At 44.0% G+C, this 134824-nt stretch overlaps 3 protein-coding genes and 1 long non-coding RNA gene across 9 annotated transcripts in view; 3 read left to right on the forward strand and 1 right to left on the reverse strand.

Annotated features, from left to right (window-relative positions):
* Window positions 1-620: 620 nt before the first annotated feature.
* On the reverse strand, window positions 621-43065 carry STX6 (syntaxin 6). 4 transcript variants are annotated; one of them, XM_060197778.1, is made up of 8 exons: window positions 42804-43058; window positions 24354-24523; window positions 21808-21902; window positions 16968-17057; window positions 16355-16480; window positions 15080-15186; window positions 5572-5666; window positions 621-1001 (listed from the first exon to the last, which is right to left on the reverse strand). In XM_060197778.1, exons 1-8 carry the CDS (start codon window positions 42836-42838, stop codon window positions 925-927), a joined length of 795 nt encoding a protein of 264 aa, XP_060053761.1. In that variant the 5' UTR covers window positions 42839-43058; the 3' UTR covers window positions 621-924. The 4 variants fall into 4 exon arrangements, with proteins under 4 accessions (XP_060053761.1, XP_007525905.1, XP_060053760.1 ...); XM_007525843.3 differs by having other exon boundaries at window positions 16968-17030; window positions 42804-43056; XM_060197777.1 differs by lacking the exon at window positions 621-1001 and adding an exon at window positions 4638-5439 and having other exon boundaries at window positions 42804-43065.
* A 13472-nt stretch (window positions 43066-56537) lies between these two features.
* Window positions 56538-65178, forward strand: LOC103116007 (major histocompatibility complex class I-related gene protein). Its single transcript, XM_060196947.1, is given in 6 exon segments — window positions 56538-56617; window positions 60998-61257; window positions 61952-62170; window positions 62462-62524; window positions 64924-64985; window positions 64987-65178. Coding segments are annotated over 6 exon segments (858 nt in total). The 5' UTR covers window positions 56538-56555.
* Window positions 65179-89178: 24000 nt separating this feature from the next.
* IER5 (immediate early response 5) lies at window positions 89179-91114 on the forward strand. The gene has a single exon (XM_060197780.1). The coding sequence runs from the start codon at window positions 89399-89401 to the stop codon at window positions 90218-90220; it is 822 nt and encodes a 273-aa protein (XP_060053763.1). The 5' UTR covers window positions 89179-89398; the 3' UTR covers window positions 90221-91114.
* A 25254-nt stretch (window positions 91115-116368) lies between these two features.
* LOC132540194 (uncharacterized) overlaps window positions 116369-134824 on the forward strand; it is a 49680-nt gene continuing 31224 nt past the window's right edge. The window contains exons 1-3 of one of the 3 annotated variants that reach the window (XR_009551414.1): window positions 116369-116490; window positions 116629-116663; window positions 118431-118510. This is a non-coding gene — a long non-coding RNA (uncharacterized LOC132540194). Of the gene's footprint in view, window positions 116664-117328; window positions 117445-118430; window positions 118511-134824 lie in introns of those variants that run through there. The other 2 variants (XR_009551413.1, XR_009551412.1) reach the window with 2 other exon arrangements.

Genomic DNA, 134824 nt, shown 5'->3' on the forward strand with positions numbered 1-134824 from the left:
ATTTCAGAGGGTAAGAAGATCTGGCTGAGAACTAATCTCTGTTGTCAATACAGTTTTGAAATAAATGTCATCAATGCATAGCCATTCCCAATGGCATGCCCAAAATGCAGAGTGCTGCAGCAATGAAGAACTGGTGCAGCAGGCGAGCCCAGAAGCTCAAAGATCTATTCAAATTGAGCAGCCAGATCTTCAAGGTCAACGTCAGGCTGTAAAGAGCACCTCAAGGGACCTTGCAGGACAGCAAGGTGAGGGCACTAAGGTTCAGACTCTGCCCTTGGATGACATACCCATCCTTCCCTCAGCTCCTACACTTGGGGTCTTGCTGCCGTTTGGTTCAAGCTCCCAAGTTGTGAGCACCTCCCCAACCCACTGCTTTTCATTATTTTCCATTAATTATTCCTTTCATCCCAGTACTTATCCCTGAAAGTCATTTCAGCCACAAATCACTCTATACTTCTGTTCCCACTGATAACCAGCTCAGGGACTAAGGAATGTCACTGAAAGGGAGTGACAGGAACTAGGAATATGTCACCATGAGCTACTTTGATGGGACAGTACGGGGAGGGAAGTCAGGCTGGAGAAAGGAGCTGTTGGATGAGAATGAAAGGAGCAACAGCAAATGCAAGCCAAGCTGGAGTTTTTCCTGGATTTCTTGAGGGTTGGGCCCAGGAGCCATTAGTAGTAGCAGCGACTTGTCCCCATCAATGGGACAGGTATCGCTGGGAGTGTGCGAAGTCGATGTCATCTTCTCACTGGCCCTTTGAGCACCAGGACAGAGGGGCCATCTCCCTCGCTGCTCACAGACAAGTCAGTGCAGGCTGTGTTTCCAGGAGGGGGACGTGAGGAGGCAGCAGTGGGGTCGGGGGGGGGACTGCCCCCCATTTTCTCCAGGTTCAAGTCTGGGAAGAGTCATGGCAGCCCACATCACAACACTAAGAACAGGACCAGCACAACCAGAAGGACAGCAAAAAGGATGGCGATGGCACACCACTGGCGCCGATCTGCAAGGCAGGAAAGAGGTTAGCTGTTCCCCAAGATACATGTACAGGGCATTTAAGGCAACACCTTGAGGCCAGAAAGGGACAGATGGTATCAGTGCTGGGGGCCGAGGGCATCTTGAACCTGTTCCAATGCCTGGTACCTAACCTGGTCACTCCGATCCTGGCTTATAGGACACTATGCCAGCCCAACAGCCCTCAAGAGGGGCATCTTGTGATCAGTACATGCTCTGTATCTCACTCTTAACTAAAAATCCATGGATCCTAGTCTTTCTGATGGTGGAAAAGGTCTTGACAACAGCATTACAAATCAAAGTGTGTTCATTTTAATCAACCACCCAAATGGAATAGTTTCATTCAGTAATAATCGTCTGCTTTCCTCAGTGAGCACTGTGGGAGGGTGGGGAGAAACAAACTGAAAATGCAGGCCCCAGTGTACATGCATGCTCATACTTTATCAATTAAGATCACCTAACTCATTAACTGTGTTAAAATCATTTTTTTTTGCCTCCAGGGTTATTGTTGGGGCTTAATGCCTGCACTATGAGTCTACTGCTCCTGGAGGCCATCTTTCCCCCCTTTTGTTGCCCTTGTTGTTGTAGCCTTGTTGTGGTTTATTATTGTTGCTGTTGATGTCGTTTGTTGTTGGATAGGACAGAGAGAAATGGAGAGAGGAGGGGAAGACAGAGAGGGGGAGAGAAAGACAGACACCTACAGACCTGCTTCACCACCTGTGAAGTGACTTCCCTGTAGGCAGGGAGCCGGGGGCTTGAACTGATCCTTACACCGGTCCTTGTGCTTTGCGCCACCTGCACTTAACCCACTGCGCTACCACCCAACTCCCGTTAAATTAACTTTTACAGCTGTAAATGCATAGACTATCTTTTCTGAAACTTTCTGACCTATCAAGTTTCCAACAGGCACAGGAAACTAAGCAGCTGTGAACAAGGCAGGTCTGTGGAACAGAAGAGGGCCCCTCACTGGACAACAGCTGCTTCCAAGGTTGGGCCTGGGGGACAGGATGCTGGCAATGGTGGGATGCTCTCTTCACTTGGAAAGATGGAAAAGAACAAGCATTTTTTCCATAGGTGAGTCCTGGCCTTTTCCACAAGCCTATGAAAATATATTTTCAGAGCTAGGAGAGCTCCATTTAAATATATTAGTAAGGTATGCCAATGAACCAGACATTAACTTGAACATTTACAGATGTTAGTACACCATTGCTATGGAGAATCACATTCTTAAAAAGTCTGAATCTAGGAAGGTAGATTGCAAAAACTTTTCACAAAATATGCATTTCAATTGTTTAAATATCATAAAGACCAAAGTCCAAAAATTTGCCATAAGAACTGTACTAGTTGATAAGGAAACCAGTAGCTTCTGTATGGTGATGAGTCTGTTCCCCTTCAGACATGCTGGAAACTCATTTAGTGACAGTTCAGGAAAAAGACCAACTTGATCCAGCACTGCTGAAGCAGGGCTGCTCTGAAGGGCAAGAGGTAGGGTTCATCCTACTCAAGATAATATTAATACTATCACTTTAATGGTCAAGAAAATCCAAGTATCTAGCACTCTTTGGTCTAGTTTTAAGTACTTACAATAAATTTAAATCACTCATTAAAATGATTATAGCTGGTATTCTTCCAGGACAAAGCCGTGAAGGTAATGGCTTCCTGCCCACCCCCAATAATTCCTGTGCTTATTCCTGCCTCCACCCCAGGCATCCTGCCATTCTCAAACCTACTTTTCCAATACTGAACCAGTCTGGGATTTCTAGGTTTTCTATCAGCCTCTACCCAATCTCTCCTCCCTTCCCCCATCACTTTCTCTTCAGCAGCTGCATGAAATAGGGGTTTTCACCAATGAGAACATCCATCATAAGCTAGCACAACCCAGGGACATGCTTTTAAAGTCAGTTTCCTTTGAAGTGGTGGGTGAGCTGCTTCTGTGAAGCATGAACTAGGTAACCTCCAGGAGCTGTTACCCTAGCTGACTTTACTCCAGAAGGGGCAAGAACCAGCCACAAGGGCTTTTGTGAACTCAAGTGAGAAGCCATAAACAGCTTTGCAAACTCAAGACCTGCTTGAGACAGAAGGAGGAGGAAAGGCAACCCCAGTGGTAGCTGTTTATACTCTCCAGATATGCTTTTCTCCCGTATAGAGAAAAGTCAGACAACAAATTTTGGAAAGGTAGGGGAAGAAAATCTGTCTACAAATGGGTTATATATACTCTCTGGATAGGAGAGAATGTTAAGATTACTCCTTCACTTGGGTCGTTCAAAAAAGTTAGTATATCTTGCTGACTTCTACCAGAACAGCCAGTGACAAGGACGAAAGTTCCACTTTTTTCTAGAACTACAATGTGTGTGTTCTCTTACCAATGTATCTGTTACATTTTATGTGTAAGTCTGATTAAAAAGCAGTGAACTTTCTCCAACTTTAGGGAGGTGGAGAGACACAAATACAAACTGCCTACTTGTCAAACTGAGGCAGACACCACCCAACCAGAGGCCCTTAAAGCACTTTTTCTTTGGGGAGGAAGCAAAGAATGACGGGAAAACCACAGACAAGCTGTCCAAACCGAAAAGCCTTTTAGGCTAAATACTGTCTCCTGCCCTGGAGGTAAATGAAACTGAAGCTCTTACTTTGCTCCCCAAACTCTTCTTTTGGAAGTGAATAGAAAAAAACAAAACATAAGCAAGCCTTGGTGCTATTTTTACATGCTGACCGACTTGCTTATCACAATGCAAGCACTTTTCTAAATTATTCATACCCGGAATGCTGGGGAACAAAGGCACAGTGCATCTTTGTTCAGATGCTCTTCCCCAAACAAAACTGCTGCTGAAGTAGCTACTTGACTTTTCGAATAACACACACCAGTGAGAGGCTTGGTGTTTAAACTCGTTATATAACACTTCATTAAACCATTCCCCCCCTTTTCAAAGCAAAGGGATGGGGGTGGAAGAGGCGAGACCAGAGAGAATCAGAAAGCTTTGCAAACCGTTGTCAAAGTGTGTCAAGGGGAGTTAAGCTGGTGTCCGCATCTGGCCACAAAGAGCCTGCACAAATACAAAGATATTTGTTGCTGATGTGAATGAAAGACAATCTGGCTTTGAGCTTCTTTTTTGGATGTAACAGGCTCTTTGCCCCTCTGGGCCATCTTTTGCCTGTGTTACTATTTCTTTTTAATCAAACTTTTGCTAAGTACTCACACATAGAAGATACCGTTAAATACTACTACTACTATTATTATTTTATTTAATCCTCATTATGACCTTCAGAGGCAGGCATCAATCTGCTATTTCATAATCAGGAAACTGAGCCCCAAAGAACTTAAGGAAGAATATAGGTATGTGATTACACCTGCCTCATAGGCTAAATGATCAGTGCCCAACCCCTTTCCCACACCTCCTGGAAACTAAAAGAAGGTGCTATCTAGAAAAAGGAAGGGGAAGAGGCAAGGGTGCTGTGGATCAAGAACATGTAACTAGGGAGCCAGGGCAGAAGCGCAGTGGGTTAAGCGCACGTGACACAAAGCACAGGACTGGCGTAAGGATCCCGGTTCGAGCCCCCAGCTCCCCACCTGCAGGGGAGTCGCTTCACGGGCGGTAAAGCAGGTCTGCAGTTGTCTATCTTTCTTTCCCCATCTTCCCCTCCTCTCTCCATTTCTCTTTGTCCTATCCAACAACGATGACATCAATAACTATAGCAATAAAACAAGGGCAACAAAGTGAAAATAAGTATTAAAAACAAACAAACAAACATGCAACTGACTTCCAAGGGGTATTTCAATTGCTTCCTTCAATCACCACTCACAAATCAAGAAAGTCTTTGACTTAAAATAGACACTTGCTTATATAGTCAGGGAGCTGGGTTATTGTAGCTGAAAAAGTCACTATATATCTTCTTATATGGTAACTAGAAGGAAAACTATTATTCTTGGTTTGAGCCCCCAGCCCCTACCTGCAGAGTTAAAGCTTTGCAAGTGATAAAGCAGTGCTGTGTGTGTCTCTTTCTCTCCCTCTCTGTTTCCCCCTTCCCTCTCAATTTCTAACTGTCTCTATCCAATAAATAAATAAATAGATATTAAAAAAGAAAGCTATTATTCTTTATCCCCATTCTGGTGTACATTTGCTGGAATTTATCACTGAATTTAAATTCAATCTGCAAAGCCATGTTATACTGAAATAGTAGAACCTTTTCTTTCACAAAAGCAGGTCCAAGAGAAACAACTGACTTTTTGATTACTATTTAAAAATATGCGCTCTATTTTAGTGAGGAAATGGGAAATAAATACATAAGCAAAACAGGACTTTGCAAATTACAAAGGAAGTCACTTCCCTTACTAAGCAACTACCACCTCCTCTTTGTGGGAAAGTACATAAAATTCACCCCAAGTAGAGGGCACATGTAGAGGGTCCTATGCTGGTTCCTTCTCTGACCTACAAGTATGACAAAAAATATGCTACAGGAAAGAGGTCTGAATTGGCACAGCCATGAGAGACACCCCTTACCCTCCCTCCCCTCAAAAAGACTGTTTCTGGAATTAAGATTTCTTAAGCCTTCATACATACCACTGGTCATGTGAGACACTTTTGCAAGTTTCTTCATCACATTGTCCAGTCGAGACTGAGTGCTCTCTAATTCATGAGAGAAGTCATCCAACATACTAGAAAGAGAAGCAGACACACAAAGGAGAAGGTGAGTACAAAGTCTCAGCAATGCATTAAAATCAGGATCAAGACATATTTTAACCCATATAAAAAAGCAACACTGAAATTAAAGTTCCTGATTTATGTGAAATCCTTAAGATGTACTTATTTCAAAACATGATTTTTTTTTTTTTTAAACCAGAGCATTGCTTAGCTCTGGTTTATGGTGGTACAGGGGACTGAACCTGGGACTTGATGGAGCCTCAGGCATGAGAGTCTGTTTGTATTAACCATTATGCTATCTACCCCTGCCCCAAAACATGGATTTTAAAAAGCAGTGAATTGTACACTTAAGTTACTTCAGTTTGGGATATTACATATTGTGCTGCTATGAACATAGGTATACACAGATCTCTTGGGATGGGTGTATTTGTTTTCTTAGGATATATTCCCAGGAGAGGAATTGCTGGGTCATAGGGTAGGTTCACTTCTAGACTTCTAAGAGTTCTCCAGACTGCTTTCCACAGAAGTAGACCAATTTACTTTCCCACCAGCAGTGCAGAAGAGTTCCATTACCCCTGCAACCTCTCCAACATTTGTTGTTACTATCCTTTCTGATGTATGACATTCTCACAGTAGTGAAGTGGTATCTCAGTGTTGTCTTCCTTTGCATTTCTCTGATAATCAATGAACTGGGACTTCATATCTGTTGACTCTCTGGATCTTCACTAGATAAGGCAAGAAGAGGGTGAATATGGGATGGTCTCACTCATAGACAGAACTTTAAAAACAAGAACAGAAGGGGAAACACATAGTAAAACTTGAACTGGGTTTGGTGTATTGCACCAAAGCAAAGGACTCTGGGGAGGGAGGGAGTGGGGAAGGGCTTTAGGGTACTGGTACATGATGGTGAAAAAGGATCTAGGCTGAGGGTGAAAGTGTTTCGTAGACTTTGATCATGGTGAGATGAGAAATTTTAGCGCTGTGTCAAAGACGGTGCTATAAGCCATTAGCTCCCCAATTTAAAAAAAAAGTAAAAAAAATTTTAAATTTATTTATTTATTCCCCTTTTGTTGCCCTTGTTGTTTTATTGTTGTAGTTATTATCGATGCCATTGTTGTTGGATAGGACAGAGAGAGATGGAGAGAGGAGGGGAAGACAGAGAAGAGGAGAGACAGACACCTGCAGACCTGCTTCACCGCCTGTGAAGCGACTCCCCTGCAGGTGGGGAGCCGGGGGCTCAAACCTGGATCCTTATGCCGGTCCTTGAGTTTGGCGCCACCTGCACTTAACCCGCTGCGCTACCGCCCGACTCCCAAAAAAAAAGTAAATTTTATTTATGCTGTCAGCCAAGACTCTCAACAGGATCTGGGGGCAGGTCTTGTATGGTCAAACACATTCACAGTTCTGCAGAGAAAACTGAGGAATTATGTTTGCAATTTGCTCTGGTCAGGGTTTTCTGCAGCATGAACATGCCACAAACTTAAAAAAAAAAGTTAAAAGCCTTTAGAGCTCTCTAGACTGTAGACAAGGCAGTGTACTTGACTATACAACTCAGGCAGCACAACGCCAAGAAAAGCAACCTCTGTGGGGTCAGACAGACAGCTAGGTTTTGCCATCTGTTTACCTTGCTGCCTTGAACTGGGCACCTACAATTAATTGATAGGGGACTATATCATCTGTACTGTCTTTCCAGTTTCTACCACATGGCATACAACACATTTTACAGTACTGTGAGTCTAAGATACACTTTAACTGCATAATAGCCTCCTTATGGCACTCTGTATTGTATCATCAGGTCAGAAGGCCTTAGCACAGACATTCCTGGTCTATATCAGCAGAGAAGCCATTATGCGAACTGGTTCTGGAGGTTGACACTATTTATTGCCCAAAGTGTACTGGAAAAGAAAACACCAAAATGTTCTTACTACTACTGATTATTTCATTTGTTAGTGAACATTACAGACTCTTCTGCTTTTGATGGACCTATGATTACTTTAATGATAGAAGGTAACATACCAATTAGTACTAGAGGTCTTATTAAAAAGCCTGATGACTTTGACAGCATCAGCTGCAGCTAGAAATCATGGTTTTGACCAGTGCCCTAATGGGGTACCTGCAGTATTCAGAGCAACTGACTCCTCACTAAGTAATTACTAAGTAAACTCTATGCTGAAGTAAATTACTAAGTAAACTACAATACCAACTCTTTGTCTTTTACCTCAATTCTCAAATAAAACCCTTTTTCTCTTTTTCTTTCTTCCTCTCTTCTCCTCCTCCTTTTTCTTCTCCCTCTTCTCCTACTTCATCTCCCTCTCCTTCTTCTTCTCTGTTTTGTTTTGTTTTTTTTTTTACATCTTAGATCCTGGGAGCAGCCTGTAGCTGGCAGACCTACACAGCAAGGGTCAAACCCTAAAGAACAAGAGCTTTCTTTGTGTTGGGGATATGGCTTTCCTGACTAAAGACAAAGCAGGCAAGTCACTCAAATTCCAGCCTAAGTTCTAGCTCACAACCAGTGAGCTCAGTGCTGTCCAAAAGAAATACACATATACTATTTTGTTGTTACTGTGGCTTCACCACTCCAGGCCTTGTTTTTCATGCAGAAAGAGCATCAGACACAGAAGGGGGAGGAAAGACAGCACAAGCACTGAAGCTTCCTCTAGTACAGGGAGGCTGGGTTGGAATCTGGATTGCACATATTGAAGGCAGACACACTGTCCAGGTGAATAATCCAGCTGCCTCACCTCTGCAACCCTCTACCTTGGTTATTTTGTTTTCTAGAAGTCATGTTAAAAATATTTTAAAGTAAATAATTAAAATAATTAATTTTAATAATCTATTCATGTTTAAATTTTTTGAATAATTAAAATTATTTATTTTAATAATCTGTTTAGCCTAGGGAATCTAAAATATTTTCACTTCAACATGTAATTAATATAAAGAGCTGCTAATAGGCACATTCTCTTCCCAGTAAGTCTTTCCCAATCCAGGATGCATGTTGCACTCAGGCATGTTTCGGTTCAGATTTGACATGTCATGTACTTATTGGCCTCATGTGGCTTGTGGAAGTTGTAATGGATAGCACAGATCTGAGTCCAAGAAACCCATTTCCTATATCAAAATTATACACATACTCAAGTTAAGCAGCTAAACAATCCATTAAGATTTTAACAAAGATTCAATTGTTTCTCATTCCCCAATGCACCTGCTAGTAGTTCAGGCCCAGGTACTGTTCTCTTAAGCGGTCTCCATTTTTTGGATAGAACATTCTCATATCTCAGGTTCCTGATCTCTTCTTTTGATTTACTTGCTAGGGTTTGGCTTGATTCACATTTCACTCATACCTCTGTATCCATCCCACCTCTCCTTCCCTTCCTCAAGTAACTGTCATGATCTCATGTGTTCACATTCAGTGCTCCTCCCAGTTGGGGTGTGGGATAGTAGATGGCACAGATTTCTTTGGTCTGTTGAGTCAATAACCAGAATTTGTCTTTCTGCTCTCTAGGACCTAAAAAGTTAGTTATTGGTTCTTATCCCATGCTCAACATCTCTATAGGTCTCATGCCTTTGAAAACCTCCTGCTGCTACTGTTCTCATGGGGGTTAGAGTGGGAGCAGAGAAAAAAGGGTGTTTATCCTGTTCACCACCTATATTTATTTATTTATTTCCTTCTTTTGCCCTTGTTTTATTGTTTTAGTGATTATTGTTGTCGTCGTTGTTGGATAGGACAGAGAGAAATGGAGAGAGGAGGGGAAGACAAGGGGAGGGAAAGACAAGACACCTGCAGACCTGCTTGTGAAGCGATTCCCCCCCTGCAGATGGGGAGCTGGGAGCTTGAACCAGGATCCTTGCGCAGGTCCTGTTCACCATCTTTATCTGGTAAGACAAGCCCAGATTCTCTCCACTGTCCAACAACCTAACTGCCTTTCCATAGAAGTAGCTTAGTTACTGGGCTTTTTCCACCCCATACTGAAACTTTATGTTAAGAGCCTATTTTGGATAGAAATTAAACATGTTTAACTGGATTTCTGCTGCTCTAGCTTCCAATCATGCTCTGCTGTGGTTCATCTTACCATCCATAGGTAGATGAGGTGGGCCTTCCAAAAACATAACCTGACCACACCTGATGACCCCCTAACAGTCTCCGCTGGTTCCCTAGGACATTTAGAAAAAATCCCAACTCTTTATTTTTATTTGTACACAATCGGAGCTCATTTGGTTCCAATAAGCCCAAACTAGTGAGGACACTTCCAGGACTCAAGCACCGTCTTATCTGTATCTGCGTTGGGTTCTAGTTTACCCACACCCAGCACAAACTCTGCCTACAGCCAGTGGAACAATCTAGTGCCTTTAGGCACCATCAACAGCAGGGCCACAGGGTATTTCCCTTTCTAACCCCAAATCACTGTCTCCTAGCTGTGAGACGGCTGCTAATTACCAGCTCCACCTGCTGTGCTAGCACCCAGTCCTGGAGCTCTGAGTATCTACTACACCTGTGATACCTATTCTGAGTATCTGCCCTTGTTCCTCTTTTCCCTCAGGTAAGGGAATCGAAGCCTGACTTCCTCAGGTGTTCCCGAATTTCCTTTCCTCTCAGTGAGCGGGCAAAAATAAAAGTTTCTGGTCACAAAAATTCTGTGTCCCGATGGAACTAGGATTCGCGGTCCTCCCTTGCCCCAACAAATAGCCTCAAACGTCTGCCACGTAGTATCATTATTTTATTATCCTCAAGGATTGTATCGGTCAGAAATTCAATAAACAGTAGATTTGACTTGTTTTGTCATGCCTTTCCAGTGCTGCATGAAATCTGGGGTCCCAGCTGGAATACTGTGAATTGTTGAGGATGAATCAAATAACTGAAATAACTTAATTTCATCTTACTCCCCTAACCAGCTCTCAAGTTGGACTGAACTGAGACCTTTCTAGGTGACTTGGTATTTCACAGCATATCAGTTGGATTGCAGAAGTGAGCTTCTGCAGAGCTAATGCTCAAAGAGCCAGGAGGAAGCAGCATGGAATTTAAAAACTTAAATTCAGCAGTCAATAACCCTGCTTGATTGATAAGAGTAGTTACAATCTTACCATGATAGAAAGGCATGAGGCTGAAAATTTCCCTTCTGATGAGTAAAATGTCAGAAGATGTGTGGCCATTAAAAATAAATAAAGAGGGTCGAGGTAGCATAATATTTAGGCAAACAGACTCTCGTGCCTGAGGCTGCAAAGTACCAGGTTCAAGCCCCTACACCACCATAAACCAAAGCTGAGCAGTGCTCTGATTAAAATTTATATATATATATATATATATACACATATATATATATATATGTATATATATATATATACATATACAGCCAGGTTAATAGCTGAACTGGTAAGAGCACAGTTCTTGAAAAACTAGAAGCCTGGTTCAGTCACTGGCACTGCCTTTACCAGAACCATGTTCTGACTTCTTTTTTCTCTCCCTCTAGCCCAAGAGTTTTCTATTTCATATGAAATAAATCTTTTTAAAAATTATCCCATAAACTCTAGTTAAAGAGATATTGGGAGGGGATATAGGATATATAAAGATATAAAGGGGATATAAAGAGATATAGGTTGGCAGTGGAGCACCAGGTTAAGCGCACATAGTATGAAGCGCAAGGACCTGCTCAAGGATCCCAGTTCAAACCTTGAGCTCCCCACCTGCAGGGGGCTTGATCCACAAGCAGTGAAGTGCTGGCACCAAGCCCCAGCAATAACCCTAGAGGCAAGAGAGAGAGAAGGAGAGGGAGAGGGAGAGGGAGGGGGAGGGGGACGGGGAGGGGGACGGGGAGGGGGAGGGGGGAGGGGAGGGGGGAGGAGGAGGGGAGGGGAAGGGGGAGAGGGAGGGGGGGGAAGGGGGAGAGGGAGGGGGGGGAGAGAGAGAGAGAGAAGGGGAGGGGGAGAATGGTAGATCCCAGACCAATTGTGAAATGTGTAATGTGTCAGTTGTTTATTTTGGATGGTTTCCTTTATCCATTCTCTTTGGAAAACAGATCAATAGATCCTGGTAGAGGATCTAAAATCTCCAAAATTATCCAGGCATAGAAAAAAACAGTACATTGTATTTCTCTGAATACAAGATTTCTCCTTAAAAGAACATGTATAACAACTTAGTACACTAGGATTCATTTTTTAGACTTAATTCTTATTTTTTTCCCTCATTTATTTTTGTTGTCTTCTAGCCTCTGAGTATTCCCATATGTGTCTATCATGGCCATTTTGACAACTAAAGGAAAAAGCCAGCATGTGGAACAAAGTAGAGCAAAGTGGCTTCGGAAAAAAATGCAGGTGGAATTCTGTTTGAGCTATGACTGCTTCAAGATCTCTTACTGTACTTTTCAAGTTCTATACGCCATACGTTTAATTCACTGCTTAGTCACATTGAGTTGGATTGCATTTGCTTTTTCTATGTAACCTGTGTCTAGAATCATTACTGATATTCAGTCTATATGAAGGAGCTCAGTTTCATCTCAAATCTTAATATTTTATTAGTTCATTATTTTATTGGTTATTTATTTAAATTTGTGTGACAATTATTTTTGTTGGCAAAGGATGTTAACATCCCAAAACACACACTTGATCCAAATTATATTTTACAAATATACTTAGAAACATCTTTTTATCTTATCTTAATATGCTTAATGTAAAAATGTATTTAACTTGCTTTTTTTAATTTTTAATTAATTAATTTTTGCCAGAACACTGTTCAGGTCTAGCTTATGGTGGTGCAGGAGACTGAACCCGGGACTTTGAAGCCTCAGGCATGTGAGTCTCTTTGCATAACCATTATGCTATCTACCCCCTTTTTTATTTTTTAAGATTTTATTTATTTATTCATGAGAAAGACAGGAGGAGAGAAAGAACCAGACATCACTTGGGTACGTGTACTGCCAGGGATTGAACTTGGGACCTCATGCTTGAGAGTGCAATGCCTTATCTACTACGCCACCTCCAGAACCACAACTTACATTTTATTTTCTTTATTTAATGAAAGGAGGTATTGTTCTGAGAAAACCCAAAATTTATAAGTAAATTGGTAATTTTCTTTGCAGACTTAGTAATATAAAGAAAGCTTCTCATCAATTTCTGTTTAACTACAAGAAATTATTTAATGTCATGCACTGCATTATAACTGTATATAGCTAAAATTTTTTGAATTTTTTAATGAAGCAAGTCTTTTAAAATTTTTTTTATCATCTTTATTTATTGGACAGAGCTAGCCAGAGATCGAGAGGGGTGGGGAAATAGAGAAAGAGAGAGAGAGAGAGAGAGACAAAGAGACACCTGCAGCACCGTTTCACCGATCATAAAGTTGTCCCCCTGCAGGTTGGGACCAAGGGCTCGAACATGGGTCCTTGCACACTGTAATGTGTGCGCTTAATCAGGTGTCAAAAAATCCCAACTCTTTAGCTCAGCTTTAAATGACTCTATTCTGTTCTCTGCCTCCCTGTCTTGACTACTGTGACTCTCCTGATCTCCAGGTCTCTGTTCCATACAAATCTCACCTCTGAAGTATCACAGAAGTTTCCTTCCTCTTGGCAGACCATCTCCTCACCTGGCTCTCCTCTCCTTCACTTCCAATAAGGACTCTTTCCTCAGGCACTAAGACTAGGGCTTTCAAGGCACCATGAATCCCTCACTCTGTTACTATGTGGTGAGTTGCATTCATTTACCTGAAGTCCACTGTACCCAACAAAGGGTAAGCCCCTGATGGCAGAGACACTATTTATGTTGTTGATACCCAGGAATTCTCAGCAGGCCCTGTACTTAGATGCCCTGGAGTTCAGAACGAAGGAATGTATAATAAGACAGAGTTTCTGAGGTCTTTCGGTGGATTTTTTTTTTCCAGGAATGTGTAAAATGGCAAAGGTGTTAAATGTTAGCATTTAGAACTGCTATATTTTAAAACCATAATTATTTTAAGGGTTATCTTTAGATTTCTTTCTTTTTTTTGAGAATTTATTTATTTATTTATTATATTTATTTATATTTATTTTTCCCTTTTTGTTGTCCTTGTTTTCTATTGTTGTAGTTATTATTGTTGTTGATATCGTTATTTTTAGATAGGACAGAGAGAAATGGAGAGAGATGGAGAAGAAAGAGGGGGAGAGAAAGAAAGACACATGTAGACTTGCTTCACTGCCTGTGAAGCGACTTGCCTCCAGGTGGGGAGCCAGGGGCTCGAACCGGGATCCTTACGCTGGTCCTTGCACTTTGCGCCACGTGCGCTTAACCCGTTGCGCTACCGTTGACTCCCTATTTATTTATTTGTGAGAAAGATAGGAGAAAGGACCAGACATCATTCTGGTACATATGCTGCTGGAGATTAAACTCCGGACCTCATGGTTGAGAATCCAATGCTTTATCCACTGCACCACTTCTAACACCACAGAGCTGTTATTTTTTATGTCATGCTTCAGAGTGCAAGAGACTATTATTAAGGAAAAACAAGTAAGTTATATGGTTTCTTGTGTACCTTATTTTACTTTTTATTTTTGGTTTTAATTAACTGGAGTTAATTTTTTATATATATGTATTTTTGGGGGGGTTTCTTTTTTAAAAAAATTTATTTCTTTATTGGGGAATTAATGTTTTACATTCAACAGTAAATACAATAGTTTGTTCATGCATTAACATTCTCCAGTTTCCCATTTAACAATACAACCCCCACTATGTCATTTATCATCCTTCATGGACCTGTATTCTCCTACCCACCCACCCTAGAGTCTTTTACTTTGGTGCGATATGCCAATTAATTTTTTATATTTATTATTATTTAAATATGTATTTATTTATTGGATAGAAAGAAATCAAGAGAGAAACAGAATGGGAGGAAGAAAGAAATAAAGAAAGAAAAATAAAGAGAAAAACCTGCAACACTGCTTCACCACTTGTGAAACTTCTCGACAAGTGGAGACGGGACTGAACTCCAGTGCTTGCACTCAACTAGGTGTACTACCACCTGGCTCCAACTGAGTTAAGTTTATAAAGGTGTTTTTTCCTATCAATCAATAAATCAAATTTAAGATGCAGACAACAAGCAACAGTGTTGGCCATAGCAGGAGATCTCAGGGTAATGGAGCAAAGTCATCTTGTGCCCTTTCCTCTCCAGGACACAGGCCTTCGGAGGCAGCACACCCATTCCTTTCACCTTTCTATTTATAACACCAAGTCTCTGCTCAGAGTTTGCAGGTGTTTAAAAACAATGATTTCCCCCTACACCTTGTTGAGATTTTTATCTGATAGATTTATTTCCTTTGGGTAGGTCAGTTTGTAAAGAAGAATAAAGATGTAGCTATAAATAAAATAGCCTTGGGTTTCCTAGCCATGTAACTGTCGGGCTGTGGAGAGGCCTCCTAAGATGGCTTTGTCCCTTGATTTCAGAGCACACAGGGTGCTGCTCACTCACACGGCCTGCTCTTCCAGTTCCCCTCCAATGCGCTGGGACATGTTCTTCAGCACCCCAATGCTGCCAGAGACCAGCTCCAACTGCTCGTCCTGCTGCTGCACAATCAGCTGGTGCCAGAGAAATGGGAAAGAGGCAATTAAAACTCATCTCACCTGGTTCCGAGCCCAGCACTTGAGCAGCTGCTCACTGCCTTGCCAACTTGGGACAATTCACATTCAGAAGCAAAGCCCAGAAATCAAAGGACCAGACCGTCGCCTCCGAGAACACACCGCTTTTCAAAAGACTGTGTTGTCAAGCTTCTCACATCTCCTGCTGATCCAACTTGGGAACAGTCAGCGGAGCTTGAAACCACCAAGGGAGGTTTGCTCTGGTGACTGAAGTGCCATATGGGAATTGACAATGGCTAAAAGTGCCAGTGCAGTGACCCTGCATCATGGGGACACTTGTAAGAGGACTCTGACAGCCCAGGTCAAGGTCTCAATCCACAACTGACAGCCACAGCTTAAATATAAGAAAGTGGCTGGCAAACCTCCAGATGTGGGAAAACTACCCACAGAGTCCTTTCCTCCTGCCTGAAGGACATGGTCAGGAGGTTCTGGGGCAGTTAAGTCACCCTGAGGTCAAGTGCTTACTTTCAATTGTTTTCTAGCTTTTCACTTATTATTGAAAAAATTTGACTGCTAATAACAAGTAGACAGGTGGTTAGCAGATATGTCCCTAGAAAAAACACAGCAACCTACAAGTAGACATGAAATACAGTATTTAAATTCAATGTATAATAATCCCCAAATACATCATCATGAGCGCAAGTGCACATCTACAGCAGCAACATAGACATGATCAGCCACACTTCCCTTCTACTATTCCTAACTTCCACCAAAGCTACCATTTCTGTATTACATAAAGGCGTATTTTCAGAAGAAAACAGACTTGATTTTTTTTAAAAGTGCTTTTGTTGAAAGGAACAAACAGAGTATACAAGAGGAGGCTGGGGAGAGGCTGTCATGTGCATTCTTCTTTAAATCAATGGCCTTTGTTAGTGTGAGATGTCTGGTCTGCTTTCCTCAAAAAAAAAAAAAAAACCTAATTGAGCTTGGTTCCCTGGATGCAAAGAAGGTTTCAACCCTTTGTAAGCACAATCCTGATGCACACAGACACAGGTGCTGTGGTCCAGCTGTCTGCTATCAGTCACAAAGCACCCCGCTACATGGAAGTGAGTGAAAAATGAAGGGAGGGGCCCTGCCTCCAGTCCTGTTGCACCAAAGGGGCCTGTACCTGTTGCTGGGCCTGCTGCTCCTCAATGAAATGGGAGTTGGCAAGCTGGAGCTCTCGGCCCAGGCGGCTGTATTTATCTGAAGTTCCAGTGCTCCAGCTCTGACCTCCACTGTCCCCCAACAGGGCCTACAGGGAGGGGAAGGCAGCAGGTTAGAAAAGAAACATAGGTAGATTAATACTGACCAAGTGTACCACCACCACCAAGTTATCATACTGCTCACTATCTCTCTCCTTGACCAGGTTATTAGCTGGGGTGTAGGTGGATGCCCAAGTGGCACAGTGTTAGGGGTCCAGCAGAAAAAAGGACAGCTAAGCAATGAACGCCCCTACTGCAGTCTGTACACAGGGTGCAAAGGAAATGGCTGTGTGCTAGGTGTTGTAGTGGGGAGCAGAGATACTGGAGGAGGCCAGAGGTAAGAAAGCAGTGAAGGACAATGACTAATAGTACTGCTGGACTGTCACTGATCCTCCTAGCATCACTGGAGACTCAGAGCTCAGCATGCAAAGGTCTTGTGCTTGAACACATAATACAGGATGGTATGCAGTCTTGAATTCCAACTATCTCCCCATGTGCTATCTTTGATTAATACTGTCTCTTCTGAGGCTTACTCACCTGCCTGTTTTTCCTTTCAGCCAATGCCTGCACAGATGAAGTGGACATCTGATCTTTCATGTCCTGATAAATAGAAATCAGAAAACAAAACTATCCTTAGGTTAAATAAACCAGTCAATACTGTGCATACTATTTATGTTAACTACGTCTTTATATGATAACTTTAAAAAAATTTTATTTATTTTCCCTTTTGTTGCCCTTGTTGTCTTTTTATTATTGTAGTTATTATTGTTGTTGTTATTGATGCCGTCATTGTTGGATAGGACAGAGAGAAATGGAGAGAGGAGGGGAAGGCAGAGAGGGAGAGAAAGATAGACACCTGCAGACCTGTTTCACCACCTGTGAAGCGACGTCCCTGCAGGTGGGGAGCGGCTTGAACCGGGATCCTTCTGCCAGTCCTTATGCTTTGCGCCACGTGCACTTAACCTGCTGCTCTACTGCCCGACTCCCAACATAGTAACTTTTTAGATATACTAGGTTGAATATATTAAGTTCGCCTGCTTCTTTTTCACTTTTTAAAAATGTTTATTGTTGGGGGTCGGGCAGTAGCGCAGCAGGTTAAGCACATGTGGCACGAAGCGCAAGGACCCCAGTTCAAGCCTCTGGCTCCCCACCTGCAGGGGGGTTACTCCACAAGCGGTGAAGCAGGTCTGCAGGTGTCTATCTTTCTCTCCCCCTCTGTATTCCCTGCCTCTCTCCATTTCTCTCTGTCCTATCCAACAATGACGGCATCAATAACAACTACAACAATAAAAAAAAAAACAACAACAAGAGCAACAAAAGGGAAAACAAAACAAACAAAAAATGTTTATTGTTATGGGAGAGATATGAAAGCACTGCTTTACTATATGTAGTGGAAGATCTCAAACTTGGTGATGGTGTGTGGGTCCCCACACATATAAAGCATGCACTCTACCTGCTAAGTCACCTACCTGACTTTTTTTTTTAACTCTTACTATGAATCCACTGCTCCTGTGGATATATATACATATCCATATACGTATACACACACACACTCATATATATATATATATATATATATATATATATATATATATATATATATATATATGATAGGACAGAGAGAAGTTGAGAGGGGAGGAAGAAACAGAGAGGGGGAGAGAAAGACACCTGTGGACCTGCCTCACCACCTGTGAAGCGACCCTCCTGCAGGTGGGGGGCCGGGGGCTTGAACCAGTATCCTTGAGCCGGTCCTTGTGCTTCATACTTTATACTATGTGCACTTAATCTGTTGCACTACTGCTCAGTCCCTAGAATTTTTAAAATGATACGCAGTTTACATATTTCACCTGTATAGAGCTGCTCTAGATCTGCCTTGCTATAATATTATGTCCATAATAAATTTTTCTTTTTATTTGGAGGATTAATGGTTTACAGTTGATAGTAAAATACAGTAGTTTGTACATGTGTAATATTTTTCAGTTTTCCACAAAAATTCAGCCCCCTCTAGGTCCTCCTTGGCCATCGTGTTCCAGGACCTGAACCCTCCACCCCCTACCCCCAAAGTCTTATTTTGGTGCAATATACCAAACACAGTCCAAGTTCTACTTTGTGTTCCCTTCTGTTCTTATTTTTCAACTTCTCTCCATGAGTGAGATCATCCCATATTCATCCTTCTCTGTCTGACTTATCTCATTTAACGTGATTCCCTCAAGTTCCATCCAAGATGAGTTGAGAAAATGACTTCACCATTTTAAATAGCTGAGTAGTATTCCATTGTGTGTGTGCGTGTGTGTGTGTGTGTGTGTGTGTGTGTGTACACCACAATTCACTCAGCTACTCATCTGTTATTAGACACCTGATTGCTTCCAGGTTTTGGTTATTACAAATTGTGCTGCTACGAACATAGGTATACACAAATCTTTCTGGATGGGTATGTTTGGTTCCTTAGGATATATACTTAGGGGAGGAATTTCAGGGTCATAGGGTAGGTCCATTTCTAGCCTTCTGAGAGTTCTCCAGACCACTCTCCACAGGGATTGGACCAATTGACATTCCCACCAGCAGTGCAGGAGGGTTTTTTTTGTTCCCACAACCTCTCCAGCATTTGTTGCCGCTACCTTTTCTGATGTATGACATTTGCTGCTACCTTTTCTGATGTATGACATTCTCATAGGTGTGAAGTGATATCTCATCGTTGTCTTTCATAATGTATTTTTCATTAAAAAATGTATAGAATAGTTATCTGTAATCTTTAAATACTATTTCTTTTAAGAGTATATTTCACAGTTCGAGCCCCTGACTCCCTGCCTGCAGGGGGGTTGCTTTACAGGCAGTGAAACAGGTCTGCAGGTGTCTATCTTTCTCTCCCCCTCCTCTCCATTTCTCTCTGTCCTATCCAACAACGACGACAACAATAACAACTACAACAATAAGACAACAAGGGCAACAAAAGGGAATAAATATTTTTTTAAAAAAGAATATATTTCAATGTCCATAAAATAGCTAGAAAAACCTATGACACTGTGGGCAGTGATTTTTTTTTTCTTTACTGGTGATTAGTAGTTTACAGTCAACAATAAAATACAGTAGTTTGTACATGTATAACACTTCTCAGTTTTCCACACAATTCAACCCCCTTAGGTCCTCTGCTGCCATCATGTTCCAGGACCTAAACACTCTCCCAACCCAAGAGTCCTTTACTTTGGTGTAATACACTGACTCCAGTTCAAGTTCTGCTTTGTGTTTTCTTATTTTTCAACTTCTTTTGTTTATTATTAGTGATTTAATAATTATTTTTAAAAAATATTTATTCCCTTTTGTTGTCCTTGTTTTATTGTTGTAGTTATTATTGTTGTTGTTGTTGATGTCGTCGTTGTTAGGACAGAGAGAAATGGAGACAGGAGGGGAAGACAGAGAGAGATAGACACCTGCAGACCTGCTTCACTGCCTGTGAAGCGACTCCCCTTGCAGGTGGGGTACCGGGGGCTCGAACCTGGATCCTTATGCCAGTCCTTGCGCTCTGTGCCACGTGCGCTTAACACGCTGTGCTACCACCTGACTCTCTTCTTGATTGTTTTGAGCTTAGGTTTCATTTACTACTTTTCCCCTTGTAAAATGCTTTCAATTTTCTTAGAGTAAGCATTGCTGATGTCAGTGTGTAGTATATCCTATGTAACCATGGCAACAGGTAAAATGTTACAGTTTCTACCTCATGGCATTTTTCTCTGCAGCTTAAAGGTGAAGCATGATGGTGGAGGGGTATCTAGGTGGGGGGTGAGAGTGTTTTGCAGACACCTATCACAGGGAGATGAGAAATTGTAGCTAGTGTCAACAACTACTCTGTCCTGCAAACTATTAACCTTCTAATAAAATGATTAAAAAAAAAAAGTTGCCAGACAGCAGTAGCATAACAGATCACCTTCTCATTGGGATCAGGAACTTAAAATCTGCCAACTTAAAATCTGAAGTACTTGTAGCAACTTATAGTGCCAAAAATGTAACTGCTCATTTTTCTAATATATTACATTTAAAACTAGCAGTCAAGAAGCAGCTTTAGCATCAGTCAGTATAGTCTATGTGCTAAAGCCCAGTCAGTGTTCAGTTATTGATGCTTCCAGGACCATACAACACATCTTCTCAACAAGTGTATAACAGTCTATGAACCTGAGTACTGGCACTCAAGTGCAGACCTCCCAGGCCAATGCTGCATACATCCACACTGTTCACAGCATTTAAGCCAATTCTCTCTTGACTTATAATGGACTATAACAATTCTTGGGTTGGAGCAAGTTGTATGGCTTGTAGGAAGGAGCTGTAGTTCTGATTAGAAGCATCTAGTCCAAATGCTCACTGTAAAGATGGGTACCTGCAGCTCAAATAGGTTACTGCCCCCATTAAAATGCAGGTTTACTTATAAACAACTTAGATATATGTATTTTTAAAAGCAACTAATGAATAAAACAAGAATAAGAATATTTAAAGCTTGGTGATAATCTGCCACTTGAAATAATTTCAAAAGGAAATCATACCACATAAAGTCTTTGGCAAACATACCCTAGGGTTCCTGCCTAAGATGACTCTTAAAGAGCCATATGTTAGCACTGGTCTGATCCCAAGCCTTTTTATTCAAGGAAGCTGCTTTCTAGTACATATGTTAAAGACAGCTGGCTCTCTTACATCCAGTTATGCTAATCAAATGGCTTAGCTATATAGTTTCAAAATATAAAGTGTGTACTAATGATACAAGATTTTATTTAGATATTGTCTCTTAATTGTATTTTTAATAATTCTCTAACTTGAGATAAAGATCTATTCATTTGGACTGGTATTTTATACTCCCATAGATGCCTGCTTGCTCTGGATAACTTCTGGAAGACTGTCAAGCAGTTGTATCTGGAAATGTCGGTAACAAGGGCTGCAAGAGTTCCAGAAGCAATTCAGATGGTAGAAAAGGCCGTCATCCAAATTCAGTAAGTCAGTTTTCAACAATGCAAAATGATTACCAATCAATCAAGAAACCAAATGGCTCCTATATTAGTAATTCTTCTTTTGTCCATACTAAGAAGTAAAGACAAAGAACTAGGATGGCAAAACAAGATATTGGCAAAGAGAATGATACCATGAAAGTAACCTTCCCCAAACCAGCCATTTATTATTGCAGTTTTGGTCTCTAAGAAATGAGTTGAATAACACTAAAGCAGACTCCTCCCCGCCCCCCCCCCCCCATAATTAGGAAAAAGCTTGTGGGAAACTGTTGAATTCACATTCAAAGGTGATTAAAGAGAAACCCTATCACTTTACAATTAATGGTAAGACTTCTTTCTAAGAAGTCTGGCTATTCCTTATACAAGTAACACACTAAGATCATGCTCCTTACCCTGACAACTTGCCGTGTACTTGTGATGAAGGCTTTCCTTATACTCAATTCAGTTGCATCAAGGTTGAATTTTCTAGGATTTGCTTCAACTATGCGTGGGTCAAAAAGTCAAGGGAAAGCAAGCTCAACATCAAGGGTCTCGACAGCCACCTCATGCTGACCTAAACCTCATGCATACAAGCAACAGCATCTGGCCTAAACTTTCTGAAAAGGTGGCCCAGTACTGATCATTCTTGATTGTTCTTGCCCACAGTTGTATGAGTATACTTGTGCCCCATTCAGATGGCTCACCAATTATGAACATAGTCCTTACTGACTGGGTCACCACAGACCCGTGACTGGCCCACCACAGCTTCTGGGGCCTCTTTTGAATGCTAGTCAACACCTAAGCTCTGTTCCTTTATGCCACATGTTTTCCAAGCCTTTTTCACAAGCTGCTTCCATTTATGCCAAGCAGCTAACCCTGTCTCTTAATCTGCAGATGGAGGCTTCTTCAGGGGATTGTCCCTCATTCTGTCCCAGCCTGGGCCCTGTCACCCATGTCAGACATGTGGCTAGAGTGTCTGTGTTTCTCCAAATCTATAAGTAAATGCCTGTGCTATTATTTGATTAATGTCTATCTCTACTCTTTGTCATAATACAGTTTTAATTACCAATCTACTTAATCTTTAGTAAAGAATAAAATGTCAATGCTGGGCACATTTGGTTAAGCTCATATATCACCATGCACAAGGACCCTCCCAGGTTCGAGTCCCCACTCCCCATCTACATGGAGAATGCTTCATGAACAATAAAGCAAGTCTGCAGGTGTGTCTACCTTTCTCTCTCCTCTCTCCCTCCCCTTCCTCTCAATATCTCTCTGTCCTGTCAAATAAAATTAAGTGGGGGGGGGGGGGGGCGGTGGCTCCTAAGAGCCAGAACTGAGCCCCAGCAATAACCTTGATGGGACCCCCAAGAAAAGTCTCTTGCTCATTTCATTCTATAGAGATTTGCTGAATGAATGATAAATATCAAAAACTTTTGTATTACTGATCCCTTAATTTCTCTCTTCTCCAATCTTTACCTTACCCTCCCATTACAAGGCAATATCTACATAACTATAGCTGAGCTTTTAAAAAGACCCCCATATATTTTGCTACACTAATTTTAGAGAACATACTTGTCTTTTCATAATTTAAAAAATATGATGAACAGATTTATTCACTCTTCACATCAATGTAAATGAAGTGATACTGACGAAAGCTAGTTTCCTTAATGTCTTGTCATGTGTAACAGAATAATCAGAGGGTCGGGCGGTAGCGCAGCAGGTTAAGCACACATGGCGTGAAATGCAAGGACCAGCGTTAAGGACCCCAGTTCCCCACCTGCAGGGGAGTCGCTTCACAAGTGGTGAAGCAGGTCTGCAGGTGTCTTTCTCTCCCCCTCTGTCTTCCCCTCCTCTTTCCATTTCTCTGTCCTATCTAACAATGATGACATCAATAACAACAACAATAACTACAACAATAAAAAATAAGGGCAATAAAAGGGGAAATAAATAAATATAAAAAATTTAAAAAGAGAGAGAGAATATAATCAACTGAACTTAGACTATGCAACTGCTCTCTCTTCCATCTAAAACTTTTGGTTAAATGGGATTTCCAGTTGGAAAAAAAAAAGGCCATATTATTCAAGTTTTACAGCTCTCTGATTTGCAGTCATATCAGTGGACCTTAAGAAAATAGCAATAACTTAGTATAACAGGCCTGCTTTTATTAAATGCAGTATAATGGTATAAGAGGACTCTCCAGTGGACACTGGCAGTGTAAGATCTTGAATAGGAAGGAATCATTGAAGGAATTTTCTTTTGATCTTTAACCACCAAGAGTCTATGAAGGGACTTTCTTTTGATCTTTAATTAGCAGTAAATACCAAGAGGTCTTAAGGATATACACATGTACCTTGTATATGCATATAGCACAAATGCATTGTGGATTACAAAAAATTGTGCAAAACTATCTAACACTTTTATAGAAGCACACTGTGTGTCAGGCACTATTCTGTTCAAATTTCAAATTCCTGCTACCCTAACTTTCTTTAATGAGATAAGATACAGAGAGAAAGGCCAGAGCACTGTTCAGCTTTGGCTTATGTTACTGCTAGGCACTGAACCTGAGACTTCTGAACCTCAGGTAAATCTGAATGCATAACCATTATGCTGCCTCCCCCATCCCAACTTTCTACTGAGGGGGAAACTGAGTCACAGGGCAATGCTCCTAATCACACAGTAAGTGTTGACATCTAGACCTGAGCCCCAGTAGTCTGATTCCTGTGTCTGGGCTCATAACTAATGCATGCTTCCTCTAAAATGCAAGAGCAGTCAAGCACTGTAGAAGACTTTGGCTGATCTACTTTGATGGGGCAAATATTTCAAGTGTGTGATAATACAAGTAAAAATAACATCATCTGATTATAAAAGGACATGTCTAATCTATATACTTGAGCTATCTGGATAAAAACTTCTCTTCTCTGTGTGTCCCAAATGGCATGCACCCTGAAGAAAAGGATATTGATGGTTTCATCAAGGTCCTCGAGATCCCACTCTATACTCCGAAGGTTGTTTCTTAACTCGTTGGTAGTCCAGTCGATTTCTTCCCGTGTTGCTGCAGATGGGTCTTGGAGGAGCTCTGTCCATCTCTGGAACAATCCCTGGGCAGTGTTGACTGCCTTCTGTACCTCTCTGTTATCAAGGTAAAAGAAAAGGAGAGAAATCAACATGTTCTATAACAAGTTACTGCAGGACAAGTCAACATTTATGATCCAACACCATCTTCAGCAAAATCACCATTTCCAAAAGTGTTTTTAAATCCTCAATGAAGGTAGGGTTTTTTTCCCCCTGACAAACGTAAGCCTACATATTATGTTCTCAACTTATTTTGGTGGGGGAGGGAGTGCTGCTATCTAGGCAATTATAATGTTTATTAGAGAAGAACAAAATTTAATTTTTCTCTGAATAATTGTATTTGAAAGTAGGATAAGAAGTATTTCTGCAGACGAAGGGCTGTTACATTACAATTTGTCTCCTCTTAATATGATAGGAATTTCTACTGTGATGAAAAAGTCCTAATACAGCTTTTCATGAGATTGGATGGGCAACTGCTAGTCTTTTTTTTTTAATATTTATTTATTTATTCCCTTTTGTTGTCCTTGTTGTTTTACTGTTGTAGTTATTGTTGTTGTTCATTTGCCTCCAGGGTTATTGCTGGGGCTCGGTGCTTGCACTACGAATCCACTGCTCCTGAAGGCTATTTTTTCCCTTTTATTGCCCTTGCTATCTTTTGTTATTATTATTGTTGCTATTGGTGTCATTGTTGTTGGATAGGACAGAGAGAAATGGAGAGAGATGGGGAAAGATAAGACACCTGCAGACCTGGTTCACCGCTTGTGAAGTAACCCCCCTGCAGATGGGGAGCCGGGGGCTCGAACCTGGGTCTTTACGAGGTCCTTGTGCTTTGTGCCATGTGCACTTAACCTGCTGTGCTACCGCCCGACCCAAAATGCTAGTCTTTTAAAGATTGAGTGTTTTAAAAAAATCTTATCAGATTATGAAAATTACTAGCTTTAAATATATCTACTTCCCTGAACTAAGTAGTACTGACTAGCAAGTTAGTGTTTTCAGTTGAGAGTAAAAATAGTTAATGAAGTACTAGTAACCAATGTGCATTAAATGCTGCCTCCTCCTATCACCACCATTTTAAAAAGAGATTTATTCATTAGTTTTGAGAGGCCAGAGCACCACTCAAACATATGTGGTACTTGGGATCAAACCTAGGGTCTCATGCATGCAGGCATGTATCCTATCCACTGAATCACTTCCCCAGCTGTGTGTAGTAGGGCCTTGCATACTCCTAATCTCACCACTCCAGACTACTTTTTCATTCAAACAGACAGAGAGAGGGAGAGATTTCACAGCATCAGAGCTTTCTCTAGTACCCTAACACCTCATTTAGTGCTGGGGCTCAAATCATGGTGATGACATATGTCCTACCTGGTAATCTATCTCTCTAGCCCCCTTATATTTTTGTGTGTTTCCTTTGATTACACAGAATCACATGGTTTCAATCACCCCCCATACACATTGAACTAATATCCACCATTTAAATGTTAAAATATAACACTATTGCACTTAAAAATTGAATTGTTTATCATATGACCTCTTGTGTACAAGGTTAACCTTCATATGCCTAAACTAAAAGATGGGTCTGCTTTGGTCCTTCTATGATTCCTTAGCCAGTTCTTTTGGGCACTGAATCAGGGGTATTTATCATATAAATGGTTTTAAGGAAGACCACATACATTCATTCTATTCCCTCTGACCTTTTTTTTTTTTTTTTTCCTCCAGGTTTACCGCTGGGGCTGGGTGCCCACACTACACTACAAATCCACCGTTCCTGGAGGCCATTTTTTCCATTTTGTTGCCCTTGTTGTTATTGTTGTTGTAGTTCTTGTTATTACTATTACTGTTGTTGTTGGACAGGACAGAGAGAAATCAAGAGAGGAGGGGAAGACAGAGAGGGGGAGAGAAGGATAGACATCTGCAGACTTGTTTCATCACCTATGGAGCAGCGACCCCACTGTAGGTGGGGAGCAGGGGCTCAAACCGGAATTCTTGCCCATGTGCGCTTAACCCGTTGCGCTACTGCACAGCTCTGCCACCACTACCCCCCACCCCCACATTTTAACAGCAGTATCAGAGGAGGATAGCACCACACAAAAATGAAGGGAGGAATCTTAAATATTTTATTCTGCAAATATGGATGAAAGTTAAAATGTTAGAGGTGTGGGCCAGAAAATTCCAGCTACTGGAGTTTTTTGGCCAATGAAGCTCAATCAAGCTCACACCCTATTTCTGCACTGGACAAGTTCTCATTGTTCCTTTCTTGTCACCATTAGACTTTCAGTGCAGTTGATAAGCTCTACTTGCAATCAAAAGAAGTAAGCAAAATGTAAATCCACTATCTTTAGTCTTTTGAAGCTGATTTGATACTGGGCATCTATGTTTATAGAAGATAATTAAAACTATAAAGATGTCTAATTTTAGATAATATAAAATGCATTAATTCTGAATTGTGAATATAAATCCCTTTTTGAGAGCTAGAAGACTCTCTCATGAAGCCTTAGACTAGGTAGAGAATACCGTGCTCCACCCCCAGCACACAAGTGTGATGCCAGAACTAAATTCTCTCAAGTAGCAATCCATAAACATTTTTTTGGTCTAAAGTTTTGTTTGCTTTTACACTGGTAAAAATTAGTGATGATTCCAAAGTATCTAGAATGACATGGGCTATAGATATTGCCATTTCCCACATGAGAGTCAAACAAACATTTAAAAAGCCAAACATTTATCAATTAATCAAAAGTCTTTCTAAAGACAAACAAAAAAAATTACCATGCATTTGTAAAAACAAAGTAATAATAATTTCTAAAAAAATTAGTGAGAAGGGTGACAGTGATCAACATTTTTGCAAATCTCTTAAGTGTTTGGTTTGAGAAAAGACAGCTGGATTTTCTTATCTGCTTCTATACTGAATTTGTGAACATTTTGGTAGAAGTATTATGACAGATAGTTGGGAAAATCCTTTTTTTTTTTAATAACCAAAAATTCTCAAGTGGCAGTTTCATTAAATCCAGTTGCAATGTGAAACCTGAAACTTTATCACTTTTTGAACCTTCACACTGTAAGCCCACTGCTCTGTCTTATATTTCAAATGGATCCTCTACACACTTTGTGATTTTATAATATCATTTCCCAGTCATTTGGCAAGTATTAGTTTACAAACACTGCAAATCTAAACACTGACTTGCTTTATTATATATCCAAAATCATATAATATCACCACCAGTGTTATCAGAAAAATAAAAGTATTATGAATCTGTAAGTTGATATACGTCTTCCAAAGTGCTATTTTTAAAAAAGGGTCAGGTTTTATCATTGGCAAAACAACTGTTGGTTGCTTTCCAGGAAGTAACAGGTTCACCTCATTCACATTGAGAAAATTTCTCAAGCATTTTTTTTAATGTTTTATTTATTAATAAGAAAGATAGGAGGAGAAAGAACCAGATATCACTCTGGTACACGTGTTGCCAGGGAGCAAACTCAGGACCTCATGCTTGAGAGTCCAAGGCTTTATCCACTGTACTACCTCCCAGACCACTCTCAAGCATTTTTTCAGATAGTTTTGAGATTTGGGAACATATGCAAACCTAAACAACCAGTTTATGAGTCACTAAGTAAAAAGTAAGATTGTTTTGAGAGAAAGACAAGTAATTTTAGCTTGCAACTCAATCAGAAAAGTGCTTTTCCTGGACACAGTCTTATTTCATAATGTAGTACATAATATTAAGATGTGTTTTAAGCAGGGAGAAAACATTTGCAAATTATACATTTGATTAATAACTTAAATTAAAACTTAACTTAAACTTAACTTAAAATTTAACTTAAACTTAACTTAAAACTTAACTTATACATTTGATCAATGACTTAACTTAAAACAAGGAAATAGACCCAATTTTTTTTTTCTTGCCTCCAGGGTTATTGCTGGGGCTAGGTGCCTGCACTACGAATCCACTGCTCCTGGAGGCTATTTTTCCCATTTTGTTGCCCTTGTTGTTGTGCTTGTTGTAGTTGTTATTGTTGTCATAGCTGTTGTTGTTGTTGGATAAGACAGAGAGAAATGGAGAGAGGAGGGGAAGACAGAGAGGAGAGAAAGACAACTGCAGACCTGCTTCACCGCTTGCGAAGTGACCTCCTGCAGGTGGGGAGCCGGACGCTCCAGCCAGGATCCTCACGCCAGCCCTTGCACTTTGCGCCATGTGCGCCCAACCCACTGCGCCACTGCCAGACTCCCAATAAACCCAATTTTAAAATGCACAGAAGGTTTAAACAGTCACTTTACTAAGGACATACAGATGACAGCTAAGCACATGAAAAATGTTCAGCCATTAGTTACTGGGAAAATGTAAATTATTCACAACAATATACCACTGTATGCTTAGAATTGTTTATAAAAAAGGGAAGGAATGGGGGGGCTGGAAGATGGCTCTCGGAGTAGAATGTACAGTGTACCATATACAAGGACTTGGGTTTGAGGCCCTGGCACCCACATGGCAGTACCATGCCAAGGGGAAGCTTCATAAATAGCAGAGCAGTGCTGTGGTATCTCTTCACTATCTCCCTGTCTCTCACCTTCTAAGAAAAAATAGTCTTTTGGGAGTGGTAGAATTACATAGGTGCAAAGCGGAGGGGGGGGTCAAGTACTAGTGAGATGAGTGGTATAACTCCGATGATTATTTTGTGGGCATGTACAATGGCACAGCTACTTTAGAAAACAGGTAGTTTCTTTTTTAAAAAAAATTCTTTTTTTTTTTTACTTTATTTTTTATTTGTTATTGGATAGAGACAGAGAGAAATTGAGAGAGAAGCAGGAGATAGAGGAAGAGACAGGCAGACACCTGCAGACCTGCTTCACCGCCTGTGAAGCAACTCCCCTGCAGGTGGGTAGCCAGGGGCTTGAACCAGGATCCTTACACCAGTCCTTGCACTTTATACCACCTGCTCTTAACCCGCTGCGCTACCACTTGACTCCCTGAAAACAGGTTGTTTCTTAAAACTAAATGCTTGCCATAGGACCCAACAACCCCATTACTAAGTGACATGAAAAATAAAACTCACAAAACACCCTGCATTTTTTTATAGTTTTTTAAAACTTTATTTATTTTCCCTTTTGTTGCCCTTGTTTTTTTTTTTTTTACTGTTGTAGTTATTGTTGTTGTTGTTATTGATGTTGTCGTTGTTAGGACTAACAGAAATGGAGAGAGAAGGGGAAGACAGAGAGGGGGAGAGAAAGATAGACACCTGCAGACCTGCTTCACTGCTTGCGAAGCGACTCCTCTGCAGGTGGGGAGCCAGAGGCTCAAACCGGGATCCTTATGCTGGTCCTTGCACTTCGCATCATGTACGCTTAACCTGCTGCACTATCGCCCAACTCACTGCATTTTTTTAAAGATTTATTTGTGTGTGAAAGAGAAAGAGAGAGAAGGGGGAAGGGGGTAGAGAGAAGAGAGGGAAGAAGTGAGAGAGAGAGAGAGAGAGAGAACAATTCTGACAGATTTGTGATGCCAGGGATGGAACTAGGATCTCAAGCTTGAAGGTCCAATACTTTATCTGCTATGCCACTTCCCAGACCAACACCCAGCAAATTTTTACAGTAAGAACTTGAAATTTAAAAAGACCCAAAGGTTTGTCAACTAAGAAACAAACCAGTAATCCATACAATGGAATATAACTCACAACAAAAAGAACAGAATATTGATAAACACAATAGGAACACATTAAAAAAGCACTACCTAAGTGAAAAAAGCTGAGTCACAATGCCACATACTGTATGATTCCATTTATGTAACATTATGGAATAGGTAAAAATGCAAGGACAGAAAGCAGACCAGTGGCTGCCAGATGTTGGCATGGTTGGAGGGGCTAGAAGGGGCACAGAAAAGCTTTCCAAAGTGACGGATCTGTGGTGGAGGCAGCAGTTACACAACTACATGCATTTGTCAGAAGTCTCAGAGCTCTACCTTAAAACTCTTACTGTGGGTAAGTAAATCTTAACTTTAAAGAATGAACAAAAGAGTACTTGAGATCAAGCTTTGATAAAATTAGTATTTTTTATTGTTTCATGAACATTTTTAAAGAGATCACTTTTTACTCCAAGTAGGAATGCTAAGACTTTCTTACAGTTTGGAGGCACTACCTTGGTTTAAGTTAAGGCAATAGCAGTTTTTACATACTACAGCTCTTATATCATCAGTGTAAATACTAGTACATGAAAAAGGCAAGTAAAATCTGAGTGTTATTATAAAAAGCATTGCAAGCTGGGGAGCTCTTTTGTGAAACAAGCTCGAGAACAGTTTGGGGTCCAAGAACCACACCTTCAGAACCGTTTGTTTTTATTTATTTATTTATTTATTTACCTACTTACTTATTACCAGAGCACTGCTTGGCTCTGAGTTATGGTGGTGTTAAGGACTGAACCTGGGACTTTTGGTGCCTCAGGCATAAGTCTTTTTGCATAATCATTATGCTATCTCCCTAGTCCAGAACTCTCTCTTTTTTTTTTTCTTCCCCTCCAGGGTTATTGCTGGGCTCAGTGCCTGAACCATGAATCCACCGCTCCTGGAGGCCATTTTTCCCCCCTTTTTTGTTGCTCTTGTTGTTGTAGCCTTGTTGTGGTTATTATTATTGCCATTGTTGATGTTGTTCATTGTTGGATAGGACAGAGAGAAAACGGAGAGAGGAGGGGAAGACAGAGAGGGGGAGAGAAAGATGACACCTGCAGACCTGCTTCACTGCCTGTGAAGCGACTCCCCTGCAGGTGGGGAGCCGGGGGCTCGAACCAGGATCCTTACACCAGTCCTTGCACTTTGCGCCACGTGCTTAACCTACTGCGCCACCGCCCGACCCCCACTCTAACTCTTAAGACACTGATTCTCAGACTGGAGTGGGATGAGGAGGACATGGGTAGATTCTAGTCTACAAGTACTGAGTTAATCAAGTTCTTAAGTCTGAGAATTTAAGTACATCCTGAAGAAGAAATGATATATATGGCAGAAATTACAAAAATGCTACAAAGCAACACAGAAAAACATTCAGTACCCTACAGACCTGACTGGTGCCATGGCTTCTTCCACTCTCAACCTCTTGTTTTTAAAAGAGGTTTTATTTTTAGTTGCCACTTAGTATAGACTTAAAAGTGCAAAGTAATCATTATTTGATGACTCTAAGACAAATGTTCTAAGGGGTCAAAAAGTTGAGAGCTGTCCTCAATTGTTCAGGTCTTAAAAAGCCAAGATACAGTGAGTGTCCCGTATCAAAGAATCCTATCTTAACAGCAGACAAAGGAGTCTCTCCAAGATTAAAAAACAAACAAACAAAAAACAAACTCCCAACTTATTTTCTTCCATTTTAATTTCAGTTTAGCGTAGAAAAGAGGGTATACTTGGAGAGAAAACAATGTGTGTCACAATCAAGTTATCTTTTTTTAAGTCAAAATTAATTTTAACTATTAGAGGTGACCAAAATATCTTACAGAACTTGCAACTAATAGTTTCAGGAGCCATAATACACATGCCTAACAGCAATACACACACTCTAACATGAGACAAGCCACTCAATTTAGAATCATTTGTAAACATCTGGAGCTACAATTTTAGAATCACTTCACATTCAAAGTAAATCGGTTAATAAAACAGAGGAGTATAGGACTGTGTCATCGGGCTTGAGATTCATGAGGGTTTAAGAATTCATCCTAGTTTTCTCTGTACTTTCTCAGGGAAAGGCAACAAAGCTATTTCTGTATGAAACGTGGCTCATTCCCCTCCCATACCCAGTTGGCCCCAGCTGTAGCTGCAGACTCTTTGGCACAGCTATTGTCTGTCTCTATGGTCTCCAGAAAAGTCAAATTCATGAGCTTCTTTTTCTTTTGGAGTCTAGTTTAGCTATATTCTGGTCTCCCCCCATACACCTATCCTCCCTCCCACTATGCGACAGGAGTGGTTAAAGTCTCATGGCCAGAACTTCCCAGGGGGAAATCAGGTATACTCTGAATTTCTGGAGCTCTTGTACTTATTAGCATATTCTTCTTCTTCTCCTTCTCCTCCTCCTCCTCCTTCTTCTTTTTTTAATGCTTTTTATTTCTTTTGTTGCCCCTGTTGCTTTATTGTTGTAGTTATATTGTTGTTGTTGATGTCATTGTTGGATAGGACAGAGAGAAATGGAGAAAGGAGGGGAAGACAGAGAGGGGGAGAGAAAGATACCTGCAGACCTGCTTCACTGCTTGTGAAGTGACTCCCCTGCAGGTGGGGAGCCAGGGGCTCGAACCAGGATCCTTACTCCAGTCCTTGCACTTTGTGTCACCTGCGCTTAACCTGCTGCGCTACCGCCCGACTCCCAGCATACTCTTGTAAATAATTTGCTCACTGGGAGCCAGGCAGTGGCACACTCAGTACAGCATACGTGTTACCATGCACAAGGACCTGGGTTCACCTGGGGAGGAAGCTTCATGAGTGGTAAGGCAGAACTGTAGGTCTACCTCCATTTTCTTTCTCTATTCCCCCCTTCAATTCCTCTGTCTCTTTCTAAAATACATACATACATACATACAGCTTTTTAAAAAAATATTTATTTATTCCCTTTTGTTGCCCTTGTTATCGTTGTAGTTATTGTTGTTGTTGATGTCGTTGTTGTTGGATAGGACAGAAAGAAATGGAGAGAAGGGGGAAGACAGAGAGAGGGAAAGAAAGATAGACACCTGCAGACCTGCTTCACCGCTTGTGAAGCGACTCCCCTGCAGGTGGGAAGCCGGGGGCTCGAACTGGGATCCTTATGCCAGTCCTTGCACTTTGCGCCACCTGCACTTAACCCGCTGCATTACCACTCAACTCCCCCTACAACAGTTTTTTAAAATAATTTGCTCATCATGTCTTTGGGAATCATATCTGGCACCATTTCACCAAATACTTGCTAATTATTTTTCTGGGAATTAAAAACTTATAAGAGTTTTGTTTGTTTATTTATGAGGCAATGGTAGGAGAGACAGAACCATAGCAAAAATCTAGTCATACAGATCTCAGCAACTACTTCACTCCCCCACCCCACAGGTCAACAATCTGATTCCACCATCACTCCCTTCACCAAGGTAAGGAAGAAGCTCATTTTACCATTTTACTGCCTGCATTCATGTCTAATGTCTTCAAATGGATGCACACATGCTTTGTTTTGCTGCCATTTCCAAATTCAGCTACACAGAGAGATCTCTAGCAATGACTTGTGACAAAAAAAAAAAAAAATGTTGTCACTTAGTTACCTACAGTTATATATAATTTCTGACCACAAACTGCCACACTTCCAAGACTCCAACCTGGGACAGTTCCGCTGCCACTGCAGGTCAGCGATGAGTGACCTGAACTTGCCTTCATTTTATGACATTTGAAAGGACAGCTTATCATATTTATTTCTTGAAACTGCCTGTTCTCTTTTGACATCATGGTGCTCCTCTACTTTTCTGTCTCTCTTGCCTCTCCCTTTATATGGCCCCAGTCCCTCTCAGCACTGTTCTCCATTCCCCAACTACTGCTTCAAGATGCCTATTATCATTCATGGGTTCAAAAAAAGCACTTTAATGACTTTCAATTTTTTTTTTTTTTTTTTAGAGACAAGAGAGAAATTGAGAGGGGAGGGGGAAAAACAGACACCTGCAGCTCTACTTCACCACTCGTGAAGCTTTTCCCCTGCAGGTGGGGACCAGGAACTTGAACCTGGGTCCTTGCACACTATAATGTGAACACTTATCCTGGTGCGTCACCATCTAGCCCCTAGTTGATGACTTTCCAACCCTACCCACTAACCCAAGATTAAAAACCAAACCATCATACTCTCCCACTAAAAAAACCAAGTAGTCGGGAGCCGGGCGGTAGCGCAGCAGATTAAGCGCAGGTGGTGCAAAGAGCAAGGACCAGCGTAAGGATACTAGTTCAAGCCCCCGGCTCCCCACCTGCAGGGGAGTCACTTCACAGGCGGTGAAGCAGGTCTGCAGATGTCTGTCTTTCCCCCTCTCTGTCTTCCCCTCCTCTCTCCATTTCTCTGTCCTATCCAGCAACAACAACATCAATAATAAATACAACAATAAAACAAGGGCAACAAAAGGGAATATATATATATATATATATATATATATATATATATATATATATATATATATATATATATATAACAAAAAAACCAAGTAGTCAAACAAAAATCTGCTTCCTTCTTGTACTTCCTCACTTTAGTCAATAGTGCTGTTATTTCCAAGATACAAAACTTGTCTAGACAAGCATGATCTTTGAGTCTTCCACTTCTTACCTTTCACAACCTCTACTTTAGCCCAATTACACTGAATTTTAAATCTGGAAGGTATGTCTGCATTTACTAAACAAATGAGAGAGTGGGGGTTCAGACATCCTTGCAAATTGTCCCTAGTTCTTCTGCCCTAAGTATGAAGCACTGTCCACTACCAAGCCCTAGTCAATCCCATCATTACTAAGGTAAACCTCTCAATAAATCTATTTTCTTAGAAGACTGAATTTGAGTCCTTATGTTGTTTGACCAGAGGCAAGTGAGTAGTAACTTCCAGTTTAAATTACCTGCTGATTAAGATTTTTTTTTTTTTCCTCCAGGGTTGTCGCTCCAGGCTTGGCACCTGCACTACAAATCCACTGCTCCTGGAGGCCATTTTTCCCATTTTGTTGCCCTTGTTGTTGTTAATTGTTGTCATTGCTGTTGTTGGATAGGACAGAGAAAAATTGAAAGAGGAGGGGGAGACAGAGGGGGGAGAGAAAGACAGACACCTGCAGACCTGCTTTACTGCCTGTGAAGCAATGCCCCAGCAGGTGGGGATCCAGAGACTCTAATTGGGATCCTTATCTCTGAAACTTATTTCTGTCCTCTTGTACATCCCTTCAACTGTACCCTCTCTAGTGGCCTTCTATGTGTTCTCCCTGGACAGCTTGATTATTCCCATTTCCTCAAAACTGTCACTCTTCCCCTATTCTCTCCTGAGTGCTATTCTGTCTTCTGTCCTTGCACTTTATGTCATGTGCACTTAACCCTACCGCCTGGCCCCCCGATCAAGATTTTATAGTAGGAAACACACTAAGTTGAAACACCCCAAGCTGGATATTCATTCTCACACCTTCCATGCTTCTTCCTCCCCCAAATGGCCTACTTTAATATCCAACATAATTGTGCACTAAAGCAAACTGTTTCAGTTGGCATGTCTTCACATCCTCCATTTCCTCACTCCTGACTCTCAACTTCTGTGTGTTCCTTTTCCCAGCTAGGGAAAGTTCTGATACCTGTGCAAACATAGAGAAGACATTTCCTTTCAGGCCCAGAGTGAGACTCTTCTTGCTTCAATAAAGTCTCCTTGAACAAGGATAGTCTTGTTTCTAGGTCCCTGGCACTAGAACAGTGTTGAAATAAGGGCATAAGTAAATAGAAGAGCAAGATGATACTGTTTTTGCAGAGCCAGAATGTCACATATGTGTTACTTATCCTTTTTTTTTTTTTTTACCAGAGCACTGCTTAGCCCTGGCTTATGGTGGCAAAGGGGATTGAACCTAGGACTTTGGAGCCTTGGGCATGATAATCTCTTTATATAATCATTATGTTATCTCTCCTGCCCCATCTATGACTTTTTCATTCAGAGACAGAGAGAAAGAGATAGCACAAGTGCTACCCCTCCCATGTGGCGGCAGGGCTTGACCCTGGGCTGTGCACATGGCAAAGCACACATCCTACCCAATGAGCTACATATTACGTTATTCTCTAGCCATCTTGTATCTGTATTTCTAGTCAATTTTATTTTATCTAGATTATGTTTGCCTTGAAGGCAAGTTCATGCATTTTGTTCACAATGCTGATAAAACTGTTTATTGGTATAATCACTGGAAAAAAATGATTCTTGTTTGCACAGTGATTTTAATCAGGAAACCTAGAATGTAAGTCAAACCTTATTTTTCACTTAAAAAAAAAAAGAATCTAATGTTTCATTAAGGTTTTTCTTTAGGGAGCACAAGGACCCTGGCTCAAGCTGCCCACCAAAGGAAGCACCATGTAACTATGTAGTTTCACAACCTATGAAATGGGGCTACTATGTTTCTTCTCCTCTTTCTACAAATAGAAAAAAAAAAAAAAAAAGTCTGCTAGGAGCAGTGGAACCATGCAGGCATGAAGCCCCTGCAAAAATCCTGGTAGCAAAACAAATCAACTTTTTTTTTTTTTTTTTTTTTTTGCCTCCAGTGTTATTGCTGGGGCTCGGTGCCTGCACTATGAATCCACTGCTCCTAAAGGCTATTTTTCCCATTTTGTTGCCCTTGTTGTAGTTGTTATTGTTGTCATAGCTGTGGTTGTTGGATAGGACAGAGAGAAATTGAGAGAGAAAGGGAAGACAGAGAGGAGGAAAGATAAGACATTTGAGGACCTGCCTCACTGCTTGAGAAGCGACCCCCTGCAGGTGGGGAGCTGGGGCCTCAAACCCGGATCCTTACACCGGCCCTTGTGCTTTGCGCCATATGCACTTAACCTGCTGCGCTACCACCTAGCCCAACAAATCAACTTTTAAAAGCACAACTTTTTGGACATTTGCTATAAATGTATGGAATAAGTAGTACTATATTTTATATTTGGCTCTTGAAACTCATCTAGTTTGGAGAACACTATTCAGATGTGTGTAAGAGTGTAGGTGAAAGTCTGCAGAGTGTGTGTATGTAAGACTTTGGAATTGAGGTGAGATACTATGGAGACTGGAAAAAGGGAAGACCCAGAGTAATGGATGGAATTAAGAGTCCAGCCTTATGTCAGCCTGGTTACCAATGCTCAGTTCTTTTCTTAGCAAACTTTGCTGCCTCCTTAAGTCACATAAAAAATAAAATTACAGTGGTCTAGGAGGTGGTGGGTGCAGTGGATAAAGCATCGGATTCTTAAGCATGAGGTCCTGAGTTAAATCCCTGGCAGCACACATACCAGAGTGACATCTCTTTCTCTCTCCTCCTATGTTTGTCATTAATAAATAAATAAAATCTTTTTTAAAAGTTAAAAATAAATAAACAAATAAATAAAATTATAGGGGCCAGTAGGTGGTGACTCAGCCAGTAGAACCCACACATTACCATGTGTAAAGACCCAGGTCTGAGCCCCTGGTTCCCATCACAAGGTGAGGTGAAGGGGGGAGCTTCATGACCAATAGAGCAGTACCGCAAGTGTCTCCCCTTCTCTTTGTCTCTCCCTTTCTTTACCTTTCTCTGTCTTTCCCTATCAAAAAAAAGAAAGAAAATGCTGTGAGTTATGGCACGGTGCAGACACCAATGCCCAGCAACACCCCTGGAGGCAAAAAGGAAAAAGAAAAACGACACAAACGCATACATCTCCTTTTCCTTCTCAGAGCTTTACGGTCATACCCCCACCCGCTTCTGATAGAGGCAATGAGAGAATGAAAGAGATCACAGCATCAAAGCCTCCTTTTGAGAGCGGTAGGGCTCTCAAACCTGGATTTCACATCTAGAAAAGGAGGGAACTATCCAAGTGAGCAATTTTGCTTACCCTCATATTGCATATCGAACATCCCATGTATTTTTGTTAATCTGCTTGCTGTCCTGAAACTGTCATTCCCATCTGGAGAAAGATGCTGTTCACTGCTGTGCCCTCAACCTCTGCACACAAAATATAGACTCCTATCTATTTCAGAAGGAAGGGTTCTAAGTAGAGCACTGGCTTTCCCATGTCTCTATGGCCACATGGGTATAGAGACTGGTGACCAGCAGGCTTGGTGAAGTTGTTCTTACAGGACTTACAGGACTCTTAGGTGGGAAGGGAAAGGTAGAGGAACCAACACTAGACAGGAAAAACAAAGTTCCAAAGACACTCAAGGGATGGTACCAATAGGACACAATGACCAGTGCACAAAGGCCTGATGAAGTTGAGAGAGTAGAGGATGAAGAAGGGTGGGAGGAGGGGGAAGAAGAGGAGAAAGGCAGAAAGGATCCCACAGAACACAAAATAACACTCAGGAGAGAATAGGGGAAGAGTGACAGGGTTGAGGAAATGGGAATAATCAAGCCATCCAGGGAGAACACACAGAAGGCCAACTAGTGAGGGTACAATTGAAGGGATGTGCCAGAGGACAGAGGTAAGTTGCAGAGGTTGAGTTCTTAGAATGGAAATATCACTGCCTGGCTATTTACGACAGCTGGTTGGGTCCCCTCTGGATTCTGGGATTCTACTCTGAAAAAGACATCAACAGTGTCTACCCTCACAAAAACAAACCTCAAACACTCAGTACTGATGTTTTTGTATCTAAACTTAACTAGCTTAACTGATCTTTTTAATCCTCCCTTATATTGATGTATCCAACACTACTACCAAATCAATGTTCCTAAAAACCCTGATTTTGTTTATTTTTTGTTTATTTTGTTTATTTATTTATTTAGTTTATTTGTTGCCTTTGTTGTGGTTATTATTACTGTTGTTATTAATGTCATTGTTGTTGGACAGGAGAGAAATGGAGAGAGGAAGACAGAGAGGGGGGAGAGAAAGATAAGACACCTGCAGACCTGCTTCACTGTTTGTGAAGTGACCCCCCTACAGGTGGGGAGCCGGGGTTTCAAACCAGGATCCTTATGCATGTCCTTGTTCTTCATGCCATGCACACTTAACCTGCTGTGCCACTGCCCAGTGCCCAAAACCCTGACTTTATATAATTTCCCCCTTTTGAAAAATCTCTCATGGCCTTTAAGATTCTCTTTGATGCTACTCTATGTTAGAGAGTGTTAAATTACCAACAGAACTAGGCAGTTTAGCCTTGAACTGTAGGTCTACTACTTGTTAGCTGTATGACCCTGGATAATTAACTTAATTCCTCTGCCCTCCCTCTGCTGTCTACATCACAGATCTGTCCTCATAAAGTGAAAAATCATGCAGAGTGTTTGCTGTACACAGAATGCCTGGCATGGGAACTGTAGCCTTAATATTAGTTATTATTATTACTACCCTACCTGGGCTCCACCCTAATCTCTAATCACAAAATGCCCATCTCTGGGCCTTTGCTGGTGGTCTATCTGACCATGAACCATCACTTTCACCACCACCGACACCAAAGAATATTCATTCATTATTGACACCAAATAGTCATGGTGTTAGGCTTGAAATATAGGAAAAACAAACAGTCCCAACTCTCAGAATTCACAGTCTACTAATGAAAAAACAGTCAGAGAAAGAAATGCAATAATGTGTTACAGGTGCCAAGGGAAGCACTTCCTTCTGGCAGTAAAGATGCTTACACTGAATCTTGCAAGTTGCAGCAAAACATGCCACAGCAGGCAAGAGCACCCAGTATGGTGGTCATGGTCAGACACTGCTGGAGCACCAAACCAGGGCTAAGTGTGCAGAGGAAAATTGAGGAGGGCTGGATCATGGAGGTCTTGAACTGCCGAATGCCTGAAATGTGGCTATAGTGTGACTGAATGTGTTATGATTATAGTTAATGCAATTTTTTAACACTGGTGCAAAATTCAGTCACCAGAAAACGTTGAGATATGTTTAGAATGATTTGGGTGTGTGAAGCTGCTTTTCTTACTTAAGTTCAATAAGCTCTAAATACCAACCAAAGACTTCGGATGAGAAAACATACAGAGCAGAGAAGACAGCATAATGATTCTACAGAAAAGACTTTCTTGTCTGAGGCATCATAGGTCCCAGGTTTAGTCCCCTACACAACCATATGTCAGAACTAAACAGTACTCTGGTGTCTGTCTCTCTCTCTCTCTCTTTCTTTGTCTTTCTCTCACTCTATCTTTCTTTCTGTATCTCTCACTAAAATAAAACAAATTTTTAAAAAGATGATCACACGAATTTAGATGTGTTATAAAATACATGAGATTTTGAAAACTTAGAATCAAAATGAAAAAAATATTAATAATCCTATGTTAATCACATGTTGAACTATTCTGAAAATATTAAGTTAAAGATGGTATCGCAGTTTTTTTTTTTTTAATTTTAAATGTGCTTACTAGGAAATACAATACAAAGTGTCAGAGAAGCACAGAGGGACAGGTCGGCTTGTATTCTGTTTCTACTTGGTAGCACTGATCCAAGGGCAGATGACCGAGGAAAGAGGCTGGAAACAGGAAAAACAATTAAGAGACTATATGACAAGAGTTCTAACAAGACACAGGCCTGAAATGCAAATTCTACCAATCTTCAAGACCTGCAAAAGCTCTTCTAATCATAGCTATTATTACTGAGGGGGTCCTTCTCTGAACTCTGGGCATTTAATCTTCACTATCATTCACTGTGGCATATAATCAATAACTGTCTATCACTTCTATTTAATTAGGGGTGAGTTGCTCCTCTGATTAGACTATTAACTCCTAGGCAAAGGTGTCCCATGGTGTTATCTTTTTTTTTTTTTTAATTGCCACCAGTTATCAATGGGGCTTGGTACCTACATGATGAATTTTACCACTACTAGTAGTGACCTTTTTTGAAAAATAAAGACAGAAACTGAGGGGAGAGAGAGATGGAGAGAAGGAGAAAAGAGGCACCCGCAGCACTGTTTCTCTACTTGTGAGGCTCCCCCTCCCACCCATACTCATAGGTGGGAGTCAGGGCTTTGAACTTGAGTCCTTGCGCATAATAATGTGTGCACTCTACTGGGTACACCACTACTGACCCCTGTGTGATACATTTTTAATACTTTTCATAAATGGAGATGCTGTCACATGGTCTACAGACAGCAGTGGCTGAGTGTACCTTTTCACAGCAGAAGATCATACCAGTAGGGGGAAAAATGTCCAGATGACAAAGCAACTTAGGGTTTTTACATACCCCATCAAAAATCAAACAAAAAAATTCTGATTACCACTGGTCACCATAGCCAAAGGTAACCTTTACAATCTAATCAATAAGAACTTTCATTCAAAGGGAAAACAGAGCCCTGACATTTAAAAATTAACCCCTGACAGCCCAGGAGGTGGCACAGTGGACAGTGTTTAACTCATGAGCATGAGGTCCTAAATTCAATCCCTTGCATCGCCTGTTCAAGAGCGATGCTAATTCTCTATCTCTCATTAATAAGTGTTTTTTTGTCACCAGAAGTCCAAGGAGATAGCCATTGAGCCACAGAGCCACCTATAAGTGTTTTTTAAGTTAACTCCTGAATCAATCCTAACAAGTAACACATTTTCCATATGGAGAGTCACAAATCTACAAGCTAGCATTTTGTTATCTAAATCAAAGATGAAAGAATGTCTAAGAAAATATGAAGAAGCACACAGATAAGTTCTGATGTCTCATGGATAGGCAAGTATTTCCCTCAAATTGGATTTAAATTTTCTAAGAATACTTAGACAACGCCCAAGCTTCCACCACGACAGAAATAAGAAACCACTATTGTTGGTTTATTTAGTACTGGTATCTCCTAAGAACTTCTTATTCCCTGATTTCTTCCTTAGATATTTAAAACATAAAGTTGACAGATATTAGAAGTTTCATCACCAGACTTCATTTCTCTTGCATTTGCTCAGCATTCACAAAGCTGATCAAAAAACATGCAATTAAAGTTTCCACTTCAAACAGAGAAACTATCAAAGATGGAGTCAGACCAGCTCGCAGGGAAACTGAAGTCAAATTAAAAAGACTTGAAGAGGTTGGGGGGGGGGGTTAAGGGGTGGGGGGAAAGCAGTCCCAATAGCCTCGAGAAAACCAAAGTTAAAAACAGTGCACTCTTACTCCAGCGCAGGGCAGTGGGATCCCAGTGGCAAATAGGAAGCCAGAGAAAGTTTCCTCTGGCTGATTTCATTCTGCTTCCCTTCGAGCCCCATCACTGGATCCCTCTGGATCGAGCAGTCTTCCTGAGCGGCCCACCAGCCCACAAACCAGCCAGGCGTCCCGGGGCCCGAGCAGTTGCCCCACAGCGGTGGACAATAGCAGCTCGGCCCGTCGGCGCCGACACAAAGCTCAGGAGGGCCACTTCCCTTTTCCTGCCCAGATGCTGTTTTGCCTCCTTCCAAGCGGGGCCCCGGGTCGCCCTCACCACCTGCAGAACGGCAGGCGCTCGATGCCCGGTGGCACCTGGGCGCACACGCCCCAAGGGGACCCTCTGTCCCCCAGGGCGAGTGGTGGCACGCAGTCCTCAGCAGAGAGCGGGGAGGGGCGTCCGTGCGGTGAGAGGGGGTGCCTCTGGTGGAGAGGGGTCTCGACGGGGCGGGTGTCCCCAGACAGTGGGCCAGGGCTCCTCAGGCTTGGCTGGGCCCAAGGCCCCCTCTCCCTAACCTCCACTTGCCGCCCTTCCTCTGCAGCGAGGGCAGCGGGGACCATCGCAGCCAGCAACACACCCCTCTCCTCCATGGGCGCCCCGGGTCACACTCACCCTTTCACCACAAAGAAGGGGTCCTCCATGGACATGGCGCCCCGGCACCCCCGCCCGCTCCGCACACGGGGCGCCCGCGCCCTCTGGAATCCCGCCGCCGCCTGAGCCTCGGGCCTGAGATCCCAGAGCTGCGGGCGCGTGCAGGCCGGGGCGCTTGGGACCGCCGCTGGGCCAGCACTCGGATAGCCCACAGGTCGAACCCAGAGTCCGGCGCCGGCCCCCTTGGCCGCCTCCGCGCCCGGCTCCGCCCGACGCGTCCGGCCGTCCCCGACCCGCCCCCGGGACCGCGCGGCCGCGGCCAATCACAAGCGCAGTCCACGGTTCCACTTCCGCATCCGCGCTCACGTGACCAATCTGATTCTACCTCCTCATGGGCCGGAACTGAAGCTTAGGTCACATGGTTCTTGGGGGCGGTGTCGGGGCGGAGCTTCTCCAGCCTTCCTAGGACCTGGGGGCGGAGCTGCTTGCTCTAGGTAGGAAGGCAATTTGCAGTTTACCTTTCCTCTAATTTTAAGGTGATTTTGTAATGTGTGATTCATGGATGCGTCTTGTCCTCCACTTACATTGCACAACTCAATTATGTCTTACTTGATACCTGGCAATGCACTAAAAATTGTTGTAATTGGTGGGGGAGGCGAAGATTAAACCCATTTTGTAGTAAAAAATGTTGAGATATTTTGGTATTTCCTGGGGTCACACATCCTGGACCAGGTAAAGACATACTGGGGTGGACATTTTGATGGACATTCTGCAAATGACCTTTGAGGTCAGTTTTTCCTAAGGCTTTTGGCGTTTCCCCCAGAAAGGGACAAAAAGGGGGCCAGGGATGGCAACTTCCTTTCAGATATGGCTCTAGAGTGCCTCCAGAAAACATTTTTCTTTCTTTTTTTTTTTTTTTTAAGGATTTATGGTTTATTCATGAGAAAGGAGAGAGAGAAAGAACCAGACATTGCTCTGGTGCATGTGGTGCCGGGATTGAACTCAGGACCTCATGGTTGAGAATCCAATGCTTTATCCACTGCACCACCTCCAGGACCATCAGAAAGCATTTTTCTCTGAACAGTTAGCCAACTCCTGTGCCAGATATACTGATAATCATTGAACCCTGACTGTGTCAGCAGGAGGTGTTATCTTAGTAGGTTTCACAATCAAGTAATTATTGCTCTTATCCACACTTTACAATGAGGAATCTGAGCATTCTGGAGGTTAGTTTACTTACCCATTTCTTTAGAGATAAAAGAGTTTTATGCACCAAACCTTGTTTAAACCTGGGTTCAGTTATCAAGGTCCTTAGGTAAAGCTATGTGAATAACAATATTTGCCATATAGGTTAAATAAAAATTAAAGTTAAGCCCAAAGTCCTCAGAGTGGGGTAGTAAAGTCAGACAAACCAGGCAGGAGGCTGCTGAGGTCATTTGCTCTAAAGTGATGAAAACCAAGCCCTGGTGACAGCAATTGTAAATGGAAAAGACAGCAAATCTGATAGATGTTTCCCAGGAAAAAAAAAAAAAAAGCAAAGTGGTGAGACATGACTAAAGATGAATGGGATTAGGGTGGAGAAAGGTGAAAGTCAAAGACTCCAGGGTTCTCTGGGACCAAGCATGAGGAAATGAAGCATAGGAGAGAACTGTTTCATTTAGTTTTGGACATACTGAGATGGGGAGATTAAAAAAGGTATCATCATTCATTCCACAAACACATGTAAATGAAGAAGCAGGTCAAAATAGTGATCAAAAACCTTACTTGGAGCTTTAAAAACCTGAATTCAAATTCCCATGCTGTGACTTGCTGGCTGTCCTGTCTTAGGCAAACTGCTTAATCTCCGCTGTGGTCAGCTGGGAAATGGATACCATAATGATCACTTTCTAGAGAATGTTATAAGCATTACGTGGGTGGATGTGTGAAAAGTGCTGAACAGTGTCTGGCACATGTGGGCTCTTACTGTGTCTAGGTACTGATAAAAAATATTTTTCTCAGGGCCAGGTGGTAGCGCGCCTAGTTTAAGTGCACATAGCGCTAAGTGCAAGGAGTAGCCAAGGGTACCAGTTCGAGCCCCTGGCTCCTCCACCTGCAGGTGGGGGTCACTTTGCAAGCAGTGAAGCAAGTCTTCAGGTGTTTTTCTCTCCCCTTCTCTGTCTTCCCCCTCCTCTCTCAATTATCTGTCCTATCCAACAACAACAGCAGTAACTATAATAGCAACAACAACAATGGAAAAGATGGCCGCCAGGAGCAGTGGATTATTAGTGTAGGCACCAAAAAAAAAAAAAAAAAAAAAACAAGACTTTTCCTTCAGGGACTCTCAAATCAGTTGAAAGAGAGGCACAAAGAGGGATAGATAAAAGTTTTCACAGTAACACAGGGATAGGATACATATGTAGATGTGTATCTGTGTATATGTTAGAGGAGGTAAATTGTGATTAGGAATGACTAGGGAAGTTATGACACAGCATGGTTCGGGGTAGAAAGGTGGTGGTGGCAGAGGATGTGGGAGGAGGAACCAGAAGATAGAGCCAAACTGATGATGGCCAGAATCAGATTTCATTCTTGAGACTGATGTAAGAAATATTAACACTTGGAGAGTCAGGCAGTAGCACAACGGGTTAAGCGCACGTAGTGCAGAGCACAAGGACCAGCATAAGGATCCCTACCTTCAGGGGAGTCACTTTACAGGCGGTGAAGCAGGTCTTCAGGTGTCTGTCTTTCTCTCCCCCTCTCTGTCTTCCCCTCCTCTCTCCATTTCTCTCTGTTCTATCTAATAACAACTACAACAATAAAACAACAAGGGCAACAAAAAGAGAATAAATAAATATTTTTTTAAAAGAGAGAGAGACTCTCATGCCTGAGGCTCCAAAGTCCCAAGTTCAATTCCCCGTAACACCACCAGAGCTGAGCAGTGTTCTGATATATATTTCCCTCCACATTTGTGGAGGGAAATGACAAGGTCAGACAGGCATTTGACCAATGTTGCAGTGGCCAGGGGGTCATGCTCTAGCAGAGGGATGAGGGCTTCCAGATCCAGATTCACAGTTACTGACATGGGGAGGCTGCATCATGGACTTGGTGACTGGTGCAAAGTGTTAGATGCTGTTAACAGTGAAGACAGGGAAGCTTGCTTGGTCCTAGATTTAGAAGTGGGCAGTTGTTCATTTTAGTCACTACGATAGTAAACACAGGAAGAGGATCAAATTAAGGTGATTGTAAATTAAGGGAGTCTGCAAGTTGTCTTTTTTCTCTCCGCCTCTCTCCCGCTCCCTCTCCTCAATTTCTCTCTGTCCTATTGAATAAAGTAGGAAAGAAGAGAAAAGAAAAGAAAGGAAAGGAAAGGAAAGGAAAGGAAAGGAAAGGAAAGGAAAGGAAAGGAAAGGAAAGGAAAGGAAAGGAAAAGAGAAGAAAAAGGAAAAAATGGCCACCAGGATCAGTGGCTTCAAAGTACACCCACCAAGCCTCAGCGATAACCCTGGAGGAAAATGTTTTACATTCTCATGGAGTAAAAAGAGCAAGACAGAGTTACCTTGGAGAAAGTACTAAGAAAGGAGACTCTAGATTTTCTACTTGTGATAAATTACACATAAAATTTACCACCTTAGCCATTTTAAGTATACAGTTCAGAAGAATTATATACATGAATATTGTAAGGAACTCAGAGTTTCTTGTAGACTCTACCCTTTCGCATTCTCAATAGTGGGACATGAAGTTTTCAATTTCTTTTTTTTTTTTTTAATTTTTTATTTAAGAAAGGATTAGTGAACAAAAGCATAAGGTAGGAGGGGTACAACTCCACACAATTCCCACCACCCAATCCCCATAACCAACCCCCTCCCATGATAGCCTTCCCATTCTCTAGCCCTCTGGGAGCATGGACCCAGGGTCGTTGAGGGTTGCAGAAGGTAGAAGGTCTGGCTTCTGTAATTGCTTCCCCGCTGAACATGGGCGTTGACTGGTCGGTCCATACTCCCAGTCTGCCTCTCTCTTTCCCTAGTAAGGTGTGTCTCTGGGGAAGCTGAGCTCCAGGACACATTGGTGGGGTCTTCAATCCAGGGAAGCCTAGCCAGCATCCTGGTGGCATCTGGAACCTGGTGATTGAAAAGAGAGTTAACATATGAAGCCAAACAATTTGTTGAGCAATCATGGATCCCAAGCTTGGAATAGTGGAGAGGAAGTGTTAGGGGGGTACTCACTGCAAACTCTAGTGTAATCCTGCTTTCAGGTATATATTTTGCAGTAGTTTATGGATACGTGTGCACATAAGCTCTCTCTCACAGAAACTGGTGTATATCTAGGTTATGGGACTTTGTTAGAAAGTGAATTACCTGAGATGAAATTAGAGTGTACTATTAAAGGAAAGGTCTCACCCGAGTAATGAAGCTGAAGGGAGTTTTCAATTTCTTTACAGTCTTGTTTCTGTTTTTATATATCTACCCTACTGTTTATGAAGTAGTATCTTCTTGTGGTTTTGATTTTCATTTCCCCAATTACTAGTGTTGTTGACTATCTTTTAAAAATTTTTTTGTATTTATTTATTCCCTTTTGTTGCCCTTTTTAAAAAAATTGTTGTAGTTATTATTGTTGTTGTTGTCATTGTTGGATAGGACAGAGAGAAGTGGAGTGAGGAGGGGAAGACAGAGAGGGTGAGAGAAAGATAGACACCTGCAGATTTGCTTCACCGCCTGTGAAGCGACTCCCCTACAGGTGGGGAGCCTGGGGCTCGAACCAGGATCATTACACTGATATTTGAGCCTTGCGCCACCTGCACTTAACCTGCTGCGCTACAGCCTGACTCCCCCGACTATCTTTTCATGTGTTTATTCGTCATTGCTTATCTTCTGCAGAGAAATGTCTGTTCAAGTGCTCATTTTTATTTTTATTTTATTTTTTTGGATAAGTACTCATTTTTAAAGTTGAATTTTGTTGTTGTTGCTGCTAAGTTTATCTAAACCCTTTTTTAAATAAGGGAGAAAAGTATTACTTACATGTTAAGTAAGACATGCCATCATCTTAATCTTTTAAAAATCCCAATATGCATATCCAAAAGCTTCTTTTCTTTTGAGGATCTGACAGGTCCAGGTATTACTTATCTTTATTGTCTCTTGCACATACCTGTGCTCTATAAATATTTTTAAATTGAAAATTTTTTGAAACCAACAAAGGGTTAAAAACAGATAGTCTCTAAGGAAGTCAGTCTTGTACTTACATTTTTGTCTTTACCTAGCAACTAATGACACTAAATATTTCCCCTATTATTATTGGGAGATAATTATTATTATTTACTATTATTATTACTTATGCCTGAGTGACACACCTAGGCGTAAAGATCAACTGGGACCCTGTTAGTGTTTAATTTAAAGAATCCCAAAAAATGACTTTAGGGGAAGGCTGATGGAGTTCCTGTAACCACTCATCATTTTATTAATGCTGAAGCACAATACTGCCTGTGAGTATCCACAGTTCTCTTACCTCAGAACTCCAGAGCTAGTCAGCCTGGGGAGGTGAGAGTGTAGTGCATTGTGTCTTCCTAAAACTTGGCATTGGTGCAATGGAAAAGTCAGGGGCAGAGAAATGTACTTGTGGAACCCAGAACCTATAGAAGCATGGACTAACTGAAAGTTTCCCTCCTTGTAGGTAGGATTTTTATATCATCTTCTGAAAAGACTTTCCTAGCAACTTTCTCACTGTTCTTCTGAGCTTTGCTCCCTTTCTTTCCTACCCACATCCTTTCTTTGACTTTTGTTTCTCTCTCTCTCTCTCTCTCTTTGCCTCCAGGGTTATTACTGGGGCTCAGTGCCTGCACTAGAATCCACTGCTCCTGGAGGCTATTTTTCCCCTTTGTTGTCCTTGTTGTTTATCATCATTGTTGTTGTTATTATTGTTGTTGCTGCTGCTGTCTTTGTTAGATAGGACAGAGAGAAATCAAGAGGAGGAAAAGACAGAGAGGGGGAGAGAAAGACACCTACAGACACGCTTCACTGCCTGTGAAGTGACCCCCTTGCTGCTGTGGAGCATCCCTGAGCCGGTCCTGTGGGCTTAACCCACCTCAAGGGTGTGTGTGTGTGTACCACAAATCCACTGCTCCTGGAGGCTACTTTTTTCCCTTTTTGTTGCCCTTGTTTTTATCGTTGTTGTGGTTATTATTGTTGTTGTTATTATTGATGTCGTTGTTGTTGGATAGGACAGAGAGAAATGGAGAGAGGAGGGGAAGACAGAGGGGGAAGAGAAAGATAGACACCTGTAGACCTGCTTCACCACTTGTGAAGAGACTCCCCTGCAGGTGGGGAGCTGGGGGCTTGAACCGTGATCCTTACTCCAGTCCTTGAGCTTTGCACCACGTGTGCTTAACCTACTGCACTACCACTAGCCTTTAGTTCAGGTTTATTTACCCCCTTTCTCCTTACCAAAAGCTCTATCCATAATAAAAGATCCACAGAGGTAAAGCCATGTTTCTGTACTCATTTACATGCTTTTTAAAAAAAATATACCCTCTGTAGAGTAAGTCAACTGAATAGAAGGAAGGGGAGGTTTTCCATTGTCAGGAAAGCACAAGAGATGTGGACCAGGCTTCTCTGAGTCTGGGCTGCTACCATTGGCAGTAAGTCAAGAGCAGGACAGGAAGGAACTCCTTCAGATTACCTGTGTGTTGATTCCACAAATATTGGGTGATGGGCTATTGTATGCTGAACACATTTGCAGATAAGACTGTGAACCAGACAATCATACTTCCTGCCTCTATAGAGATGTATTCCATGGATATGGAGATACTGCAAGTCATAGCACACAGAAATTGCATGTAGGAGGTCCCAGGTTCATTCTGTGGCACTGCATAATGCCAGAGCTTCTCAGAGCTCTGGTCTCTCTCTAATAAATTTATCTTTAAAAAAGAGAAGAAGGGGGTTGGGCAGTAGTGCAGCGGGTTAAGTGCAGGTGGTGTAAAGCATAAGGACAGGTGTAAGGATCCCAGTTCGAGCCCCCAGCTCCCCACCTGCAGGGGGTTGCTTCACGGGCGGCGAAGCAGGTCTGCTAGTCTTTATCTTTCTCTCTCCCTCTCTGTCTTCCTCTCCTCTCTCCATTTCTCTCTGTCCTATCCAACAACAATGGCATCAATAACAACAATGGCAATGATAAATAACAAGAGCAACAAGGGCAACAAAAATGGGGGAGAAAAATAGCTTCCAGAAGCAGTGGATTTGCAGTGCTGGCATTGAGTCCCAGCGATAACCCCAGAGGCAAAAAAAAAAAGCAAAAAAAAAAAAAAGAGAGAGAGAGAAAGGGGCTGGACGGTAGTACAGTGGGTTAAGTGTACATAGTGCGAATCGCAGGGACCAGCATTAATATCCAGGTTCAAGCCCCCGGCTCCCCACTTGCAGTGGGGTTACTTCTCAGGCAGTGAAGCAGGTCTGTAGGTGTCTACCTTTCTCTCCCCCTCTAACTTCCCCCTCCTCTCTCGATTTCTCTTTGTCCTATCCAACAACAACAACAACAACAGCAATGGCAACAGTAACAAAAACAACAACAAGGGCAACAAAATGGGAAAAAATGACCTCTAGGAGCAGTGGATTTGTAGTGGATTTGTAGGCACTGAAACCCAGTGATAAACCTTGAGGCAAGAAGAAGGAAAAAGAAATACTGGGTACAGGGGCCATGGTAGCATACCTGGTCGAGTGTACATATTATAATATGCGAAGACCCAGGTTTGAGCCCCTGGTTCCCACCTGGGGAAAGCGGGAAAGCTTTGCAAGTGGTGAAGCAGTGCTACAGGTGTCTCTATTTTTCTCTATCACCCCATTCCCTCTCAATTTCTAGGTGTCTTTATCCAATAAATAAATTGCTGGGCAAGTGTGGGGATGCCTCTTCCCGGATGCGTGCTCTCTGGGTTGGAGGGAACATGACCGGAGCCAGCCTGGCTCACTCAGCAACACGGGAGATAAGCTCAGGAACCAACTCAGGAACCAAGCTCATGGCAGACTAGGCAATGCAATGTCTTTATTGATCAGAGAGCAATGCTTTTAAAGGCCAGACCCGGAAGTGACAAGTTGGAAATGGAAATGGCTAGGAAAGGGGTGGAGAAAGGCAAAAGGGCGCTGGGAAGGTAGGAACTTCCTTAGCAACTGTTGCGAGGGTTTTAACTGGTGGGATTAATGATACCCTGGAGGCAGCGAGGGTCTTGAAAGATAGATCAAAGGAATGGAATGGGTGGGGATCTTTCAGGCAAAACAATGATTATGTAGATAGGTCATAGTATTAGGAATGCAGGGTGGAGCAGGGGGGGGCTGGCTTAACAATTTCCCGATAATAAATAAATATAATAATAATTTTTTTTAAAAAAAGAAATGTAATCCTGAACAGTCCCATTATTCAAGTTAGAAGTTGGAAAGACTGGGAGAAATGGGAGTGAGAGTTAGAGTCATATGATAGAAAGAGGTAGGAGAAGGGAGAGCAAGGGTGATATTTCTAGAACATAGAAAAGCTAATTTTTTACTCAAATGTATTCCTTAAGAACTCTCTGATAACATAGCCACGTTCTTGAACACAACGTTTCATGAGATGGTCTCATTAATTCTTGTGGTGAATGGAGAAAATGTCTTTATTTCAACACAGTGAAACTAGAACTTAGCTCACTTAATGAGCAGTGACTGAAGTCTCTGATCTAAAGTCCAGGCCTTTTCCTTTTCTGGATGTGCTGTCTTGGAACTTTTATCATTGGTGGGACATGAATAAGAACCAATTAATTATAAAGAGCAGATATTTGTGCTGGTTATTTTTCTTTTGGTTGCTTAAAATCTTACACCTTCACCCCCCTCTCTGTTTCACTTGTTTTATTTCTATCTAGGTCCCCCCAATAGGAGACACTAAAAGGAGAGAGATCAGATAGCAGAGAGCAAAGAGAGAGGGGGATGTTTCCTTCCTCCTCTTGCTTTCTGTAATGAACCCAATAGGAACCATATACCTCTACATAGTGTTCTCTGAATTTCCCTTCTTCTCTGAACCCCTGAGATGATCTCACTTCCCATAACTACTAGTTTCTGGGTCCCTCATTGTCTCTGACTTGGCCACTTACCCTGCCCACACCTCTGCAAGGAGTTCTGCATTATTAAGTTTTATTCCAGTGACCCTGGCCAAGTACTCTTAAATGTTGGAAGGACTTTGGGAGGGAGCTGGGTTATGGAAAAAGATTTGGTCTACTTGCTATGTAGGTCAAGCATTAGCCCTGAGCAGGAGCTTCTAGACATGGAAGTGCAGGGAGAAGGAACTAAAGTGTTTGGGGTCAGAACTCCAGGAAATGTCAAGATAACTCCAGTCACTTCCAATGTGTTGTTTTCATTCACTCTTTAGCTTATAGATAACTGTTTTTCCTTTATTCCTGTAGCTTCTGGTTGTCCTACAATCTCTATTTAGAAAAATATCACCATAGAGACTCTCCTTAGAAGCAGGGAATGATTTCATTTTTCAGTTCTTTGTTTCCTCACTGCTAGTTAGTGACCAATGGGCATTTAATAAATGCTTCTTGGGTGAAATTCTGTTCAAAAGTAATGTTCCCTCAGAAGTTAAAGTGATCTGACTCTGTGCCATAAAGAATATGACCAGAAAGAATAACCACAAATCTGTAACTGTGGTTTACTGTAGCTGCAGAATTTGGATTTAAAAAAAAGCTTTGTTTTTATAACTTAGTCTGTTCATTTTAGCCCTTATGAAGGTGTGACCTGGGGCTATGGACTAGTATAATTAGGCCAGGGATACTCTTGGGTTCTCTCTTATATAGTTACGTGTGGTTAATGAGTTTGCTTTTAAAATAACTATGGTCAGTTCTTTGATATTACTTATACTTCTTCATGAATAATGGTCTAATGGATAAGCTCCCCAAGATGCCTATAGGGCTAGTGCTAAAATCCAGACTTGGAGGTTATGTGCATAGAAATGACCTTGAGTTCAAAGAGTTAACATGAGAAAATAAGGGCATTTGTTATAGATTTCATTAGACTTCAGTCTGTTTCCATGGAGCTGTTGCCAAGGTAGAAATTTCTCCAAGACATTGTTTCACTTCCCTGAGGCCCTCTTCTTGGTTGGCACTGAATCTGTCTAAAGCTGAGAAATTCAACTAATTCATAGACTTTCTCCTGACTAGTTGGAGTTTCTGTCTATTCTCACTAAAATCCTATGACCTCAATCCTCACCCCCCCCCCCAGAACATTGCCAAGAATCAGAGGGCCCTCAGTTAAAAGTCAAACACACTGTGCACATTTGCTTTATTGAAATCCCAACTGAAACAGATGACAAAGGGCACCATTTCTGATCCCCAAATGTATATTTATTTTGGAAAACCTTTCAAGACTAGCATATCAAACCACACTTTGTTCTAATATCAAAGAACTACATTAAAAGAATAACATTCATAAAATAGAATTCTTTTGGGAAATGTGAGACATGGCTATCATTGTATATTGTAAGTACTGAGATCCCCATCCCTCCCCTCCACCCCCGCCCCAGGAGTGTATCTTCCATTCTCTAAGAGACAATTCCACAGTGGCCTCTCGCTGTTCCTCAAACACATAGAACGTGTCACCCTCCAGGACACATTTGCTCTTCTGTCTGGAAGGCTTTTCTCCCGTGGCTCACTGCTCATTTCCTCACATTCACATCTCTGCTCCAATGCTACCAATTCAGAAATGCCTTCCCTGCCCCTGTTATCTAAAACATCAGGCCTCTCTACTCTCTTGTTTTTTCCTCATTCTCTTTTTTATTATCTTTATTGGATAGAGACAACCAGAAATCAAGAGAGAAGGGGATGATAGCAAAGGAGAGAGACAGAGAGACACCTGCAGCACTGCTTGACCACTTTCAAAGCCTTCCCCCTACAGGTGAGAACTGGGGGCTTGAACCTGGGTCCTTGAGCATTGTAACATGTGCACTCAACCAGGTGTGCCACCACCCAGACCCTCCTCATAGTCTTTATAACCCTCCTCTATCCCTAATTTTGTATTCTATATAGGGCCATCAGTTTCCTTCTAGAAATTAGCTCAGAGAACTGGAACTTTGTTGTGTTCACTGTTATACCTGTAGCTGTCAAGACTGTACTGTCTAGAAATTCAGGAAAAAGGGGGGAGTCAGGCTGTAGCACAGCAGGTTAAGCGCAGGTGGCGCTAAGCACAAGGATCCTGGTTCGAGCCCCGGCTCCCCACCTGCAGGGGAGCTGCTTCACAAGCGGTGAAGCAGGTCTGCAGGTGTCATCTTTCTCTCCCCCTCTCTGTCTTCCCCCATCTCTCTTCATTTCTCTCTGTCCTATCCAACAATGATGACAACAATAATAATAACTACAACAATAAAACAACAAGGGCAACAAAAGGGAATAAATAAATAAATAAATATATAAAAAGAAATTCAGGAAAGAATAAAACTGACACAAAAGGACACATTGGCAGCCTTCCAAAGTGTAGCCTACAAGAGTACCTGAGAGGTCCAACAGTCACATTCAGCAATTCCAGACCCTCAATATATTCCTGTGGTTAGAGTTGTTAGGAGAGGAACTAGCAGTTCTTGCTGCATATAGAACTGTCCATGTGACTGCATGTTTCAAGACATGTCCAAAGACCCTCTTAACTAAAAATATCACTCTCTACTCCTCCGCCTCATTCCCATAATGCCTGAAATTCCAAAGTGTAGTTTCCAAGCATCATCATGATTTTGACTGTATTAAGGCATGGAGCTACTTGAAAGAGCTAAGAAATAATCAGGACTTTGTTGTCCAATCAGGACCCATGGCCACTTGTAAGAAGACCTATGGCCTGGTTCCAGGGGCAGGGAAATCAGGAAGAAAGTCCTGACACTAGAGGGCGGGAGAGCAGTGGTATCTGGGCAAGGAGCCTGGGAAACAACAACAACAACAACAAAAAAAAAACGAGCCTGGGTAGCCTACCTCTAAGTTAAGGCCCCACAGTGGTTTAAAGCAGGGAGTACCTTCCTAGCTGAGCAGAGTGTGGTTCTTTGCTCTTCCACTTATGAGTTCTAAAGATGATCTTAGGAATTACCTTCATTTCTCTGCACCTATGGAGTGCAAAATTTAAGACCTAACTCCTCAATCTAGATGGGATACAGGGATAGAAAAAAGATTTGGTTTACGACCAACTGAGTGACCATGTGTTGGACGCAAGTTCAAGCCCAACCTTCACCATATTGGGGAAAACCTTGGTGCTGTGGTTTCATTCCCTCTCTGCCTTTCTGTCTCTGTTTATCTGGAAAAGGTTGGCTGGGAGAGGTGAAGCCTTAGAGATGACAACAAAAAATTAAAAAATAAAAATAGCTAACTAAATAAAACTAATGGAGTGGTCTAGGAGGTAGCATAGTAGCTAGAGTGCCAGACCTCCATAATTCCAAGTGGATGGTAAATACCCCCGAGATATGAGTTGTTCCCATAGTTGAATGCCAGATAATACCTTGTTAAGTTCCCCACTCATGGCTTTTTACAGTTTTCTGTAGGAAAAAAAATCCTCCTACATGTTTGTCTGCAGGTTAAAGAGAATATAATCTGGGACTATAAAGTAGCCACTGAATCTTATCTAAGAGTTGTCTGTTCAAGGGGCTACAACTGTTTGAGGAAAGGGGAGATGTGCAGTAATAGTGCATTGGACTTGCCTGCCTGAGTTCCCAGATTCAGTCTGTGGCACTGCCATCTGCCAGAGTTCTACAGTATTTTTGCCTCTCTTATTCTCTCTCTTTGTCATGAAAATAAATCTTTTAAAATTCTTATTTATTTTACTTTTAATTAAAGACATGTAGCTATAGGGAGAGTGGAAATAAATCTTTTGTTAAGAAGGAAGAAACTTTTTTTTTTTTACCAGAGTATTGGTCAGCTCTGGCTTTTTGGTGGTGTGGGGGATTGAATCTGGGACTTTGGAACCTCAGGTATGAGAGTTTCTTTGCACAACCATCATACTATTTAACCCCGCCTGGAAGAAACTTTTTAAATATATATTTATTTATTCCCTTTTGTTGACCTTGTTGTTGTTTTTTGTGGTGGTAGTTATTATTGTTGTTGTTATTGATGTCGTCATTGTTAGATAGGACAGAGAGAAATGGAGAGAGGAGGGGAAGACAGAGAAGGAGAGAGAAAGATAGACACCTGCAGACCTGCTTCACCACTTGTGAAGCGACTCCCCTGCAGGTGGGGAGCTGGGATCCTTACACTGGTCCTTGCGCTTTGTGCCACCTGCGCTTAACCCATTGCTCTACCACCCGACTCCCGGAAGAAACTTTTTTTTTTTAAAGAGAAAGAAAGAAACCACTTGAAGACCAAAATCAGCTCAATAAGTAAGCTGCTCCTGATAAAAAGTTTGTGGAAAGGAAGAGAAAAGCACAGCTATACAGTTAAAGCAGCAAGAAGAAAAAAAAATCAGGTGATATCAGATGACACAAAATTGCCACTTTTAGAACTCAAAAATAGTCAAACATAAATCTTTTCAAATGACTCAACCTTCATAGGTAAATTAGGAATCTGATCATATAAGCAGCACATCCCAGCAGGATGTAAGGGATCACAAAATCCAGCATGTTATGGGAGAAAGAACACCAGAACTTCTCCCTGCTTTTTTGTTGTTCTGAGTTACTGACTTAACATCTATAAGCCAAGCTCCCAATACAGCTGAGGCAGCTTCCTGAAAGCCCAGCTATGGTGTAAGCATGACTTATATCTATGGATGTACCAGATGGTTCCCCAGCAAACCAAAGGGACAGGACTGTGTTGTTTTGGAACAGAGCCACACTGGACAGATGACCAGCAGATGGAAGCCTGCCCCTAGCTGCAGAGCTGCCTTTGAAGTCAAGGCCAACTGGTGAGATCCCCATTCCCTGACCAGGCACTGAGGTTAGAGAAGAGCACATTCCACTGTACTTGGATGAATGGAATAACATTGTCAGCAGACCATATATCTCTCTGTGTGTCTGCCTCTTATTAGCTTTGGATAATGTAGGGTTTTTTTTTTCTTTACAAACCCTTGTGTTGATGATAATATAGGTTTTGATGAAATTATATTTTCTTTTCTTTTTTCTTTTTTTCTTTTTTTTTTTTTTTCTTTTGCCTTCCGGGCTATCACTGGGGCTCGGTGCCAGCACTATAAATCCACTGCTCCTGGAGGCTATTTTTCCCATTTTTATTACCCTTGTTGTGGTTGTTATTGTTGTTATAGCTGTTGTTGTTGTTGGATAGAACAGAGAGAAATTGAGAGAGGAGGGGAAGACAGAGATGAGGAGAGAAAGATAGACACCTGCTCACCTGCTTCACCACCTGTGAAGTGACCTCCCCCCACAGGTGGGGAGCCAGGGGCTCAAACTGGGATCCTTGTGCTTCACACCATGTGTGCTTACCCCGCTGCACTTCATGTGTGTGTCTCTCTCCCTTTTTGTCTCCCCCTTGCATCTCAGTTTCTTTCTATTTTTTTTCCCTCCAGTGTTATCACTGGGGCTTGCTGCCAGCAGTATGAATCCACTGCTCCTGGAGGCCATTTTTTCCATTTTGGGGGGTTAGACAGAGAAAATTTGAGAGAGGAAAGGGAGACAGAGAGGGAGAGAGAAAGATAGATGCCTATAGACCTGCTTCACCACTTGTGAAATATCCCTTTCTGCAGGTGGGGGATTCAGGGACTCGAACCCAGATCCTAGTGCTGGTCTTCGCACTTAGTATTATGTGGGTTTAATTGAGCATGCCACCACCTGGCCTCCTTAGTTTCTTTCTGTCTCTATCCAATAAATGAATATACAAACAAAAAAAGCATTTTAAAATTTATCATTGGGGGCCAGGCAGTGGCACAAGCAGTTGAGCAAACATACTACCTTGTCTAAGCACCTAGGTTTGAACCCCAGTCCCCACTTATAAGGGGAGGAGGTTCCCTGAGCAGTGAAGCAGATCTGCAGGTCTCTCTCTTTTTCTCTCCCTCTCTATCCCATCCCTCCCTCAATTTCCCTCTATCAAGTGAAATAGAAAAAGAAAAGAAGGGAAAAAATGGCTGCCAGGAGTGGTGGATTCATAGTGGCAGCACCGAGCCCCACAATAGCCCTGGTAGCAATTTTTTTTTTAAATCGTCATTAAAAAAAATAAGTGTTTAGTGCACATGGCGCTAAGTGCAAGGACCGGAGTAAGGATCCTGGTTCAAGCCCCTGGCTCCCCACCTGCAGAGGAGTCACTTCACAGGCGGTGAGGCAAGTCTGCAGGTGTCTGTCTTTCTCTCCCCCTCTCTGTCTTCCCCTCCTCTCTCCATTTCTCTCTGTCCTATGCAACAACAACGACAGCAATAACAACAATAATAATAACTACAATAAAACAAGGGCAACAAAAGGGAATAAATATATTTTTTTTAAAAACTAAAGCTACATGAATTTTAAATTGTGTGAAGATAACACTAATGATTACTAGAATAAATATTTCCACTGAAATCTTGATGTTCCAAGTTGATACTACTTTTTTTTTTTTTTGCTTATTACAATTTAATAGGCATACAAACTTCATAGGTCCTAAAGGAACCTCAGATTCCAAAGGAAATTCTGTCCCAATCCAATTTAGCTCAGTAACAGTCTCATTTTGAATTCCTTCTCCCCTCCCCTTCTTCTTTCATTCTTTGCTTGGAATTTGATTTCTATAAGGCCTTTTACCTCTGAGTCACTGTGAAAACTATTTCTACTTATTTCTTTCCCCCAAACCAAGAGCTACCATGTTCTTCCCTGAAGTTGATAAGCCTTTGGTAGGCTGTTACCCACATCTATAGCTTATGACACTTTAGAATTCTAGGGCTTAGATTTTTCTCTTTGTGTTTCCTGCAACACCAGGCTCTGTGAGTTTGGCACTCAGCTGCAACCACAGACTTTCCTGCTGCTCCTAGAACTTACCAGGTTTGTGCTGAGCACTGTCCCCTGCCTGGGCTGCTGCCCTATATATCTGCCTGGTGACCCCCCTCACTCTGGTTGCTTGCTCGGAAGTCACCTTCCTGTATTGCTTAGCTCTCTTGGCAGCTTTATTTTTCTCCACTGAACCTTTTAAAAAGTCATATATTGTCGTATGCTTTACATTGGTTTGTTCTAGCCCTCCCCCCCCCCCAAGAGAATTGGATCAGGCCTGCTAATTTCGCGGGCCTGCTTGGCCCCGCCCCAAGGAACCCCCGGAGAGGGTTCCTGAGTTCGAGAGTGACAGAGTTCCTGAGTTCCTGAGTCCGAGAGTTCCAGAGTGACAGAGTGACAGAGTTCCTGAGTTCGAGAGTTGCAGAGTTACAGAGTAAGAGAGAGTTCCACAGTGGAAGAGTTTCAGAGGGTTCCCCAGTACGAGAGTTCCAGAGTTCCAGAGTTGGAGAGTTCCCGAGTTACAGAGTAAGAGAGAGTGTCTGTGCCGCCGCAAAGAGACAGCCGAGTTCTGTTTGGTGATTAGTTTGTCTTAGTTTGTGAATCGTTGTTCCTGAATAAAGAAATACAGCTTCCCTGCCCAGCCGTGGTCTCCGCGTCTCTGTTACCCGCCGTGAAGCCAGCCAGCCCGGCCAGAGCCTACAAATTTTAACAACAATATATTGTATTTCTTTTGTATTGTCTGTTTACCTGCTTTCCTTCCCTTAGGGTATGTACTTTGTACATGCAGCCTCTTTTATCTGTTTTATGCTCAGGAACCAGTGCCTGGAATGGGAAAGGTGCTCCTGTGTTTGCTGAATTTCGTTGAATTACAGATGGAGTCCAAGAAAGAGTAAGAAATAATGTTTATAATGTGTTCATCTTTTGCCTCCTCCATCTTTAAATAGTTGCCACTCTGCAGAGCAACCACAAAGCCTTTCCAGATGTGGAGAAATGGAACCATTTCAAAATCGGTTGCAGATTCAAACATGGACACTTTTTGCAGAGTCCAGATTGTGCATGCAATTAGATTTCAACTCTGCTTCCCATCTGCTAGTCTGTCCTTTGTTTTAGGTTTCTTTTTTAAAGTCAAGACTCCAGGTTAAATAGATTTATAGTTATTTTGGCATATTTTATCATTTCAAGGCAGAGAAGTAAAATGTTTGGCCAACAATTTAATTCACCAAGTATTGGCCAAACTCCCTGAACTTGGTCTTGCAGGAAACACAAAGGGAAAAAAACCTAGTCCCAGGGTTCTAAGGTATCATAAGTTAGAGAAGTGGGTAAAAGACAACCAGAAGCTCATAGAACTCAGGGAAGTCGGTTTGGAGCTAGAACTTGTGTTTCTGTTCCAATTTGTGGCTCTTATTTTATTTAATTTTATTTAATTTTTTTGCCGCCAGGGTTATTACTTAGGTTCTATGCCTGCACTAAGAATCCACTGCTCATGGAAGCCATTCTTCCCCTCTCCTACCTCTCCCCCCCCATTTTGTTGCCCTTGTTGTTCTTGTTAGATATGACTGAAAGAAATCGAGAGAGGAGGGGAAGACAGAAAGGGGAAGAGAGGGACAGACACCTGCAGACCTGCTTCACAGGTTGGAAGCGACCCCTCTGCAGGTGGGGAGCCAGTGGCTTGAACCGGGGTCCTTAAGCCGGTCCTTGCGCTTAGCACCATGTGCACTTAATCCACTGCATTACTGCCCTCTCCCGGCTCTTACTTTCATAAGAATGAACCCTTTTGTGATAAGATTCACCTGACTTCCCTAGAGGCTTCCATTTGCACCCCCAAAGACAAAAAGAAAAAGTTAAAAAAAGGCAGAAGGGGTAGTCGGGCGGTAGCACAGCGGGTTAAGCACAGGTGGTGTGAAGCACAAGGACCAGAGTAAAGACTTCTGTGCCTGTGCACAGAAGTCTCTGTGTATGCCCACACAAGGGTAGTGAGGGCCCTGTTTTACCACACAGAGTCTTGGTTATAAAACAAAGGAGTAAGGTGATCCTACTCTTAAGTGTTCCTCAGGGTTAACACCCCTGGGCAACCCCATGAGTGATAATCGTCGTCTCTCCTTCTCCCAGCAACAGAGCAGAACTCTACTCCTAAGGTTTCCAAATGTGAACTACAACAAAAAAGCTAAAACCCTGGGTGAGAACTCTAAAGTCCTCTCCAAGTTCCAATTCCTGGAGTGCAGAGATTCTGAAAGAGGAATTATCAGCTGGGCTGGAAGAGTGGTGGAAGGCATGGACGATATCCCTGTACTAGGAACCTTGGTATGGGGTTAAATATTGTAGAAAGGAGCTATGGCTGCCTCAATTCAGACTCTAAATACATTCTTCCTCTGCTGCCTTCCCAGGGACTCACTCTCTGAGATATTTGCACCTGAGTGTTTTGGATGCTGGTATGGAATCCCTGAGTTTATTTCTGTTGGGTGTGTGGACTCCCATCCCATCACCTCATATGACAGCATCTCTCAGCAGAAGGAGCCTCAGGCACTGTGGATTGTGGAGAAACTGGCACCCGATCGCTGGGAGAGGTACACACAGCTGCTGCAGGGCTGGCAGCAGGAGTTCAAGGTGCAGCTGAAACAGCTTTGGAGCCACTACAACCACTCAGGTGCTGACTGCAGCTTTAGTGAATGTGCTCTCTCACCAGCCCCCACCCTGCACAGACGTCCCAGGAAGACAGCCAACGCCAGCCTTGCTGGTTGGCACTCTCTGTGGCTTTTGGAAGAGCCTGGGAGTTCTGGTCAATGGGATTCAGGCCCTGTCTGGATATCTGCCAGTTGTCTGTCTCTTGCCCACAAGTCCTTTGTCCACTGCCTCCACCCATCCATCTGCCTCATGCTCCCCAATACTGTTCCAGCCTTTTTTGGCCTACCAACCTGACTTTGCACCTTTCCAGTCTCAACTTGGCCACTCTGTGTCTCATTCCTGGCACCCTTGGCTGCTTGCTTACATGTTCACAAGCCATCAGGTAAGCTATCCCAGGGTATTTCTGCCTCCCTGCTTTCTGCTTGTCCCTCCTCTGTTGTACTCCCAATGGCCACAGAGTTCATCAATTGATGGGAACAATTGATCAGGTAACTACAGTGGAACAGTTGTTATGCTCCTTTGCCATGCACTTGGCACTCTGTATCAGCCAAGAGGTGGCTCATGCCACAAGAACCTCTGAAGATTCAGATACCATAGCAGGCCTGGGTGATAATGTGTTGGGGGGGGGGTGGCTTCCCATTACGCCCCCAGTCCTTTCTGCTTGGCCACCTCTATATCCCCATGTAAACCCTTCCTGGCCTGCATGTGTATTTCAGGTTTTCATACCTACCAGAGAATGATAGGTTGTAAGTTACTAGAAGATAGAAGCACCACAGGATTCTTCCACTATGCATATGATGGACAGGATTTCCTGGTCTTCAATAAAGGCACCCTTTCCAGACAGGCTATAGATCATGTGGCTCACATCACCCAGAAAACATGGGAGGCCAATCTGCATGAGTTACAGTATCAGAAGAACTGGTTAGAAGAAAAATGTATTGGGAGTCGGGCAGTAGCGCAGTGGTTAAGCGCACGTGGTGCAAAGCACAAGGACCGGCATAAGGATCCCGGTTCAAGTTCCCGGCTCCCCACCTGCAGGGGGGCACTTCACAGGCAGTGAAGCAGGTCTGCAGGTGTCTATCTTTCTCTCCCCTCTCTGTCTTGCCCTCCTCTCTCCATTTCTCTCTGTCCTATCCAACAACAACAGCATTAATAACGACAATAACAATAATAATAACAACAAGAGCAACAAGGGCAAAAAAAATGGCGGGGGGGGGAAGAAGAAGAAGAATGTATTGCCTGGTCAAAGAGATTCCTGGACTATGAGAAAGAGACCCTGCAAAGGACAGGTAAACACAAGAACACCATGTCCTTCTGTCCTCAGAACCCTTGGTTTCAGATGCTACTTTTTCTCAACTAGGTTATTTTCACTCTGTCCTGAAACCCATTTTTAGACTATTGTGATCTATAAGTCTTTGTGCAAACTTCCCCTGGTTACTTTTTCTTTTCTTTTCCAAATCACTTTATGGGGGAATAATGATTTACAAGATAGTTGTTGTCACATAAATATTCTTTCTTATCTCCCTGTGATAGGTTACTATACATCATTCCCACCACCAACTGAAGTCTTCTTCCATCATTTTGCACTGGGACCCTGATGCCTTCTCTGCCCCTTCCTTCCCTGATTACTTTTACACTTTAATCTTGCTAAGATTCAGCAGTTCTTGTCTTGACAGAGTGGAGTATGTCTGGGAATGCCTCCTCTGGGACTCCTATGAGACATATCCTTCCATCTCCTGTCAATGAGAAGTCAGAATGTACTTTGGAAGATAGAGCAATTCTAACAAGTCCTTTACATATCACCAGTTGAATTAAAATCTAGACTTACCAAAAAAAAAAAAAAAAAAAGCAATAGGTCTTTTTCTTTCTTTCTTTCTTTCTTTTTCTTTCTTTTTTTTTTTTTTTGCCTCCAAGGTTATTAATGGGGCTTGGTGCCTGTATTACAAATCCATTGCTCCTGGAGGCCATTCTTCCCATTTTGTTGTCCTTGTTGTTGCGCTTGCTGTAGTTGTTATTGTTGTCATAGCTGTTGTTGTTGTTGGATAGGACAGAGAGAAATCAAGAAAGAAGGGGAAGACAGGAGGAGAGAAGGATAGACACCTGCAGACCTGCTTCACCACTTGTGAAGCGACTCCCTGCAGGTGGGGAGCTGGGGGCTCAAACCAGGATCCTTATGCCGGTCCTTGCACTTTGCGCCTTGTGCACTTAACCCACTGTGCTACCACCCAGCTCCCTTAGAACAAGATTCTTTTCAGTACAAAGCTCATATACATTAAAGATATGGCTTCACTGGACAGGCTTTAGTTATTATAGATGTTTTCATGTATGACCCTATTAAAAGCAAATCATCATATTATGGGAAACTTAGATTTAATGTACTTGTTCTAACAGGTGATCTTTTTTTTTGTGTGTGTGTGTGTCTTGTTTCTGAACAGAGCACTGCTCGGCTTTAGCCATTGGTGGTGCTGATGATGGAACCTTCGACCTTTACATGCAACTCTTATGCACTACCACTGCATCTCTTTCCCAACCCAGAAGTGCTCTTTTTAAAAATATATATTTTATTTGTTTTGTGTTGTTATTTTAATGAGAAAAAAGAATATATATACAGAGAGAGAGAGAGTATGAGAGAGACACCAGAGCACTGCTCATCTCTGGCTTAAGATAGTGCTGGAGGTTGAATCTGGGACCTCAGAGCCTCAGGCATGAAAGTCTCCTTGCATAACCATTATGCTATCTACCCCACCCCAGAAGTGATCTTATATAGTGGAACTTTCTAGAACTTTGTGATCCTTTGGGGAGACATTTGAGTCAGTTAGGAACATGAACTGTCTGTCCAAGGGTAGGTGACTAGAGTTTGAGTTTTGACTCTATCACTCACTACCTGAATAACCATCTTAATTATAATGATTGCAGGTAGCAGAAAACTACTCACACTGGCTTACACACAAAGAGGCATGTCTTCACTTAAAGTGTTAACCTGAGTACAACTTAGAGTTAGAACTGAGATGACTTAGCTGCTGTACCATTCACTCTTTAGATGGAGAAAGGAGGATTGAGTTTCATTCTCCATTTTGTGACTGATTTACTACTGTCACACAGTTTGTAATTCAGTTTCCATTTTTGGGACTCATAAAAGAATTTCAAAGTTGATTAACAAATGACCACAATATAGTTTTCAAATACTCAGAACTAGAGTGCCAGGAGATAATTCAGTAAAGTATACATGTTACCTTGCTTGAGCCCCTAGGTTCCAGCCCCAGTACCACATGAGAGCATCATGGATGACCATAGGATGCTGGTGTCATGCTGTGGTGTCTCTCTCTCCCCATCTGTATCTCCCTTCTACCTCTATCCTCTATCTCTAAAATAAAACTGGTCAGGGGAAGGTTGCTCAGTGCTTGTACCATTTGTACACAAGATCCTGGCTCTGCAGTTTAAAAAAAAAATATTCAAGGCCTTCTCCTCCTAGAAGGAGAACATGATTTAAGTACTTATTCACCCTTCCTTAGTACACTGCCCTAGTAGAAAGCACACAGAAAATAAGTTTGTGGTTAATGAGCCTGGGCTCTTGTTTCTTTGTGGGTTTAGACATTTCTTGCAGTGAACATAATTCATTGGCAGACACCCTTGTCAAGTTCTGATACATTGTGGTCTATTTAATTTGAGCTTCTTTTCTTCTTCCTAGAGACACAAAGAGAAACTTCTCTGGGGATTGCAATTCTTTTCTGCAGAGCACATGGTTTTTTTTAATCCCCCAGAAATTTCCATGATCTGGATAAATAATGGGGAAGAAATTGTCTAGGAAATGGATTCTGGAGATCTTCTTTCCAATGGGGATGGGACCTATCAGAAGTGGATATCAGTTGGTCTGGATCTTCAGAGCAGTGACCTCTACTCTTGCCATGTGGAGTGCTGTGCACATTGCCTGCTATGTGGTTAGGAAGAGATTAGATTGTTGAACTGCATCCCCGCTCGTCAATAAAGATTGAACTGCGTTCCCAGCTCGGCCATGAGTCCCTGGTCGTCTGTCTCCCGCCCATGAAGCTAGCCTGGCAAATGGCACCCTGAACAGGGACTGGCATATGGCAAATGGCGCCCTGAACAGGGACTGGCAGAAGAAATTGTCTAGGAAATGGATTCTGGGGATCTTCTTTCCAATGGGGATGGGACCTATCAGAAGTGGATATCAGTTGGTGTGGATCTTCAGAGCAGTGACCTCTACTCTTGCCATGTGGAGTGCTGTGCACATTGCCTGCTACTTCAGGTCTCCCAGGGTAAGCAGGGGTGGTTGTGTCTGTCTGGGCAGTGAGACTGAGGAAAGGGAGTAGGATGGAAGATTGATCACAGAGTCTTTTAGAATGGACCTTTTGTTTCTTCAAATCACTTTATGGAGGGCGGGTGGGGTGGGGTAGGGGGGAGGCAGTGATTTACAAGTCAGTTGTCAGGAGTACATCTTCTTATCTCCTCCTGATAGGTGTCTGCACACAACACCTATCAGTAAATGCGGTCTTCCTCTGCCATCATGCACTGAGTCCTAAATACACTATTGACTGCCTTCCCCCTTTAGAATCCTTTGCTCTGTTACAATCAAAGCCAGTCTGAGTTTTCCCCTGTATTTTCCTGCTGTTTGCTTCTTAAGTTTCACCTATGAATGAGTCCATTTCCTTCTGGCTTATGTCCCTTAACATGATTTCTTAAGTTCCATCTATGATGTATCAAAAAAGATTTCATCATTTCTTACAGCTGAGTAGTTAGCATAGGTCTCTTAAATCCAAAGCTCTTTTAATTTTTTTGGTCTCAGGCCACTTTTTTTTAAAGTTCTTTTCTTTTAAAGCATTTTCTTAAAAATATATATGTTACTATTACATATGAGAGAGAGAAAAAAAAGAGGGAGAGAGAAAGAAGCCAGAGCATCACTCTGATACATGTGACTCTAGAGACTAACCAGAAGTCTAAGACATGCAAGCATCAGACTTGCATGCCTTTACTAATTGAGCTATTCCCCTTGACTGTTCCTTCATACTCTTTTACTACTCCAAGCAGACTTATTTTTCCTTTCAATTTCATACAGGGAAAGACAGAGAGAGAGAGAGATATCAGAGTACTACTATACCACTAGAGCTTCCCTCAGTGCTATCCTTGGTGCGCCCATGTGGTTCCAGGGGCTCAAATCTGAGTCTGTGCACATGTTAAAGTGTGTACTCTAGTGGGTGAACTGCTTACTAGGTTGTCAGAAAAGTCATGACATATTTTTCTGTTTTTCTATTCAAAAATGTGTCATGGCTTTTCTGACAACCCAATAGTTGTTAGCCACTATATGCATAAGATATACTGAGAGGGCCTAGGGAGACAGCATAGTGGTTCTGCAAAACACTTTCATGCCTGAGGCTCTGAGGTCCTAGGTTCAATCCCTAGCATCACCATAAACCAGAGATGAGCAGAGCTCTAGTATCTCTTGCTCTGTATCTTTCTCTTTGTATGTCTCTTTCACTAAAAATAAAGTATTTTTTTAAAAGATGAAAGAAGGAAGGAAAGGAAGGTGGGAGGGAGAGAGGGATGGAGGAAGGAAGGAAGAAAGAGAGAATGGACTGAGAGATCACAAGATAGTTCACTTGGGAGCATGATGCACTGGGGGAAGTGTTAGCGCTGTCATGTCTCTGTCTCTCTTGCTTTCTGTCTTTTTCTATCTGAAGTCATCTAGCATCATTAAGTAAAGACACACAGAGAGAGAGAGAGAGAGAAGGAGGAAGAAAAAAATATTGAGGACCTCCTAAAGAGCTATTGTTTATGTGGGCTACACACACTGACACTTAATGTATTACAGATTGAAAATTCAGGGGTCAGGGTCAGGTAGTGGTGCACTTGGTTGAGTGCACGTTACAGTGTGCAAGGACTCAGGTCAAGCCCTTGATTCCTACCTGCAGGGGGAAATGTTACGAGTAGTGAAGCAGGGCTGCTGGTCTATCTCTGTCTCTATCTATCTCTCTGCCTGTTCCCTTCCTGTTGCCCCCTATCAGTTTCTTTAATAGTAATAAATAAAATAGTTAAAAATATTAAAACATAACCATATATTCCATTAGCTATCAGAATTATGATATCCTATGGAGCCTCTAGAAAAATCTGCTGTACATATATGAAGAGTTGTAATTAAAAAAAGGAAAGAGATCTGGGAGGTAGCACAGTGTATAAAGTGCTGGACTCTCAAGCATGAGGTCCTGAGTTCAGTCCCTAGCAGCACATGCACCAGAAAGATATCTGGTTCTTTCTCTCTCCTCCTATCTTTCTCATTAAAAAATAAGTAACACGTGGCACAAAGACAAGGACTGGTATAAGGATCCCGGTTGGAGCCCCCGGCTCCCCACCTGCAGGGGAGTTGCTTCACAGGCGGTGAAGTAGGTGTCTATTTTCTCTCCCCCTCTATGTCTTCCCCTTATCTCTCCATTTCTCTCTGTCCTATCTAACAATGACAACATCAGTAACAACAACAATAATAACTACAACAATGAAAAACAACAAGGGCAATAAAAGGGAAAATAAATAAATAAATATTTAAAAAAAATTTTTTTTTAAAGATGTCTATGATCCCTGCTCTCCTCATAGAGCTTCTAGTCTAGAACTGTAAAGTCATTTTGCCCCTCTGGACTCATTCAGTGATCAAGTTGATCACAATATAGATGGATGAGACCTCGATTATTGATGGAGCTCGGCTTTGCTTCACGGCCATACTACAAAACAAATTCAGATGGTACAATACCAAGCATGTTACTGAATCAAGGTGGAGCCATTCCCTTTACTAGAAAATCAATTCAGTGAGTTAGTGGGCCATTGATGGTTTCTTTATAACTAAACTACAACACCAATCCCAAACCAATAATTGATAATAGTTGGGGCAAATAATAAAAATAAATGTTTACAATGATATACCTCTCTCAATGGTGATACACTCTGTGAGTTCCAGATTTTTATCCTGTGGTGTTTGTGAGTTTGAGTTAATTTGTCACGTATTAAGAGAATCTTAACAAATCTAAAAATGTCAGTGCTGGTTTCTCAGATTTTGCTAAACAGTGCATAATTTATTTCTGAGCCATAAGGAAGAGTGCATGTGTCTGACTGACTGAAAACTCTTTTCCTTTCAGGAAAAAAAAAAAAAAAGAAGTCATCTACCTTCCTACACCAGATCAATGATGAAAGATAGCTCTTTTCTAGTGGTCTTTCCTCTAAGAACCATGTTATTTACAAACCACAAGTCTACTGCTCAGATCTCCTGGTAACACTCACAGCAGACTTGGATAATATAGGAGTCAGCATTTATGGAAAAAAGATAGGACCCATAAGATTTTCTTTGTCCTTTGGCTTCCAATAATCTTTCATCTTTCAAACCCTTTTTATGATATGAGCTTCTTTCTCACATTTAACTCTCAATACTTGTCTCATGACACAAGACCTTCCTATATCCCATTTGTAAATGATGGTTTATGAATAGATTAAAAATCTTGGAGCTGGAAGGAACCTTCCACTTAGGGCAAAAAGTGTCTTCTATAGTTCCTTGGATATGACCATTCACTTTCTACTTGAACAACACTTGAAAGGAACCCTACTGTATCATAAAATGGCTTTTCACATTCATCTTCTTTCATGAGAATGTTGATCATACAGGAGTTTCAAATAGTTCGGGGGCTGTGACTACAGACAGAGTTGGACCTTCCTATGAGAGACTCAAGAGAGTTTCTATAATGGTCTCATCACTTTTAATATGTTCTAGCCTGAGAGAAAGCAAAATGGATCCTGTTCTTATGGCAGCTCTGCTTAGTAATTGGAAGTATGCTTGGCTGGTTCTATGGAGGTAGTCTCATTCTTCTGTTTGTTGAAAAGCAAGACCAGAGAGAGAGAGAGAGAGAGAGAGAGAGAGAGACCCAAAAACAACCTTGATCCATACTCCCAGTGGGAGAGAAATGGTAGGAGGAAGATAAGAGGGTTCTGAACTCCAGTTCCATCAGCACCTAGAGAGAGAAAGAGAAGGAAAAGGAGAGGGATATATGGAGGTAGTAATGTTGTCATGAGTGGCTTGGAGGGGAAGAGAAGATTGGATCAGGAAGAAAAAGGGGGCGATTATGTATAAATGTAGAAAGATAGTTGTAGAATGATAGTTGGCCCATTTCTACAACATTAGGGGAACTGTGGTGGCTTGCAGTGGGGAGACGGAAGATTCAGAACTCTGATGGTGGGATGGTGTGTATTTAAACCCCTATTGACATTTAATTTTGTAAAATAAATAAAGAGAGAGGGAGAGAGAGAACAAGCAGAGATAGGATAGTTGTAATAGTCATAGACCTTCCTTTGTGCTATCTATGGTATGTGCAAGTGATTGGGGATTGAACCTAGGACTTCATGCATGGTAAGGTATGATTTCTACTGAGTAGTTACTTTCTGATCCTCAGCTGCTATCTTAATGCCATATGCCAATGTGCTATGTAAAACTGTAATATAAAACTGACAGTGTGTGCATGTCTTAGAAGCTCTAATTTCTATCCTTCTTGCCTGGATTATTGTAGATTGCCCTCATTCACCTGCATACATATGCATCTTCAATGTGAGAATCAACATATTTATGATCCTTCTCATACTTCCTAACTTTATGGAATATTCACCCTGGCTTACCACTTTTCTTTGTGGACCATCTCTAGATCACCTTTTACGAAGTGCTGCACTGTTATCACAGTACAGCTTTATTTCTGAGATTATTTCTTCTTACCATTAGAATAGTTATAGCTTTGGGATGGGCACCTATAGAGATAGAGATAATATGTCTGTGTAAACAGTTGTATCTTCAACTGCCTGGGACTCTAGTCAAAGAGAGGACTGTATATAGCCTTTTTCTATTTCCAGGCCCTTATTCTGCACCTATTGTAGAATAAAAATTCCCAAGTAATATGGGCACCAGATTAAATCAATGGGGCTTCTAGTCAACAATATTTATATACTTTCCCCATATTTGGGAGCTACTCTTTTTCCTGAGCCAGCTTTCTAGCCCGTTTTCCAGCCATGCCATCATCTCTCCAGACAATAGTGTGGGTCCACTTGCATATCAGATGTCAGGCTCAGTCAAAGACTAGTAAAGTATGGTCCCTTTGAAATATACCTAAAATAGACCTACTAGCTATTTCCAAAACAGAGACCCCAAATCTGCATCTGCAATATTCCAACCTCTAGGTTCATGATTAGTCAACAGTTTCTTTGGCTTTATATTAACTCTTTTTTCAGCCACCAGGTTCCAGATGCTACCATGATGCCAACCTGACTTCCCTGGGCAGAGGACCCTACCAATGTGTCCTGGAGCCCCACTTCTCCAGAGTTCTGCCCCACTAGGGGAAGAGACAGACAGGCTGGGATTATGGATCAACCTGTCAATGCCCATGTTCAGTGGAGAAGCAATTATAGAAGCCAGACCTACCTTCTGCACCCCATAATGACCCTGGGCTCATCCTCCCAGATGGATAAAGATCAGGAAAGCTATCAGGGGAGGGGAGGGGATACGAAGTTCTGGTAGTGAGAATTGTGTGGAGTAGTGCCCTTTTATCCTATGGTCTTGACAGTGTTTCCATTTTATAAATAAAAAAAAAAAATTTTAAAGCCCAAGTAGATGAAAGGAAGGGTGTGTGTGTGAAGGTATGGTAAGGGGTTACTTCTATAATATACTTGCAATGTTTCTGTTCTCTTGGGATTCAATAATATAAAGAAAGCTGTCGTATAATTACAATGCAAAGGAGTGAGTTAAAAATCCCTACAACATTTCTTTTACCTTTGTCCACAATTTCTCTTTCCCTCTCCAGAGCACTGCTCAGCTTTGGTTTATAATGGTGCTGGGGATTGGGATTGAACTTGGAACCACAGAGCCTCAGGCATAAAAGTCTTTTTTTTTGGTAACATTTTTAAATACATATATTTTTATTCATTTATTATTGTATAGAGAGAAATTGAGAGGAGGTGGGAAGAGAGAGGGGAAAGAGATAGACACCTGCAGCCCTGCTTCATCATTCATGAAGCTTTCCCCCTACAGGTGGGGACCAGGAGCTTGAACCTGGGTCCTTGTGCTCTGTAATGTGAGCACTTAACTGGGTGCACCACCATATGGCCCCTTGTTTGTTTGTTTGTTTGTTTTGTATAACCACTATGCTATCTCTCCAGTCATCACAGTAATCTTATTTTTTTAATAGTTTTATACTTGTGACCACCTCCTTAATTCATTTGTTGATTCTATATGCTCAGTAATCTTATGCATAGAGGACACTCATACAAATTAAGAAATTGCTTCCTTCCTTCTTCTGGATAAACTCAGGTTAGGTCATAAGGTTTCACCAGCAGAGCACTAGCAGAGATATAAACCCTCTTTACCCCCATCCTCTCAGCAAAGTGTCCTTATTGCTCCTTACATAACATTTCTTCTCACACCAGTAGAAAGCAGGTGGAAATTGGCTGTAGATTAAAAGGAATCAGCTGATTTGGAAGAGAAGGATGATGGGGCGGGGGGGGGGGGGGGGGGAGGGGCAGGGGGAACGGGACACAGTAATTCACTCTAACAGATTCAGTAGATCTAGAAGCCTGGTGTAACCTATCCAAACAGTTAAAATTATCTAAAAGATTTTACATAATCCTACCAAGGAGTTTATTTATGGCAGTATATTTTTAAGATGTTATGTCATATTACATAGTCTGTTTGCACAGAGCCTTGTATGTAGTAGGAACTTAGTAAATACTTCTTGAATGAACTCATACAGTATTGAATTCACTAGACCACATGTCCCAGTGCAAAAGGACAGTGTCATCTTCTAGCTGAAGTCATAGAAGAGAAATAGCCCACTCAAAATCCTGTGCTGTTCCAGAATCCCAGGGTGAGTCCTCCAAGGATTTGTCTGAATTCTTTAAAGATTTTAGCAGCATTAACACTTTATCTTGTCATTACCTAGTCTTTGAGGTTAGTGATCATAAGCATTCTAACCACACTGCCCCCACCATATATACTAGGGATAAGGACAGAATTCACAGGTTCTTACTATTTTTCTTGAAGGCTATGAAAAGGAGTGAGTACTGAGAAATAAGTTCTCACTCATCTTGTGGGTTCACATATCTGACATCTAATATATATCTTTTTATTTTCAAGGTCAGGAGAGGTCAATAATCTGAATTTCTTCTCTATCCTTGTTTGAATAATTTGCTAGTGAGTGTTCTTAAAATACAAATTCCAGACCAGCAAGGATCCCGGTTCGAGCCCTCGGCTCCCTACCTGCAGGGGAGTCACCTCACAGGCGGTGAAACAGGTCTGCAGGTGTCTATCTTTCTCTAACCCTCTCTGCCTTCCCCTCCTCTCTCCATTTCTCTCTGTCCTGTCCAACAACGACGACATCAGTAACAACAACAATGACTACAACAATAAAACAATAAGGGCAACAAAAGGGAACATATAAATAAATAAATATTTTTTAAAAATACAAATTCCACCACTTAAAAAAAAGTGCCTCCAGGGTTATTGCTAGAGTTCAGTGCTTGCATGATTCCACTACTCCCAGCAACTATTTTTTTCTTTTCCTTCCTTTTATATAGAAGGTGAGAGCTAGAGAGAAATAGAGATAGAAAGGAAAGACACCTGCAACACTGTTCTACCACTTGTGAAGTTTCCCCCCGCAGGTAGGAACTGCAGTCTTGAACCCTGTCCTCATGCATGGTAGCATGTGCTGTACTAGATAAGCCACCACGGCTCCTTACTCTGGTCCTTGCACTTTAGAGCCATCTGCGCTTAACCCACTGTGCTACCACCTGACTCCCTTAAGGCTCCTATTTATTCATTTTCACACACACACACACACACACACAGAGAGAGAGAGAGAGAGAGAGAGGACTACTCAGCTCTGGCTTATAGTGGTGCTGGAGTTCAAATCAGGGCCTCCAGGCACACAAGTCCTATACTCCGTTGCACTGAATTATAGCCCTGGACTTCCATCTCTCCTTATCAGTAACTTTAAGCTGGGAAGTAGTGAGGATTTACTGATATACTCTGATTTTTCCTCTTTCTTCTTCCTATTAGCTGAGCCCAGGACTCCTTTGGCCAAATTAGGTATAAGAGAATTCAGAACCAGAAGGTTCTGAGTCCCCTGGAGCTGGGCAGTTGGAGCTGACAGCAGCAACTAGAAGACCAGGTTTGTCAGGATTGTGGCAAGCCCAGATGGGGGTTTGAGAGAGCAGCCAGTTTCTGCAGAAGCCAGACAGGAGCCAGAGAGGTGGAAAAACAGCTTCTGTGTAAAAAGCTTCTCTCATGGAACATTATTTAAGGGAACAGAAGGCTACAGAATGAAACAGGAAGTCACCAGCATGGAAAAGGAAGTTAAACCAGGGAGAAATGTGACATTCAATCTCCCATAATAAAACTGTCTTTGCCTTTTTTTCTCTTTTAAGGTCTCAACGTAGATTCGGAGTTACATCAGCAGCTAAATTATATAGTCCTTTTATGTTCTTTAAAAGATATAAAAGCATGTACTCTGCATATAATTCACACTGTTACTAATGTCTGATCTCTGCATTGTACCTAAGAAGAATTTGCCAAATAAGATGCACACCCCAAAAAATCTTGGGCTTTCCTCTATCATACCTTTATTGGACTCATTAATCATTGATCCCCGAGCATGGGGGAGCATGGAAAGTGACTACTCTAACCTTAGATCTTTGCAATTGAAAATAAGATCAGATCGCAAAGATTTGTAATGCTGCCCAGCTTCATGGACTTGAAATCATCATATTAAACAGACATTAGAGCCTAATGGTGTTCTGAGAACAAGCAATTACAATGACATCCCTGAAATACATTTATAAGCAAATTGAGCTAACATATTTTTATATACTTGTTGTAGGGAAGGTAACCTACAGCCAGATTTTGTAAATAGACCTTGAATTTAATGTTCATAGAAGAAATATAAAGCTGACAGTCACTTCTTAGCAGTAATGCTGAACAATACGGATTGGATAAAACTTTAAAGTGCAATGGGAGGGCCTGCCTAGAAACATTTCATCAATGAAATGAGGACAGAGGTGAAGGCCAGAAGAGTCAAGTGTTGTCTGCCTCCTCTTGCAGCGGTGGACTGGGCTTCCATAGCCCACAGGCAGTTGCAGTGGTGACATCCAGGAATCTGGATGTCCACAGTGAGTTCTAATCCTTTAATTTCCTTTTGCCTTCCCCCACTGGGAAGCCCTGAGAATCAGCACCTTCTCTAAACTCCCAAATGCTTTTTTGGTTCTACCACTCACTGACATTTAGCTACTCTGGGTTGGTTCTTAATCTGCTTCTGCATAGCTCCTCTTCAGCTCAATTGTCAGCCCTTTGACAAAAATAAATTTATCTCCTTCACTTTGTGTGGCAATGATCTAAGTTATTTAACTTCTCTGAACCTCCATTTTGTATAAAAATAAAGCAAGACAAACAAACAAAATCCCCCGCAGGTTTGAAACTACCGGTCTCGCTGAGTTAATAAGAGAATTAAGTGAGGTTGGAGTGTGTGTATGTGTGTGTGTGCACTCCGTGTGACATATTTTGTTCCTCTAGCTTTTCTACAGGAACAAAATCCCATAGTCAGGGCTGCGTTATTGAATGCACCTATGACTGGACACTGACCATCTATTATCTCTAGCAAAAGGCATTCTTATTCCCATTTCATTGAAGTTCTGCTTCTTGATAAGGTCACAGTTAATATGTGGCAGAGGCATAATTCTAGCCCAGGTTCCTCTCTATACACAGCCTTGTTCTATAGTATACAACACATATTGGATCATCATCAATTTCTTGGTTTCTGTATTATACCACAATTGCATAAGATAGAACCATGGAGGAAACTTGGTGAAGGGTACTGGGGCCTCTCTACTATTTTTGTATGTTCCTATAATTCTATAATTATATCAAAATAATTTTTTCAATTTAGGAACTAACTTCTAGTATGATTCTTATAAATCTCTTATTTAACTACAAACATGCAATTATTCCCATGTAGAGGTTGGTCATATAATAAACTTAACTGGTACTTTTTGCTTGTTATGATGATCTGTGCCTGTTATAACAAAAAATTCTTTTAAAATATCACGCAAGTACAAGCAGTAGATTTTTAAAAACAAGGTACTTAAGGCAACCCATTAACAGAAGCATAATCTGAAAAGGCTCCATTATTGGGATTTGATAATCTCATGTTATCACATTGAATGTAATTTGTTTGCGAGAATATTGGGATGTTCCCACTGGTTTCAAACTCCATAGAAGAGAAAACAGTGTATATGGATCTTGCTACTATCTTTCATAAATGTGAAGATGCTCCACCTAAGGTAAGTGTCACCTACCTATGTCACTAAAACTTCCTCATCTCTTAGTGGTGGGCAGCTCAGGAACAATTAACATGAAGCCTCTTTTTTTATACAGGCAAGATGGAGTCCCTGATCACCTTTCAACTATTCTGATTGTTGGATTCTCAAGCTGGTTTCCCTCTGCTGCTGACTTCTAGTTGTTTGCACCTACCTTTTGAGTCAACAGGTAAATAGCCCACTGGTAGCTTTTAGTCTTTTTTTTTTTTTTTTTTTTTGCCTCCAGGGTTATCGCTGGAGTTCGGTGCCCGCACTACAAATCCGCTGCTTCTGGAGGCCATTTTTCCCATTTTGTTGCCCTTGTTGTTTATCATTGTTGTTATTATTGTTTTTGTCATTGCTGTTGTTGTTGGGTAGGGCAGAGAGAAATCGAGAGAGGAAGGGAGACAGAAAGGGAGAGAAAGACAGACACTCGCAGACCTGCTTCACTGCCCACGAAGCAAGTCCCCTACTGGTGAGGAGCAGGAGGCTTGAACTGGGACCCTTACTCCATCCTTGGAGTAAGAGACAGAAAGGGAGATTGGAAGAGGGAGAGAGGTGGAGAGGGAAGGAGTGGCTCTTGCAGCATTGAAGCTTCTCCCTTTAGGAGAACCACCACCCAGCTCCAATGGGGCTATCTTAACTGTTCCCCCTAAATATAAAATTTTCCCTTCAGGAGAATAACTGTGACAGTGTAAATATGGAGGGATGCTGGACTCTTCACCAATCCCAGAGATCATTTCTTGCATATCTGGTGGGGCTAGAACTCTGCTTACCTCTCACTGTGTGCTTACAGGAGAGATGAGGACCCATCATGATAATACAAACCCATATCTGGTTTCTGAGCAAAGAAGAAAGAACACACTTTATGTCTCAGGGGCATATTTACAACCTTTTCTTACCTAAAAATGTTCCTGAACAAGAACTTTTGAGCCAAGAGCCTTAGCTTACAATCCTAGTCCATATGGCTTGATTTTTGTAAAACCATCTCCCAAAGTGCCCAGGATGCTAAATGATACAAGACTGCAGAGAATAGTCAGTAGAATTAAAGTGCTAATGAGGTACTAACACAGCTTTGCTCAGGATTAACACATTCAAGAGCCATCCAATTAACTGCCCTAACACAGGCATATTTCTGTGTTCAGAACTGTGTTGGTAGAGCTCCTGGTTTATGTAAATCTCTGCTCACCTTTGCTGTTTGACTGTGGCGGGGCAAGGAGGTACAGTGGGCAGGAGTTAGAGAAATGAATAGCTGGCTGAGTGACAGATTCCAGATGCAGCTATCTAGTCATTACACTGTGATAGCTCTACCTGCACCATCATGTGTTTGCTTAGCATCACCCCAGACTTTCAAGTGTTCACACAGCCTGATCCCCAGTCTAGCAAGGGTCAGAGCAGGAGATTTACTTTCTGGGCTGCAACTGTTCTATATTTTATCTACTGTTCTAGTGCTGATCTTGTTCTCTGCTAACTAGGTCTCTATCATACCGCATACTTGCCATGTGAAAAGAATATAAGTGGATCTGGGAGACAGCATAGTGGTTATGCAAAAGGTGTTTATTCCTGAGGTTCTAAGCCCCGAGGTTCAATCTCTATATACCATTGTAAGAAGCCAGAGCTGATCAGTGTGCTGGTAAAGAAGAGAAGGGAGGGAAAAGGAGGGGAGGGGAAGAAAGGGGAGGAGAGGAGAGAAGAGGAGAGAAACATCTCTAGATCTGAATATCTACATTTATTTGAATTAGCCACAGATACCTTGGAAGGATACTCCTTTGGAAATACCACACTGCAAGTATTCCCCTCTCTTTCCTTTAAACTCTTTTCCATGATTTCCAAAACATTCATTCTAATAATCCCAAGGTTTTCCTTTCCTTCTTTAAGATGTTTCACTTAGTCAAAGTTCGGAAAGATAATGTCATAGAATGCTTTGTATTTGTATCACCATATATCACTCCCTCATTTTCTGTTCTAGTACAGTAGTAGTTTCTGTCATGTACAGCAGTAGGTGCGGATCAGATTTGAGTAGTGAGAGCAGTTAGAACAAATGAGTCTTATCATTTCTGTTTTGATGGTCAGTTTTGAACATTTCGATGTCTAGGCTTTCAGGAGAAAAAGATTAAGTTATGAATATTCTAGCTTCTTCCACTAACTCTTCATCCATCTGTCCATCCACCCATTCATACCAATTCTAAGATGCCTTTGAAAATGTGGGTGCTAAGCATTGAGGCTACAAACAGGAGTCCTGCCTGCTGCCCTCAAAGTTATAGGGATCAACAAAATAACTCACTTGGATAGTGCATTGCTTTGCTATGCATGTGACCTAGGTTCAAGCTGGGCCCCCACTAAACTAGAGGGGTCTCTTTCAAGATTTCTTATTGCCTCATTGTGTCTGGCTCTTTATCTGAAAGTCATCCCAGAGTAGTGAAACCCTAGTGATGATTAAAAGGAAAAAAGTAATAATAATAAAGTCAGATCTGGTTCAGAAGGACATGGTCATATGACCAGACCATGAACTAGACTGTCACTGTAAGGATGGAAACATGTACAGCCCAGTTTCTTGTCGCTGATATTGATTATGAGTTAATTCATGGGACAGCTTTTGGGGTTTGGTAGTCACTGTAATTCTCTGTGCTTATATTTAAACAGTAAAATCTGGAATCTAATTTGATATGTGTAATCTTTCAGTCCTTTGGGGGCATATTTGGTACTTCCATTTCTCTGCCTCCCTCCTTCATCTTCAGGACCCCCCCACACACACACCTTCTACAAGGAGTCTTGCTGGTTTGTTCCCTTTGTTTCACACATCATGTGCTTTCCCTTCCCATCCACATGTCTGCTTCTGACAGGAGACATTTCAGGACCCCAGAGAGCCTGGGTTGGCAGAGCAAATTGACATGTGGGAGCATGAGAGGCAGCTTTTCAGAGAAAAGGAAGAGGAAGAGGCAAAAGCAGCAGCAGCAGAGAGAACAGAAGAAGGGGTGGGGGGAGGGGGAGGAAAAGCAAGCCCAGACCTAATCAGATCTCTCAAGGCTAGTGCTGAGCAATTCTGGGGAGCAGGATTTAGAAAAAGGCTGGTAACAACTGTCCTTCCAATCTGGAGGTGAGGTAGAGCAGAACGCAGGAATATCAGAAGCCCAGGCTCCTTCTTCCAGCCTCATCCCAAAGGGCAACTGCATTGGAAATTACAAACCAGAGAAAGAAAACCCTCCTGGCATCCATCATGTGTTGCTTTTGAAAATTATTATTTTGGAGCACAAGCTGTTTCCTGTCTTTAAAGTCTATTATCTATTTCCCTTCCAGGTGGAGCCTGGGCTGCCTGCTAATTTAATCCCCTGGGTTCCCCCTCTGCCTCCAACATTTTACAGACTGAGCAGGCTTCCCAAAGAGGGCACCTCTGTGTCTTCCACCCCTGAAGGCCCCCATCTACCCTGGCAACAACGGAGATGCTATTTTGGGAAACAGCAGCTGAGTTGGGAGGATTGTTAATTGTTTGTCAAACCCTTCACTACAGTCTAGTGAGATTGCAGGCAAGGAGAGAGTGGGAGAAAGGGGGGGGGGGGAGATGGAATGGGAAAAGAGCCAAGCCATTTCCTTTCCTTCTTTTTATTTTACTCTTCCATCTGATAGAGGGGAGGTAAAAAGAAGGACTCCTTTTCCTCCTCTGGAGTTTAGGCACGCAAATTAATGCCTGAAAATGAACCTGATTCTTCTACTTGATTGAAACACATAAACATGTTGGACCAAGAACCAATCAAAGGGATTAAAAATAATTTGTAATCCTAAACACACACACACCTCTGTCTCTCTGTCTCTCTCTACTCCTCAACTTAACAGAAAAGAGACATCATCAGGGCTCTGCCATCCCTTCCAACTTTAGTATTTATTCCAACCACTGGGGCTGGACTGACTAAGCAGATCCCTGACTCCTGGCTAAGACCCAGTCACACACCGTGAAACATTCACACACACTCATTGGAACACCCTGGGTGACGTGCACTCGCTCCAATCGCATGAGCAAATTCAAAGTTAAACAGAAAATATCCAGACTGAAAAGGCTCCCCAGAGAACTCTGACCTCAGAGCCCTCACATGACTGTGAAACATTCTAAGCTGGCCTTCACTCTGAAAGAGAGGTGTGTGTGTGTGGGGGGGGGGGGCAGGCTGAGAACTCAAATCTCAGTGCTTCTTAAAGGGCAATGCCACAGGGCATATTATAACTAGTAGATTTTCTTCCTTGACCAATACTCATGTGTGAGGATACCTAGTCCTATTTGACTTTTATTTATTTTTTAATTAATTAATTTTTAATATTTGTTTATACCCTTTTGTTGCCCCTGTTTTATTGTTGTTGTTATTAATATCATTGTTGTTGGATAAGACAGAGAGAAATGGAGAGAGGAGGGGAAGACAGAGAGGGGGAGAGAAAGATAGACACCTGCAGACCTGCTTCACCACTTGTGAAGCGACTCCCCTGCAGGTGGGGAGCTGGGGGCTCCAACCCAGATTCTTACCTGGTCCTTGTGTGCTACCACCCAACTCCCCGTTTGACTTTTAAAGGACACCGTTTTTCTTCACAATATTTTTTCTTTTGGGGGGAAGAGAGGATGGGGGGGTGAAAAGAAGTAGTCTCTAAGAAAATTGGTTTGAAAGAGCAAAGAAGAAAGCCAAAACAAGAAAAACAAAAGTAATTTTACTGACTAGGAAGTGAAAGGTAATAAGTATCTTTCTTTATTCCATACTCTCTGGAGAGATATTTATTAACAAAAGGCTACAGATTTATTCCTTTGCCTCAGAAGGACTCCTGCAAAATAAAAAGCAGGGTCAGCTAGCTAGCTCACTTTGAAGGATACTTTTTTTGCCATGTGTATGACCCAGGTTCAAGACCCCAGTACACCACATGGGAGTACTATTGCCACTGAAGGAAGGTCAGTTTTGTGGTGCCTCTTCCTTTAAAAAATAGAATTTTTTATGGGGCTACTGTGAATGAGGCTCTGAGTTCAAGTCTCCTCTTATTCCCAACCACATGGTCGTGCCATAGTACCAGGAATGCTCCATATATGTTGGAGCAGTACTGTGGTCTCTCGGTGCCTCTGTGTCTCTTCTTCTATTCCTCCCCATCCTTCTCTAAAAAAGAATAAATGAAAAAAGTGGGTGGGGAAAACTGCTCAGTGGTATCATACGTGCCTGAGAGATGGAATAGCTTTATTCCCCATTGCCACCGTAAATATGCGTATGTCTGTGCATGTGTGTAAGGCAATTGAATTGCCCACCATATGAGGGCACAGCAGGAAGGCACCCTTTGTAAGCCAGGAAGAGAGTCTTCCCCAGAACACATCCTGGTACCTTAATTTTGGGTTTTCCAGTTCTCCAAAACAGAAGCAACTAGACTGAGGTCTACAAAATAAGGAAACAAACAAGAAGTGATAAACTGAAAGCAGGATTTCCAGCCCAACAGAGCAAAGACTATGTGCATACATGATACTGAGTTTCTATCTTAAAAAGAAAAGACCTTAGTTAGACATGGGGTTGGAGTGAGGAGGGGAGAAAGACAGTAGAGAGTGCACTGCATCTCAATGAGAAAGTAAACCGGTAAAAGATTTTTGAAGAAAAAAACAAAACAAAACAGGGGTCTGGCGATAGTGCAGCAGGTTAAGCACACATGGCGCAAAGCGCAAGGACCGGCAGGAGGATCCCGGTTCATTCCCCCCCCCCCCCCCGGCTCCCCCACCTGCAGGAGGGTCGCTTCACAGGTGGTGAAGCAGGTCTGCAGGTGTCTATCTTTCTCTCCCCCCTCTCAGTCTCCCCTCCTCTCTCAATTTTTCTCTGTCCTATCCAACAACAACAACAACAGCAATGATAACAACAATAATGATGACAACAAGGGCAACAAAGCGGGGAAAAGATGGCCTCCAAGAGTAGTGGATTCGTAATGCGGGCACTGAGCCCCAGCAATAACCCTGGAGGTTAAAAAAAAAATACATGGGTTTCATCGGCTGGTGGCAGAGAGAAGCCCTGGAATGGTAGCTGAGGCACAGCTCTAGAGCTGAGCAAGAACATGGAGATCTGTAAGGGACAGGTGCCAGGACAACATGAAACGCAGTTATGGCCGCTGTGCTGTACCAGGAAGTGTGCTGGGTTTTAAAATGAATATTATGTAAATTTATATAAAAACCAGTAAGATGAGTCTCTCTACATAAGGATTTCCTTAGAACATATTGTATTCAGTATTCTGTATGTGTTATATGTATGTACTGTGTATTGGTTTACAAGCTAGAATTCGAGCTTGTTCTCTAAAAATGATGATAATATGTTGGGTTGTCAGAAAAGTCATGTCATACTTTTCCATAGAAAGACAGGAAAATTACATCATAACTTTTCCAACAACCCAATAGATGATACTGCTGTGCCACAGTAAATAAATAAATAAATACCATTAACATTTTGAGCTGTACTGATAGCACTCATTAAAAAAAGTGTGTTATTGTCATAACAACAAGGGCAACAAAATAGAAAAAATGGCCTCCAGGAGCAGTGGATTCATAGTGTAGGCAACAAGGTCCAGTGATAATCCTGGACACAAACAACAACAACAACAAAAAAAAGTCTACTTTCCCCTGAGGGAAAGACTAGTTTACCTAAAAGTGTGTTATTGTCAATATAAAGTAGAATAAACTTATTAAACCATGACTAATTAAATGAAAGAGAGAGAGAGAGAGAGTTGGACTCAGAGAACTCTCTAAGTGATGGCACAGGAAAGAGTATGAGAGATTTGCCTATTTTACAGACAGCAAGAGAAACCTAAATCTGAAAACCCAAGTTCTAGCTGCTAGTTGGATTGATCCGAGGTTTCCTTTTAAGCTGGAGGATGTAAGTATGTAAATACTTTCTCAATAGTTGCTTAGTCAGAATGACATCAGATGGCTTAGTGATTTGGGGCTTTTGAGTGAAATGACAACATATATGAGACATTAACTATATTAGTTCTAAAAATGAACATTACTGGGGAAACTAGACTTTGTTCTATTACCTGAAGCAATTAGAATGGAAGTAGGAAGAAGAAGGGGAAAACTCTATTGATTAAAGATGTATGGGGTACCCCTAAATGAGTAGCTAACACCTAGTAGCTAACTTCCCCAAGCATTTTTAACAGAGCAAAGTACACAAGCTAAAACAATAAGGGCAACAAAAGTGAATAAATAAATACTTAAAAAAAAAGTAGACAAGCATAATCTATATACTCAGTAATGGAATTGTGTGTGTAAACAGTCTGCCAGAAAAAGCAAATTACCAAAAACCAATTTATTTTATGCTTTGAAAAAGTGGTTTATGGGGGAAATGGAAGAGTTTAGGTTCATGAATAATTATGAGCTAGGAAAGAGTGTTTGTGCCCTAGTGAACACACTGCAGACACCAGTGGACATGGAGGGCTCCCTGGAGGAAGTGCCTCAATCCTCTGTGCACTAGTGACACAGTACATGCTGAGTAGCCACATGTGACTGGTAACTGTCTTGAGTAGTGCAGTCTTGTGTTTTAGATGGCAGTGCCTTCTCATTCTATGGTTTGACTCATTATAATGAATTTGATTGTTCTACCTATTGAGGCATTTGTTTGTTTTTTTTGGCCTGGGCCTCCATGTCAGCACTACAAATCCACTGCTCCTGGTGGCTGTTTTTTTCCATTTTTATTAGATAGGACAGAGAGAAACTGAGAGAAAGGGTGGGGAGATTGTGAGGGAGAAAGACACCTGCATACCTGCTTTGCCACTTCTGAGGCATCACTCCTGCAGGTAGGGAGCTGGGAGCCCGAACCCGGATCCTTGCATGGGTCCTCGTCCTGTGTGCGTTGAACGCAGTGCACCACCACCCATACCCCCACTTGTTTTCCTTAGAAGGAGGCAATGCATGACATAGATGGTTATAGGAACATCTTAAGGGTCTCTGAATCAACATAAAAGTTGAGGACACAAATAAATAAATAAATAAATAAATAAATAATTTTTTTTTTAAGTTGAGGACAAGCTGGAGAATTACTGTTGATGATGGAACATGGTAAGAAGAAATCAGGCAGGTTTGATGTCCCCACATTGTCATGCTGTTTGAAGATTAAAAAAAAAAAATTCCATAGTAGTCAAGCTCCCAGGACGGAAAAAAAATGTGTAAAATATGCTAGAAATGTAAGAGAGAGAAAAAAAAATGAATTAAAAAGTGGATTTTCTTGGGAAAGCAGAGGAATATTGTTTACATAAAATGCTAATCCTGATTTTTATAGAGCTTTTCATCTAGAAATCAAGGTGCCGTACCAACAATTATTCAATTGCATAAGCAACTTTGACCAAAGCAATGTGCAGCTGAAAGGTAGGCACAGTGCAGACCAGTGTTTTTATTTCACCTGCCCCTTGCTCTGTCTTTGTTATTTCTTCTAGAGCTATTGCATGCAAATCCATAGTGAATTCTTGCTCTTAGATGGACTAGACTTTATTTGAGGTCACGTATGCTTTATAGTCATCTGATAGTATTGTTCAGTCTTCAAGGGTTATGTAAAAACAAAACAGAAAAAAAAAAAAAAGAGCACAGGGCAGAGAGTCCTTTGTGATGACAGTCATTCCCTGATGGGCCTACAGTATCTAAGTGAAAGACTGACCTTTAGTGTGTTTACTGGCTCCTGCCCAGCTAGCAAAGGAGGTGGGATAAAGGGGGTGGGGAGAGAGGAGGTGGACCAACAAATGGACTAACCTGATAGAACCCTTGCTTTCTTCTAGAAGTGTTACTTCTTCTTTCCTCCTTTGTGACCTCCTAGTTGTTGGTATGCTTCTAAATTCTGCTTCTATTGTTAAATTGCTTGAGGCTGTGGTCTATTTACATAATCATTCTTTTCATTGGTTTAATCCCCATTGGTTCTCTATTTTCCTATTTTCACTATTTTCCTTCTCCCTAACCCCTATCCTACGTGCTTCCTCTTTCTGACACTTCTGCCTCAGGAGACATAAAAGACAGAGCTTTCTAATGAAGAGAGATTAGAAGAGATTAGATTGTTGAACTGCATCCCCAATAGTAAATAAAGATTGAACTGCGTTCCCAGCTCAGCCATGAGTCCCTGGTCATGTCTCTCCCTCCCGCGAAGCTAGCCCCGCAAATGGCGCCCTGAACAGGGACTGGCACTAGTGTTCCTCACTCACCAACATTTTTTAATGAGAAAATTCAAAGATTGATAATGACAGAGTTTAACTCAGTTGCCTGCTTTCTAAAGTTTTTAAGACTTGTTTTCTATATCCCTCCAACTGTTTTTGGTGGGTGGAGGTGATGCTTGTCCATCCTTAGAGCCCAGGCACTTCAGTGATGAGTTCTCAAAGTTTCATTTTGTTGTCTCAAGATTAGGCATATTCTCGGGAGCTGGGCGGTAGTGCAAGGGGTTAAGTGTACCTGGTGCGAGCGCAAGGACTGGTGGAAGGATCCCAGTTCGAGCTCCCCCCTCACCTGCAGGGGGGTCGCTTCACAGGCAGTGAGGCAGGTCTGCAGATGTCTATCTTTCCCCTCTCTGTCTTCCCTTCCTCTTTCGATTTCTCCCTGTCCTATCCAACAACAATGACAGCAATCACAACAATAATAACAATAACAATGATAAACAACAAGGGCAACAAAAGGGAAAAAATGGCCTCCAGGAGCAGTGGATTCATAGTGCCAGCACCGAGTCCCAGCGATAACCCTGGAGGCAAAAAAAAAAGGGAATATTCTTTTTTTAAAAAAATCTTTTTAAATATTTATTTATTCCCTTTTGTTGCCCTTGTTGTAGTTGTTATTGATGCCGTCGTTGTCAGATAGGGCAGAGAGAAATGGAGAGAGGAGGGGAAGACAGAGAGGGGGAGAGAATGACAGACACCTGCAGACCTGCTTCACCACTTGTGAAGCAACTCCCCTGCAGGTGGGGAGCCGAGGGCTTGAACCGGGATCCTTATGCAGGTCCTTGGCTTTGCGCCATGTGCGCTTAACCCGCTGCGCTACCGCCTGACTCCCAAAAGGGAATATTCTAACAGTAGTGATAATAATCAGTTTCAAGTCAGAAAACATTTATTAATTCGCCTATGTGGTGTAATAGGAATAACATTCAAAGACCAGGAAGTAGTTCACCCAGTAGATCACTTGCCTTGCTGTGCATGAGGCTCTGGATTTGAGCACTGTCACCACATGGTAGTACTAGAGACAGCATCATGAATGGTGGAATTAGGCTGCAGTGTCTCTCCTGTGTTCCCCCTCCTCTTTCTCTCCCTGAGAAATAATGAACAGAAAGTTGGGCTGTCTTCTGCAAGACCCTTCCCATTATCCTGGCACTGGAAGGATCTCCAGGACAGTGTTCTAACAGTTAGTGCCTGGCTACAGATAGGAGATGAGTTCTGTCTTGCCTGCGGGTAGTTTAATGACAAGAGAAAGTGTGACAATGGTGGTAAACATCTGTGCTTGGTATACTACGGTGAATAGCACCTGTCTAGGTGGCTCTAGAAGGCATTCTGAAGGCTAGTGACTAGTTTGGGTAGATGGGGTCATCCCATACCACTGAGAAGTTTCCTTTACTTTCCCCATCGTCTCAGTCTCATTCCTGCTTGTTCCATCTTGTTCAGAACTTCATGACCCTTTACATAACCCCCCACAAGAACTTCATACTTACATAGTCCTCTTTATAATTAAATGGCAGTTTAGTTTACCAACTGTTACAGAATCCATTTTAGGGTTTCCTTACTCAACAACTATCAGTAGTTTCCTGGGGTCCCGACTCCTTAATGAGGCATTGGGATGCATTGGATCGACCTTCTCGTGGTGCATCCTGTGAGTACCCATTCATTGGGGAAACTGACGATCCTTCCTAGCCGACTGAATCCACATGGATCCCAGTCACTTTCAAAGTCAGCAACAAGCAGCTCCTGACAGCTTTCAACCTGACGCTGTTGACTGGCTACGGAAGAAGGGCAAATGCTAGAAGAAGAAGAAGAATGAGGCATCTACAACTCACTAGCATGCACTAAGTCTAAGTTTCTAGTCCTTTCCAATTCTTATAGGGCAGGTGCCTGGCACAACTGCCAAGTGATGTTTCCCGCATTTCAGTCTGTTGCTCCTGCTGCTCTGAACTTGTGAACCATAACTTGGGGTTTTTTCAATGCCTTCCTCAAATCTAATTTTTCTCTCACCTATGTTCTTTCTCTCCTTGGCCTCTTTTCTCATCATCAGTGGGTTGATTTGTCCTAACAGCTAGCATTGGCATCTTATGCTCCTGAATATGTCCTAAGAGCTTTGCGTGCATTTTGTTTTATACACACACACACATACACACACACACACACACACATCTAAGAGTCAGGCACTAATAGTATCTCTGTTTTAAAATGAAAAAGACCAAGGCACAGAAAGGTGGAGTAATTTTCTAACGGTCACATAGCAAGTTAGAGTGCTGGAATGTCAATTCAGGAAACATTTTTTTTTTGTAAAATATATTTATTGTCTTTATTTCTTTTTAATTAATTATTCCCTTTTTGTTGCCTTTGTTTTATTGTTGTAGTTATTATTGTTACTGATGTCATTGTTGTTGGATAGGACAGAGAGAAATGGAGAGAGGAGGGGAAGACAGAGAGGGGAAAGATAGACACCTGCAGACCTCCTTCACCACCTGTGAAGCGACTCCCCTGCAGGTAGGGAGCCGGGGGCTAGAACTGGGATCCTTATGCTGGTCCTTGCGCTTTGCGCCACTAGCGGTTAACCCGCTGCGCTACCACCTAACTCCCTCTGGAAATATTTTTAGAGTCTGTGCTCTTGATCAGTATTTTTTAGAGACTAGTAGTTCTCAAAGGAAGAGAAAATAAAAGGGTAAAAAAATACTCAAAATTTACTGCCTGGCTCTTACTACTTTCCTTGTTTATGCAAGAAGAAAATTCCTAGAGGGGAGGAATTTGGTGCCACTGACTTGTGTCTTAGTTACTATTAATATGCTGTGGGTGTAGCTAATGTTACCCAGCCATCCACCACACTGTTTAAAGGCCTTCCAGTTGTGGCCACAATCAAACTCATTATTCAGTGGCATCTATCATCACTGAATATAATATCATTTGACCAAATCTGGTGCAGAATGTTCAAATAAATGTTCCACATGGACTCCAAGAAGGCTGAGTTTAGCTTTGTGACATGAATTGTGGTTGTAATTTTAGCTGCTATACAGTAGAGCAGGTGCGTGTGTGGTTTCTCCCTTTTAAGAGTCAGAGACTCTGAAGTGTCCGGAGGCGTTTATTTTTCCAAAGTCCTTAGTTAGGGCTCTTCTAGTGGAATTTAGGTGGAACTGACTCTAGTAACTCCTGGTTCCCAGTCCAGGATTCTGGACAACCCTGTGGTGATTCTGCCTTAACGATGTCCTAAGATGAACTAAGCTTTTGGCTGACCAGAAAGTTTTGGAACACTCTTCCCCTATATTTGTACCTTGACACGAGTTAAAATTATGACATCACGATGGGAACACATCACTTCTCTATTTGTATTTTTAGAACTTGCTAGATTTTTCCAAGGGTAATCTTGTCTTTCTTCCTTGTGTTCCAGAAAAATCCTTGTGAAAAAACGGTACCACCTTCATATCGTTACCTGTGGGACCACTAGGTTATTTAAGGATCTTGAGAGAGAACAAAGCAAAAGATGCAGATTTTTGATAGAGAACTTTCTATCTAAACATAACTCCTAAATAAGTAGCCCTAACGTTTAGAGCCAGCCCTCCCTTTCCTGCAGGGCTGGGGGTGAAAGTCCCCCCGGGGAGGCGGGGCAGGGCCCTGCGCATGCGCAGTTTTGCTGCTCTAGTGGCCTAGTACCTGAGCATCCCCCAAGATGTGACACTCACATGTGGTGTCAGGGTTTGAACCTGGACTGTGCACATGGCAAGGCAGACACCCTACCGGTGAGCTCTCTCTCCACCCGGGACCCCTTCTCTTTCTCTTTCTTCAAGGTTAGAACTGACAACTCTAAAAGTGCCTGGGAGGTGGTGGGGGTGGCGTAGGAGAGAGAACTCGGGCCTTTCCCTAAGTAATAGCGGCTAAGTATCTTGTATTTAGCAGCTACTGTCAGCTAATTGCCCTGTCGTGTATTATTTGTCCTCCCCACGTTCTTTTGCCGCGTTCTATCGTTGCCTCCCTTTCCTTCATGTGTGGCGGCCCTGACAGGTGTGTGACCCCTGGAACCGGGGAGGCGTGTCTGGGAAGGAGCTGGACTTTCTTGGGGACAGAGTCTGCCACCACACCCAGACAGTTCGAATGGTCTAGGTGGTTTGGGTTCTGGCAGACCGGCACACGAGTCAGAATCTTTAACACCAAAAGACGCTTGCCAAGCTCCCTCCCCACAGCACTCCCTTCAGCTGACTGGCCACGAACTGTCCGCGGGTCGCTAGTCGCCGTCGTCCCCTTTAAACGTCAGCTCCGCGGGATTAACGTTCGAATACTCTGGGCGCCCCTCCTCGACCTCTAATTGGCTGAGGACAGAGCGTGTAGGCGTGCCGTCACGCCCCGCTACGGTTGGCGGTCCTTCGCGATTGGCTTATGAGTCAGCTATATAAGATGCGGAGCCGGCCACTGGCCCTCAGTTAGCGGCGGGATCTGAAGCAGAGCGCCTGGTTGCAGTTGCCAGGACAGGTGGGGGACAGCTCTTGGTCGCTGGAATCGTTTCTCTTCCGAGTCTTGAGATATCGGGAGTCCACTCCCGGGAAGCCCGGCGTGTACCTCTAGATTCCCCCGACCTAGCGACCCAGTGGAGCTGGGCCGACCCAACGAAAAGAGGCGGGATGGAGTTCAAACTGGAGGCGCACCGCATCGTAAGCATCTCACTGGGCAAGATTTACAACTCGAGGGTGCAGCGCGGTGGCATCAAGCTGCACAAGAACCTGCTGGTGTCGTTGGTGCTGCGCAGCGCCCGCCAGGTCTACCTGAGTGACCCGTGTCCCGGCCTCTATCTGGCCACTCCCGCGGGGGAGCCAGCGGCTGGGCCTCCAGCCGGCTGGGGGGAGCCGCCCCCGCCGGCCGCACGCGCCGCTTGGCCGGAGCCGGAGCTCGAGCCCGAGCCGCAGCCGGGGCGGCCTACAGGCGGGGACGCGAAGCGCGGGGCCGGGGCCGCTCGGCGGGGCGGCGAGCCGGCGGCGGAAACTGTCTGGCGCCGCATGGAGGAAGCAGCCGCAGTACCCGGGGGCCCCGACGGGGGCTCGGACGGTTCCCTCGAGGGCGTCGGCGAGGAGCGGCCCGCGCCGCCCCGGCAGGACTGCCGCCAGGGGCCCCGGAAGCGCAGCGCGGCGGGGGCGGCCGGAGACGCGGCCGGCAGCCCGGCGCCCGGGGCCGCCCCGCTCAAGAAGCCGCGCCGGGACTCCGAGGAGCCGCTGGGCGGGGCGGTCGCGGCCGAAGACGAGGAGATGGAGACCGGGAACGTGGCCAGCCTCATCAGCATCTTCGGCTCGGGCTTCTCGGGACTGTTGCGGAAGAGCCCCGGGGGCGGGCGCGAGGACCCCGAGGACGGGGAGGGCAGCCCGGAGGCGGCCGAGCCCGGGCAGATCTGCTGCGACAAGCCGGTGCTGAGAGACATGAGCCCCTGGAGCACGGCCATCGTGGCCTTCTGAGCGCGCCGCCCCGCCCCGCGCGGGCAGCAGCTGAGCAGCGGGCGCCCCGGACGGCAGGGCCGCGAGCCCGGGAGCCCCAGAGCGGGGCCGCCCTCGTCACTGGCGGCCCGACCGACTCGGAGACGGCGGGAGACCGAGGCTCGTCGAATGAGGACGATCTTTGACTTTGGTGTCTGTCCACGTCAGTCTGTAGCGTTTGACTTTGGGCGAGTTTGGGCCCCTTCGGGAATGCTCCGCCCCTCCCCCACCCCTCCGCGTCTCAGAGGTCGGGCGGACGGGACTTTCCTCCGCCCGCAGCGCCGAGAAGGAAGCGGGGGCGGGGAGTTCCCCTCTGGCTCCTGGGGGAGGAAGGGACTTTACACACCCGCGCAGGAGAGCGGGAGCCTCCCCTGGACCCGGAGTTGAGTTTCCTCCCAGGATTCCCTAAGACCGGGGGATTTCGTCTGGAGTAGACTCGTCCGACTCCGCTCCCGCCCCCACCTTTCTTGCTCTGTGAAGCGACTTGTGTCCTGTGACCACCCTCGGGAAAGGGAACTGTTAAGGTCCTCGTCTTCCCCACAGAGTCAAAGCTTGATATGAACTTCGAAGAAGAGTTCAAGCTTGGAAATACGGAATTCATAGAGAACAGATCTATTTTTAAAAGCTCTAGATGAGAACTGCTACAGTGCTTTTAAAAAGTGTTTAATGAAACCAAGTTTACAGACAGAAGCCCTGAAAGGAAAGACCTTACGGTTTTGTAGATATGGTGACTCCAGTCTTTGTTGTATAAAGGTTGGGGGAGCTGATAAGGGTTTTTTGGGTTTTTTTGTACAGTATTTTCTCCTTCGCTGTATTGATTTTTGTATAAAAATGTAACTTCACGTGTCTAACACGTATTAAATATTTTGAAGCAACTCCACTGACTGCTTGTTTGTAAACTGTCTGGGTTGGGAGAGGAGGGGACTGTACTGGAGGGGACTGTGCTGACTGAAGGCGGAAGGTGTGGTTCTCAGTATCAGTTCTGTGCAGACTAGGGACATTGTTTGCTGGCTTCACTAGGTATCAAGAGAGCCATGTTTAAGACGGTTCCCGCGGATCAGAGGGCTGCTATTATTAATAGGAGTTTAAAGTCAAACTAGGCCAATTTGATTTTCTACACCCAGTCTGATGGCTTCTTTCTGTTTGATGTTGACTTAAATGCCAACTTTGGAAGCCCCTCCTATCCAAAAGACACTTGTCACTAAAACTTTCAGTCTGCTGCTAAAACTATAATAAGGGTCATTGTTAATGAAAAGGCAGCAGTTTTGATGTGACCTTAGCAGCCTGTTAGAAGTGATACAGGAAACTGGTGAGACTGACTTGCCCAACTGGTCAAGGCCACCTCTATCCCAATGCATGTCAAGATGAAATTTTCATTGCTTCATGTTTTATCTTTTCCTTTCTCTCTTTCTTTCTTCATTCCTTCCTTCCCTTTCTTTCCTTCCTTCTTTCCCTCCCCCTTGCTATATTCTTTCTTTCCTTCCCTCCCCTTCCTCTTTCTTTCTTTCTTTCTTTCTTTCTTTCTTTCTTTCTTTCTTTCTTTTTCTATAGCTGTAGAAAGTGCACTAGTCAGAGGAAGTTGCTTGTGTCAAACCAGATAAGGAGGCTAAGTAGGGCTGGGCACATTTAACTTATTTAGCAAAACTTCCTATTTGCTTTTATCACCCAAACAGAGACATCATTGTTTGGGTCATTATGTAAACTATGTAACTTTGAGTCAAAGTCATACTTTTTTTTTTTAACTGAAACTGCTGCATTTCAGAGAGTTTTTCTTGGTCTAAAGTAGCCATACTTGAAAGGAATTCAGTCCATTTCTGGAATAAAAAAGTCTTTCAATGTGGTTGCTGGTACACTTAAAGATGGTACTAGTCTATACATAGCTTATAGATGGAATAGGATTTTAAGAGGTGGAAGACATTGAGAAAAGATGAAGTTTTAAGTAAAGGTTTGAAAAAAGCCTATGAATGGTGCCCTCACCTAAAGTTCTGATTATGTCAGCTTATTGTCACAGGCAAGGAGATCAGCACTTTGGTAAGTTTGCAGATCTCTTAGTGATTCTTTAAGCAGAAGGATTTTTTTTTTTTTTTTTTTTTTTTTGCTTTTTTATGCTCCAGCACCATAATAATGTATTCACAGGATCAAGTATTACCTAATCAGGGTCTTTCAGAGATGAGCTACTAAGAGATCCATTGAGTGCTGACTGTTTGGTCTGGAGAAGGTGTACAAGGCCTTAAATTTGTAGACATTTCCTGTTACTAAAAAGTAACGATACTTTGACAGCTTTCTCAATGCATTTTTATATTTGAAAAGGGAGTAGCATTTGGTGTATTTAAGACAGTCAATATGAGAATAAAGTTCTTATTGGTTGACCCTTGGCATGGGACCATATTCCTGCTTAATTTAGAGAAAGTAAATCGGCAAATTTAATAGGGAAATACAGCTTTGTAGGAGATAAGGAAAGAGAAATTCTTTTTTGATGTAGAAACAGTGTCATGTAATGATTAGAACATGAGCTCTAGAGCTAAACTGCCAGGGTTTGTATCTTGGCTATTCCATTTATAAAGTAAGAAACTCTGGACAGGGAGTCAGGCTGTAGAGTAGTGGGTTGAGCGCACCTGGCACAAAGTGCAAGGACCATCTTAAGGATCCCAGTTCGAGTCCCCGCCTCCCCACCTCCAGGGGAGTCACTTCACATGTGGTGAAGTAGGTCTGCAGTTGTCTATCTTTCTTTCCCCCCTCTCTGTCTTCCCTGCCTCTCTCCATTTCTCTCTGTCCTGTCTAACGATGACATCAATAGCTACAACAACAAAAAAGAAACTCTGGACAAGCCATTTGTTAGATCCAGATAATCATATCTACTTTATAGGGTAATGAAGATGAGTCAATGTGCTTTATTTTTATTGTTCTTAAAAAAAGTACTTCATATGTGGTAAGCTCTCAATTGTTAGTTACCATTGTTAATGTAGAAGTGAAGTCTGTGTATAAGTTGGATTATGGTAAAGGAAAGTGTTTACATAAGAGAAAAATGGGAATCTATTTTAAAATTATCCTGTGTGTGAATTCTAGGTTCTTTTATCCTGGACCTCTAGCAGCCACAAATCTTTGTTCATGGGGGTTGGGTGGTAGCATAGTGGGTTAAGTGCACCTGGTGCGAGGCACAAGGACCTGCATAAGGATCCCGGTTTGAGCCCCCAACTCCCCATCTGCAGGGGAGTTGCTTCACAGGTGGTGAAGCAGGTCTGCAGGTGTTTGTCTTTCTCTACCCCTCTCTGTCTTCCCCTGTTCTCTCCATTTCTCTCTGTCCTATCCAACAATGATGACATCAATAAGAATAATAACTACAATAAAACAAGGGCAAAAAAAAAAAGGGAAAATTAAATATAAAAAAAAACTTTGTTCATCAGTCTAGTTTTGCTGTTATGTGTGTCTCACACCAACCAACCCTGTGACTTTGCTGATATATCAAACAACTCTATTTTCAGGGTGGAGTAAGCAGGAGTGAAAGTACTCAAGGAGCAAAGATCTTGTTGACATACAAATGCTTTCTGTGGATGAGTAAAGAGGAAAAAATAGCCCACAGAGTTATTTTTAGCCTGAATTGCTTGGGCATAGAATGTTTCTTAGGAGTGTTAATTGATAGGTCCTGGAAAAGAGCTTTCCCAGTGCCAAGATGGGGGTTATCACACAACTAAATCAGATTCAGTACTTCTGGAAATGAAGCCATCATTGTACCTAACCACTTTGTGACTATTCTAGGAGGGACTTGGTGTCTTGATCAAATTAACCTTAACTTTGGTTTTTAAAATAAATTTTTAAAAAACTGACATGTGGTCCAGGAGGTGGTACAATGAATAAGGTACTGATCTCTCAAGCATGAGGTTCTGAGTTCAATCCCTGGCAGCACATGTACCAGAGTGATGTCTGGTTCTTTCCTATCTTTCTCATTAATAAATAAATAAAGACTTTAAAAAAAATTGACAGCTGGGGAATCAGGCGGTAGCGCAGTGTGTTTAGCGCACATGGTGCGAAGAGCTTGGACAGGTGTAAGGGTCCCAGTTCGAGCCCCTGGCTCCCCACTTGCAGGGGAGTCGCTTTACAAGTGGTGAAGCAGGTCTGCAGGTGTCTGTCTTTCTCTCCCACTCTCTGTTTTCCCCTCCTGTCTCCATTTCTCTGTCCTATCTAACAATGATGACATCAGTAACAACAACAATAATAGCTACAACAACAATTAAAAACAAGGGCAACAAAAGGGAAAATAAATATTTTTTTTTTTAAATTGACAGCTATGTATAATCTACTTGTCTAAGGGACTTTTGGGCAAATGTTCCAAGAAGAGTTTACTAACAGTGAGTAAAAAGATGTTAATTTTATTGTATATGCAAAAAGATTCTTGGGCCTGAGGCTTCAAGGTCCCAAGCATAGTTCAGTCCCCAGCACCACCATAGGCCAGAGTTGAGCAGTGCTCTGGTAAACAAACAAAAAACTGTCTTCCTCTCAGATACCATTGATTGTACTTGGTGAGAGGAACTAATGATGGAAAGCTTGAAATGTTCTTTCAAACTGACCCAGTTTTCTGTAAGGTATCTAGGGGAGAAATAGTAACCCTTCCATTCCTACCATTCTTTATTGGTTGAATTTGGGATGAGAGCAGGAGAGAATTAACCATTTAGCTACTTTGATAGGATGCTTCTCAGAATAGAGATGCAATAAAAACTGGCAGTGGAATGAACAATGACAAAATCACTACCGTTTTTACCAGTGGATTACTCTGAGTCCTACTCAGAGTATGACATGACAACTACAGTGTACAGCCTATGAGATGGAGTCAAAAGGCTAATACCCACTGTGACATGGAGTTTGATGGACATTTATTTTCTTATCCTTTTTTTAAGTAAAGTTATTCAGTTCACTGAATAACCAAAGAACTCCTGATCTCTTGCCCTAAGTATTTTATTTTTGTCCTGTTTGTGAATTTCTTTATTGAAATGTTTTTTAATATTTATTTTACTTATTCCCTTTTGTTGCCCTTGATGTTTCATTGTTGTAGTTATTATTGTCGTCGTTGTTGGATAGGACAGAGAGAAATGGAGAGAAGAGGGGGAGACAGAGGAGGGGAGAGAAAGACAGACACCTGCAGACCTGCTTCACTGCCTGTGGGAAGCTGGGGGACTTGAACCAAGATCCTTAGTTGGTCGGTCCTTGAGCTTTGCGCCACCTGCGCTTAACCCGCTGTGCTACTGCCCGACTCCCCTGTTTGTGAATTTTTTTTAATTCTCCTACACTTGCTTTTATCTCAGCAGTTACTTGAAAGAAGGCAAGAATGAAAAGAAATACTGAGCCCACCCTCCCGTGACTATGAAAGAAGCCAGTCTGATTAGGTGTAGCGCTCCAGTGGGGAGTGAGCTTGCTGTCCCAGGACTCCTGGCACTCTTTCTGGTAATGAGCAGTTTGTATCTCAGCCTTTGAACCATTGTTTACATGTAAAATCCTACCCAGTGGAAAGCCTTGGGGTGGAGAGGGAATATAGTAGAAGCAGAGTTGAAGTTAGGAATCATTGTGATCTTAACTCTTGCCTTTAGAGTTTCCTTTCAGAGTAACCATTCTTGCTGATACAATAGAGAATATGTGAGAGCAGACAGTGTAAAAGGATATACACACATAGTTGAATGCCTCTTTCTGAATCCAAATGGGTTTTCCCTAAGCTTGCCACCCTCCTGCCCCCCTCAGGGAAAATGAGGGCTTTAAAAATAAAAATCCCTCTCTCCCAGAGGAAAAGAGCCCAAAGCGTCTTTGCTGGACTATGTTATGGGGCTTATCTCAGAACTTTGGAATCCTAGGAGCAGGGAGGAAGAAGCCTCTGGGTACTGCATTCCTGAAGTGGCCTCTCCCTCTCCCCTCCTCTAGCCACAGCAGCCTCCACCACTAGCTGCTGCCCATTTCTGGGCAGGTGGGAAAGTAGTCATGGGCTTTCAGAAAGCTGTTGAACTGGTTGGCTCTGCTGCTGAGTAGCTCTAGGGTTGCATAAATGTAATGTTTACTAATAAATCAGCTGTTTTGGGAGAGGGTGACTTGGGGAACCTCTTCAAAGAAAACCCTGTGTCTGTAATCAACCATATCCCTGACCTGCCGGGTGAAGATGAGACTCAGTTTTCCCTTTTCTGCTCATTTAGCACAGAGCCTGTCCTGGTTCCAGCCTGCTGCTTTCTCCCTTAGAACTGGGCCTCTGCTGGGTTGTCCCAGCTCATCCATTTCACTAGATGCTAAGACTCTTCTAGTCTTTCTAGTGTTGAGGAATATGCCAAAAGCCTACCTGCTTGTTTTTGACCCATTCTAGCTTGTATATCTTGTAGTCAGGCAGCTATGGAAATGTACTTTCTTCAGGGTAAAATGAAAAGCAATCTATTTTCTCTATGCAAATCTATGCTTTCTCTGCTCAAAGCATTGGGGTGCAGAATTTCTTCTGCCTACTCCTCACACTTGATCTTTTTGTAGAACCCAGGATACCACTCACTGCATTTTTTCCAAATGACTTCACGCTGCTTTGCTGTCTCTCTGGTCGCTCACACCATCACACTGTGGTGTACTGCCTCATTGTTTTGACTTCCTTTCTTTTATTTATTTATTTATTTATTTATTTATTTATTTATTTATTGTTTTGTTTTGACTTTCTATTCTGTCTAAATTTTCCTGTCTCTTCCCATCATCTCTGTAAGGACACTCACACTTACTGTTTACCTGGGAATAATGTATCGGAGTGCTCAGAGAAAGGCTGTGAGTGGGGATGCTTCAGCTGGCTGAAGAGTAGAGTTGGATGTCCTGCCATTCATTGAGACTTGCAGAGTCTCCTGAGACTTTGTCCACAGTGATCAGTGACCAAGAACCAGAAATTGTGACAATTAGATTTCCTCTCTCCCTTACCAGACTCTCATCCTTATAGCAGGGAGCAGGTAAAGGAAACCCCAGATAATGAGTCACAGAGCCTATGTAAGGGAGAAAGCTAAAAGTGCCTGTCTAGTCCTTGCACTCAGTAGACTAATTAAGATTTCTTATATGGAGTTAGTTACCAGTAGTGGGCATGGGGGCATTATTAGAACCTACTAGGGCCATACAACAGAGGTGACCAGCAGAAATGGAGTTGGGGTGGGAAGAGATAACCTTGGAGTGTGGGAAGGGTACTGGGAGGAATCACCACTGAGTGAGGTCTTCCTGTCTTGTCTGTCTACTGGGCAGGGGCAGTGCAAGCTAGAAGCACCCTTTACCCTTTTCTCCCTGACTTTGCTCAAGCTGTGCCATGCCTTCTCCTCTTCCTCTTTCTTCTACTCTTCCTCCTTTTTTTCCATCAGGGTTATCACCAGCACTACTTCCAGTGGCCATTTTTCTTTTTTCTGATACAGACTGTGAAACAGAGGGGGGAGAGAGAGGTCCGTCCCTACAGCAGTACTCCATGACTGTGAAGCTTCACCCCTGCAGGGGGTGGGGGGGTACTGGTGGCTTGAACCCAGGTCCTCGAGCATAATAAAATGCATTTTACTGGGCTTGCCACCACCTTCACCTTATGTTTCTTTCTTTCTTTCTTTCTTTCTTTCTTTCTTTCTTTCTTCCTTTCTTTCTTTCTTCCTTCCCTTTTGTTGTCCTTGTTGTTTTATTGTTGTAGTTATTATTGTTGTTGTTAGTGATGTCATCATTGTTTGGATAGGACAGAGAGAAATGGAGAGAGAAGGGGAAGACGGGGAGAGAAAGACAGATACCTGCTGACCTGCTTCACAGCTTGTGGAGCGACTCAAACTGGGATCCTTGAGCTTTGCACCACCTGTGCTTAACCCTGTTTTGTTTTTTCTAACCAGAGCACTGCTCAGCTCTGATTTATGGTGGTGCCGGGAGATTGAACATGGGACTTTGGAGCCTCAGGCATGAAAGTCTCTGCATAACCATTATGCTATCCCCCTCAACCTCCTATGTTTTCTGAAGACAGTATTCACATTTTATTATTTGACTTGGAAGAAGGTGAAAGTGCCTTGGCATCTGTATTTCTCAGCCCTGTCTCTAACGAGGTGACCTACTTTAGACAGTGGAGTGGCTCTTTTTTTAAATTTTTATTTATTTATTTATTCTTTTTGTTGCCCTTGTTTTTTATTGTTGTAGTTATTATTGATGTCGTTGTTGGATAGGACAGAGAGAAATGGAGAGAGGAGGGGAAGACAGAGAGGGGGAGAGAAAGACAGACACCTGCAGACCTGCTTCACCGCCTGTGAAGTGACTCCCCTGCAGGTGGGGAGCCGGGGGCTCAAACCGGGATTCTTCTGCTGGTCCTTGTGCTTAGCGCCACCTGCGCTTAACCCGCTGCGCTACCGCCCGACTCCCGGGGTGGCTCTTTTTATGGCCACTGGAAAAATTCCTGCAAATGGAATTCAAGATATATGGAAAGCTCTGCTGAAGTTACTGCACTGTGATTCCCATGGTTCACTCCCTCCCCACCACCACACCCTCTTCTTCCAAAGGCTTTGAAAGGGCAGCTCCCTGTCTGCTCTGCTAAGAGCAGCTGTAAAGATGCAGTGTGTGGGCGATTCTGGCATGTAGGTTGGCCCAGCTGTCTGCTTCCCAACCTTTAGTCACCTCAGAGCAAGCATCTGGCCTTCTAGCATGAAGCTCTATATGGTTCTGAAATGCCCTACTGACAGAGACAGAGAGGAGAGCCTCCTTCATAACAGGCATTAAAAAGGAAAGAAATTTAGAGACTGAAATCAGTTTGAATGGTTAGGCAAGGACTCAGCAAAAGCAGGGCTACAAGTCACTCACTCCTTGAAATTCCTCTGAGCATGAGGATTGTGGACAGAGTCTGAAAATGTTGCTTGTTAAGTCGTGCATCTTGGATTGTATTTAGGGTGTGTTTTTTTGTTTTGTTGTTGTTGTTTATTTTTTTGCTACTTGTTTCACAATTGTGCTTGGAAGATAAATTAGTGTTTGTAAAGCAAAGCTAGAAGGTATAAACAACTCAGCTCTGGGTCCCATTATATCTCTATGGGAACACCCACAATGGACTTATCAATAGGGAATATAAGGATGCAACCAGTGGCCCTGGGGTGTTGGATTACACTGCAGATTAGATGCAAAAACAACATAGAAGACTCCAGGAAATCTGATCCTAGATAAGTAAGTGTGGTCTCATTCCTTCCTTCTTGAAGTACATTCCATATCTGAGTCCGTAGTCTGGGCATCATCTGGGAGTTTGCAAAAATGCAGAATCTCAGGCCCCACCCTGACCTTCATTTTAGTAAAACCCCTAGGAAATGCACATCACAGTGTTAAAAACAGGTGTTTCCACCAGTCTCAATCAAGGGTAAACTTCCCTAGAGTCCCTCACTCAAGGCATAGCTCCTTTTTTGTTTCTTCCTCACTTACAACCTCTAAACACCTTGAACCATTTGCACTTTGGATTATTATTATCCCATTATTTCCATATGCGTCTTCCCAGAGGGCATGATCAGGGCGATAGACTGGTCCTTATAACTGAAACAAAGAAAGAAAGACAGAAGCTTAGGACCTGGTGAAGGGGAAGCCTAGAGGGAGGGGTGGGAGCCCAGTGTGGAGTGGTGGGTGGACAGCGAAGTGACTGCCAGTGGAGGAAAGTCAACAAAAACATCAAGGAGGAGAGCAAGGAACAGCACTGAACTAAAGTTTGTCCCCAGTGCACTTTGAGAGCAGCTCTAGTGGATGATGGGAGGGAAAACCAGACTAAAGGGATAGGAATGTGCTGGCTATGACCCTTTCTCCCCATGAAATCTGGCCTAGGAGGCCAAAGAAAATCCTGAAAATAGCTAACAAGGAAGTTGGGTTGATAGAAAAAAACAGTGCTGTCTCACCAGTGGGTGCAGAAGTAGCCAGAGTGGAGATGAATGGGATTCAATATATAAATTGCTAAATATGACTCTTTTATCAGAAGAAATAGCACCTTATCTTGTCAAAGGGAGATTGGAGACCCTAATAAATCACTCCAGGGACCTTGTTAGTATCAGCAACCTGACTCTCTTCCTCACTTCCACTTCCCAGGAAGACCCTTGCAGCTTAACTTCAACATACCAGTTGGCAAGGTAACAAACCACACAAGAATCCTGGAGGAGAAAGGGTCACATATTCCCCCAAACCTCAGTGTTACTGATCTAAAGATGATAGACTTTCTGATGATTCACCCTCTTTATATTTATAGCAATTTAAAACATAGAATTACAGGTGCTTTAGGAAAGCAGAATCTGGGGTCTTGTCACCCTCCCCTCCCCCCACACACACGAGGGTGGGGAGGAAAGTCTGGTCTCATTTAGAAAGTCAGTTATGAATGAGCGTGGTTTCCTGGGTAAGATATTTTCTTTTCCTTTCCTCCCCAGCAAGTCTGACCTCATCTGTCATTTTCAGTGTTACAGAGGATTAGTCTGAGACTGGGAACAGGTTGAGACATGTCCAACAATGAGGCTCCTCTGGATCCTGAGCAGGGAGGGAGGGGAGCCAAGCAGTTTTAGGTCTCTCCAGGCATCTGCTGGGAGGGCAAGGAGCTGAGTACAAGTGGGAGAGGAGAGTGGGGTGGACGGATGGGGAAGGCAGGAGAGACAGATGTCTGTGACGACTGTAAGAGACACTGAAGACTAAAATAAACTGAAAGTCAGAAAACAGGAAGACTGTGAGAAGCAGGAATAGGTAATGGACTGAGAACTGCAGTGTATTTCTCTATCTTCCAGATGGAGAAACAGCATTACCTCCCCCTCCCCACCCCCCAGCAAAGGCTTCTGGATCCTGGGAAAAGAAAGAAAGAAATAATGCAGAGCTCTGCTGGGCAGTGCAATGGCTCTGTGCTGAAGCTGTGAGAATTGTACAAAGCAGCATCATTACCAGATCTTCATCAGGTTTTTCTGAAAGGATAGCAGGAGGCCTTCACTTGTTAAGTCTTTGCATGCCTAGACCACCCAGAGACAAATTCAACCCAGAGCTCAAAATTCCTCCAGTCTGTTTGCTTTCTGTCCTAATTAGCTGAAGCTATTTCTAAAAACAAACAGACCTCTCTCACAGATTCCCTCCAGCCTTCCCCCACCCCTCCCTGCTGCTACCTACATCCAGAGCCTTCTCTAACTTCTAACTTCTACCTGCTGCATCCACTCCAGTTCCTTCTCAGGTATCAGGACTACAGATTCTCCCTAACCATCTCCACTTGGCCAACCCCTGCAGATACTAGCTAAGTCTTAGGGCCTTAACTCCAAGGTAAGCTCACTCCCACCCCTGCTTTGCAGTTTACACTGCCTCCAGTGTTATTCATTCTGCAAACCCTTATTACTTGCTGCTCTTCCTCAACCTCCTCAACCCCACATCCCCAGTCTTACCTTATACTAATAGATTACTCCTCTGACAATATATTCTGAGGTGTATAGATCAGTCTCTGACTCAAAGCTTCTCCTGAGTTCTGATACTCTCTCCACACTCCTCTGCTTGCCTTTCAACCTTTCATTAAACCATTACTTCTCCTCTCCTCTGTGCCAAGCACTGGGTACTAGGGATTAACAAGGAGCTTGATGCTGACAGAGGGAAAAGGACTGGAAAACATCTTATTCCAATTTGGGTTTAATAGTTTGCTGCTAAACAACTATTTGTAAGGGATGTTTAACCCAGAGTGTCAGGAAAGGGCTCTTGGGAAGAGGAAGTTATTTCGTGCAGAGGATTAAGAGGAAAAGCTTCCCAGCCCTTTTCAGATAAATCTGCACCTGCAATTGGCCCACAGTCAGAAAGATGGTGGTATACAGACATTGAAAGTGTGGGAAGCTATAGATTTTTAAAAAGTATTTATTTACTCCCCTTTGTTGCCCTGTTGTTTTATTGTTGTAGTTGTTATTGTTATCGTTGTTGTTGGATAGGACAGAGAGAAATGGAGAGAGTGGAAGAGAAAGACACCTGCAGACCTGCTTCACCACTTGTGAAGCAACTCCCCTGCAGGTGGGGAACCAGGTGCTTGAACTGGGATCCTTTCCCTGGTCCTTGCGCTTTCTGTCACCTGCGCTTAACCCGCTGCGCTACTGCCCAACTCCCAGCTATAGATTTTTTTTTTAATTTTTAAATTTTATTTATTCCCTTTTGTTGCCCTTGTTGTTTTATTGTTGTAGTTATTATCGTTGTTGTTGTTGGATAGGACAGAGAGAAATGGAGAGAGGAGGGGAAGACAGAGAGGAGGAGAAAAAGACAGACACCTGCAGACCTGCTTTACCGCTTGTGAAGCGACTCCCCTGCAGGTGGGGAGCAGGGGTTCGAACCGGGATCCTTATGGGATCCTTATGCCGGTCCTTGTGCTTTGCGCCACCTGCGCTTAACCCGCTGCGCTACAGCCCAACTCCCCCAGCTATAGATTTTTAAGTGGGAGTAGGACCCAATCTGACAGGGGTTTTCATTATCGAGGGCTATGGTCTGGAGACTGAAAGGGAACTGACAGGCTAGAAGAAATAATAAAGGTGACAAATGATTGGGCCAGTATTAGCAATGGTCTTCTCCTTGGGAGCCTATTATACACTGCCCAGTGATGTCATATACGTGCATACTTTTTAATTTCCTAAGACTACCCACACCAGGTTGTAAATTCTTTAAAGATAAGTGCCGGTCCTTGGTCCTTAATCTTATCTTTGTACAGGCCTTTCTGTGCTAGAGTCTGCATAGCGCTCAGTTGAAAGTGAAAGGACTGGGTGGGGGCAGAGGGTTGGGGTGGGAGGACTCTAGCCCAGAAGCTGTAGGCTGGAGGGAGCTCATAGCCAGAAAAGGAATTGTCAGGCTTCTTTCTGTCTGACCCCACACTTCCTGCAGCCCAGCTGGGATCCCACTTCAGTTTCTGAGGAGCTAATTCTGAGTCACCTCTTTCTTCTTAAATTATCTTCCTCAAGAGGGTTTGATAGCCGTGGAGGGTACTGGAGTAGGTAGGGTGGCAGCCTCAGGTGACTCTTCCCCTTCTCACAGTGCATCCCAAGGCCAGCGGGCTTGACAAGGGCCATGTCAGGAGGAGTGTAGCCCTAAGCAGAGTCAGCTACCTCTCACTGCTACTGCAGTGTGGCACTGCTCTCAGAAAGCAGGCAGGAGGTGGAGAAATGAGCCTGGAGAAGCTGGGGCGGGGGCAGGCCAAGGGAGGGGAGATAGTGAGTAGAATCCAATCATTTAAGGCACTTCTATGCTTCCTGGCTGTCTTGTAGGTAATTGCTTGTTTACTCACTCCCAAGTCTCAGAGGCTGTTGGACTCCTGCTGCTCTGAGACTGGTGGGCTCCCCTCCCCTTCCCCCTTCTCTCTTCCACTGGAGGGAACCCACTGGGAAGGAACAAAGAGCAGAGTTCAAGTTCTAATGAGGTCTCTAGTGAGGTAGAGGTGAGATTCCTCCTTCGTTCCTGGCAGAGAGACATCGAAATCCCAGAGCCAGCTCTTAAATTGGCTGTTGGCCTGGTGCTCAGAATGACTGCCCCTGGGAGACAGGCACGGCTGGAGAACTAGGCTTCTGCTAGGGGCTTGAAGTGCAAGGAGCCCTACTGGGCTCATTTTTCCCCCAACCTACAGCTCCCCACTGTCCCCAGGGATCGGAGTGCTGCGATTTCATAACTCCTTGCAAGACAGAGTAGATTAAAGATGTGATAAACACAAGTATGTAACTTGTACTCATAATGAAAGCAATACAAGTGAATCCTCATATCTGACTATAACTGGGAAGAACTTAAAATCCCCAAAGGAGACAGATAGATGTTGCTTCCTTCATTAACTGAAGTCCTCCTCTGATTTCTACTGTGAGGGATGAGCCAGCATTAGTAGGTATCAGACAGTCTCTGGAGGGCCAGATGCTGTGAATACAAATGTAGAAAAAACCATGGTTATGCAGTACATATCCTCTGCTAATTAAGGTGTGTTATTGTTTATTTACAAAGAGTTAGGACTTCAATAAACTAGCCCTTAAGAATCCTCAGGTCAAACTAATAGAGATACTTTGCTATAGAATGTCAGTATCAGCCTAATTGAAGATTTTACTGTTGCTTCTCCTTAGGGACATGGGGTCCTTAAGGACTCTTAGCTTTGATCTCTGTCAAGTTCAGTCCTTTACCTTCGCAAAGGCCCTTGGGAAACAATCCGAGTCCTTGTGCAGGAGGAAGAAGAGCAGTGTCTCTGATGGCATCTTGGGCATCTATGCCAATTCTTTTCCTGCCCCTCCCTTCAGAAAGAAGCACTTGTGGCTCCTTCAAATGGCAGGATTCCTCTGCCTGCACTACTTACTCTCCCTGCAGACCTGTGTGTGCAGGTACTTCTCTTTGCTACAGTTGTTTGTTCATGTGTTTCTTTTCCTGACCAGACTGTGTCTCCTCACCTTGAAGTCACATTAATCTTCCTCTGCCCCATACTGTAGCCCGGAACCTAGCGTGTGCTAAGATCTTAGCACTAGTTGGCTAGATGTTGGGTGCGGAGAGACTTAAGTCTTGGTGCGGCCAGTTACAATCTGTCTGACTTTTACTAAGCCATTTTACTTTTTCTGACTTTCAGCTTTTTCATTTTAAAATAAACTCTGCCAGTTCCAAGACACACGGTTACAAATTAAAAATGAGACAAGTGTGGAAGTGCTGAACAAAACGCCAGGTGGTGGAGGTGGTAGGAGGGGCGCTCAGCTCCAAGCGAAGACATATTTATCTTAGTCTGCTCTGGCTGCCATAATAAAATACCCCATACTGGGTGGCTTCAACAACAGGATTGTATTTTCTCACAGTTTGGGAGACTAGAAGACTCAGATCAGAGTGCCAGCATGGTTGGGTTCTTGTGAAGGCCCTCTTCCTGGCTTGAAGAAAAGGCTGCCTTCTCATTGTGCCTCACTCTGTGGTGATGGTGGTGGTGGGGGCGGGGGAGGGTAAATTCTCTTCCTCTTCTGATGAGCCCAGAGTCCTTATGACCTCATGTAACTTTAGAAAAACACAGGGAGTTAAGGCTTTAACAGATGAATTTGGGAATATAATTCAGTTCACACACACACACACACACACACACACACACTCACACACACTTTTAAAGACTTGCTTTACAACAGACTGACCCATCAGAGCACTGCTCTGACATATGTAGTGCCAACCATCACACCCAGAACTTCATACCTGCAAGGCCTGTGCTTTTACCACTGAGCTACCTCCCCGGCCACCAGTGTACAGTATATTGAGATTCAGGAACACACAGAATCCTTTCATTCTGCCTCCATACCCACCCACCTAGATCATCCCCTTCTGCAGAACTCACAACCCCCAACTCCAAATACCTTTCTGTTGCTCTCTGGATAATCAATTGCATTTCTGGTCCCATATCAACATGCATTTATAATTCTCTCTCTTCTGGGCTTGGGTTTTGGTGTCTACACTTCTTGTGTAGTAGTGGTTGAAGTTATCTTTTAGGTCACAAAATGAAACAAAAAGTCACCTGGTATTTTAATGCCCAAACTCAGTCAAGCATATGGAAGAAAAACATCTAAGAAAAACATCTGAATTCCTCTCTGGCTGAATTACTTCCCACCCCTACCCTTTTCAGAAGAGACCCAGAAGGTATATCTTACCTGAGAAATGACCAACCAAGCCGTGGGAAAACATTTTACAGTTATATGAATCATGACATGTATACTATTTTTATAGATGTTGCAATAACTAAAGCATGTGCATGACATCTCCTAAGGCTTCTGAAGGTTATTTCATACATTATCTCATCTTCACCATAACCATTTCACAGATGAGTAAAGCAGGTGTCTTCCCAGATGAGCTATCTTGTGGACAGGAGAATATTAATGTCTTATTACATTCACTTGCTTTGGGGATAATATCCCTGAATACTTTCTTCCCTGTTTCCCGGGACAACTGAATGAGGAGTACTATCAGGCCTTAGTAGTGTCCATCTACAGAACATTAATCTGGAACCTTCTCTGTGCCCCATAGGAGCTCATATTTCAAATAGTCAGTTGTAGACTCTGCCCCTTAAAGAGGGGACAGACAGTACAGTGGCCTAGAGACTTGGGTTAGCAAGAATAGTGCTGGTTTCAAAATATGTAAGGTCCCAGTTCTCTCCCTGGCACATTTACTGGAGTAATGCTCTGGTCTTGCTTTCTCTGATGAAATAAGAAATTTTTAAAAGGGAGAACAGTATTAAGGGAACTTCCTTGTCTACCCCTTCCTTCTCTATCATTCAGAAAGTCTGGATCCTGACCCTGGAAACTGGCCACATTTGGGGGAAACTGGCCACATTTGGGGGAACCTGCCACATTCCCTCCTCACCAGAGCACACTATGGTCTTGCACACACACACACACACACACACACACACACACACACACACACACACACACCCTTGTGCGTGTCAATCCCAGCATGGGGCAACTGGGACATTTATTCTGGAGTTCAGTGCCCAGATGTGGGAAGCTCTCTGGAATGCAAGACCCCAGCTCCGAGAGCATCTCCTCCAGGGCCCCTTCCTTCTCTCCTAGCCCTGTCGGGATCCTCAATCCCCCGTTTCTTCTTCGGGCTGTAGGTCTTTCCTTTCCGGAGTCTCTGTTTTAAAAGCCTTGCACGGAGAGGGTCAGGGGGTGGGGTGAAAACATCCTCAGCCCAGTTCCCTCCCAATCCAGGAGGAAGGGCGTGTGATGGGGCGGATTTCCCGGGGCGGGAGGTCAGGTGTGTGTGTGTTTGTGTATGTGGCTAGTGCGGGGCTGGGGTGGGGTGGAGGGTTTAGGGGCAGTGGCACCCACGGCTACGCCACCCCAGCAGGCGCTCCTCACTGGTCTTCTCCCCTGGCCCCGCCTTTCCGGGATGCGCGGGGGAGGGGGCGCTTCCTGCGCGGGTTCCCGAGGCGCCTGCGGTCCCGGGCCCAGAGCGGGCCGGGAGGGGGCGGGCCGTCCTCCGTAGCTCCAGCATCTCCGTTGCCAGGGTTACCACGGGGCGCTCGGTCTGGGGCCCGCAGACCTGCTTGGTGGGCGGGGGCGAGCAGCGCTGCCTTGTAGTTATGGCAACGGCGCCGCTATTTCCAAGCCCTGGTGCCAGTGGCGCAGTGCCAGGGGGCGAGAGGATTGCTGGAGCGCGGCAATCTGCTGCGTCCGGAGACCAAACAATGAGTCCCTTCTGCAGCCGAGGGCTGGATTCAAGGGGGCCGGGGTGCCCCCTACCCATGCACAGCGCAGCTTCTGGGATCTCGGGACTGCACGTGCTGCCCATGCCACACAAAGCCGGGTCCTCAAGGGCGCTCCCCTCCCCTGCCTGGACCCTTTGATTTCTCCCCACCCTCTTCTCCGTCTCTCACTTCGTTCCACCCTCCCCACTGCCTCCTGGGGTGCCTTCTCTTTTGTGTTCTCCACCGCAAGTTTGGCCCTCGCTCCAAAGCTTTGCCTTACAAAACGACCCTTTCGCCCTGCCCGCCTCCCCCACGTTCTTGAGTCTCTGGTGGTTTAATAGGTTTGTTAAGAGGGTGGCTGGAGGAGTCTCATCTTTTTCAGCGTCCACGTTAGCTTTTCTGTTGTACTCTCCCCTTTCTATCAGAAGCCACTTTCTGACCTGATCCTTTCCCCCACCTCCAGAAACCTCAACATCTCTGCCCCTCTCCGGGTTTCCTTGCCGTGTTTTCCTCCCAGAGGCCTGTGGACAGCAGAAGAGAGGTTGAGAGGTTGCAAATGGCCACCTTGATTGAGACCTCATCTCATCCCCCCCCCTCCCCCCCCCCCCCCCCCCCCGCTTTCCTGCAAACCTGAAGTCACATAGTTTGGGGGCTGCAGGTGGAGCTGTAAGTGGGAGTATGGGGTTGTGTCCTGAGCACTGTCTTGGCTTTTAATAATAAGGAAAGCTATGGCAATTGCCCAGAGATCCTCGGAATATAATGTGAGGAGTAAACCTGGCCCTTAGAGCTTGGTCACTCAGCTTTGGTCCCTAAATCCTCCTCTTCCCATCTCTAACGCTATTCAGTCCTGTTCCGGTTCCTCAGCATCACACATTGTTCATCCTTTGGCACCAACCCTAGAAGAGGAAAGGGCAGGCCCTCCTTCCCAGGAAGGAAGGTGGGGCAGAGTGGCTCCGCAGGAAGGGAAGGAAAAAGGAGGGAAGGAAGGAAGTGGCCAGAAGAAAAAGGTGGAATCCGGTGGGAGGGTTTTTCATTGTTTTAACTTCTTTCCTTTTTACCTCTGCAAAGTCAAGGCCAAGGCCATACTAGAACCTCAGCTAGGACTGCCTGTCTGAGAGTGGGTGGATATATTTAAGGTGGGAAATATGTATATTTTAGCAGATAGCTTTTTTATTCTGTTCATTTCCTTGACAAAGTTTATTTTTACCTTTTTTTGGGAGGGTTCATGAAAAGTTGTAGGGTTTTTAGGTAAAGAAAATGGATTAAGATCTTCTGAGCACCTTTTACTTGTGAATATGCCCCATGAACTCTCTAAGACTATGTTTACATGAGGTCTTATAATTTATAAAGATTTGACACTTAACACTAATTCATCTCATTTGTTATTATAGCCTCTGCTCTGTCAGATCTCTTTCATCCACTACTTTAAGTCTGGGTATTTCAGGACATGAATCTTTATCAGTGTCACCTGCCAATATTCTTGCCACTCTTTCTCGCCTAGGCCCAAGGCCAAATTGCAGGTGAGAAGGTGCTTTGGTCCAGTCTAAGCCTGGGATACAGTAACAAAGGCACTTAATTATGGACTAAAAAAAAAGTTTGTCAGTTACTACTTTTCATTCAGTTAATATCTGAATGCCTAGAAAACTGCCAGTCGGATTTCTGGTTTACAAGTAGGATCTTATTTTGGAAATGCCTCCAAATGAAAGAAATAGAACATTGCTTTAGAAGAGCTTGACTGACCCCTTGTCCAGAGTTAGCCTGCTGTTTGTCTTCTCCTCTCCTGGATTAGCTAACAATGTCCTGAACACTGAGCAGAGAACAGAGGGAGTGGGATTTCTTTATTCTCAGGCTTGGGGAAACTCATCCTGATTCTCTGGAAGCATGTCGTTGTGGTGGTAAAGTGCTGACATTCCCATTGACCTCAGATGAGGGCAATTAGAAAGACAGTTCTGCAGCCCTGGGGTCCTCTTGTATTTTATTATTATTATTATTTTGGTTATAAGGTGCTATCTGGATGGGATGAAGTGGTGGAGACCTGGCTGTGTGGAGTTGGGGCAAGCCTGGGCAGAGTCAGGGCCGTGACTTCCTCTCCTAGGTCTTAATTCCCATGGACTTGTTCACAGGAGTGGAAGTTGCTACCACCTTCAATTAGCAAACTAGTCTGCAGGACCCTTGACACTGGGCACTTATGTGGGTGCCAAGTTGGGGTATTTCAGGGAACATCCACACCTGTGGAAAAGGCTAGTCTTGTAAACATTTCTGCTGTAGGTGTGTGGAGGGGTGTAGGCTGCAGAAGTAGGGAGGGGAGATTTCTGAGAACCAGTAGAAAGAGATCTTCTCATAGAGATCTTGACTGTGAGAGGGACTGGACTCCTTTGCCATTCATGGCCCTGGAGAGCATGGAAGAGTGAAGGCTAGCTATCCAGCTATCAGAAGCCCTGTAGCACATACTGTGTGTGTGGTGAACCAGTGACCCCACGATCAATATGTTGAAATAAATTAATATATCAATAAGATATACTGACTTGAAATAGATTAAATGCTAATAAACTAAAGAAATATTCATTTTGAAATATACTAATGCTATATTAAAATATGCTAACTTTGAAATGTACTAAATACTAATTTACTAGTAAATCAAAGAAGTATATTAGTTGAGGGGGCCTGGCAGTGGCACACCAGGTTAAGTGCATATAGTATGAAGTAGAAGGACCCTTGCAAGAATCCCAGTTTGAGCCCCAAGCTCCCCAACTTCTGGGGTGGGGTCACTTCACAAGTGATAAAGCAGGTTTGCAGGTGTTTATTTTTCTCTCACCCTCTTTATTTTCCCCTTCCCTCTCAATCTCTCTCTGTCTTATAAAAAAAAAAAAGGCCACAGGAGTAGTGGGTTTTTAGTGTAGGCACTTAGTCCCAGCAATAACCCTGCAGGCAAAAAAAAAAGCATGCTAGTTGTAGCTCCAGTGGTGCAAAAAGTTAGCATGTGGTACTTATTAGAAATATGATAGTTTTAATATACAATGAATACTAATATACTAACATTAAGCAAATACAACCACTTTGAAATATACAGATATACCAGGTAGCACTCAATGATTGGCTTGAGCTTTGTAGGGAATCCAGCCATCAATATTTATTGTGCGTTTGTACTGTTGCTGTGATAGTTACTACGGGAGATTCAGAGATAGGAGTGGTAGGAGACCATTAACCACTTAGGGAAGACTGAAGCAGGGATAGTACCAGGCCAGAGTGAGGTCAGGTCTGTCCACTTGTAAGATTCTCTTCTTCCTTCCTTCCTTTCTGTCTTTTTTTTTTTTTTAATTTCATCCAGGGTTATTGCTGGGATTGGTGCCTGCCTGTATGATGAAACTACTGCTCCTGGAAGACATTCTTTTCTTTTCCCCTTTTCTTTCTTTTATCTGATAGGAGAGAAGTTGAGAGGGGAGAGGAGATAGAGAGGGAGAAAGTGAGACACCTGTAGACCTGCTTTATTACTCCTAAAGCATTCCCCTCTGCAGATGGGGATCACGGGCTTTAACCCAGGTCCTTGTATATAGTAACAGATACACTCTACCAGGTGTGTGTTTGTGTCCTACTGCTTGCCCCTTCTCCTCCCAAATTTTCTTTACTTTTTCTGAGAGACAGAAACAGAGAGAGAAAGAAACCACAGCACCAAAACTTCCTTTGGTGGGATTGGACTTGAATCTAGTTTGTGTGCATGGCAAAGTGCTATCCTAGTGAACTGTTTTGCCTGCAAACCCTAATAAATATCAAGAGAGTCACTATCCTCTTACACTCTTCCCCTGTGATTTGTTCTTTCCTGAGACTCTGGCTTCAAAGATTTCCAGGGACTATTTAGCTTTCATCTGTAGGAAAAGGGCATAAAAAAGAAGGCTGGCTAACCCAGAAAGCAGCACAGAGAGTGGGATGGTCACGTCTGCAAAGGCAAAGACTGGGTAAGGCTAGCGACCACCCTGCTGGGGTCTGTCAGGACAGTTACAGGAATGAGAGCCAGGAGGAAAATGAGGTGGAAATGAATGGACCTCTACAGGAGGAGGTAATGAGGCAAATCAGAAAAATCTGTCTCTGAGCTCCAAGAAAAGCTTGGAGGCTTAATCTCTGTTGGCCTTTATAGAAGATGAGACATGTCAGTTGGAGGGTCTGGACTTATGAAGACAGATTTGTTTTGTAGCTCCGTGTGTGTGTGTGTGTGTGTGTGTGTGTGTATTGCTAACAAAATTGCCTTGAAAGATGAAGATATTCCAGCACATGGCAAGATAGGAATTAGCCATTGGGTCTAGTCCACTCCCATGTAATTTCAGGTGTGCACCATTGAAAATCAATGTGTGTATATATTACACCGAGTTCACTGTGGGGACATCTTTCTTTTAAAAACTTTGGCGAGAGGTGTCCTGCCCTGGCTGGTGCTTAGTCACTCTCTCTCCATCAGCAGCCTCTTCAGGAAGAGTCCCCACTTCTCAGGACCTGTAAGTAAGGGGAGGCGGGCAGAGTAGGGGAAGTGATGCCTACAGAATGGTGAATGTCTGGGGCGAAGGTGGTTAAAGGTTCTGACTTGCTTATGTATTCCAGAGGGAAGCCCAGGAGTCAGCTGAATAAGAATATCTGGCATCTTTGGGCATAGGAAGCTCTGAAGTACTGTTGGCCTATGTTTGTGTGTACATCCTGGAACCTCTCACCAACACAGCCTTGGGCATTCTCACTGACTTATGCCCAGAGTGTTCTTCCAGGGGTCATGTCCTGTAGCTCTGGAAGGATCTGGTTATGTGATTTGAAGATCCTGATTGGTGGGCACTCACCAAACATCAGTCCTGCCAGCTTACAACTTAGTGGGATGCGGGTCTAGCCTGATGAGATGAAGGCAGCAGAGCTCCCCAGCTGCTGGCAGACATACCAGAGGGTCATCCAACACAGACCTGGAGTCCAAAGGAATGGAAGCTAGGTTCAGAACTGGCTGAGGGTAGGGACAGGTCAAAAGAAGAAGAATTCAAATGATTGGGCTTGGGGTTAGGAGCTTTGCTATCTTCTCTCCACACTGGTGAGGTAAAGGATTCCAGCTGACCACTTGTCTTAGCAATAGGCTTATCTTTTGGCAAACACCTTTGTACCTTAGAGCCTATGGTCCTGTGGCTGTGACCTGTGTCATCTCAGAGCCTCTCTAGGCCCAGAGGATGCTGGAACAAGCCTCCAATTTACCCTGAATTGCAGACAGAAAGACTGCTGCCTAGAGTTTCTCTCTTGTCTGATTCAGATCATTTCAGCACTCTTTGAAGAATGAACGGAAACAGGGGTTTGATTTGACAAGGGCTCTACAGGGGACTCGCGGGATTGTTGTGGGCGGCAGGAAGTCCTCCTGCTGCCCATATGATAGATGTGAGGGCCCTCTGCAAGAGGACGCCAGATGCCGATTGCTTTTCTGGTTCTGGCTCTGGGTGGTGGGGTTCGGCCTCAAAGCCCTGGCTAATATTTCATGCAAAGTCAAAGCAGGCCAGAGGCATCTCCCTGCACTCAGGGTCCTCTGTACCATGGCCTCCAACTGTGTGGCAGCAGTTGGAACTGTGAATGCAAATGGCAGGGCTAAGGAGGAATGGGTGGGAAGCTGAGAGAGATAGGACAGAGGACAGCCTCTTCGGCTTCAGAGGAACTGGCTGTGAGGTTGGTGCTCTGGGCAGATTGGCCAACTGAGCCTCTGCCCAAGATACCTAATGGAGTGCTGAGTTGTTGCGTGTCTCACAGACAACCACATCCAGACTTTCTTGGAAAGGCAGTGAGCCTTCCCTCTGAGCGTCCCTGCACGCCCCATCCCTCCCCTCCCCACTCCACCCCACACACCAGCCTCTGTGTTGGACTGTGTGTTCTTTTATCTTCATGCTTGGCTGCAATGTTCAAGGGCTCATGGGGCTTAGAGGATTCAGAGTGGCTCCCTTTCACTTTCCAAATTAGCTCCAAATGCTCAGTGTTAGATACTCAAGTCTGGTGCTGCCTGGTCTTTGACGCCCTCCAGCATACACGACACCCCTCTAGTCTCTCAGAATCCTTTGTAGTTTCCAGAGCCAGAGAACAGCCACATCCTCTCTTCCTCTCTGTGCCAGGCTACTCTTCTCCTGGAGCACATCTTTCCCTTCCCCCATTCTAGGGCTGCCTGGACTTCAAATGAAGCTTTCCTGAGATTTTTCCAGTGATTTATCTTTGAGTAGGACTCTCATTCTCCGTGCTCCCAGTAAGGTCCATGCAGCCCAGTCACATTGTGTTGCTTTGTTTCTTTGTCACCCCAACAAGAGAATTCTTCCCCCCTTACTCACTACATTCTATCCCTCCTCCCTCCTCTCCCCCTCCTCTCTTCCTGCTCCTCTTCCTCCTTCTTCTTTTTTCTCTCTCTCTATCTCCCACCAGTGTTATTGCTGGGATTTGGTGCCTGTGCTATGATTTCTCTTTTCTTGGTGATCCACCCCCCCCCCCCCACACACACACAACTTTTCCCCTTTCTGATAAAGATAGGAATAGGGAAAGAGGGGCCTGGTGGGGGTGCACCCAGTTAGGTGCACACATCTGTATGTGGAAGGACCTGGGTTTGAGCCCCTGCTCCCCACCTGCAGGGGGGACACTTCATGAGTGGTGAGGCAGGTCAATGGGTGTTTCTCTTTCTCCCTCTCTATCTCCCCCTCCTTTCTCTCTGTCCTATCAAAATAAAATAGAAAGAAGAAAAAAAAAGGACACCAGGAGCAGTAGATCTGTAGTTCTAGCACTGGGCCCCAGCGATAACCTTGGTGGCAATAAATAAATAAATAAATAAGGAGATAAAGGGGGAGAAGAAAAGAGGAGAGAGAAAGATATACATCTGTAACACTGATCTACTATTCATGAAGTGTCTCCCTTTTATGGGGGACCAGGGATTTGAACCCACATTCTTGCCCATAGAATCTGTAAGCTCTACCTGATGAGTCACTGTCCATTCCAGATAATTGTTTCTTCTGGCATTTCCTGGTGCTTAGCATGACTCCTACTAGTCAGTCATCACTTGTTCATGAATTTTATAGTTGATGCTAGAACTTCACAGCTCTGGGGGTCTTTCAGGTAGAAAGAGAGAGAAAGAAAAAGAGAGAGGGGGAGAGGGCGGGAACGAGAAAGACACACATAGTAAAACTTTCCTCAGTTTGATAGGTGATCTGACTTGAACCTGGGTCGTGAAATTGACAAAGCAAGCACCTTCCCAGGTGCTATCTTGCTGGTTCTGATTGACTTTCTTTCTTTTCTTTTTTTTTTTTATTGGAAGGTTAATGGTTTACAGTACAGTTGTTGGCACATGGGTACAATTTCTCATCTCACCAAGGTAGGTGTTTGCATAACAATCTTACTCCCAAATTAGGTCCATCATTGTGTAGCAGGACCTGAAAGTCCCTCCTTTGCCCAGCCTCCTATATGTCCTCCTTCTCCAGAGTTCTTTGCTTTGGTGCAATGCATCACCAGTCTACCTTTTACTTTGTGTTTCTCCTTTCTATTCCTGTTTCTTAAGTTCTGCCCATGACTGAGATCATCCCAAATTTATCCTTCTTTCTCTGGCTTATCTCACTTAACATGATTCCTTCAAGCTCCATCCAAGACAAAGTGAAAAAGGTAACTTCCTCAGTCTTAATAGCCAAGTAGCATTCCACTGTGTGTATATACTACAACTTTTCTTAGCCACTCATCTGCTATTGGACACTAAGTTGCTTCCAAGTTTAGGCTATTACAAATTATGCTGCTATGAACATAGAGATACACAGATCTCTTTGGATGGGTGTGTTTGTTTTCTGAAAGTTTTTTTTTTTGTAGTGCCAGAGCCTTGCACATGCATAACAATACTACTGCTCCAAGGGGGCTGGGTGGTAGCGCAGTGGGTTAAGCACACATGGCACAAAGCACAAGGACCAGCTCAAGGATCCCCGGTTCGAATATTCCCAGCTCCCCACCTGTGGGAGGCGGTGGGGTCACTTCACAGGTGGTGAAGCAGGTCTGCGGGTATCTATTTTTCTGTCCCCCTCTCTATCTTCCCCTTCTCTCTTGATTTCTGTCTGTCCTATCCAACAACAATGATGATAAAGAACAAGGGCAATAAAAGGAAAAAAAAATAGCCTCTAGGAGCAGTGGATTCATAGTATAGGCACTGAGGCTATCCAGCAATAACCCTAGAGGCAAAAAACAAATACTACTATTCTGATTTTTTCCCCATTCCTTTATTTTAAAGAGGGAGAGAGAAAAAGAGGGAAGAGGGAGAGACAGCCCCACAGTACTGTTTCACCATCCATGGAGCCACCACTAATGCTCCTATGTGCTGTCAGAACTGGAACCCAAGGCCTTACTCTGAGTCGCTTCACTTGACTCTTAAACTAATATTTATTTTTTCTGTGCAACAGAGATTGACCAGACCCATACCCCAGCATATACAATGCCAAGGATCAAATACAAGCCTTTGTCTCTGGCTCCACTGTTGGGGGAAACCCAGGTAAAGACAGCCCTGTTCCATTTCTGGCTTTGCTTTATACTAGCTCTGCCTTGGGTTAAAACCACTTAACCTCTCTGCTTCTGTTACTGCAGCTTAAAAAAAAAAAGGTATCAGGTTGCTTGCCCCAGGGGTTCGTCGCACTAGATATGTCTACAGGGTGAGAACCTCTGACTCTGTCCCTTCATCCATCAAGCTAGAGGGCTGTTTCTTCTGTGTCAGAGGCAGGTCTGGGAAGCCTGCCTGACCTTTGGGCGGGTCAGCATCATGAAGAAATGCTGCTGAACATGATCAGCTGGAGGGAGGGCCCAGGGTGACTCTGCTAGTGACTCAGGAGTTTGGCAATTAGGGCATTTTTCTTGGAGCATTCTGTAAACATTGGTCAATGGGAGTCTTGCAACATGCCTGGCAGGTGGGAGGCAGGAGAGAGGATGTGGGGGCTGAGAGGTGCTGCTTGTAGGATGGGGTATTAGAGACGCTCCTCTGTCACAGTGTGAGGCTATGTGAGGGGACTCATTGCCTGGGATCCTCTTCCAGATGACAACCAGGTCCCATTCTTGACTCTGCTACATACCAGCTCTGTCTTGGGGTAAAACTACTTAACAGCTCTACTTCTGTGGCCTCGGCTGGAAGAAAAAAAAAGTATGGAATTTCCTGTCCTCCAGAGGTTTAAGCTGTCTGATGATGTATGTGCACACATGTGTTGACTCCCTATGGAGTCAACTAGTGGCTTGTTGGAAAAGTCATGGCATATTTTTCTGTTTTTCATGATTTTTCCAGTAATCCAACTGTTGCAGTATGTCACTGGCCCACAGGTAAGCTCAGCTGGTTGGTTCTGGACTCAGTCAGCCCATTGGCCCCTGGGAAGCTCTTGGGGAAAGACTCCAGCAGGCTGGGTCAGCTCCTCGCTAAAGTTTAGTCATCATCTTTCTGGACTGTGAGGCCTCTGTCCTCCCTTCCCCCACTCCCAGCTTCATAGAGTTCTCAGCAGAGTCTCCTCCCATGACGCCCTGGGACTAGGGTGGGGGAGGTTGGGGCCAGGGTAAGTGTCTGGACACCATCCCCCTCCACCTCCCAGGGACTAGATCTCCCCGCCTTTCTGGAAATCTGGCAGACATCTGGCCTGGCTGGGCTTGGTGAGGAAGCCCAGGAGGGGAGAGGGGCAGGTGCCAGCCAATTGGGCTGCCCTGCACTCTTGAGTGTGAGTTCCTCCTACTTAGCTCATCAGTGAGCCCCTCTTACTGTTCTGCCCCAGGGTCTCTGTCCTTGTGGCCACATGTGCTTACAGACCCATGGCCAGCTATGCTTAGGGACCCATCTCTTGTTCCCGCTGCTGTCCCCCAAGGGACCTCCCTTCCTCACTTTCTAGCCAGGGAGGCACCAGCTTAGGAATTTTCTCTGGAGGGAAGTCATTGAGAGTGCCAGGGGGAGGAGAGTGAAAAAACCCTAGGGGATGGGAAGCAGGAGACAGTGAGAGACTCACCAACTAATTGCCAGGCAGGGCCTTTGATCTCTGGGCTCCCAGTGCTCAAGTCCTGTGCTCATCTGGGGATCAGCCTCCACAGGGTCTCATCACGTGCAAGTGTTAAGTCCCAGGTAGGTGTCAGGTCTTTAGTGCAACTCCTCCCCACCCCTACCTTTCTCTCCATGCTCTCTCTGATCCTGCTGGGACTCCAGGCCTAGGGGGTCATCTTAACATGAAGATGAAGTAGAAGTGCTTTCCCTCTCGGGACACAAAAAAGCAGGGGATGAGAGGGGCAGGGATCTGAGAAAGTGAAAAAAGACAAGAGAAAGGGGAAAATGCTCCTTCTACTCAAGGAGGAAGTTCAGGGAGCAGGGGCTAGTAAGAGGAGGCATGTTAACTCAGAAGTTAACATGGCAAGGTTGCTCTGGCAGTGTCTAGCTTTTTGTCAGCAGGGCCACCTGAGACAGTTTGTCTGGCTGGTTAGTACTTCAGAGTAATGGAGACCTGGAGAGCAGTGGAAGGAGGAAGGAAAGATGTCAGGAACTGAATCAGGAAAAAGGAAGACTTTTTAATTTTAATTTTTTACTATTTATTTTCAATTTAATTGATTTATTTTATTTTTTGCCTCCAGGGTTATTGCTGGGGCTTGGTGTCTGCATTTGAATCCAGTGCTCCTGGAGGCCATTTTTCTCTCTTGTTGCCTTTGTTGTTTATCATTGTTGTTGTTGTTACTGTTGTCATTGATGTTGTTGGATAGGAGAGAGAGAAATCAAGAGAGGAGGGAAGACAGAGAGGGGGAGAGGAAGATAGACACCTGCAGACCTGCTTCACTGCTTGTGAAGTGACCCCCCCCCCCCCGCAGGTGGGGAGCCAGGAGCTCAAACTGGGATCCTTACACAGATCCTTGTGCTTTGTGTCATGTGCGCTTAGCCCACTGTGCTGCCGCCTGACCCCCAATTTATTTATTTATTTATTTATTTATTTATTTATTTATTTATTTATTTATATTGCCACCAGTGTTATCACTGGGGCTCATTGCCTGCATTACACATCCGCTGCTCCCATTGGCCAGTTTTTTTTTTTATTTAAAAAAAGTCTTTCTATTTTGTTTTCATAGGACAGAGAAATCGAGAGGGGAAGGAGAGAAAGAGAGACCTGCAGATCTGCTTGACCACTCATGAATCTTTCCTCCTGCAGGTGGGGAGCAGGGGCTTGAACCCAGGTCCTTGTGCATGGTGATGTATGCACTTAACTGGGTGTGCCACCACCTAGCCACTAGGAAAACTTAATTTGACTCATCTTTGTGATGGCTGAGGGAAATTCTTTCTACCCTTGACTTTCCAACTTATGTACTAAGAGAGAGAAATGTTACTATCAACTTCATTTTCCTAAAAACAGTGCTTTGGGGATCGATTCAGACATTTGTTGTAAATCTTTCTTTGAGGAGTGGGGTGGGGATAGAGAAGTCCAGGTGTTTAATTATTTAATCCTACAATGTTGTATTTTTAAAAAATTTCTCCAGGAACTTGGTGCTGGAACTACGAATCTACTGCTCCCCGCAGCCATCTTTTCCTTTCTAATTTTTATTAGTTAGGACAGAGAGAAATAGAGAGAGGATGAGTAGATAGAGAGGAGAGAAAGACAGACACCTGCAGTCCTACTTCACAGCTTGTGAAACCTCCCCCATGCAGGTGGGGATTTGGGGTTCAAACCCTGGTCCTTCTGTATGGTGATATGTGCACTTAACTGGGTGTGCCACCACCCAGCCCCCAAACGTTAGATTAAAAAAAACTTTTAAAATAATTTTTATTTATTTATTCACCTTTTGTTTCCCTTGTTTTGTTGTTGTAGTTATTATTGTTATTGTTGTTGATGTTGTTGTTGGATAGGACATAGAGAAATGGAGAGAGGAGGGGAAGACAGAGAGGGGGGAGAGAAAGACAGACACCTGCAGACCTGCTTCACCACCTGTGAAGCGACTCCCCTGCAGGTGGGGAGCCGGGGACTCGAACCAGGATCCTCACACCAGTCCGTGAGCTTTGCACCACCTGCGCTTAACCCGCTGCACTACCGCCTGACTCCCTAAAAAAAACTTTTTAAAATTTGCTTTTTTAACCCTTTTGTTGCCCTTGTTATAGTTATTACTGTTGTTGTTATTGATGTCATTGTTGTTGGATAGGACAGAGAAAAATGGAGAGAGGGGGAAAAAACAGAGAGGGAGAGAGAAAGATAGACACCTGCAGACCTGCTTCACCACCTGTGAAGCGACTCCCCTGCAGTTGGGGAGCCAGGAGCTGGAACTGGGATCCTTATGCTGGTCCTTGTACTTTGTGCCATTTGCGCTTAACCCCGCTATGCTACTTCCAGCCCCCACACCATTAAATTTTTAAAAAGATAGTACAGGTGTCTATCATTCTATTTATCACCCACTCCCCTCTCAATTTCTCTCTGTCTTATCAAAGGACAAACTAGAAAGAAAAATGACCACTGAGAGTAGTGGATTCATAGTGCCAGCACCAGAGAAAAAAATAGTATATGGGACTGGGAGATGTTCATCAGTAGGTTATATTCATTTCTGTGTATGAGACCTTGGGCTCAAGCCCCAACACCACATAAAGCATCATGGATGGCACCAGAGGAGCTTCATGGATGATGGAGTGGTACTGAAGTGTTTGTCCTCTCTCTTTACCTGTCCCTTTTGCTCTCTTGCCACCAACCCCCCCATCCCCCCGCCCCCTCTGTCTTTTTTCTTCCAGAGCACTGCTCAACTCTGGTGTTATGGTGGTGCAGGGGACTGAACCTGGATTTTGGAGTTTCATGCATGAGAGTCTCTTTGCATAACCACTATGCTACCTACCCCCACCTTCTTCCATTTGTTTATTTATTTATTTATTTATTTATTCTCCAGGGTTATTGCTAGGGCTTGGTGCCTGCATTACAAATCCACTGCTCCTGGAGGCTATTTTTTTCCCTTTTGTTGCCCTTGTTGTTTATCATTATTGTTGTTATTATTATTGTTATTGCTGTCATTGTTGCTGGATAGGACAGAGAAATCGAGAGAGGAAGGGAAGACTGAGAGGGGGAGAGAAAGACAGACACCTGCAGACCTGCTTCACTGCCTGTGAAGCAACTCCCCTGCAGGTGGGGAGCTGGGGGGCTCGAACCGGGATCCTTATGCCGATCCGTGTGCTTTGTGTCGTGTACTTAACCTGTTGCGCTACTGTCCAGGGCCCTCTCTTCTTTGTTTAAAATAGATGAAAAAAATGGTTCTGAGAAGGGCATTAAGCTGCAGAATTGTGTTCTGTGATATGAACTCAAAATGCAAGGAACATCAGGGGGAAGGTTGGTAGACTGGAGAGAAGCATAGAACGGAAGTTAGAAAGACTGGACTCTGGATGCTATACCATTCCTAATGGGCAGTGTGGACTATAGGCCAGCCACTTTTCTTCCCCGAGCCTCAGTTTTTTCATCTATAAAATGGGAACTTTTGACAACTAGCTTTTGTCTAATGTCATGCCAGGATGTAACAGCCCGAGTTTCAGGGCTTTAATTAGTTAGTTGGTCTTCATGGTCCTAAATCCAAGTTGGGCCTCTTTGCTTCCTGGAGGGAGAGAAAGCCCCACAACAGGGGAGAGGACACATCAGGATAGTGTTGCTTAAACCAGGATTTAGAACTCAAGGCCTAGTGGATGTAGACAGAAGGCAGAAGTGGAAGACTTTTTAGAAGGGTGATGTATTTTCAGAGAGATGATTGGCTGAAAGTCTGGGTGGTTTTTTTTTCACCCATAAAACATAGGCCAGTAGCTCATAAACAAGGGAGTTCCCAAGAGAGAGAAGCAACTGGCATGGTTTATAGACTTCTGTTTTCCTTCCTTGTGGGTCTCTTGCATTATATGGCATTTCTTCCTAGGGACCAGGAGGGTCAGGGAAGAGACACAGAAGGGGGCTTAACAGCCTCAGTGTGACATCTCTTCCTCTTTCTTAACCTGACCTTGGGTGAGTCACACTGGAAGGAGGTCAGAGGGGTCAATCATTGACTTCTAGAAGGAAGAATATAGTCTGAACTCTCCTTAACATACTCCTCTTCCCATCCCAAGCAGCACCTCTGGTCCTCTTGGCCACAGATGCCTCTTACCATGGCCCAGGCCAAGGGTGTGTGCCTAGTGCCTCCCTTCCTCCCTTCCTCCTATGGTTTGCAGCTTTGGGGAGCATTTTAAGTGGCAGAACCGGTGCTGCAGAGCCCTGGGGTGCTCTGAGGCAGTAGCTTCTCCTCCTGGGAACTGCCCCAGGCGATTCCTGCTCCCTGAGTCAGCATGGGGCGGGAAGGGTGAGAGCCTGGGAAAGGCCAGTGGCTTGAGCTCCTGTCGCAATCGCTCCCTGCTCCCCAGTAAACATGGTAATAGCAGGTCTGGGATTATGGCTGTTACCCCTGATAATTATCAGCCACAGCACATTCCCCCCTAGTGGGTCACACAGAGCTCATCTGAGCACAGGGGGCTGCTGAGTGAGCTCCAATTTCCCAGAGCTGAGCCCACGGTTGCTAGGCAACTGGCAGTCTGCTGGAAGGGGGATCTCATTTAGGAGCATCTCCCCAGGTCTCCCAAATCTCTGAAATCAACATTGATTGTTCTCCAGATGGAGACTTCTCACCTGCAAGGCTCAGAGGCTGGGCCAAGTGCCAGTAACCCAAGTCCAGGGCAGAATGGGGAAACCCCAGGAGGGCTGGTGACTGCTTGGAGCTGTCTACCCAGGGTTATTGCAGTAGCTTGTTGGGCCCATGACTTTTCTGCCCAGAGACTCTAAGAGGCGACCCAGCAGAAGAACAGATGTGGAGGGAAGGGGGGTGGATGGTGGTGGTGTCAATTGGCATACATTAGCGACAAGTCCCCAGGAGTGTGTTGGGAAATTTAGTGTCTTTTGCTCCACTCTGATGCTCTGTTGACCAGGGTTTTGAGACCACTGAGAAAAGCTCTTGCCTAAAGGTAATGTAATTTGGAGGTCTAACTTCTCTCCATTTTTAAAAAATGTGATTTTTATTGTGGTGGCACTGGTTTACATAGCTGTATGATTTAGGGGTTCAGTTTCACACTTCTTGCTGATGTATGTTACTACTCTCCACCAAAATACAAGTAGCCTTCCGCCAGAGTCTGTTGTCCCCATCCCCCCTTCACCCTTAACATTTACTCCCCTCCCCTACACCCTAAGCCCCACTTTTGGCCTCAGTTCTGCAGTCAATCTAGGGCTTGCTTCCCTTTGACATTGATCCCTTGTTTTGTTTTCTGTATTTCACATGTACATGAGATCACTTGATATATGTCTTTATTATTTCTTTATTATTTTTTATTTACCTGAGCTTTACACAATTCTAGATTATGGAGGTGGTGTGGGGGATTGAACTTGAAACTTTGAAGCCTCAGGCTTCAAAAATGAGAGTCTCTTTGCATAACCATTAGGCTATCTACCTGTCCTTCTTCTTTTGGCTTATTTCTCTTGGCAAAACCTTCTCTAGTTCTGTCCATGCAACTGCATCTATTCCATCTTTTCTCATAGCTGAGAAGTATTCCATTGTGTATATATGTGTCAACTTCTTAGTCCACCCATCTGTCTCTGGGGACTTGGGTTGATTTCATATCCTGGCTGAACTCTTTCCACTAGAGACCTGATGTGTTATCTTAGGCTGACTTGGGAATTTATCCCTCAGATGCCCAGCATCACAGGTTGGGCGGAGGGAGGAGCAGAGTGTTGAAGGAGAAGGAAATGACAGGGGCTGTTGGCTCTGGATAATGCTTACTTTGAAACCACATGTATAACATCTCCCTGTTGAGTTTTGAGGACTGCATCTGACTTTGCTCTCCTGGAAGAAGACCCGGACTTAGAATCAGAAGCCAAGCACAGAGAGATTGCAAGTCAACAAACCTTCCTCAACCCATTACTCAGATGGGTGTGGTGCCAGATGCCAGGAAGAAATTGGGGAGCTGGGGGCTTCAAGGAGCTCACAGGCTGACTGGGGGAAATGTCACATGCAATTCTGCAACCACAGGTCATTTTCCTTCCTGAGAATCAATCTCCCACTGCAGCCAGAGGTGGAGGCCTAGAGTGCCAGGGAGAACCTGTTTATCTTCCCAGAGTGAGACTTGCCTCTGGGGCTCACAGGCAGAAGCAGGGTGCTTGGTTTGCCTGAGTCAGGCTAGGAAGCACCTCCTAGCCTTTGGAGTCCCACTGGGGCAGGGAGATTGGGGTGGGGAGAGGTAAAGGCCAGCTTGGGTGTGGGAGCTGAGGAGGTGGATGTCCAGAACTTCCTTTCCAGCAGCTTGTGTCCTGGCAACTTGACCATGGTTCTCTCTACCATGCCAGGACTTCCCTGTGGGGATTATGTATGATGAAAAGAGGGAACTGCCCACACACTCACCGTCCTGGTATTTAATATAAAGGAACATCCGTGATCATGAGCACCTTCAAGTTCAACATCTACTTGCATTCTGCCACGTGCCAGCTTTCCCATGGCGCTTTCCCACGGAGCCTGAGCCCACATCTTCTCTTTTGATTCTGTGAATTGTCAGCCCATTTTATAGGTGGGTTCTATGCTGGATGCTATCTGAGTGTCCTTTAGGGACTTGCACCAGCTTCTGTGTACCTGGCTGTGAGTCTGACTCCCTGAAATGTGAGCATCATTGAACTCCCCCCCCCCACTTTCTTTCATCCCTACCTCCTGTACTGACTTTCCATACAACCTAGATATCTCTTGGATCCACTTCCTGGTTATCATCCTCATGTAGACTCTTATCACTGACCCAGTCCTCCTGGTGGCCTCTAGGTAGCTTCAGATCTGGAGCCTTCCCCACCCTCTCCTTTTTTTTTTTTTTTTACTATTTTTATTTATTTAACTATTGGATAGAGACAGGGAGTAATTGAGAGAGGAGGGGGAGATAGAGAAGTGAAGAGACTGAGACACTTGCAGCCCTGCTTCACCACTCATGAAGCTTCCCCCTGCAGGTGGGGCCCTAGCCTCTGCTGGATAGTGTCCCTCTTTGATGCCCAGGAGAAACACAACCCATTAACAGTCCCTCCAAACCCCACAGTGTCTCTACACTGGCTGCTCACTGAAGTCAGCATATGCTGGGCAACTTCCTCAGCCCCGTGACTGCCACTGTGAAGGCCATCTAGAAACCAGCTACTCCCACTTTGTGGTCAACTGGCTGCTTTGTTTGTGACAGTTCTTTCTCCACGCCCACACCACCCTCTACTTTTCCTCCTTCTTCTCCCTCAACCCCACCTCTCCCCTTTCTTCTCTTCCGGAAGAGGCCTCCCTGGGGCTCATGTGAGCCCACATGCATGCGTCCAAGTTCGCACCCACACTCAGAGCATTCAGAACATTCTTTCCAGTTCCTCTATCTCCTTCTTTCTTAATATTTTATTTATTTACTTTTTAATGAGATGCAAAGAGAAAGAAAGACCAGAGCACTGCCCAGCTCTAGTGCTGGGGATTGAACCTAGAACCTCAGAGCCTCAGGCATGAATGTCTTTTGCATAACCATTATACTGTTTCCCCAGCCCTCCAGTTCCTCTATTTTCTTGATGTTTTTGCATTTGCTTATTTAGGTTCAACCACTAGAGAAATCCTCCTTGAGTGCCCTTTAAGAAGTCACAGTGGACAGGGGAGAAAGCTTGATGGTTATGCAAAAGACTTTCATGCCTAAAGCTCTGAGGTTTCTCTCTATCTCTTTCATAAAAAATAAATAAATAGGGGGTAGGGTGGTAGTGCAGCGAGTTAAGTGCACATGGCGCAAAGTGCAAGGACTGGTGCAAGGAACCAGGTTCGAGTACCCAGCTTCCCACCTGCAGGGGTGGGCCTCTACACAGGCCGTGAAGCAGGTCTGCAAGTGTCTGTCTTTCTTTCCCCCTCTCTGTCTTCCTGTCCTCTCTCAATTTCTCTCTGTTCAATCCAACAACAACAGCAATGATAACAACAACAATGATAAACAACATGCAACAACAACAACAACAACAACAACAAAATAGCCTCCAGGAGCAGTGGATTTGTGGAGCAGGCACTGAGCCCCAGCAATAACCCTGGAGGAAAAATTAATTATTAAAAAAAAAAGCACAGTAACCACCACACACTTAACATTTCTATCTTCCTTTCTTTACCTTCTCAATTTCCAAATAACTCTCCCTCCTCAGCCAAAAGCTTGGCTTTCTTCTCCACACCCTAGTCTTGATGTACTTGTTCACCTGGCTCCTGGAAGGCTCAGCAGCAAGGGCACTGGCCCAGCTCCCTCTCCTCCTGTGGTCAGCCTGGAGCACACCATCTCTGACCAGTCCCCTTGGCAGATGTGGTTGCAGGCACAGGGGAACAGTATGGGGCGGGGAGGGGAGAGAGGGGAGGGGAGTGGGCAAAACTAGCTTGCATAGCTTACATGGTGAGGAGGCACTGTGTAGTGAAGAGAAACCAAACAAAACAAATGAAATGAAACAAAAACTAAGAAGTAAATAACATATTCCAGATGGACACAGAATGACAAGAACAGAGGAGAGAAATATCAAATGCAGAGACCCCATGCTAAGAGAGGTCTGCAAGTGTCTGTCTTTCTTTCCCCCTCTCTGTCTTCCCATCCTCTCTCAATTTCTCTGTGTTCAATCCAACAACAACAACAGCCCACTGAACTCCAGGGACTCGTGTGACTGGGAGGCAGAGGCCAAGTCTACCTCAGACAGGGTCTGACCACTTTATATGAGGGAGGGGAACACCATGATCACCTCTGGAAAGGGACCTTCTGGCTGCTGTGGAAAATGGGTATATGTTTTAAAGATTTACTGTATTTCATTACTATTATTACTACTATTGTTATCATATTAGAAAGAGCACTGCTCTGATGTGGCATATGGAGGTACCAGGGAGAGAGCCTGGGGCCTCTGGGAGTTTGGACACAAGCCCTATGCTCTGATGTTAAGCTTCCCACCAGGTCTGGAAAAACATGTATGAATCAACCAGATAGGGTAGGAGGTGGCACTGTGGAGAATGCAGCATTTATGTGTTTGGGGTCCTGAGTTCAATCCCTGGCACTGCATACTCAATGTGCTGGTTCATTTTCACTCTCTCTCTCTCTCCCTCCCTCCTTCCCTCCCTCCCCTTTCCTAAATGAATAAATCATTAAAAAATCAATTAAAAGAATGAGAATCAGCAGATCAATTGGGAGTGCTGGTAGTGGACTTGTTAGTGATCTCAACAAGAGAGAGAAAGAGTCCAGATGATTTTTGAGAGGTTGCTAAAGGGAGCAGCTGGGGAGGTGAGGGTCAGCTAGAGCAGCCGATAGTCTCATCTAGGAGCTGAAAGACCTGGGATGGAGTTCTGAATCCCAAACCTGCCAACTGCTGGATCTGGTAGGAATGGGCCAGGCTTGATGGCTCATCTAGAAAACAGGGAGGGGCCACCTGCTCTGAATCTCCAAGCTGAGGGGGAGGAAATGGAGGGGAATGTGCCCAACAGGATGCTGAAAGGACAGGCCTCCACCAGTGCTGCATGTTGACTGAGCAGACTCTTAGTATTCCTGGGGGTTTATGGAGCCCATGTCTGCTCCCTGAAAAGGACAAAAAACAAAACAAAATATTGACAACAAGGTTCTCATCTAGGGGCTGGAAGTGGGCCTACTCTAGGAAGTCTGTTAGCTCAGGGTTGACAGTGACAGGTGCACTTGGAGACCACTGTCTTTCAAAGTGGGGGCGGGTGTGTGTAGTAGATAGAGCACTGGATTTGCACTCATGAGACCTGATTCCTAGCACTGCATATGCCAGAGTGATGCTCTAGTTGTCTCTCTCTCTCTCTCTCTCTCTCTCTCTCTCTCTCACAAACACATCCTCAAATGAGCAAACTGGGGAGGTGAGTTTGCTGGGAGAGTGTCCAGAGGGACTGATAATGGACATGCAGGGCAACTCTGAGACCTGGGCTGTGTGTGTCACTTCGGGGGTGGGGGTTGGTTCAAGAGGGTCGGGCATATGTGTTTTGGTGGATGAGGGCTGTTTGATAGACAATCAGGTTTCCCAAAATGCTCTGCAAAGCTTGCCTTGACCTTTTGTGGAGGGAGTGGGTCAGTTTCAAGTCCTTTCCATGGAAGGTCTGAGAGCAGAGGTCACACCTTTAGAAATCACCTGCCCTGAGCTGGCTTCTGTACTGAAACCCTGTGGGCGTTGGCTGGCCCCAAAGACAGTAACAAAGAGTTTTTATGAAGGTGAAAATCAAAGGTCAGTACACTGTGAGTGAGTTCCGGGCAACACCCCTTTCATTTCAGTTTCTGAAGCTTGGACTCTGGAACCTCAGGTTTCTGAAGGGAAGTGACAGGGGTGACATCATTGAGTGTCTGTCTACATATGTCTGGCTCCCTGCCAAGCTCTGTGAGACACTCATTTCATGCTGGTGAAGTAAACAAGATTATCTCTGTTTCTTTGTATTTGGAAACTGAGGCTGCAGAGATCAAAGTCTTTTACCAAAGTCATAAGACTGTGGTCATATGGGTCAATGGGGTATGGGACTGCCTACAGTTCCCCCTCCACACAACATCTCCTGGTGGGGCCCAGGAATCTAGATTTTTATTAATTTTACATGGCACCAGGAAGTGAACTCAGGTCCTCATGAATGTGCATTATTACTGAATGGCCTCCGGACAATTTTTGTTACTATTTAGGGAGAATAGAGAGAGAGAGAGAGAGAGAGAGAGAGAGAGAGAGAGAGAGAGAGGAGAGAGAGAAGGAAACAGGCAGTAACACCATTCCACCACCCATGAATTTCCCCTAATGTCCATGATGCTCCCATGCAGGGATTGAACCTAGGGCCTCACACATGCTAGGCATATGCTGTACTACCAAGCAACCTCCAGAGCCACAACCCAGACCTAGATTTGTAAAGTGTTCCTCGGGCTCTGGCAGTGACCGCCTGAAACTGGAAGCTTCTGCTCTGTTCCTTGACATTCTTTTCTTAAGGCTTTGGGGGTGGATGGAATTTTGGGCAAAAAGATAGGGCAGGGCCCAGTTTTGACATGTTGCCTTAGCAAGACTCATCTTTCTTAACTGAAAGAGCAGCTGAAATCTTGTTAATAGGTCTTCTTGACCCTGATACTAGAGGCAAGTTTTTTTTTTGTTCTTTGGAAGTTCTTGGTTTCTCATCTGTAAAATGGGGTCCAGACCCCCCTCCCCCGTGGAAGCATTGGGAATGTCATAGTATATGACAGCACAATCCCCACTCAACTAAGTGCTGAGAGTGATAGAATTGAGCACTGTACTCTGAATCACTAGACCTTCTTTGGAAAAAAACAAAGACAAACAAAAAAACCTTCTGGGGCTCTGGGGTGGCAGTGGGGGTGGGGGTGCAGAGCTGCTGCTAGCCTCTCTGTGGCCTTGCACTCATTGCTGAATCCTCTTTGACACAGCCTGTCCCAAAGAAAAAGGGGACTGGCAGGGAACTCTTGTCCTCCTTTTGGAAAAGCCTGTGTCCCCACAGCCACTGGACCCTGCCCCTGGCACTTGAGGCTCAGACATGAGGTGACTCTGTCTGGTTTTCAGCTGGTAGGCGTGAGCTCCTCCCCGGGTGGGCCTGGGGCAGGCTGGGCGGAGAGAGCTGGCAGGGGGAGCTGGCTTCACTCCCTGCTCTTCTGCCAGCTGGGCGGCTGGGTTGGGCAGCAGCCGGGCCCTTGGTGGGGCGGCTGCCTCCCTGAGCTCCACTGCTAGCACCAGGCCATCTGGTGCCTCTGTCCCTTTTGTGTGCTGGGGAGGGGGAAGGGGAGGGGGGCGGAGACTGATTTCTCAGGCCAGCTTTCTTCCGGACTTGAGAGAGGGTGGCACAGGGCCTGGGAATGGGGGGAGGGCAGTTGAGGCTGGGGACTCAGGAGAAGAAGGGACAGAGGTGACCCAGGCATGAAGAGGGCGGGGGTGGGGGGTGGGAATTGGAAGAAAGCCCAGAAGGCGGGGTGCTGTAGGAGTCTCAGTAGGAAAGCTTAAAGGGGGAGATCAAACCAGAAAGAGCTGTGCACAGAACACTTGGGTGGTGCAAAAGAGGGACTAAAAGAATGCAGGGAAGAATAGAGGGCAGCAGTAGCAAAAGGCCTGAGAAATGTTGCCCCTGCGAGTGAGTGAGGCTGGGCCTATTTCTATTCTAGGAAAGAGGAAGTGGGCTGGGGGCCCTTCCTTGGGCTGGCAAGAGGTGCTGGGAGGACTGAAGCGCCCCACAGGCAAGCTTTCCAGTCACAGCAGTCAGGGATCTGGTCATTCTCCACAGCAGCTGTCAAAGCTGGATAGAAGTCAGAACTGCCACCTACTGCAGGCTTTTTGGAAAAGAACATCATCACAGCTGGTACCTGTGGAAGATGGGAAATGACCTTTAAGTATTTCACATTTGAGAAGTTGGAGGGAGCCGTCCCCTGTCAGATGGTGCAGTAGTTCTCCTCCAAGGAGACCTCTGGACTGCACCCTATGACAAGGAGCTGTGCGCTAGTTTGTGATTTTTCTGGTCTTCCTCTTCCATGCAGCCCTTCAGGCTGTACCCCATGAGCAAAGCAGACATAGATAGCAAGGAATAATATGTTGCTGTTTCTCTGGTCTCCTTTTGGATGGACTCCTGCATTCTGTGAGGTCACCAGGGATGAGGAGGGTCTGTTTGTTCTGCTAGGGAAGAACATAGAGACTGTGGGTAGAAGCATTCCCTCCCTTGGGACCTGTCTGTCAGAATCTGTTCCTGGAGCCTGGTCAGAATGAATCCATCTCCTGTTCCTCAGATTCTCCCAGACCCCTTCCACAACCCTAATATGTCCTATTTATCCTCCTGCTTTTTTCAGAAATCTGCATGCCATCTGAGTAGGGCCATAACAGCCCCTGCCTTCTGTCCTATGGAGACATGGGACTAGGGGCCATGGCCTCTTTGGGAGTGGGGAGTTTACACTGAACTCGCTCAGGATGGACCTTTGTGAGGCCTCATGCAGTGACCTGAGGCTAACTGTGACTAATTTCATGCAAATGGATGCACCGACCATCAGCCAGTGGGCAGTGGTCTGTCTCTAGTGGCGGTCACTTGAGAATCATGGGTTGGCATTTCTGAAAGCACCTCAAAGATCCAGTGGTGGTGAAGGGATTCCCCATCCTTTTGTACCCCAAAGTGGATGCTGTGGAGTCAGGCCTGCTTGGCTCCTGGGTATGGAACCAGAGGGGGAAGCACTCATGGCTACAAGGAGGCAGGTCAGGCGCAGCAGATACAACGCAGATGTCCCTTTACAGGAGGGCTCAGAGCTGAGTAACCTGAAACAAACAGAAGTGACTGCATAAGCACTCATGGTGGCATGGACATAGAGACCACTGATGTCACAAGTCCACAGCATCCCTGGAGGGGAGGGAGCTGGGGCCCAGAGAAGCTGAGACACTCTCCCATTGTCACACAGTTCATTAAGAGTGACACTGTGGTGGACAGGAGGAGACCACTGAACTGTGTGACCAGGACCGAGCGGAAGGTCCTGGAAGGAAGGCACAGCAAGCTGGGAGGGTTACAAAGGGTTTTGTGGCCTCTGAAGGACCCTCAGAAGGAGCAGGTTGTTGACATCTGAGGATCCTTCCGGGGCTATATGGGACCTGGTCAGGGCAGACATTGGCGGACATTTGGAGGGAGACCTGGGGACTGGGGCAGAGTAGGGGGGGATAGAGTGGGATGGAATCATTTGTGGAGGGTCTGGGAAGTTGTGTTCTCTTAGTAGGGGTGGGATCTGATTGAATGAGGGGAGTCCCGTGGACAGTGCTATCCCAGCAGTGGCTGAGGAGGACCTGAAGGGACAGTGGTGGCAAGAGACCCAAGGAGGAAGCCACCTCAGTGAGCAGGCAGAGGGGTGAGGAGGCCACAGATACCCACACAGACACCCATGGGGGCTGTGAGGGGCCTTGGAGGGATGACAAATGATTGAAATGTTGGCTGGGAGGGTATAATCTATTTATGGAAGTGAGGAAGTCACAGAGAGGAGGAGTCTTCTTTTCAGGGGAGGGGGTGGGATGGAGATTTGACTTTGTGGTGCAGTCAGTAGTTGGCTGGCCTACAGAGGGGTTCATCGTGAACAGTGTGTGTGTGTGTATGTGTGTGTGTGTGTGTGTGTGTGTGTGTGTGTGTTTAGAGGAAACAGTACAGCTCACAGCCTCACCCTGAACCTCAGCCTCTTTAGCCTCCCCTGAGGCGCTGAGCTCATAGGTTGGGATTCTTGGCCTTAAACTGGGAATGTGTGGTTCCTGGGACTTCAGGAGCCCACTGCTGGCTCACTAACTGATATGCAATCTGGACTGCTCTTCTAGTTCTAAGTGAGGAAATCTTGGCTCCCCTGGAAGTTGAAGAGACTTGCCCAAGGTCATCTGCAAGTGATAAGGTGGACATTTCCAGTTTGGGGCATGCTGCCTTGTGGTTTTCTGACTTTGCATTGGCAGTGCCGGACTCTGATAGGGGAGGAATTGGGGGCAGCTGCTGTTAGCCTTCCTTTTGCTCTGTCTTCCTCCCCAATTGTTCTTGTGCCCTTCTTGTCCTCATTTGCCTGCTTTGATTGCAGACAGTTTCTTTCTGGCTTTCCTTAGTGACCTCTCAGAGGGTGTCTGACAATTCAGAGACCCCTGAAGAAAAGAGATTTACTTGTCCTCCTTGGCCTCCTAGGGGAGGGAGCAGAGAGTAGTGGCAGGGGTGTGCCTGGGGAGTGTCTGCCTGTGTGTCCCTGGATTATGCTCATGGGTAGCTGCAGTCTTGTGTGAGGCAGAGATGTGCCTGGACATGTCTGTGGGCTGCCTGATCCAAGTCCAGTGGCTGAGAACTGAGGGATCCCTGAGAGCAGAGGCTGAATTCACATCACAGGAACTGGGCCTGGAAAGCAGGCCTTTGTCAGGGGGAGGGGAGCATGGCTGGGGGAGCAGGGTGGCTATTGGTGATACTGGTTAATGGTAGCACTGGGGTGTCATTCATGGAGTTCTTCATCAGTGGTGAGTTCAGTGCATTAGATCAACAGAGTGTTCAATCACAGCAGGATCATTTGATCTTTAGCACAATACCTTGATCTAAGACTGAGTCCTACTTGCAGAGTTTATATTTTGTGTCTTACAGATGAAGAATCTGCATCACAGTGGCAGCCCCCATCTCTCCCTGATCCTGACCATTGCCCCTCTGGAGACCTATTAAGAGCTCCTGGGGACACCCAGAAAGACTGGGCAGGTGTCACAGTGGGGCCATAAAAAGGTGGCTTGGACCAGGCTGATAGAAATTCCTATTGTTCTTGAGTCCCAGACAGCAGAGCCTGGGAAATCTTGCATTACATTAAAAAATGTATTTATAAAATAAAAAATATCTACAAGACTATACGATAAGAGGGGGTACAATTCCACACAATTCCCACTGCCAGAGTTCTGTATCCCATCCCTTCCCTTGAGAGACTTCCTGTTCTTTATCTCTCTGGGAGCACGGACCCATAATCATTATGGGGTGCAGAAGGTAGAAGGTCTGGCTTTTGTAATTGCTTCTCCAATGAACTTGCATTACATTTATAGGTGTTTATTTTATTCTGTTTTTATTTATGGGCTCATGTATGCATGCTTTGTGTTCTACCTTCCTGACATGATTTTATTCTTCTTACTAATGAGAGAGGGAGAGTAAAAGAAAGAGAGAGTATACTTATAGCTCTTTAAAAACATTCCTGTTTGGGAGCTAGTGATGTAGCTTATTGGCAGAGCACATGTGTCTCATGTATGAGGGTTTGGGTCAGAATTTTTAAAATATTGGGAGTTGGGCAGTAGCGCAGTGGGTTAAGCACAGGTGGCACAAAGTGCAAGGACCTGTGTTAAGGATCCTGGTTTGAGCCCTCGGCTCCCCACCTGCAGGGGAGCACTTCAGAGGCGGTGAAGCAGGTCTGCAGGTGTCTATCTTTCTCTGTCCTCCTCTTTCCATTTCTCTCTGTCCTATCTAGCAATGATGACATTAATAACAACAACAATAACTGCAACAATAAAAAAGAACAAGGGCAACAAAAGGGAATAAATAAATATTTAAAGAAAACTTAAAAAAGAAATTTTAAAATGTTTATTTTTTTTAAATTTCTTTATCGAGGGATTAATGGTTTACCTTCGACACTAAATACAATAGTTTGTACATGCATAACATTGCTCAGTTTTCCACATAACAATACACCCCCCACTAGGCCCTCTGTCATCCTTTTTGGACCTCTCCCCCCCACCCCATAGCCTTTTACTTTGGTGCAATAAAAACATTTATTTTTATGAGGGGGGGGAGAGAGAGAGAGAGAGAGAGAGAGAGAGAGAGGGAGAAGGAGAGAGAGAGAGAGAGAGAGAGAGAGAGAGAGAGAGAGACCATAGCACTTTTCAGCTCTGGTGTATGATGGTGTCACCAGGGAATGAACCTGGAACCTCTGGAACCACAAACATGCAAATCCTGTCCTCTAACTCTGAACTGTCTCCTAAACAGCATTGCTGTCACCCACAGCTCTTATTATGTGCATTTAACCTGGTACACCACTGCCCAGCCCCGTCATCCATAGCTCTAATGTGATATACTTTCTTTAGTATAAAATTTAAGTAACAAAAGTATCAAAGGCACTTTTGATAGTGCTTTCCACCCTAGCTGTTCTGGGAGGTTCTACTGTGAACTGGCAGAGAAATGAAAGGCCTGAGCCCTTCTGGACAGCACTACAGAAGGAGACAAATTCTAGAGTGGCAGAGCTGGCCACACATGCTGGACACAAGTAAGCAGCAGAAGGCCTGATTTGTGAGAAGGAGCAGTGTGGTGTGTGAGTGCTATATGAAGAGGTCAATGGCCACCACTACTATGGGTTCAGTCCAGTGACAGGCTCCAGGCTGTGCTACCAGGGTGCAATTACAGGTCACTTGGTGGGAACCTAAGCTCTCTTCCTAGTAGTTATTATTTTTAAGGGAGGGAGAGTTCTGAGACTAGCGAGGAAAAGCCCACCTATGGCTCCAGGCCTCCTCTCTCTGGTGAAACAATAAAGAAAGCAATCTAGCTGTAATGTGTTGTTAATTTTCACCATTCCTTTCTTCTGACCGGGGAGGTCCCACTGGACACTTTTAGAGGGGAGCAGTGATGTCATGGCCAGAAGCACAGCTTCTTTCAATTTTCAGGTTGTTCAGATTTGGTTTGCCTCTTCCTACCCCACCCCTGCTGGATCTTTCTGGAAGGCTTTTAGCTCTGCACCAAATCATTTGCATATGTACGCACACATCTGCACACACGTGCAAATGCACATACGCTTTTGAGCAACAGAACATGCTCATTGTCCGCAGCTTCTGTCTGACCTGTGTCCCCACCTTGGCCTTACTCTCTGACTCCCTCCTCTGAGCACCATTCTAAAGAGTGACAGAGGTCAGTCCTGGCCCTAGACTCTGCCTCCCTCCACATACTCTCTCATTCTTCTTTCTCTATCACCCAGGCCTCAGTTCTCTGGAGACAAAGCCCCAAGTCCAAGGGACAGTGGCTGCTTTTACCGATGG

This window comes from Erinaceus europaeus, chromosome 9 (genome assembly GCF_950295315.1).
Source record: "Erinaceus europaeus chromosome 9, mEriEur2.1, whole genome shotgun sequence".
Lineage (NCBI taxonomy): Eukaryota > Metazoa > Chordata > Mammalia > Eulipotyphla > Erinaceidae > Erinaceus > Erinaceus europaeus.

Excerpts from the sequence above, each read along its gene's own strand:
- STX6 (XM_060197777.1), bottom strand. The coding sequence starts at position 42,838 with ATGTCCATGGAGGACCCCTTCTTTGTGGTGAAAGG. Across the intron at positions 24,524-42,803 it reads CCCTTCTTTGTGGTGAAAGG|AGAGGTACAGAAGGCAGTCA; the intron begins GTGAGTGTGACC and ends CCTTGATAACAG. Across the intron at positions 15,187-16,354 it reads AGCAGCAGGCCCAGCAACAG|CTGATTGTGCAGCAGCAGGA; the intron begins GTACAGGCCCCT and ends CTCTGGCACCAG.
- IER5 (XM_060197780.1), top strand. The coding sequence starts at position 89,399 with ATGGAGTTCAAACTGGAGGCGCACCGCATCGTAAGCATCTCACTGGGC.